Below are 103999 nucleotides of genomic sequence, written 5' to 3'. Positions count from 1 at the left end.
ATGTTGACCTTATCAAAAAGCTGCAAATGACTATAGTTTTTAGTAAGTTCTACTCAAGAATCTTCTAATGCGGACATTTTTATACATTAAAAACATTTTTTTTATTTCTGTACTGTGACGTCCTTTGGAGGGGGAAAAATAGACTTTTTTAAAAAGTCGGTTCTCAGGATATTATTGTATATTACAAAGCCTGTTGGTCAGTTACAATTTAATTTATCATTTCTAGTGTTACTTCTGCCATCATTATTTAAGCAAGTGGATCAAATACAATATTTGTACGAGAAAAACCAACCTGTTACTCGGTAGAAATCATTACAGGGTGTTGCATGATGTTACTCAGGGGAGGAGACGAAGTTGTGGGTGACACTTCGAATGACAAACCTTTGGTCCGCCCCCGTGCGTCTGACGTCATCGACGTCAAACGGGACTGTTTGTTCTGGATTTGGGGCGAGGAAGGTCTGCGAGCGCTGACAACCAACTGAAGAAGGTAAAAATACCATTTTATGACCATGTGTAGACGACATTGATATATCAAACGAAAGGATACAACTCCGAGGATCGGGTTAAAGGTTAACAACGGGCATCGGGGGCATATTTCGCGCGCTGTCAGTGTGCGCTTCGGCAAGCGGAGCATGAGCTGTCTTCGCAGGCCTTGCACCGGTTCGGGCACACGAGATAGATGATATTTTGTCATTTAAATTAGCGTGATTGGATGTTAATGTGCATATTCTATGTTGTGTCTTTCTTCTCTTAAAACACGTCTTCAGGTCGTTTTCGTGGCAGTGAACACTCTGTGCTGTCAGTGTGCACGTTAGCTGCAGGTCGCTAGCATGCTAGGCTGTTAGCTGCTAGGCTGTTTGTTTGTAGCCCCGTAGGCCGTATTCGTGACATAAGTTACGTCCTCTCTGCAGCGTAGTTTACGCGCGGTGGCGCAGAAGCTCATGCGAAGTGCGACGTACGTCATTTCGAGAATATCAATCCCGTCCTAGTTGTATTCTGAAAGGCCGTTTACGTGCGGAGCTGTCACTTGCTCTCGGTAGACATGGCGCTGTACTGACATGGAAGGTTAGCAAGGCAGAGGTGTGGAACAAAGTTGTTTTCCAGTAAATGTTGTCGACGTATACATTGATGGATCTATTAAAATAACGTCATTCATGACACTCCGCTTCGTTTGCTGCTTTGCTCTCCTCTGATAACGTTACCGGTAGTATGAAGAACATTGCTACGTGATACGAAATAATATCAAAATGGCTGATAAATTTGGTAGTCATTTATTAAGGTGTCCGTCTATATTCATATTCTTTTTTTAAAGTAGCTTCAACATTCTCACCTTATGTTAATACAGTATAACCCCACTCGCATCGTGTCGAACTAGGTTAGGCTGTGTTTTTCAGTCGATTCTCAGGATATTATTGTACATTATAGTCTGCTGGTCAGTTACAATTTGTTATCCTTAAGGTAGTTTTGCACTCATGGGTTAGAAGAGCATAAATCACAATATTGGACTAAGTTTAATGTGAAACGTGCTACATTTAACTCCAGGAAGCTCGCTTTAAGCAAAACTTTGTTATGAGGTATTGCAGTGTTAGTTTCGGTTTCGCTAAGGGAACAGAGGGAGCCCTTAAGAGTCTTTTAACACCTTGTAATTAGGACCTGTAGCAGAAAATGGCTTGTGTCTCATGAAATTTGCAAGCATTGTTTATATATAAAAAGAAGTCAACATACATAAGCAGTAGGGTTGTGAAATATCTCACAATTGGATTTAATTTTGATTCTGAAGGTCACGATTCGATCCAAAATCGATTCCCGATTCACAATCAATGTCCTATTTGTTACTAAGGGGTTCTTATTTCAGGATTTTCCCCAGTCTGCTGTGTGCTAGGAAAACCGCAGTGGCAAATTATTATATGACATTTAAGGACAGTAAAATGTGTTCAAGATTGTGCAGCTTTTATATTTGATTCAATAAGGTAAATACACAGAGGCGAACCTAAGACAAAAGACAATTTATTTGTGCTTAACTTGCAAAAATAAAACATTGTTTAGTACTTGACTTCAAATGTAACATTTTAAGAAAAACAAGTTCGAGTTATGCGAAATAAGAAATACTTTAACTTAAATAACAGCAGCTACCTCTGAATACTCCTATCTTGTATGCTTTTCAAAACAGTCGCACAATAATGCTTGACAGCTTTTTGAGACATCGATTTTCATCTTGTGTGTGGGCACTTGCAGATTCACGTTCACAGCCGTGTGGCTTTCGTGCATCACTCGCGTTTGTATACAAGACTCGGGCTGTGAATGTCACAAATGACTCGGTGGCTCGAAAGGTCCACGCATCGCAGGTTAGAGCTATTCTGTGGGCATTGTTCAGGGCTTCCCCCATACATTACCGACGCCGAGAGCTAGCTAACGTTAGCAGCACTACTGACTAGCCAGGACTGATACACCCGGAACGGAAGCTGGAAATGGTGCACAGCAAACAATGCATGCAGCAGGGGATGTTGAACACTTGCTTAGGACGAAAAAAACGTTTCTGATATGATTTTTGGAAGTTTCAAATCGATTCAGAATAGTAGAAATTAAGATTCTGACATGAACCATTTTTTTCAGCACCCCTAAAAAGCAGGGATAATTAGTATGTCTTTAAATTTGAACAGAAATTCAGCTGCTATCAGGGGACCAAATTCCCACACAACATAGCAAAGACACACGCGGTCCTTTTTTGAGTATTGACACATTTTTTTTACCGTGAAATTCCTAAAAGGACCTTTGAGCACCCTGACATACTCAAAGGTATATAATGTATACGGTTAACCTAGGGGGCGAAGCAATGTTGCAGCTACCTTAAGGCATCAAACAGTTAAGTTTTCAAGGCAAAAGATGCCTCACAAGAGTTAGCTATAAAAGAGGCACAGGGATGCTTAAATCTTCTTTACAGAAACTGCTCATTGTGCTCTAATTCCCTGGGGAGGAAAGGAGAATATACCAATATATTCTAGATATACGTATGGTCCATCATGTGTGCATGTGGTCTTTTTTTTTTGCTAGCTTGGGGGAACATAGAATATCGACTTTAGAATCAAACTACACATTCAGAAGGGTCTCTTGCTTGCAGAGGAGGTGGAAAAGTGCACTGCAGGAATGTAAAAGCATCTGACAGGAAGTAAGGTGAAGAGCTATGACAGCTTAGTAACCTTTCATTAAGACATCAGAACTAGGCCAAGAGGCTGTCCTGGGCTAAGGATGGTGTAGCTCGTATGTGTAAGTCTCAAATCATCCACATAGTTAAAGTTAGACAAAGGCCATTTACAGGAAAAAAACACAACACTTTGTTGAATAACTGTTGTTGGATCTTATTAAATTATTGCAAAGGAGGAAGGAACAAAAAAGATGCAATCTCGATGAACTGGTTGAAGAAGTAGCAACAGGTGACATCACAGCTCCATCACCTTTAAAACGTGTGCCCAGGAAAAGGTTCTGGTTCTGGTCACAGCAGCTTAGGACACAACATGACCCAAAACTTACCTGGTACTGTTATTATCACACGCAAAAGCAAAAAAAAAATCATATGTTGACCACAATTTTAATCAGGTCAACCTCTTCCCTTATATCTCTCTCTCCCAGGTGTGACACTTGGCCTCCTACCTGTGTTGCAGTTTCCTTGCACCCCAAAGCGCGTCACTGTCAGATCTCAGGTGTTACCTCGGGGAAAATCGCTGCCTCACCAACTAAGATATGATCACCCAATAGGATTAGACCACAGCGGCACGGCAACAAACATGTGAGTCTACATTAAACAGTTTGTCTTAATATTTAAATTTATGGTTTAACAATAACCATATTCCAAAAGCTCATGGGCACTAACAATTACTTAATCCAACAGGTGTTATGCGAGCTTCAGGAAAACCCCCCAAATAGTTCAACAAAACTCCCAGTTCCTTTGCGAAAGTGTCAACAATACTCCGGCATTTGAATCGCTCCTGCAGCAAAACAGATTGAACAGGTGTAGGCGACACAATTGTACAGCTTACTGAGCACTGCTTTCTCTTGTTCTGTTTTCTGCTTTTTAGCATTTAGAAGTGAAAAAAACGTTCTTTTCTTTGCCATCAATGAGCTCCCACTTGCACTAACCCCGACCCTTACAAGTTCACCTGACGGGATTATGTTGTCACGTCAGATCGGAGAAGTAAAATACATTTTCATGCACATTTAAACCTTTTTTATGTGTTCAAAATATTTTTGGAGAGATGCCTTTATCATATACTTTTCTTAATTTAAAACAAAACATTAATGTGTTTGTTTATTATACTAAAACAGTTAATGGAGGTTGTGTTACATTGCTCAAAGTTGCCTATTCTGTATTGTTTATACGTTTATATTTAGGCAACAAAACATTACTTTAGCCACACACTTTAGGGCCCTGGTGGCCCTAGGACCATTAAAAATGTGAGTGTCTATCCTTAAAATGTGTCAGAATTACTTATTTTATCTACCTGCTGGGGCTGACCCGTATGCTTCGAAGCTTCAGTCGTTGCCATGGTAATCGACGGCAAAGATCAGGATTCAGTTTTTTTCCTTTTTAACTACTGACGTTACAGAAGTAACACAGATCTGTACCTGGCTCAATATGGCCGCGATCTGCCTGTATTTCCGCACACAGTTACTATGAAGTATAAACTCCGTCTCCACATGCTGTGAACGACACGAGCAGGAGCTGTAACCTGCGATCAGTACATCGTAGTTTATAATAACGCAGCGCGAGGAGGACACTGTGTGGATCTGTGTGTTCATCACGCAGATCTTTCTGTCTGTCTGCCACTGTGAACAGAGACTCCAGTCTGCTGTGTAGTTCATATATTTCACACAGAGCTGTAAAGGAGCATCAGGCTTCATGATCGGACAAAGATCACGATCACCCGCTCCCTCCCTCCTTCTGTGCCCGTGCTTTCCCTTCTCAGCGCTGCGAGTCTGCATCACAGTTTGTGTTATATGATGTTTTTGAAAGTCTGATGAAGGTTAATGAGGCTCCTTGTATATTCACAGGGCCTAAGGCTGTAATAATATATTTATTCAGAGTACCCCCCCAACACAAAATTTTTTACAAATAGTCGAATCAACAGCGAAATCCGATTGGATTCAAAGAAGTCTGATTCGGGTACAGCCCTACTGCCTGGGCCTTGATGATAGAAGTGCTGAGTTTGCCAACGATTACTTGATGATTGAAGTTCCTTCTCACATACTTTAACTAGTAACACATTCAGGTTTTTGCTGCAACTGTACCTCAAACACTTTTGAATTCTTTGATCAAAGGGAGTGAAATTCCAAACATGGAATGAATTGTTAATGCCAGATGCATAGAGTTGAACTGACTGCTTTTTACTCTTAATGGCATATGTTCACCTGCTTTCTATTGATGTTAAAGTGCTTTATAACTAAAGCCATGTAACTGTTACATAATTATTCAAAAGAGAGTTCAAGACCTTTCTAAGCCAACCCAAGCTGAAGCCTCTACTTTTTACTCTGTCGTACATTATTCCAGGCATTGCATGTGTTATTGATTTAAAGTTATACCTCTTATTATTGAGCAGCTATGTCGGTCATTGAGCTGGTCTCATTCCTTTGAACAGGATTGTGATAGTAGATAATATTGGCTTCTTGTTAACCATAACATCCAGCGATTTTACACCTTGAGAGCATCATTCGGTTCATTATGTCTTACAGCTAAAACAATAACTTGACAGAAAAGTAGAAATCTGTAATATGTTTTACATTTTCCAATTTCATTTCACCTCACGTGGATGCAGGCGACCAATCTGTTTATGAGGTTATTTGAAGATTATGACATCTTTATAGCTTGTAGTTTGTCTATTATTCCCTCAGGACATTTTTTTGCGCATGTAAACAGAAGCCCTTTTCACACTGCCAGTGCGAAATGGTGGGGCGAAGTCGTTCTGCCTCTGAGCTGGCATTGGAGGTAGTAACAGAGGCGAAACGGCGTCCGGCGAAACGGCGACCGTCTAAACAGCAGAGCCGGCAGAGAGGAACAGGGCCGTGTGTGTGTATTTGAAGGCTGCGTTGTTTGTTTACACCTCGCGCACGTTTTGCTTCCACAATACCGGGACGCTATGTAAAAACACACACTGGGGCAGCTTTACTTGGTCCAATGTAAAATGTCAAAGGCTGCATGATGGCAGAGCTTAGTTACGGTGCTGAGGCTATAGACGTTATCCCTTTGGTGCAACAACGACGAGGAGGACCCACTACAGTAAGACAGATCTGAAGCTGTCAGTGGTTGGCTACAACGCCTAACATGAGACACTATTTGTTTTTCTTTAAAGAGGACATCCACATTGTCTCCCTCTTCCATATCTATGCCTTGGAAGCAGAAGTGTTGTAGTGAGAGAGAGTGATCGAAACCGCTTCAAAGCGATTGTGGGCTGGTTTCAGATCCGAGGTGTGAAAACGATGCTGACTGTGTTTTTTTTCATGACAAAGGAGAAACATAGTGTGCTTCACAAATATGCACAGTAGTGATATCAGAAGTGGCAGCAATGATGATGCCTTGCTTTGGTTGCCCTTGCAGAGAGTCCAGTGAGGAGTGTAATGGCCTGAGGGGGGTCCCCCCGGTCCCACCTGCCCCTGCCAGGTCCAATCCGCCCAAACTGTCGGCTCAGCTTCTGCAACCCACCTCTGCGATGGGAGACGGACTGGAGGCAGGCAGCAGCCAGAACCCTCCCTCTGCTCCACCCCCCCTCCCCTTTAACCCCCCACCCCCCGAAACATGGAACCCCTCCAGACCCAAACGACAGACCAACCAGCTACAGGTACACACACATCTGTCTGCTTACGCTGTGTGTTGGGACTTGAATCAGATTGATTTATGTATGCTTTTGCTCTTTTTCAGTTCCTGCTTAAAGAGGTGTTGAAGACATTATGGAAACACAACTTTGCATGGCCCTTCCAGGCTCCTGTAGATGCCATCAAACTCAATTTGCCTGTGAGTCACATGTTTGTGCGTGTTTGCATGCCATGTTATCAAAGTGTATAATCCAAAGGCTCATTTGGCTTCAAAATAGCTGCCATTTACATTTTTTAATCTATTCTCGAGAATAAGTTGCATTTTGTTGAGACTTTGAGTTGACCGTGGTGACAGCTGACCTGCCACTACTTCCTCTGTGGTGTCAGCTTTTAAAATCTAGGAGATACTTCTTTAGGTTGCTCACTGTAGTTAATTGTATATTTGTTTTGGGCCACCAAAAATGTTCTTTAACCACAAAACTTAGATGTTTTAGGATTAAAGTTATAATCTCGAAGGTCTCAGTTTCGTTCTCTTTGGCGGCACCTATGGTGATAAACGGTAACTGCGGGAGCACACTTCCCAGATATCCAGACAGTGCTGCATGTGTGATGTCCATGGTTGGCTCCGGTTGTAACTCTTGATTTTCCTCGCTGACGGTCGCTTTCCTTTTTAGACTGTTTGCTTCATCTGAGCATCGAGTTTGTTTCTTTTTCTTTGGATTTTCACTTCTTGTTGAAGTTGTATCTGTAGTCATCGATCTTTTCTTTGTTTGTTCAGCCATAGTAGATTACTGTTTACTCGCAACGCTTGCTGAGACTGGAAAAGCAGCCGCTTAGCTCCGCCTACTCTCTCTGGCAGACCAACCACTGCTGGTTTTTGGCTCCACAGACACCCAGTCTGTAATAGTTCAAATGCAAAGGCTTTCATCAGGACTAATATAACTGGGCTGCTTGGTTCAGGGTAAAAGTATAAAGGCATTAGGGATGCTAACATTTCTTTCTGACCGATAATCGACCCCCGTTAATGGTCATTAATCACTAACCTCTAAGAATTAAATATCATTTTTAGAAAGAACGTCCGGAGACCGACAACACGCTCTCCATCATGCATGCTCATTCTGACGCGCACTCTTTCTACTCGCAGAAACACACACGCAACTAATAGGTCAATTTATTATTTTCCCCAAACTACCTGTGGCACCGACAATTGTGGCAACTTATATTAATACACTGTCTAGTGTCGACCTTTCTTTGATGGTCAGCACACAGAACTTTAATAAACGTAAGATCCTGTCCGATCCGGACGGCGTGTCTGGAGTTTTAAATAATAAATGGAGTTACGCTGCTGTGCCTCGTGCGTAAATGTTCATTTTCATTTCTGCTCTAAAACAGTCGATATGTTACCAACAGGCTATGAAAACTTGAGATACACCAGTCCTTATTATGTAGGAGACAGTTCGTCTGCTGGTTTCGATGAAGAATTAGCAACATGTCGACATGCTGTGGGGTTAGTCTGGTAATTTGGTGGTTACAATGTCTTCAAAAAAGCATACATTTGTTGTAGTTTTTCTTCACTTACTCTTCTCCAGACATGACACTAATCCCATACTCTCTACCGTCTCTCCTTCTCTTTCTTAAGGACTACTATAAGATCATCAAGACCCCTATGGACATGGGGACCATAAGAAAACGTCTGGATAACAATTACTACTGGAACGCCCAGGAGTGTATCCACGACTTCAACACAATGTTCACAAACTGCTACATCTACAACAAGGTCAGTTCTACTCTTAGCTCCGTGTGTCAGCATCTGCCCCATCCCTACAAGGAGCTCATCTTAACCCCGCTCATGTGTTTGTGTGTTCAGCCCGCGGATGATATTGTCCTGATGGCGAAGGCCCTGGAGAAGGTCTTCCTCCATAAGATCACAGAGATGCCGCAGGAGGAGACGGAGATCGCTGTGGTCACCAAGGGACGCCGAGGCCGACGGGAGACAGGTAGGAGTTTGGGATGTAACGCTAACTTCAAAATATCAACATAAGTTTTTTCTTCTTATTCTTTCCCTTTCAGTATTTAAGGTGTTGCGAGGTTGAGATTGTTGTTGTGTGGGTTTTTGGTCATCTGAAAACTGAGGAGGAGTTTTCACTTAATTATAGTAACAGGTGTTTGGTCCTCACCTGACCAGTATGTGCAGTTCCTACGTTGTCACCAGGCTGGTTCTGCCTGTTCCCCAACCACAACAGTTACTGTCAAATCATACCTCCTCTCTCTCGTTCAGCACGTCCTGTGCACACTTCATAATCCACCCCAACAGGTTTAAGTTTAAATAAGAAATGCTTAGTGTTTTTAAGCTGATGCATCATGGAGCCTGATTTGCGTGGCCATCTAATCATTTATAACTTAATATCTCAGGAACACCTGTAGGAAATATGTTTGGCTTAAACGTCCGCTTGGGCTGCCGGAAAAAACTGATTCGATTTTTGTGGTCAAAAGTCGATGCTCTAAGAACATCCGAAAGTCTAATAGGATAAAATGATTAGATCAGTGATTCCCAAACTGGGGGGCGCGCCCCCTGAGGTGGGCCCGGCGTTATCACAGGGCTTTACAGTTTACAGGCAGGTGACACACAGACTGCTGCACAGTTCTCTGTATGCTCTCATGAAGAGCTGTACTAACATGATATCAGACTTTTCCTGTAGATAAGTCGTGAAAAAACAGAAAATGGCGAGTGTTCCTTTTGCACCAAGCAGCAATAAAGTGGCAGCTTAACATGTTTCACTTAATTTGCTTCACAGGTCCTGCGATGTGACTTTTGCACATGCGCACTCGCAATTGCGATGGTGGTTTCAGCCCTACACTCAACTGTCGTGCCAAACAGAGTGGCTTTACTTAACTCGCCTCTTATAAAGTAGCTCACAGAGCTGCTTCATGTAAAAAGCTGCACACTACAGCTGAGCGATTGATACAACCCTCAGCTACTGTGTTTCCACCTGTGACTGATGAAGCAACAGGCAGCAAATTGAAGGTCTCTGTCAACAATACCATTGTGAGGCGCATTTATGACATGTCGAAAGATATGGAGGAGCAGCACGTGTCTGATAGCGTGTGTGAGTGTATATGGATGGATGTTTATGTGTCTGAGAATGGTGAGGGGTAGGGGGGCGTGAAAATATTTTCATCTACCAAAGGGGGGCTCTGCAGAATAAGGCTGGGAACTACTGGATTAGATGATGACATTTTTTACCCATTTTTTTATGTCCTGGAAAAACAGTTTTCTGCCCATTACTAAGTGTAATGAATGAGTGTGAGTAACAAGGCTACGTTAAAACCTAGTATGTGGCTGACCGCATCAGGTCAATGTGAGCTTTTTTGGGCAACACTTGAAGCGTGGCGTGTGTGTGACTGCAGCGGGACATGCAATTCATTTGAAATGCATGAAAACAGATGAGTCTTCACAATGCTAGCGTGACACACATGTATGTCACACGACTCATGCGCCGAAAACGTAGAGAGTAGGAGGAGCCTAACCATTACAGAATACTACACATGCATGCACAGGTCAGGGTCAGCAAAGACATGAGACGTACCGCTTAGTCCACACGCGCCTACAGTGTCTACACAAAATGAAAGTTCCTCAGAGTTGCTTTGAGGACCAAGTGATTTAGTTTTGGTGGTCAAAGGTCAAGTGGATCAATCCCATATTCAGGAACACCTCAAGGGAATTAGATTACATCCGGTTTATTTTCATCCAGCGGGACGTTGCCTTCTGAAATCGATTATAAGACGATCCCTCCTCTGGCTACCCTCAGCGTACCTGTTTGTTCTGCTGTCATGAGGAGGGTTTACTAACAAAGACATGCTCTGCAGAGAAACACAGAGAAACAGAGAGAGATGTTGTCTGTTGTAATCCCCATCCTTGCCATAGTTCCTCGGTCATTCTGTGGGAAAAGCTGACGGATGGAAATCTCTCTGATCTTATTGTATTTTTTTTCTGCCTTTCAGGTCTGATCAACAAATCAGATTCAGGACAAGACTCATCATCCCCCTCCACCACCCCCCACACACGAGGCTTCTCATCCCCTGCAACCACCCCTCAGACCCGCGCCGTACCCATCCCTCAAGGCCCTCCTGCCCTGACCCAACCTCTAGTCCAACCTCTAGTCCAGCCTCTAGTCCAGCCCTTGACCCAGCCTCTGACCCAGCTCCTGACCCAGCCTCAGCCCCCACGTGTGCCTCCTACACCCGCCTCCCACGCACCCCATCTAGGACCCCCATTTCCCCTCTCAACACCTGACGTCCTGGGGCAAGGCATGACCTCTGTTCCCCCTCCAGCCCCTACACACCCAGGCCTCCATCCTGCCCCGATGCTGCAGAGCTCCCCCGCACTCGTCAAGGTAAGGAGAAGCCAGCAGCCTTTCTTACTAACCACAAGCTGATTCGTTATTTAACCTCTGACCCCTGAATGTCCCAACAGCAAAGAAAGAGCCAGAAAAGGAAAGCAGACACCACAACACCCACAGCCAACGACCAGCTCAGTGAATCATCTCCCGTCTCCGCTGAGACACGGACGCGCAGAGAGAGCAGTCGCCCATCCAAGCTACCCAAAAAAGAAGCGTCACAGCCGGACTCCCAGCATCACCTGGGAGGCGCTTTGGAGACGGGAGGGTTGGTGACGCCGAAGCGCCAGGACCTGCTACGTTCCTGCGGACGCCTCGTCAAGGAGATGCTGTCCAAGAAGCACGTAGCATACGCCTGGCCCTTCTACAAGCCTGTCGACGTAAAAGCTCTCGGTCTCCATGACTACCATGACATCATCAAACACCCCATGGACCTCAGCACCATCAAGGTGACTTTTATTACTCACAAACATGTAGAGAATAGAGTCGTTAAACAACCACAATTGCGATGTGTGCATGTGCAATATGCACATTGCAGGACGTGCTATATTGAAACAAATTAAGTGAAACACAACAAGCTGCTACTTTTTTGTTGCTCGGTGCAAAACGAAAACTCGCCAGTTTCTAGTTTTCAACGACTATTCCAGAGGAAAAGACCATCTGCGTAACGGAGCCTTGATCATCCCGCCGACGTTATCTGTGACGTCAGCAGCTCCGATACGCGAGGTGGCTTATTAGAGAGAGTATTCCCGTTGACAGCTTCACCTCGTCCAGGTGCTGGTTAACGCTGTGGCTACGTAAATGGGCAGTTCACGGAGCGGACGTGCTGTTTACTTTTAGCGGCTACTCCTCCAAAACACACACCGCGAGAGGTTGTGTGTGCCGACAGGAAGCAGGAGACGTGATTTTTCGTTTAATCAAGTGACGGGGCTGATCACGATGATTAAACATACATTTGATCATCATTAGCAATGATTGATGACATACCGTATTAATAACAGAAGTGCAGCCCACAAGGCTGTTCGTATTTGTTTATGAAGCTGTACTCTCTACTTGTTCATGCGGGTGTCAGAGTCTGAACCGAGAGTGATAAAAGTAGGAGGGGTTTGTTTTATTATAAGCAAATAGACTTTAAAGTCTCAAATAATAAAAAAGTATGATTGTTAATTGTTTATATAAACATGAAAACACTGCTTTTATCTGGTATAATTTCATGTATTTTTTTATATTGCAGAACAAAAAGTTGTTTTTTTTCCAACATCGTGCAGCCCTAGGCCACAGGAGATCTTTGTTTGTATTATCATGTTATATTTTTTCTTTGTTTAGCAAAATTTGAAGAAAAAAATCTTTCCTTTTTTGGCATTCAAAAAAAGAAGTTTTACTTAATTTAAATACTATTATACATGATACAACAACACCTTTTAGCTCAGGTTTTATAGATTCACAGTAAGCAAATATACCAATGTACAATTTCTCTAGCACTTCTAAGGGTTTAACATTTGTTTATTTATTGACTTTTAGTTCAAGCATCCTGTGTAACTTTCTTTTTTACTTTTACTGCTTTTGATACTTTGTTTTATAGATACAATTTGAAAACAAAGAAAATAATATGTAGTTTTTCTAAGGCTACAAAAACTAAAGTATAACTTTTATTACTTCAAAAGTTCGGATGAGTTTTGATCATCTTGCTGCTTGTTTTTTTTTTTTGTCTCCTTCAGAAAAAGCTGGACAGCAGACAGTACAGAGACGCTCAAGAATTCGCTGCAGACGTCCGGTTGATGTTCTCAAACTGTTACAAGTACAATCCCCCCGACCATGATGTGGTTCGCATGGCCCGGAAACTACAGGTAATTAAACACATCACACATATAAACACTGCATGACCAGTGTGTGCCTGGGATCTCTAAGCCCTTTGACCCCTAATGTTTCTCCCCCTTTATGTATTATGTAAATGCATCCCCTAAGAGTCACATAGAATAATTGTGTTGCTCTTTCTGAGCTCTCATGGTTTGTGGTTCAACAGTTTCTCCTCCCCATCCTCTTCCCAACAGGACATGTTTGAGATGTGTTTTGCCAAAATGCCTGATGAGCCAGAGGAGCCCGTCCCTGTTCCCACCCCGTCATCGGCCCTCCACCCTGCCCCCTCCACTCGACAAGCCCCGCCTCCTTCTGCCGTCTCAGAGGAAGAAAGCTCCAGTTCCTCCGAATCGGAGTCCTCGGCAGGCGACTCAGAGCACGAAAGGCAACAGCGATTGGCTGAGTTACAGGAACAGGTTAGAGGATGGAAAATGAAGGGGGAGGGAGGCTTATGAGACACGACAGGTGGGTGGGCCACGCAGAGCAGCTTTACCGACAGTGGGTGAATGCTGAAACACAGAGACACAAATATGCAGGCTGCTGTCTGTTCCTCTCGTAAGATAACAACTGTGTGTGTGTTTTTGTTTCCTCTAGCTTAAAGCTGTCCACGAACAGCTTGCAGCGCTCTCCCAGCCCCAGGCCAGCAAGCCCAAGAAAAAGGAGAGGGAGAAGAAGGAGAAGGAGAAGGAGAAGGAGAAGGAGAAGGAAAAGGAGAAGGAGAAGGAGAAGAAGAAAGAAAAGCACAAGAAGAAGATGGGAGCAGAGGAGCCTGTGGAGAGCCCTCCTCCCATGATGCTTCAGACTTCTAAGAAAAACAAGAGCAGCAAGGAGCCGATCGTTGTAAAGAAGGAGAGGAAAAAGCCCGGGTAGGTGTTCCAGAGGTAATAAGATAAGTGACGTTATTGTAGCCGCGTTATCTGGAGCTAATCTCATCATATGTCAATCACAGGAAGAAAGAAGGAGTTAAAAATAGCCGCCCAGCTGTGCCCCCTCCAACCGGGCCGACTCCTCTTGTCCCCTCAGCAGCTCTTGAAGCAGAGGATGAAATCGGTACGTTTGAGAGAGAGAGAGAGAGAGAGAGAGCGAGCGAGAGATGTTTAACACAAGCGTTTGTGTCTGTAACAACGGCCCAGTATCAGTCTGATGTTATTCTCTCCTCTGCAGATGCTTTCGGGGGCGTGTCCACCGAGAGGGGCAAGCCGATGTCGTACGAGGAGAAGCGCCAGCTGAGCCTAGACATCAACAAGTTGCCCGGTGACAAACTGGGCCGTGTCGTGCACATAATCCAAACACGTGAACCGTCGCTTAAGAACTCCAACCCGGACGAGATCGAGATCGACTTTGAGACGCTGAAGCCCTCCACGCTGAGAGAGCTGGAGAAATACGTCTCCAGCTGCCTCAAGAAGAAGAAGAAGCCGTCAGGTAGGATGTCTGAGTTTAAACACAAAAATGACTCATAGATCACCAGAAAGTTTACTGATGGAGGATGAAGGGTGGTCATGTTTTGAAAAACTTAGAAGTAAGGTTTTTTTTGTTGTTTAAAAAAACATGACTCAAAGCAAACTTACAAAATCTGTAGTTTCACTTTTATTGATGAACATTGTTGATTTCAGAGAACAATGGTTTGACTAAACTACATTTGATTTAGCATATTGTTGCTGTGTTGTGATTATGTAAGGGTAATTAAAACTTAATCAAAGAGTTCAGAATTTTGTGAAATACTGTAGCTTGATTCCTCTCCAGGAGTCACATGGTTGTTAGATCTCATATATGAACATTTTAATACAAGGCTGCAGCCAACAACTGGCTAGCTTAAAGGAGCAATTCACTCCAATCAGTCAGTCAAAGCTGGTGTTCTCTGTAATCGATAGAAGCAATCATTTTGAAATTGGCGCCATAGCTGTGAAGAAAGTTGTACAAACATCTCGTGGTTTCGCCCATTCTACATTCCTACAACACCCAGCATGCATTGCGCCCATCCCTCTGAAAGGAACGGTCCAGCGAGAGACGCAGGAGTGAAATACTACCGTTTCACTGCAGGCAATGGTTCAGAGCGGTACAGAATCCGAAATATGACGAGAATATACCGGTGGATCGTCTAAAAAATCTTCAGGTCTGCAGTCTACATTTCAAACATGATGATTATGAACGAGACATGACATCAGAGGCGGGCGTCCTAGATTGAGGAAGTGCAGTTTAGCGAGCTCCCTGGCCTCCGTCAGATGGCGCGTTTTACGTAGTCTGACGGAGGTTTTCCAGGGCCCATTGAAGAAGCAGATAGCGTCCTCCAAAGGCACAGTGATTTTTTTTCTACCATAATGGCATTAGCTCCCGATTATAGCATGATAAGACCGAGGTTGAAAATCAGCCCTTTAACCTAGCACACTGATCTCAAACAAGGGACTCAGCTAGCCTGCCCTTTTCTAATGATAAGCGCTGGCTGTAGAATTAAAGACCAGGACCAGTCATGTTTTATGACATATAAAATGTTCTGCTTGAAATAATAAATTGTGTCTGACATGTTTTTTCTGTAAAATATGTTTAATTACCTTGTAAAAATCCTCCTGAGGCGTCTCCTCCTTCTCCCTCATTAAAAACTCCTGAATCTGCATAGGCCCCGCCCACTATGCACATTTCCAACCGCCCCCTCCGTCGTGAAAACAAAACACGTCTCTGCCATCGTTTAGTGGCAACTTGTTGAAACTTAGCTAGCTTTAAATGCAGTAATTAGTAGTAGTAACGTTAACGTTAGTTGTCAGCAGTGAGTTTGCAAAAATGACGATGACGGTTACAGCCGGCTCGCGCATCGCCGAAGTGGTTGCCATAGGTTACACATTATTTTGTTTTTATTTTATCCATGTATCACGGCCCTATGAACAAACCATTCAGTGTATTGTTGATGAGTGATGCTTTCTGCTTTCACCAGCCATCAATTAACCAACTTGTTTTTCTTTTTGTTTGTACCCGCTAAAAACTCCTTTCACACAAAGTTTAAAAAAAAGCCATCAGACTGTTTGATATCTGAATGTTCTGTGTTTGTTCTGTTGCAGTAGAGAAACCTCTGGAAATGACGAATATGACAAAGATAAAGACAGAATCGTCATCTTCAGGCAGCAGCGACTCGTCTGATAGTGAGGACTCTGAGAATGGTAACGTACACACACATTTAAACAGTTCTCAGGACTATTTTCTCATTTTGGTTCCTTCATATGTTTGACTTCTGATGTTAAATTCAAAGGCGTTATAAGCATGAAAGTGTGGAACAATTTTATAAAAGCAGCAAAGTTTAAAATGATCAAATATTTAAACCGTACACATGAAGAGAAATATTTGCGATGCCACAATACTGAAATTAAAATCTATCTTTCTTCACCAGGGCTGGTTCCCAAGCAGCAGAAGAAGACCTTGACTAACAAAGACCCCAAGAGACCGCTCCACCAGACCCTCAGTAGCGGAGCGGGCCCAGTCCCTCCTCAGCCTCAGATTCAGCCTCAGGTGGTCCAGGCTAAACCCCCCTTTGTCCCGCCTCCCCCTGTCACCGTCTCTGTCTCGTCTCTGGAGTCGTCCCAGCTGCTGGGCTCTGGCTTTGATCCGCTGGCTCACTTCATGAACCCTCACCTGACGCAGTCGAACGCAGAGCCAAACCAGACCATTACTCCCGCTGGTGCCTCCGTCATGTCCGGACCCCTCAACCCAAACACACCCACGGGCCAGACGCCCACTGAGACGCACCCTTTCCTCAACCAACACCCCATCATACCTTCACCAGGTGTGTACAGCTGCAGTTACACTTCACACAGCTTACATCTCGATAGTTGGTTTAAGAAATCGACCGAGATTTTTAATCTAATTATTCTCCTCTTCTTGTAATATTTGCAGCGGTCCACAACGCTCTTCCCCAGCAACCATCAAGACCTACCAACCGAGCAGCGGCGCTTCCTCCCAAAATCACCCAGCCTCCCCCGTCCTCGCTCCCCTCCCTGCCTCCATCCTCCTCACCCCAGCTTCAGCCCTCGCTTCCACTTTCACTCCCCCAGCCTGTCCCCCGTCCACGCGTCCCCTCACCCCCGTCGCACGGCATCTTGGGTACCCTCTCTGCACAACCGCCCCAAGCCCTCCTCGAGGACGACGAAGAGCCGACGCCCAACAGTTCGGATATCCCGCCCCTCAGCCAAGTTCACAACTTCCTGCAGTCGCTGCAGCCTCGACCCACTGTGCAGACGCTACACACGCTCACACATTCGCCTGTGCAGGGCGCCTCTCAGCTCATGCAGTCGATCAACGCACAGGCTATGACCACATCAAACCCTGCCCTGACACAGAGACACAGCTCAGGCCACGCACACATGCGACAGCCCTTCCCACATATGAACACGTCAACGCCACAGCAGCAGAAGGGGGTCGCCCTGCAGCAGAAGGTTCAGCACATGCAGCAACAGCAACAGCAACATCAACAACAGCCATCGCCACGCAGCAAAGCAGAGCCATTCTCAACAGGTAACTTATCTGAATCCTCGTGGTATACGGCTTTTATCCCATCCAAGAATTCTACCTTAAGGCTCGGGAATGACGAGACAAAATCAGATTGTAGATGTCACAGCACCTTTACGCCGGGGACACACCGGATGCCGAAGCGCTGCGAAGCACCGCGCAACGAAAAACGCGCGCGAGCCGGAGCACTTCCGTTCACACCAGATGCGCATTTCTCCGCACCAGTCGACAAGCGCCTCTGCTCCTCAGCTGTCCTTTACTCACAATTGGAGCTGTTTTTCATCATGCTCTCTCTCTCTGTTTGCGTGTGTGTTTTGACACCCCGCCCCCACCCCCTATAGCCAGTCCACTTTGTGTCTCTCTCTCTCTTTCTTGTGTGCGTGTGTGTGTGTGTGTGTGTGTGTGTGTGTGTGTGTGTGTGTGTCTGTGTGTCTGTGTGTCTGTGTGTGTCTGTGTGTCTGTGTGTGTGTGTGTGTGTGTCTGTGTGTCTGTGTGTATCTTCATCTCTCTCACGCTCTGTTTAGATACTGACAAATATATAAAAGCACACAAATATAACATTGCATTTGTCAATCGCGGTGTTTTATTTTGAAAATTGTTTTAATTTTGAAAATTGACCGGAATTTCTTGTTGTTCCATGTGTGACTTCCTGCCAGGATTGACGCGATCGCTCGCAGCTCGCGCAAAAAATAGACCAGACGCCGAAACGATCGCTGCAGGGCGCGAGCCGGCCGCGGAGGTGCGCGCCACGGCGCATCTGGTGTGAACGACACAATCGGTTAACATGGGCCCAACAGAAAGTTGTACAAACAGCTTGTGGTTTCGCCCATTCTACGATCCTACAACACCCAGCATGCATTGTGCCCCTCCCTCTGAAAGGAACAGCCAGTGAAATACTACCGTTTCGCCGCAGGCAATGTCTACATTTCAAACCTGATGATTTTCAACGAGACATGACATCAGAGGCGGGCGTCCTAGATTGAGGAAGTGTAGTTTAGCGAGCTCCCTGGCCTCCACCAGAGGACGTTTTTTTACGTAGTCATTTTTTTTTTTTTTTTTTTTTTTTAACCATAATGACATTAGCTCCCATAGCATGATAGGACTGAGGTTGAAAATTGTCGAACTGGCCCTTTAAGTTAAGTTTGGCGCTGAAAGAAACAGTAGAGTATCTGAAGTATTCCTTCTCCTGTCTCGGTAGGTTGCCTGCGTGAGAGCCCTTCTCCCCTGATGATGCACTCTCCTCAGATGCCTCAGTTCCACACAATGGGACAGCATTCACCTCCACATACCAAGAAACAAGTGAGTCATACACCAACTCCTTTGTGATGTGTGTGTCCTGACTACATATACCAGCACAACAAAATCTACTCTTATTTTGAGGAAGGTAAAGGATAAGAGAGGTCAGAGGTTATCAACTTGTTTTATGTAAATGCACTTTCATGTCTGCCGACAGGAGCAGAGGGCCAACCTGGTTGGGGTCAAAGAAGAGAAGCCTTCCCAGTCTCCAGTTCTGCCCCCCTCGCCCTTCAGCCCTGTCATGCGTCAAGACACACACAAACCTGACAACAAACACAGTGAGCAGAAGAGTTTTTTTGTGTTAGATCCATCATGTATAGACCAGGGAAGGCAACATTTAGGAACAACTAAGAATGATTTGGGGAAAATCTGGCTGCCAAAGTAGAGCAAGGTGTTGAATCTGACTTTTAGTTTCTCTTCTTTGTCATTTTAAACTGTGTGGAGCAGTTGTCTGCAGTCATAGGCATGTTGTTCCTATTATAACTTTGTATTTGATCAGATTTACTGAAGGTCCAATGTTTTTTACTCCTTTGTGTGCCGTTAATAACATTTCTTTCTCCTCAGGATTAGATCTGAAATCTATGGATAACTCTCGTGCTGGTTCCCGCCTCGCTGACTCCCCAGTACCACCCTGCTCCCAGCAAGACATCAAAATCAAGCAAGAGCCCAAAACTCCTATTGCTGCCAAGAAGACACATGTATGTATGAGTGTTTGAAGAGACAGTAAAGTTTTCAGCCACACAACTGCTAAAATTCTGACATGAAACCTGCCATTTTCTCCTCCCCTGTCCTGGTCTTGTCCCAGGATGTGAAGTTAAAGAACATGGGTTCCTGGGCGAGCTTGGCTCAGAGGTCACAGTCCACGCCGGCCTCCTCTGTGCGCTCCTCCAGCGACAGCTTTGAGCAGTTCAAGCGGGCCGCCAGGGAGAAGGAGGAGAGAGAGAGACAGCTGAAAGCTCAGGCTGAGCAGGCCAGGAGAGACCAAGAGAAGCTACGGTAGGGTAGAGAGGAGAGAAACACACTCAAAGCACACAAATGACTGTTTTTACCATGTCGAGTTTGCAGTCCTGCTACTTGGGCGGTAGCTAGTCGCAGCTGGCAACATTGATTGACACAGAGACACAGCTCAGGCCACGCACACATGCGACAGCCCTTCACACATATGAACACATCAACACTACAGCAGCAGAAGGGGGTCGCCCTGCAGCAGAAGGTTCAGCACATGCATGTTGATTGTTGTGAGGGTGTTGGCTGCAATGGCGATCAAGACGGTGCATGTCCGTGACAAAGCGTTAGCAACAATCAAGTTAATTTTCCTTGCTTAAAGCAGCGAGGAAAACAGCACCGCAGCGTATTGTAAATAGACGTTGTAGCAGCTTGGACCCGGAAACAGTTTAATGCAAAGATGTGACGTCACCACTTAACAACTGGATAGCGTCATCGTCTGGGTGAAATACCGTAACACAATAACATACCTCTCTCTGCATTTTATACTGGTATATTGGTCGCACCGGTATATAGGACACAGCCCACTTTTTAGATGAAAAAAAAGAATTAAAAGTGTGTCTTATACACGGACTTATACGGTAGTTTTCTCATTGTTTGTGCCAGTTGTTAGTTTGATTGTCAGCAGCATACAGCAGTCTGCTCTCTAGTCCAAATGTTGGAGGCTAGAATAAAAAATGAAAGGCAGCTATAAGCTGAGATTTATGAGCAAGGCCCATATGAGACATTTCAGAATATGCGTATGTCTGCTAATAAGAACATAGAAAAATGTATAAAATTAGCTGTTTGATTTAAGAAGAAATGTCAATGAAATGATGCAGGTACAGGTGTATTAAATCTACCTTTGGTTGGGATTTATTGGTAGATTTTACAGACCAGCTGCAGCCAGTTTTCTTACTTATTTCCCTTTTTAAATTTTGTAGCCGAGATGATGACGACACCATGGAGCAGGCACGCCGAGTGCAAGAAGATACCCGCCGTCGCCAGGAGCAGCAGTCACCGCTTGCTCCCACACCTCCAGCTTCCACCCCGCCCACTAACTCTCCACAGGCCCCGCCCCCTCAGCAACAAGCTCCAACCCCGCCCTCCTCAGCTGCACAGAACACTCTCGACCAGAGGGAGATGGCACGCCGCCGCGAGCAGGAGAGGCGCAGGAGAGAGGCGGTACGATTTAAAAAAACAACTGCATTACATTTTCTGAAGTATTTATTACTCTGTTACTTATTTTCTGCTGTATATATGATGTTACAAACTCAAATGTTCTTATTAAACAGCCAAATTACAGGGGGCCTTAAAGAGAGAGCTAAAACGGCTCGTTTTAGACAGATGATGAACTGAGGGTCTTCATTAAGGGCCAGAATTTGATAAAATGTTATTTCTTTTAACTGCAAACCATGCAAAGCTACTCGGGGGAGGTCCCAGAATAAGAAAATGGAGCAGGAGAAAAAACGTAATAGGCCCCCTTTAAGTGCAGCCTTTAATGCTCGTTGTTCTGTCTTCTCCCGTGCAGATGGCTGACACCATTGACATCAACTTCCAGAGCGACCTGATGGCCATCTTTGAAGAAAACCTCTTCTGAGATGGGGAGACAGCAGACAGTGGGAGTGAGAGAAGGACCTATAGTCACACATAAGCAAATTCACAAACATGAATATAAACCACAAAGCTCTGAAACACGGTCGCTGCTCTCACAGACACACACACACACAGACTTGATAGTAACTGTCCCTTTCTCTCAGTAGTTGAAACAGCTGGCTTGTGTCATGTGAATGAGAGGGGGGGAAGTGAAATTGATATAAGCCACCCTCTTTTTCTCCAACCTCAGATACGTTTTGGTGTCTGGCTTGGTGTTTATGGTTGTTGGTTCTGGGTCTCCGGGAACGACAGGTCGAAAAACAGACAGTGAAATAATCAGATAGTCGGCTCCCTCGAGGACAAACACAAGAAACTCAGAGTGAAAAGGAGGGGACGGAACTTTTACATAGAAAAAATAATGGTTTAATTTAAGAAATGCAATGAAAACCTTATTCTCTAACGTGTGAGCGGAGAGTAGGAGGTTTTAAAGGAATGGATGAACAAATTTACAAACGGACAGATCACTTTGTTTTTGTCTTTTTCTCTCTCCTAATCTCTTTTGATTTTTACTTTACGTTGGATTTTAACCGAAGCTGGTGTGGTCTAGTTTGTCGGGCACAGTGGTCATCTGTTGTTTTCTCAGGACGCAGTGGGAACGCAACACCCCCGGCCGCATTCACACACTTTTCTAAGACATCCTTCCTCCCTTCACTTCCCTACTTATTCTCTCTCTCTCTCTCTTCGGTCACTAATTGGAGAGATGGAGGCATCGGTGATGCTCGACTATTCGACGGTGATGAGGAAGGAACGGTCATTTTAAACGTCACAGAGTGTGTCCTTTGCCTTAGCGCTCTGGCCTGTAAACTAACAATCATACCCAACAAATTATACATATTATATATATAAATAGATACATGAATATATATTATATACGACGCAACGTCAACGTAAAAGAACATGAGAGGAATTAGGATTTCGGGGGAGCAAAGCTCGTCTCTGTGTTCATCTCTGAGCTCTGGTTTTGATTTTGTAGAATTTACTGTAAAGAAGAAAAAAACTTTTTTTATGATTCTATGAGAGGATTGTTTCGTCTGTCGTATTCTCTCTCCGACCTTTTTTTCTGTTTATTTTTTCTCGACTCTATGCCAAAACCAATCTATTGAGTGCTGAAAGTTCATTCACATTTTTTACGTGTAAAATGCATCTTCTTTTCACTTTATATTAAAGGCTATGTTTTTATTGCTATTTAATTTTCCCTTTATCCCCTTTTAAATCTGAAGTTATGCAGCGGTTTGCTCTGTCATAGTTTAAAGAAGCAGTTCCAACATCACTGTACGTCACCACTTTACTAGCCCCAGTCATTATGTGTTCAATATCTGCACTTAACCCATCATTACTTGCATCTTCTTTTTTTTTTTTTTTATCTCCTCTCATCATGTACATGTTTTTAGTCTCTCTATGCCGTCTCTCCTCCTCACAGCTTCAGTCGGTATAATAGGTTCTCGTTTGTCATCTTTCAGTTTTATTTTTAAGATGTTTTCATCGTCCATGGTATCTGATTTGGGATGTCGTGTGCCATTGTGTTTTTCTGGAGGCAGGAGGTTTTCCTGCTCTCCTTAGGTTGGCCCAGAGATCTGTGAGTGTTTTCGATTCTATAATCACTTTTTTTTTTTTTTTATGTTTCATTTCTTTTCCCTTTTCATATTTGATTGTTTTGAGTTTATTTTCTTTTTTTCCCTTTGCTATTTTTCTCTTTTGATTTTATTTTACCCAGAACAACCTGTTGGTATGTTGGTGAGTGAGGCATTGAGGTCAATAGATTCATCTTGTTCAGATTATGGAGTACAGCATCTTTTTTTAAGAAAAGTATTAAAATAATATTTAAAAAAATCTTTAAAAAAATCTTGTTTTTCTTGTATTTTGTCCACAACACAGCTTTAATGATTCACACACCTTCTTTATATCAGCGTCTCTCTCTATGTGTCATGGTTAGACCAATCCAGATCTGAACCACACTGAAACCAAACATGTGATCGAGAGGAAGATGTGATCGAACAAAGCCGAGCTGCACCAAGAGCGGCCTAACGTCAGCCCTGTGACAGACTGGAGGAGAGCATGCCAAGATGCATCCATCCATCAATAATCTTCCGCTTATCCGGGGCCGGGTCGCGGTGGCAGCAGGCTAAGCAAGGTGACCCAGGCGTCCCTCTCCCCAGCAACATTTTCCAGCTCCTCCTGGGGGATTCCCGAGGCGTTCCCAGGCCAGACGGGATATATAATCCCTCCAGCGAGCTCGGGGTCTGCCCCGGGGTCTCCTCCCAGTTGGAAGTGCCCGGAAAACCTCCAAACAGAGGCGCCCAGGAGGCATCCTAATCAGACGCCCGAACCACCTCAACTGGCTCCTTTCGATGATGTCTGAGCTCCTTAAGGCTCCTATCTCTAAGGCTGACACCCTGCAGAGGAAACTCATTACAGCCGCTTGTGTCCGCGATCTCATTCTTTCAGTCACTACCCAAAGCTCATGACCTCAGGTGAGTGTTGGAACGCAGATCGACAGGTAAATCGAAAGCTTTTCCTTCAGGCTCAGCTCCCTCTTCACCACGACGGCCCGGTACAACGCCCGCATTACTGCTGATGCTGCACCGATCTGCCCGTCAATCTCACCATCCATGTTACCCTCACTCGTGACCCCGTGATATTTAAACTCCATTATTTGAGGTGGAGGCAATCCAGGCAGAGAACCACGGTCTCAGGCTTGGAGGTGCTGACGCTCTTGTTTTCTTTGCGTTATTCGAGGTCTGAAAAACATCTTTTGGTTGTTTTAACCAGTCGTCATTTTCTGCAAATAAAAGACCTCAACGAGAATATTTATTTGGAAGTGGTCAGAAATGTTGTTTACAATTAAACACAAATTTTACACAAAAACAAAACTATAAATGGTAGAACCAGAGAAAAAAGATTTTTCTCATGTTTTTCTGGAGCTGTGTATTTATGGTCCAAATTGTGAGCCCTCCTTCCGCCACACGGGGGCGCTATGAGGACAGAAGTGATCAAGTAGAGCTCTCACTTGCTGCTATCTCGTCAGCATGCTCTGTATAGTCAGAAGTAAGTGGACATGTGAGTCTTTATGTCTGCAGCTTTTCATGGTTACTGCTCTTCACAAACACAACAATATAGTTTCCTGTTTCCTGTTGGTCTCTTTCCTGTTTGAGCAGAACAAAGCCCGCTGTGCACGTAGAACTCTGTTCACACGTGGTGTTAACACGTTTTTGTGATCGGACCACAGCCTTAAATATAGGTGTGAACACACTGGGGACCGTTTGAGGACAGATTCAGATCCAACCACTCGCATACAGAGGTGGTCTGCGACGCATTTATCCCCATGAGCTTCTGTTTCACTTAAAAATGTGTGAAATGTTTTTTAATGGCCCAAGTGATTTTACAAACACATTCTATGTTCATAAATACACAACAACGCAAAATCAAGCAGCATAAAGTGCAAGGAATAATCACACTATCATGAATACCAGCAATATAACATGATGGCTACATGAACGCAAACATTAAAGCCCTAAAAGAAAACCATCAAATAAATCCACATTTAAATCATCTATAAAGGTTGTTTCAAGAGGTTTTAACTTCTATGGTTCATCAAATCACAAAAATAGGCCTAAAGTCAGATTCAAAATCATAATCTGTCGTACATACCTTTATATGTATGTCTCCTCTCGCCGCTCCTCCTCTTCTCTGCTGCTCGGGAACAGAACGCTGAAGGAGCCCAATTTGTAAGCGGAGCTGTCAGTCATGAGGTTTCTCGCCCTTTTGACAGCATCAAATAACTGATTAAAAATAAACTTGTCAGAAAAACACTTTTGTAAATCAGCATGATAAGAACTAACTATAATGACAGAAACCATGTTTGAGAAAAGTGTGTTTTGATTTTATAGTTTGACTCATGTCCCATCTGTTAACATGGAGGAGGCGGGCTTTATGAGCTGTACTGCAGCCAGTCAGCAGGGGGCGATAGAGAGGGTGTGGCTTCACTTTTAGGGAGCTGGCATGTCGTCCATCTTTAGAGCCAGTTAACATTTTTGAAATGGACGTATTATTATGCAGATTCCTACCCACAGGTTGGTTGTGCAGAAAGTTTAGGTTGGTGTCTTCAAATAATACCTCACCACCTCAGCCTTTCTGTCTCTGTATCTGTGACAGGTTCGCCCTCACGGGTGCGTCAGACTGCTTTCTGTAACCTCTGTTATCTTGGACACACACACTTACATGCACACACCCTCTACCCTTCTCCTCTCTGTCTTTCTCACCTTCTAGCCTCCTAGTCTCCCCTCAGCCTCTCTATCTGTCTACATACTAAAGGTGCAGTTCACCTCCCCTTTTTGTCTGTTGAGAGCGGTTTGACCGCTGATCTTATCCCCCTGTGCTGCTCTCCTCACAGCAGGAAAATGTGGCTGAACTTCTACCTGTGGGCCGCCGGGGTCGGACAGTTCAAGCCCAAACTCAGAGATGCGATGTCAAGGTCAAGTGGAGAGTCTTTCTGAGTGAAAAGCTCTTTCAAACATCTCTTAAACTGAAGGTCATTGACCCCGTTAGTCTGCGTTTAAAGTCTTTAATAAAGTGTCAAAATAAGAGCATCTCATTCCTTTTTAGCCCTTCATCGGAGTGTGCTTTAACTCAGCACAAAAACTGTTGGTGGTCTGTTCTCACAATGATGCAACAGGTTGAAAACATGAATGGAGAAGCACGCAGCCATGATGGACGGCCTTCCCCTCTCGCTAATGCCCGGAGGAAAGAGATGCTCTTTTAAAATTGACACCCTGCGCCATGGCAGCGTCCTTGCCAAGCCCAGGAGGGAGCTACTCATGCAGGAAGGTGTCTCCTCCTCCTCGACTCTAAGTGTGTTTACATGTTGCACCTTTTGCTTTAAGAAGTTTTTTGTTCATGAAATTTTTGTTCTTGTAAATTGGTTTGGATGATTTGGTGGCGAGTAAACCGCCGAGTTGTTTAGAGGAAATGTTTTTGTAGTAACTTTGTTTTGAATTTTTGGTAGCTGGAGCGTGGTTAAACACTACTTTGCTTACCAGAGGTGTGGATAGTAACCAGAACCTGTCCTTGAGTCGAGGTATCAAGTTGAGGTCAATGTCGACATTACAATAACTTCTTGAGGGTTATTAGAACCATAGTTTTTGAATGTTGTGGCAAGGCATCTCCTCCTTCTCCCTCATTAAAAATTCCTGAATCTGCATAGGCCCCGCCCACTATGCAGATTTCCAACCGCCCCCTCCGTCAGGAAAACAAAACAGGTCTCTGCCATCGTTTAGTGACAACTTGTTGAAACTTAGCTAGCTTGAAATGTAGTAATTAGTAGTTGACGGTTACAGCTAGCTCGTGCATCGCCGAAGTGGTTGCCATAGGTTACACATAATGATAAGCACAGCGTCGCCCCGTCCACTAACGGGATTGGCTCCTTAGGTTTGTGACGTCTCAAACCTGCCAATCTGAAAACGTGTTGTTCAGCCTGTCCTTGGTACACTGCAGTTTAAAAGCAGACAGGCCCAGCCATGGAGATGACTGCTGATGTTGTCCCTGATATGTCTTGTGCACATGAAGAACACCACATGGAGATGTTTACAAGATTAAACACTTGAGCTTCACTGGAGGGGGGCTTCATTAAAAAAAGAAAAATTGCTTCACAGCAATAAAAGACAAGAACACAGTGAGTGTTAAAATACATCTTAATAAGGTCATGTCAGGTCAGGTCAATCAGTCAAGAAATGCAGACATAAAATGTGATTGAAACAGTGAAGGAAAGGGAGGAAACTCCTTTAAAAGCCAGACTAAACAAGCCTGTTGTAAAGATTGTTTATACTTTGTGATAAAGTCATGTCGAAGTCGAGATGTTTTACTCTTTGGCAATACCTTTTATTATCACAGTTGGCAGGAGCATCACATTTAAACCTTCATTCTGAACAGCAAACTCTCTTTCCTTAAACGTGTTTGATACGATGTGTTTTTATGAACTTATTAGGATGGAAATGCAAAATGAAGAATACATTAGCTTAAATGTGCATCAAACTTCCTGCTGTTTCTTCTTGCATATCAAACAGTGAAGGTGCATTTAAGCTTTTGAGGTTATGAAATGTTTCATCCTTCTGACTTCCCTACGATGCAGCGAGGGCACATTTTAATCATATGTAAAAACAGTTGTGTGGTTAGGTGGGAATAATAATATGAAAAGGAAATACACAAACAAAAAGGAAGCTGAAGCCGGTAAGAGTAAGGTGATATTTTCCAGAGACCTGAAGGTGTTACAGGAGTCTCTCTGTAACTGGACCGCTGTGCAGGATGTTCTTTTTCATCAGAGCAACAGAGGATGTTGTGGTTGAGACCAGTTCAAACCAGCTGCAGGTTAGAAAGAAGCAGATTCAAACATCCTCAGTCATGATTTTAACAGATACGAAGCACGTTAAGACACACACACACACTGCTTTGCATTTTCGAACAACCCTCCACCCTCGAATATCTGAAGCCTTGGCACACACGCTGCTGACACACTCTGGTATTTAAACTGTATCCTAAACTGTGTCTCCTGTGGCCTTGAGCGCTCTGATCATGTGCGCAGAACGCTGATAGCGCTGCTGCTGCTGCTGAGAGGATCTGTTCAACCGTTCTTTATCTTATCCACAAAGCTTTTCCGCCCTTTGACTTTCAAATGAGAGCCTTTGTGTTTTTATTTTTACGCATTGAATTTCATTTTTTAAAATCAAACCCAGGGCGTGACAGAAACCTACGCTTCGAAAAACCCTCACCCGGAGGGGTTTCAGTGAAACTAGATGTTGGAAAGCTGCCAAGCCTTCCCCTGAATTTATCAGGTGAGGATGAGAAAAGACCAACGTAAAGATAAGAGATGCTGCACTCTTCCGTCTCTAAGATACACGGCAGAAAGAGAGCTCACCTGAACAGTCTGTGAATAATAAGGTTTTGAAACTCTGTGGGGAATGCCATGAGCAGCTACGTGGAAGTGAGAGTAAGAAATGTAACATTAAAAAAAGGGAACCTGCTATAATCTGTGGCTGAATGAATGAAGAAGTGAAAATTGTGCAAAAACACAGTGAAAGTATGAGAGCAGAAGAGGAGGAGGGTTAATGAATAGCTGCGAAGGAATGAGAAACATTAGTTACTACTGCATGTGGCAACAGAAACTAGAGAGTAAGCTGTGAGTGTTCCTGGAGAGGTCATGTGACCCTCTCAGAGAGGTAGAGGCGCTCAGCTCTTTACATTCTTGTCCTCCTCCGTTCAGCTCCACTTTGTTTTTACATCTACCGGTATAGAAAGTAGATGTAAGTCTTTTGTGTATTCAAGCATTGTTTTATATCTGCTTTGTCCCCCTGTTCCTTTGTTCCTTTTTTCTCTCCTACTTTGCAGTTTTAACAAAGTAATTTTTGCTACCTCGCTGTCAGGTGTTGCTTAAGTCCTCAAATCAATGATGGAAAGTAAGTGCATTCATCCACGTAAAATGGTAAATGGACTGCACTTATATAGCACTTTCACACTACATTCTCCCTTTCACACGCTGGTGGCAAAGGCTGCTATACAAAGTGCTAATCTGCAATCGGGGTCTAACCGTTCGTGCTCATGCTATGCCTTTGTTAGCCCAAGGACACGTCGACATGTAGACTGCAGGAGCTGGGGATCGGACGACCAGCTCTACCACTGAGCCACAGCCGCCCCGAGTCGAGGTTTGAGGTACGCGTTCTTGATGACAGTATACGCTACCCAGCAGATACCGTATATACATAGTAGTTAAAACAGCCTCACCTTTACGAGCCTCAACATCAAAGTAACATTCTTGCACATAAATAATATAATAAACAATATTTTGAAATCAGCCTCTTGTATGTAACAACTTTTTTTTGTACACTATTTTATTATGCATTTCAGCGAAGGGGTGTTTCTTTCCTTGCTGTTACTGGTCGTTGTTACCAATTTGAGCAAACAGTTGTTTTTTTAAAGGGGTAGAATTATTCAGAAAAATAAGCACTTTAAAACTATCCTAAGTGTTTAGTATCTTGTTGTTACATTAACGTCACTAACCACATATCTTCCCGGGAGTTCTTGTGCTCCCTTGTCTTGTAGGTTCCTGGGGATCGTTGCTGCAGACCACCCGCTGCTGTGGACCTGCTCGACTGCAACAACTACCAACATCAGTCTTTCCCATAGTATCATTATTGTTGCTGCTAATGCTAATAGTAGACCTGCTGACTTCAACTGTAACAATTACTAGTGCTACTATTGCTAATATTTACTGTTATTATTTACATTGTAACCATATGTCTGTGTCGTATGTTGCTGTTGCTCTCTTTGCCTATCTCTTTCCTGCCTCTCCTTCTATCCCACTTTTCGGCAGTCGAGGCAGATGTCTGTTCGACGTGAGTCTGGTTCTGCTCGAGGTTTCTGCCTGTGAAAAGGAAGTTTTACTCGCCAATGTGTCGTTGCTGAGTGCTGCATGTGGTGATTCATGTTGGGCCTCTCTTTAAATAACATAAAGAGTCGGTCTAGACCTGCTCTTTCTTGAGATAACTTTGGTTATGATTTGGCGCTACACAAATACAAATTGATTGATTGATAAATATGTTACAGTCTGCATCCCAGCACTATTAATCTTGTGATCCCTTCTGTTTATTTTGTGACCCCCTTTGTGGACATCACAAGCTTTACAGGATTCTCCTCCATGAAGGGAGGATTAACAGCAGGATTGTTGTATTAGGCGGTGTTTGTTTTAGTAAGAGCTACTTTAAATACTTGCATCAGAGTGGATTATCAGCTTATTAAGTGGATGTGCTGAGCAAAATTACACATCCAGCTGTTTTGGAGCAACATTTAGAGTCAAATATTCACCTTTTTTGCTCTGTTTTTGGTCTCCTCCACATCCTGAGAGAAATATCCTGATGTGCTCCACCTGGTAGTCGCTAACTTTGTCTGTATGCTGTTTGTTGCTGGGCAGGGAGAATACCCAAAGGTTCATCACAGCTGGGTTAGTGCAAACATATTGTGTCGAGATATGTTGTGAAGCCAAACAGAAACATTGTAGGTTGTTAAAACAAAAGCGATGAGCGGGAAAACACTAAAACGTTCCAGTAGAGAGGGAGGGGAACTCCAGATTTGAGTGTAGATTCCCGGTGGGTTTGTCCCTATGAGTGTCCCCGATCACATATTACACATCAAATATTTCCAGAGAAGCACTTTTATTCATGCACATTGTTCCTGCCACAGCAAACGATACCAAAAATCCAGCCCATCATGCAGCGAGGGCTGCTTCTACTCAGAGATAATTTTCTTGGGAACTGTGATGTCAGAAAAATGTGTGCATTTTTTGTGATGGGGGATGCAGGGGGATTTACAAACACACAGCTCCACATGCCAGCAGCTTGTTCTGCGCATGCATGGCTTCCCCTCCTCTCTCACATTGAGTAAGAGCTGCTGCAGTCTTCCCGTTAATGGCATTAAGAGCGGTCGGGGGTGGAAATCGGTGATGAGGGCAATCATTGGGACATCAAGGCCCTCCTTAAAAATCGAAGCCAGATGACAATAAGCAGCTCCATATGGGATTTATGCACACGCAAACACACACGGCCACAATTCTGAGTCAAACACATTGCACAAGACCCCACATGATTCCGACAAACACGCACGCTTCTGCACACTTCCTGACACGTTGTGCTGCTCACACGCGACTCGCTCTCATGTTCTGGAGCCGTGTTTTATGGTGCACATGGTGGCCAGTGGGAGGGGATCTGGCTGTCGTTCATTTGTCGGCTGGGTTTTCCCTCTCCATGTCTGCCGGTTTCACCACACACTAAATGCTCACGCCCCCCTCGATAAATCACCTCTGCTTTTCCTCCATTGTTGCCTTGGGATGCACACAACGTTTCCTTTTCCTCCTTTCTCTGCTTCCTGTTCAAGAATAGAGCTTCCTTTTGTCCGTTTGACTCTTTTGGTAACAGAGTGCTCTTTTATGGAATGACCTTTTGGCCTTTGCATTGTTATATTTTTTACCACACTGTGACCTTGTAGTTGCATGTATAGCACTATTAGGTAGATCAAAGGCTTGTGAGATGGTTGAGGTTATAGTAGCTGGAGTAGCTGCTTTCCTAGTAATAAGTTCATCATTTTCCAGTTAGTCAGCGGACAGACTGTGAAGTAACTTGCCTGATTGGAACTAAAGCAAAACTAGGTCAAAACCTCGTATGTGGCTGACTGCATCACTTCAGTGTGCGCTTTTGTGGGCAATGTGTTAAAAGGACTGTCCTTATGAGGCCGATGACAATGTGTTTGAAAGCAGGTACGCGCTGCAGACGTAGGTGGGGACAGCGGACGAGCTGCAGAGGAGCAGCTCGCCTACTCCCCAAACAAAGTATCCAGAGCCATATAGACAGAGTGTCGCGTCAGTGGAGGTCCAACATGCTCCATGATCCGCAATTGCGATGTCGCAACTCTCTCTTTCTCTCTACGGCTGTGAAAGTACCTTCAGTCACTCAGTCACTCAGTCAGTCACATACAGACCCGTGTGTAGGGCTGACCCCGGCGGTCAGCCACAAATGTGTTCGAGAGAAATTTGGAATGATATTTGTGATATTTTGGGCTGCACAGTGGTGCAGTGGTTAGCGCTGTCGCCTCACAGCTAAGGGTTCCTGTTTTGAATGCCGGTTTCAGATTAAGTGGTCCTTACTGTGGGAAGTTTGCATGTTCTCCCCGTGCATGTGTGGGTTACCTCCAGATACACTTCCTCCCACAGTCCAAATACATTCGTTAGGATCATTGGTGACTCTAAAACTGCCCGTAAGTGTGAGTGTGAGCGTGAAATTGACTGGTGATCAGTCCAGGATGTCCCCTGCCTGTCCCCAATAACAGCTGGGATTGTCTCCAGCTCCCCCGTGACCCTGAACAGGATAAGCGGTATAGATGATGGATTTGTGTTATTTTAAACCTAAGTTAAATGTGGAGCAATTTTGGAGAAATATTATTATTTTGTAAAATACAGTGACTGTAAAACCCTTCCCAACTGTTGTACAGACATATACTATAAAATAACGCTTAAGCGAACAACAAAACAACAAGTAATGCAACTGGCGAGAGAGAGTTACCCAGTTGCTGCTGCAAAGCTAACGTGCTACCAGCTCAAGGCATTGATACTCACAACTCTCCTGCGTCTTTAGCTAACATCGAAACAACATATGCTGGCAAACTAGGAACTAAGCTGAATGTTTGTGGGCGAAAATTGTGTGGACTCCTTCTGAATCATTTTGTGTGTCTCCCATTTGCAGAGCCGTGGCTGTGTGCAGACACCTGACTCTTTTTCAGAGCAAAGGCTGCTAGCAGACTGACGTGATATTTGCTGACTTTGACAAAAAAGTGTCTTTAATTACAATCGTTAGACCCACATTTACGTTGCACAGAAACTTGTTATTACCAACTAAGTTGAAATAGTACGTTTGCTTAAAGTTGTGGATTAATGTACAGCCAAGTATGAATTCATTGTTAAATGTCCAGCTTGTACCTCTGCAAGAATCAATGCAAATTTGGCCAAACTGACCGAATCAGAATATTGAATCAGTATCCTCTTATATATCAGCATGCATTACACAGAGAAAGTGTTTCTGTTATTTACTTACCCTCAATGATTTTTAAAAATCAGTTTAAGCTTTAATATACTGTACTGTCGACTTGTATTGTTATTTCCGTTCTTTCGTCTAGCTCTTCAGACTGGCTAGAAAAACATACATCTTGTCAAGCAAAAAGGAAACAACATGAAATAGGGCATGACCACAGACACAACTACTGGCTGCACCACTTCCACCTGAAAATAACTCTTTTGCTGCACAGCTTTGCAGTTTGATCAAAGGGTTGGCAAACCCGACCCCCTTGCTTCTGTTTAATGTTCACTCATATAAAGAAATCCTACATAAGACATGATACATGGAGCAATAAGAGAACATTTCAAACCTTGTAATTTAATAGTATATGTCTCTGGCCTGCTGCTAACCTGGGCCTGGAATGTATTACACCTTAACATGACAGATCTGTTTGGACGTGTACGCTGACAAACAGGTGTGGAAGGCATGGAGGGCAATCAGCATCCTCGTCTCCATGGCGGCAGCATGCGCAGCCTCCAGCCAGCTGTCTGTGACGCTGAGGGGAGGGGAAGAAAAAGAGCACGGAGAGGCCCGGTCCAACAAACTGGAAACTCTGACTGCTGGAACACACACACATGGACTTCACACACACACGCAAACCTGCTTGTAAGGAAAGCAGATTGTTCATGTTGAACAAACACGCCTGTCACATGCGCTAACCTCCACACGCTTGGCCATTTGTGTAAACAGGAAAGTGTGTTCTCTTTTTCCTCACCCTGCTTCTTCACTCTTGCTCCATCTGTGTCATCTCCTGCCATCTTCCTGTTATTTCCTCCTTTATCTTTTCCCTTCTTTCTTCTCTCATTTTTATTATGAGTTTGCTTTTTCAATAAGCCTCTGAAGTACTGTAAACCTTCTTGCAGCGATCTGAAGTGCAAACAGCTTGTCCTGAACCAAACTATAAGAGAAAACTACACTTTGTCTCTGACATGATTTATCCACAGTTTACACTTCACATTGACAGAACATCTGCAAAAAGGACTCACAAGACAATACAAAGTGGACGATAAAAAATCATCTGTAAAACAGGATTAAATTAATACTCTGTCATTCAATACATTACGATACATTATAATACGATGTGATACAATAAGATACGAGACATTACGATGCTATAGGACAGGATATGATACGATACAATTAATCTGATAGGATACGATATATTATGATCAGTGCTGTATGATAGGATAGGATACAATATAATACATTACGATACGATATGATACGATGTGATACGATGTGATATGATACAATATGATATGTTACGATGCGATACAATGCGATACAATGCGATACAATACGATACTATATATTATGATAGGATATGATACATTATGATCGATATGATACAAGAGATACGATACACTACCATGCCATATCATGCTATACAATACAGTATGATACATTATGATGCTATATGATAGGATACATTACGAACAATCTGATAGGATACGATATATTATGATCAGTGCCATATGATAGGATAGGATACAATACATTACGATGTGATAGGATACATTATGATATGATACAGTATGATGCAATACGATATGATGCAATATGATATGACACGAAACAATACGACATGATAGGATATGATACAAAAGATACAATACAATACGATACACTACCATACCATACCATACTATGCAATACAATATGATACTATACATTACGATGCTATAGGATAGGATACATTACGAACAATCTGATAGGATACGATATATTATGATCAGTGCCATATGATAGGATAGTATACAATACATTACGATGTGATAGGATATAATATGATATGATACAATATGATGCGATGTGATGAGATGCAATATGATACAATACGATACGATATGTTACGATACGATACGATATGACATGATATACGATACAGTATGTTACGATACGATATGAGACGATACAACGATACGATACAATATGACATGATATACGATACAGTATGATATGATACATTACGATCAATATGATACGACAGTATGGTACTATAATACAGTACACTATCATACCATACTGTACAATACAATATACTTTAACTGTCCTCTTGGAGGATTGTTCTGAGACTCCAATGCTGCACACATCGAGCTGTCTCTATAGTAGTGTTAATAAAAACGAATAAAAAAACAATATGAGCAGACAGCCAACATGTAAACGGAGTACCACATACCAAACACAAGTCTGCATAGACTGTCTATATTAAATGGATGGAGCCACAGTGATGTCATTTGTTGGTTTCTGAATTACAGTTTTGAATCCTTGAGTTTTACATTTCTGCTGTTGCCATCTGGTTATTTTGGAGCGGGAAGGAAGCGTATTTGCACAAGAGGGTGGATAAACATTGTTATGTCTATTAACAGGTCGGGACTAGTCAAACACATGTAGCCACTCCCCAAAGCATACCCCGCTTTATAATCAGTTTAACTCTGACAATCATTTACAAAACCAACATCACGCTGTATTAAAGAAGACTTCAGACTACAAATTGAGACCATAAAGTCATCGGGAAAATGTTTACTGTGGTTATAAATGAAGTGAGACGTGCAGTAATTTTCTCATAGACTACTACACAAACAGACTCCTCTTTGTCTCCCCCTGCTGGCCATTAGTAAGAATGCAGGTTCGAGGCACTTTGGCTTCACTTTTAAAACTAAGAGGCTGTGTTCACTTCTTGTACGCACCCTTTAGGATAACCAGAAAACTTTGTCTCATTCAAGGAACAGTGATGGAAAGATCTGGATCAGTTTTATTGTTGAGATTGTTTCAGGCAGTTGTCTAAAGTTAAAAACAGCCTCTCTGGACTCTGCCCTCTCTCTGGGGTGATGATCTGTGCTGCCTGCGGGCCTCGTGCCCTCGTCTTCTGAATTAAAGATGAGCCTGACAGCCCATTGTTGATGCTGTTGTCTCTGTGGCTGTCACTGTCATTGTGCGGGAAAGAGGGGTTTATGATCGCCATAAGGAAGAGGACGAGGGATTTAAGGGTTTTCTAATGATTCTGCATGTTTTATTGCAGTCGAATCAGAAGAATGGCTACAGTGGGTAACATCACAGTTGTGTGTTTTTAATCCCAACCCTGTAAATGTAGATGGTCATAAACAATAACACCATCTATTGGAAGCATTTCTCTCCCCGTTGTTTCAAACAATGGGCTGTAAAACATGAACCTGATATCACGCAAAAGAAAACAGCATCCAAACTTAAACCAAGGATTCAGCACAGAGGGACAATGTTGGCATAACAATGATGTGCTGACACACAACAACCTGCACGCAACTCTTTTATACAATGCAGAAAACTGAAGGGATTTAAACCATGAAATGGATTCGTTACGCTGTGCACCAAGAGCAAAGCAGAACCTGCAGCTGCTCGAATGGAAATGTCAAGAAACCTGTGATGTAGAGTGGTGGTGGAGACTTAACTGCAAGCATAGAGAACTACATTTTATATATTTTTTTATGCATGGAGACTTTCTGCACATTATTCAAGAGCAGGGACAGCAGATTAAAGTATTTAAGGCATTTCCCCTTTATTCAATAGAAGACATTTGAAAGATGACAGACAGGAAATGTGGGGGAGAGACACAAACACAAAGGTCCACAGCTGGACTGGAAAGCAGGGACGCTGAGGTCATGTATATGTTATGTGTTTTAACCACGAGGCCGGTAGGTAAAGTCACTTTGTGTGTCTCTTGCCTCCTTTCTCCTTCCTTGTCTCTCTCTGTATCACTGCCTCTCTGTGGATAACAATCATTACAACTCTTAGATTTGCAGGACGTTATGGGACATAGTGTTCATTTTCATGGAAGTAATCATTGAACAGTTTGAGTTAACCATGTACATCTACCTGTACTTGAGATTTGATATTGTATAGCTGCCCCTCCTCATAAATATCTATATGCAACCCACCAAGCACCACCTCAGGGAGCTTACAGTTAACTACGGTCTTTTGCATTATTTGCATGTTTTGTTTTGTCTGTTTATTGACATCTGTATACTTGCAGTCTTTTCTACTTTGTAGCACTACTGTTGCACAACAACCTTCCTGAGGAACAATGACTTTTCGGCTGCACGGTGGCGCAGTGGTTAGCGCTGTTGCCTCACAGCTAGAAGGTTCCTGGTTCAGACAAAGTGGGCCCTTTCTGTGTGGAGTTTGCATGTTCCCCCCGTGCATCAGTTGTTCCCTCCAGGTATTCCGGCTTCCTCCCACAGTCCAAAGACATGCTCGTTAGATTAACTGGTGACTCTAAGGCCCAATCCCAATCTCCACACTCATAGACTCACAGACTTTGAGGTGCGTTCCCGGTAAGTGCGTGAGTGCTTAGTGCTGTCCCACTGTCAGATCAGCAAGTGTGTGAGGACTCTGATGCGGACTTTTTAACGCCAAATTACGGACTTTCCGTGAATCCACAAAACTACAGACTTACCCGAAGACTTTCCTGTGGGTTCATAACGAACTCGGTGACATATACAGACGTGATTGTCCAGCCCCCCACTAAATGTAAACAAATGTTCGTACATTGAAGTAGTATTGAATAAAGTTTGACCAAAAAATAATAATGAATGTAAACAATGCGAGCATGGACGGTGATGGGAACCGCAAATACGTTTTTCTGTAAGAGACAACAATTAAATATTGTGCATTAATAAACATTAATGTCTTTCTGACTTTTGATAGTTTGTTAAATAAAGCTTATCTTGTCTTAAAATAGGCCGATGTAAACACTTTAAGACACACAAATGCTGCAGGTCAGCTTTTTTACTTATTAGATTTAATGGCCCGTCTGGTTTCCAGGCAACATGTGATGCCATGATAGTGAGTCCTATTCCTCATTTGTTCTCAAACCCTCATGGACTCGCGCACTCACGCACTGCACGCCTGACGCCATTATAGTCCGTGAGTGTTCAGTGCTTAGGCTTTAGGGTGGAGATTGGGATTGGGCCTAAATTGCCCGCAGGTGTGGGTGTGAGCGTGAAAGGTTGCCTGGCGACCAGCCCAGGGTGTATCCCCGCCTCTCGCCCAATTACAGCTGGGATAGGCTCCAGCCCCAGGCAGGCCTGAACAGGATAAGCAGTATAGACGATAGACAGTAACTTTCATTTTGACATTATTACTTGGTTATGGATTTTATCTGGCAATGTTTGTTTTCAAGAGGCGGACTTACTTAGGTAAAGGTCGTGAAAAGTTAAATCCTGCTTTAAAAATGTTCATAGAAGAACCAAAAATAAAACGATTCATTTTGCACAAATGTTCATAAAGGTGGGGCTGACTTTGACTACCATATACACTGCTGGGTAGCTTGTGTATTCAGTTAAGTCTTGTAGACCTTAAAGACGAGTAATATTACATTATAATTGATTTTGATGATGTTGTTTTGTTTCAACCAGAATTAAAATGAAATAAGAATATACAGGGCGCTGGTTTAGCTCAGTGGGTAGAGCAGGCGCCACAAGTACACTTCCGTAACTCCCACCCTTGGCCCTTGCTGCATGTCATTCCTCATTCTCCTCTCCCAATATTTACTGCCTCTCTTCAGCTGTCCTATAAAGGCAAAATGGCCCCAAAAATAGACTTTAAAATAAAATAAGGATATATTAAACCAAAGACATGTGCAACATACACTTAAAATATATGTTTTTGTCTTATTGTGGGTATGTAGTAAATCTTATATTTGTTTTAGGATAAATATGGCATATTTAGTATACAATCTCAGATGACAATAAAGGCATTCTATTGTATTCTTAATGTAGTGGTGTAAATAGTATCTCAAGTGGAGTACTCAAAAAGTATAGTAAATGTACTTCCTTACAGTCAGTTTTACAATAATATCCCGGTATTACTTCACCTCAGTACACAGGGAACCACAGCCCTGACCTCTGTTTAACCTTGTCCATCAATTATTCACCTCCCTCCTCTGTCAAAATCATAAGGAATAAAGTCCCTGCTCGCACTGTCAATCAATTCTGTGCCTCCTCTCATTGGCTGTTCACCGTCCTCGTCAGCCGACAGGGGGGCAGCTGAGGGCGGGGTGAAAGCGCTCAGGTTGGCAGCAGCAGCATTCCAAGGAGCTCCTCCAGCCCGCTCCTTTGTCACACAGAGAGAGAGAGGCGGCTGCAGCGTAGGAACCGTGCCGCACCCTTTCTACTCCTCCTGGGACTCACCGCGCGGATCACTGCGCACAGGTAACAACCGCCCAAAACTACCGGAAGCACGGAGAAACGTCCTAACACAGGTGGACGGAGACTATCCACTAAAGTTTGAGTTTTTGGGACGGAAGAAACTGCTGGTATGGAGCCTCGGTAGAAGGACAAAAATATGAACAATAATTGCCTTTTATTTTAGCCGCTTTTTTTCCAAGACGGAACTGTGCGTGAGGCGACCTCAGGTACGAGACTACTTTGTTTCCCTGCTCGACGAGGATCTGGATTTACTTGATAAACGAGTTTACACAAGAAAAGGTGAGTTCAGATTTTCCCCCTCATACATATTTTTCTTTTTGTGTAAAAACGTTTCCCCTGTGAGTTTAAAATAAGTGAAAGAAAAGACAGATTTGAGGCGAGTTAGTGTGTTTTTATTGTTCCTCTGCCGGGAGATACGGGGCTCTCATTAGCATGCTAAGGCATCTGCACTGTCTGGAGTTCATTACAGCCGGAACATCCCCAACACTGTCAGTTAGATCATGCCCTTTCTGAGAAATGATGACATATTGTAATGCAACCAAGAGATTTATGTCTTATCCTCAAAGAGGCAGGGTTGTTTTTCTTCCGTGCAACAGGAGAGAAATAATAATTGATTTCTCTGTAAAGTCCTTTGATTTTAGCCGGGTGTAACTTGCAGTAAATGACAAAAAGAAGGTATAAATTGGCTCACAGATGCCACAGATAGACAAATATAATGCTAAGCTTTAGGGTATTTTACAGCGCAGGTGTTTCCCACAATCCAGTGGAATGCAGTACAACAGTCCTGCCATAAATCTAATCACTGAAGGTTGAACGGTTCAGGTTTTGTTGACACTGTAGACTCACCTCTGCGGGTATTTCTGAGACTGTAAATAGTGTTGGTGCTGCAATACACTCAATACACTCAAATGTGTCAATACAACGGGCTGCGATTACACATCATTTCCGTTGTCTGTTAAGCTGTTGGTTCCTTTTTAATGACTTTATTGGTGGTTTTGTCGATAAACTGTCAGGAAACAGTAAAAAGAGGCCAATTTGAAGTCATTTTTTCAGGCTTAAACACAAATATATTCAATTTAATGTCTTTTCAATCAGTTGAAATTGTTGCAAATCCTCTTATTTTGGTCTCTGAAATCTATACGTTTCTTTTCCTAATCGATGTATTACTTAAAAGAACAGACCTACAAACTTTCTATTTCTATTACAGTCCAATACAACGTCACCACAAGAGTGATAACACTTTTTTTGTGGTACCAGAAGAAATATCTGTTGCCCCATATTAGAAATGTACGGAAGCCCTTATCGGACATTCATCCATACATTTTATTTACTCCGTTTTCCCGCTATAACAAGTCATTTCTGGTCGTTTTCTCGAGATCTCAACTTATTTTTCCCTTGTTGGTTTTCCCGAGATAACAGATTAATTTGGCCCATTATCTGGAGATAACAAAACTAATTTTCTCGTGATAACGGGATAATTTTCAGGCGATGTAGAAAACAAAACAGGCTGGTCACTGATGTTACAGACCAGGACATGCCATGCTGCCACTGCCAACACTAATGAGCTGAGTTAAGCCTGTTTCTATGTTTGTTTTGTGCCTTTGCAACTCTGCGGATACGAGTTCTGATCATCTGCCGTGACAGAGGTGCCGCGTCGTTATCTCGTGAAAACGTTAAAACGTGATAGATAAGTCGAGATCTCGACTTACTTACTTACTCGTTTTACTCGTCATCACAAGAAAACAGAGTTAATAAAATGTATGGATGCATGTCCGCTTAGGGCTTCCGTAGAATGACCAAAGGTTGCCGTCGAATGTCTGATCAGATTTGTAATGTTGCCAGTTTATTCTTTAAAGTCAAAGTTTCTGATTTAAATCAATATTCTTGACTTTATTTGTTTCGGCAAAGTTTTATGATTGTTTGACACCATTCAACGCTGAGAGTGAGTTCGTGAGTGAGTGAGTGTTTTTTTCTCAAAGTAAGTTATTTAAAAAGTAATTGAATAAATGTCAGGTATCTTAACTGCACTCGATGCTTAACTGATCCTTTATAATTTCTAACTGCTATCGTTGGCCTCACAGAACTGGATCACCTTTATTTTTGTTCAGGTGAAAGATAAGCTTATTATAAGAGTCCAAAGTAACTTCCTTTTAAAATCTTTTTTTTTTGTTTCAATGTACGATGATAAAAAAAGAAGAAAGTCCTGTTTGAGAAGCTCGAACTAAATCTTTCATGCGTGACGACTAAAACGATATCTGATGATCAAAGCTGTTCTGATATGCGTCTGAATGATCAGGGAGGGTCGACTTACTGTTATGTCTAATGTTTATCCCAACTGAATGTGAGGTTATTAAGTAAACAGATTAATTAGTATTCATCGAGAAGAGAAAAGTTCAGCACCTCAGGTAAACCACCTGAAGCAAATGTAAAATGGAATCATTAGTAAAATAATCTTTAGTCCAGGAACTCTGATTCTGAGATTCAAAGCTTAAGAAGATATTCGGTTATTTTTTATTTGCCACAACGCATATCATGCATTTTAATCCTCTCCAGGAAGTGTGAAGTTTGCTGTTTTGGTTACAATCAGGTGTCGTGTTAAAAAAAAAGCCCCGTTTGGTAAATCGACCACATTGGTTTCTGTGTGTGCTACTTTAGATTGAGAGGAAGTGTGTGTGTGCATGTGTGCGCATAATTAAATAGGTAAAGATTATCTCTATGCAGATGACACCCCCTTGTTCCCACCAGTTTCTTGTCAGTACTTCACAGCTAGATGGTTGCGGTTTTGAAGAGGCGGTTAATTACAACAAATGCACCCCAGAGAGAGAGAGTCTCACACGCTTCCACCACCTCCGCTGTACTACGGATTTCAGTCACGGATCTGTGTGTGTGTGTGTGGTGTAAGTCTTTCCTATCGCAAAGAAGTGCTGACTGAAGTCGATGTGCTGAGGATCTACGTTAAGAGAGAGAGAGAGAGGGAGAGAAAGCGGGGAGGAGGGAGAAGAAGAGACTCGGGTGTGGCCGCTCTGGTAATGACCGGTTTGCATTCAAACCAGTGTTTACTGATTCAGCCCAGTCCATTCACACACAAACACAGACATACGGTGCATGAAAACACACAGTCATGCAAATGCAGGCCTGTCGAGCCACACAGAGTGAAAGCAGCACGGTGAACTTTGTGACTCATGGAAGCAGATACTCAGTTTCTGTGGAAAGAGAGAGAACACAGTGACGCCATGCTTAAGGATGAACCCAAAGCCTTTATCAGCTACACTTAAATTATAGACTTGACACTATCCTAGGGCTGATTAAAAATCGATGATTAAAATAGTTTGAAACGAATTTCCTCATCGATTAGTTGGGTCTATGTTATGATGCACGGCATGCGCTGTGAAAACGTCACTGGGGGCAGCCAGCCAATGCCGCGGCTAGTTAAAGTCTACAGTTAAAACGTCTGTCAAACGTCTACAGTAAAATTTAGCTTTTTTTTTTTACAGATTAATCGATTATCAAAGTAGTTGTTCGTTGCAGCCCGACATAATTCAGATACCGCTCTCTGTTGTGTAACTTAAGGAGAGGCTAAAGCCAGCAGCCAGATAGCTTAGCTTAGCACAACGGACTAAGTCTGGCTGTGTCGAATGTATGGTGTAAAAAAATCCTATTTGTTTAATACTGAAAAGTAACGTGAAAAGCATCGATTCCTGTGTTATTGATATTTGTGCTGGACCATTTCTTGGCTGCAACCAGCTGCTGGAATCTTTGTTACCAGCCAAGGCCACAGAGCCGAGGTCTTTTTAAACGGGTTAAACAACTTAGAGGTAACACGGTAATTAGCCGGGTAGAGGTGTTGGGTAAGATTTTGTTTCTTTGGACAGACCGAGGGTAACTGTTCACCTTTGTTTTCATTCTTTATGCGACTGTCAAGCTAAGTTGATGCTAACTTTAGCTTCTTGTTTGATGAGAGCGGTATCAGTGTTGTTATGTAACTGTAAGAAATGTAGATGAGTATTCTTGGAAGCAGCATTGAAATATCTTGTGTGTGTTTGAGCCATGTGTCTGGAAACTTTATTATTACAATTACAGGTATTTTACATTAATCACTCTTCTTATAACTAGCTTTGGTTACTAGCTTTAAAGACAAATGTCCATCTCCTCAGTAGCTAAATGCTCAACTAGTCACTAATCGCAGAACCCGCCGGCTATTGTACGACAACGATTTAGCCTCTCGGGGCGATGGCCAATATTTTAGCTGTACTTCCGGTGTAGCAAACAGATATGTGGACACCAGATATCCAGGCAAAGATTTCTGTGCGATGATCGTTGTTTAAGGTCTGAATAGCAACTTGAGAATGGAAACTAAGTTCAGAGACGCTTTTTAACTTATTCACAGATGTCTACATATGAAAGCAGATCTTTTTTTTTAAAGTGAACAAAAAGATTCATTGTTCTCAGACTTCAGCTCATGACTTCCCAGATTTCATTTTGGCAAACGGGCCGATTGATGATCTCATCCGTAATCGCTGCTGACGGCTGCATGAAACGACAATTTAACCATCTGCTATCTTACATCATGAATTAACACGCCAACCTCAACTCCTATCACCCTCCTTATCTTCTGTCACTTTCATTTGCATCATATACTGACTCAGACGCCCCTCAAACCTCATACCTGCATATTTTGCACACAGTTTTCCTGCACAAACCAAAGCCTACTCAAACCAGAGCAGTACTTTGACTAACAGGGAAACCAGAACGCCTCCAACACCAGAATCTCGTCCCTCGCCTACAGATTCTTTATTCATATGCAGATTAACTTTGTCTGCTGCGGCAGGAAACAGGTGTAAGGATCACGGTGTCTATGGGGGCTGTCTTCACATCACAGCCTGTGATTGCAGCATCCTGTGTCTCGCACCTGCCGCTGCGGCTCAGTGGTAGCGTTGGTCGTCTTTCAGTCTACATGTCGAAGCGTCCTTGGGCGAGACACTGACATAGCCAACAGGTAACGGTTTGTCTACTTTCACGTCTGTCTGAGTTTTACTAACTGTTCAGTACTGGGATGTTTAGTGTGTCTAACCTTTTAAAACTCATGGCGATGAAGTCGGTGTTTGCTGCGTCTGTTCACGATCTGAGCCTCATCCCACTTGTAGCTTCAGTCTTGATCTGTGTACGCTGTAAAGTAGGGCAGTAAGTAACACATTTATTTTACTACTACGCAGTTTTGTGACCTTTGGTACTATTGTGACACACGTTCAATTTCACATTGCTGCTTTGCATGTGCTCTGGTTGACTGTACGCAGAGTCCATCATAAGAGAGAGGCTGGTTGAGGCTTGTTTTAGCCTCCGTGTGCAATGTGAAATAGCTGAACACACTGTATAAGAGATATTACTGTATGTTGTTTTTTTCTATTGATAAACAAACCTGTTCCTAAAGTTTAATAAGCAAGAGACGGTAAAGCTTTAAAGATTGGGAAACCTTGGTTTAAAAAAAGTGTAAATGGTTTTATTTAAATCAGAACACGTCTGACAACAAAGGAGGAAACAAAATCACAACTTTACCTTTAACTTTCTTTAAATACTAGCACAAAAAAAATGCCACTGTCAAACCGATCTTGAATTTAGCTTCACAGAAATCTCTTTTAAATGTTCCCATAAAATGTTCTGTAACCTGCTGGACCGAGACAACAAAGGATCCAAAATCTACTTGTGTCCACTGAATCTTTTTTTTGTCATGAAAACCTGGTGCATACATTACCCACAATGCAAATTGAGCTGGACAAATCAGTAGTATAGTAGAGTGTTGTTTTTCTAGCGCTTACCAGCACCGACACCGACTCCAGTGACATCACTTGAGGCACGCCTCTGGAGCCACAAAGCACATATAACTTTTTTTTCACAATGCAATGGTGCTCCCTGAGACCCGTAACCAGAGGTTGATGTTTTTAAAAGGAGGCTCAAGACCCACCTTTTTAGTTTGGCCTTTAACTGACTTCTTTTACCCTTTAAGTCAGGCCTGTTTTTATCCTATCCTATTGTCTGTTAGCTTTTAGGTCCTTTTATCCTATTGTCTGTTAGCTTTTAGGTCCTTTTATTCTATTGTCTTTTAGCTTTTAGGTCCTTTTATTCTATTGTCTGTTAGCTTTTAGGTCCTTTTATTCTATTGTCTGTTAGCTGAGTTTTTTAGTTTTTAGCTCCAGTGCTTCCTCATGGGGGGCCTCCACACTGGGAGGTGTGTCTGGTCTGCCCGCCGGGGCGTCGCCCTGGAGACCCCTCGGGCCTGGAGGACTGGGGGGCTCTGCACCGTGTGCGGAGTCCACCCCAGTCTGTCCGGGTCGGGGGTCTCGGGGTGATCCCTCTCAGTGTGGATGAGCTCCCCATAGGCGTTTTTTTTCCCTGTCATGGTTCCTCGGTGCCCTGCCATGTTATTACGCTGACATTTACTGTGTGTGTGTGTGTGTGTGTGTGCGTGCGATGGATGCGTGGGTCGGGGACGGGTTTTTATTACGTGTTGCATTTCTGTTGCATGTTTTTATTTTTATTCTTTGTGAAGCACTTTGTGTGGCATTTTTAATGTATGAAAAGTGCTATATAAATAAAGTTTGATTGATTGATTGATGAAGTGTAAAACTGGTGTTTACCTTTTACATAAATAAGATAATAATGAGTTTCATGTAATGACGTTAACAGGTTTAACATTTAGAGAAAAGACCCGGTGTTGCTTTAGTGCTGTAGTGCGACTAAGCAGGCGATAGGAGAAGAAGTGTCAGTTGAAATACTGGACAAAAGGTTGTCCGACCCGTGCATCTCTAATCCAGCTCACACTGAAGAGGGCTCACACTGAATACAATGCTTGCAGGTGTTTCATGTGATGTGATTCATGCACTTCCTGTGTGGCTTTAGGATTGTCTTGGTGTTTTAAGATTGATAGGGAGCAAAGCTGAGGTGTGTCTTTTTAATGAAAGTTGGCATAAATGTGTGAGTCATTATCTCCTTAAGCTCTTATTTAAACACACTGAGACACGAAGACAATCGGAAAGGTCGGCCAAAGAGTTCAGAGTTTTGTCCCGATGTAGGAAGGAAACGGAGCGACTGTTAGCGCACGACTTTGATCTGAAGGGTCTGGGGTCAGAGGTCAATTGTAGTGCTCGTGCTTGACTGACGGCTGGAGGCTCTGGCAGACACGGAGGCGTTCGAGAGAAACAGAAAATAAACCGTACAGCACAGACAGAGACTCACTTCCTGTGTGCAAAACCACACAGATGAGAACCTTTCTATCACACAGGCACACATCTGCACGCCGACACACCACAAACACTCTATTAGGAATCAACCAAAGACTTACTGTTGCTTGTGTTTTGGGTTGTGGAAACAGAATTTACGGCTTTAATTCTGTATTTGTTAACATTTTAAATAATTATGGTTCTCTTCACAGTTCGTTCCAACTTTAGTTTAAATCGTCTCAACAAATGTTCTTGTAACTTCAGAGCAGAACAACATCAGAGTGTATTCTTTTTCTTTCCTGCTATCACATCAGTGATAATCGAGGTTTTGAAGTTTCCAGAGGAACCCCTGTGATTAACTTCCCTTCTATACATTTGTTTAGACATCAGGCTGTGAGTTCTTCACCCCTGAGACCGCTGTATGAGCCTCGAGAAGCTAGCCTGAACCTTCTTGTTAGTTGGGTCCCCCAGACACCACCCTCCGCTGCTTTCATCTTGGTTGTGTATTGCCCTTTGTTGCTTTATCTCAATTAGCATAGCCCTTTTGGTTAGCCCTTTGTTGTCTGTTACCCAAGATATATATTCTGACTAGAGCTGACTCTAGGTTTTCTACAACTTGCTGTGATGATCTCTCTCCACTGCGCAGTGAATAAAACTCATCTGAACTTCTTCTACAGGCTTCTTGCACTTCCTCCCCTGTTTCACATTTCCTTTAATGAAACGCTTTCCTCACAGTCGTGTCTCATCCATCATTTCACTCTTAAACCTCTAAACTTCTCACTCGCTGCACATTTTTCCTGATCCTGATTTGGCGTCTCTCTACACACACACACCCTCGGTCGGAGAGTAGAGAGTGGGTCACTGAGGCTCCCTCCCTGTGCGTGCGTGCGTGCGCGTTGTGCATGTTTGGATTGAGATAGAGTTACATAGCTGGATTGTGTAATTGTGAGGTGTGTCTCTGCTGTAGGGAGCCGCTCTGCTGTCTCCATTGTCGACAGAGTTGAACTTGAAACGGACAGTGAAGTGAAGTGCGTGTCACGACGCAGCGCTGGCTTTCACGTGGAAATAAGGACTGTGTGAGGGAGGGTTGTTGACTCAAAACTCACCGTGCAGCTCGAACAAGTTTACCGTAAACACTGGATTAAAGCAGGTTGTTGTTGGCCACATTTTAATGTGTGCCTTAAAGAGAAGGCTGAGCTGTGGTTGGTTTCAATTACAGCGTCACAGTCGTGAAGCTCTTCCATGTTCCTGTCGTGACTTGTCAGCCTGCATAGATGCTGCTCATCGGCTCTGTTGTAACGTGATGATACCTGCTGCTGCTGCGGCTCAAGACTTTCTGGTTTAGACATCGTTAACAAGGCAGCTTTGTGAGTAAGACATTGTTTGATGTTTGAATAAAGATACAAGTTATTCAGATAAAATAAAACATTTCTAATATCTCAGGTGTATCCGTGGCTGTATCTAGGCCGTTGATGTGCTTCCATGGGGTTAGCGAGCAGTTAAATCTCTGAACAGATGATGCATGTTTGTCCAACAGCTACTTCTTTTTCTAATTCTGGATCTAAAACAAAGTCCTCGATGCAAATTAAAGACCTCAAAGATTCAACATAAACCTGTGTCACCATAACAATCACTGTGATGATGAACAATGTCTTTTATAGCTCCGAGCCAGACGGTGTTTGTTCCTTTTTTACATTCCAGCCCCGCAACAAACTCCCATTATCTTTCTGCAGAGTTTTCCATAAAGCAGCTGTTGTCCGCTAATGAAAACATTTCCCGTCAGTCTCTTTTTTTTTTCAGGTCACGTCGCTGTCGTTGTTTAACTCTCAATTAACCTGATGGAAGTTTTTAATCAGCTAGTCCGCTGATTAAAGCTGAACTGCTTGATTCAAAGTGTTCACCTGTTTTCTGACCTGGTCTGTGGTTTGTTTTCTTTTAGGAGACCTCTGCGGATAATTTGGCTTCTGGTGAAAACCTGAATTAAAACCAGTGTGAGAATCTTAAACCGAAAACAAGCTGAGCACCTTTAAATGCTCTGACAGACGCCCCTCTTAGCTTTATTCTGCCTGAGAAGAGCGACGGACACAAATGCGTTCAAAGCATAAAGTTTAACACGTGAATTTGCAAACATGTCAAAGATATTCAAAAGAAGTCTGCTGCTGGAAAAAATATGTCTCTTAATTCGCTGCTGTGTCAGTGTAATGTTTGTGTGGTTAGAGGTTTCGTAGGTTTCCTATACAATAGAGAAACTTTCCGTCCTCTGCACATGAACTGTGAAAACAATTCCTGGTCAGACTGCTTCTACGTCCTTCACGTGTTTGAGTGGAGGGGGACTTTACAACAAGCATTGATGCATTTCTAATGTTGCATTGGCTTTCTAGCTTGAAAGGTGATTGTACCGCTTATCATTCTTATAAACCTGCAACAAACATTCATCGATGTCGATTAATCTGCAGTTAGAATCTTTGAGAATTAATTGATCTATAATCCAAAGGAAAACAGTGAAAATGTTCATCACGACTTCAAGAAATCTAAAAACCAGAAGATTTGTCACACAGAGGTTCATACAGAGATGTACGGTCTGTGAAGCTTGTGTTATTTGGGGTTATAAAAACAAAATGTATTAGAATTATTATTTTGTCCTTTTGCCTTTATTGTTAGTGCAGTGGCGGCGATGTGGCACCAGCGCCCTGACTAGCTTGAATTCTGATTAAAAAGTGACAACCCTAACTCCTTATAATATTATAATAATAATTGTCCAGGTAAATTAAAGTCATAATCTGGTAACACAATGATGACTGAGCCTATGGCCCACTGATGAAAGCCTTTGCATTTGTCTGTGGCGACTTCACAAGCGGCGCCCAGTTAGTGACGCGTTCTCCATCAGCCAGCAGTGGTTGGTCTGCCAGAGAGGGTAGGCGGAGCTCAGCGGCTGCTTTTCCGCTCTCTGCAAGTGTTGCGAGTAAACAGTAATCTACTATGGCTGAACAAACAAAGAAAAGATGGATGACTACAGATACAACTTCAAAAATAAGTGAAAATCCAAAGAAAAAGAAACAAACTCGACGCTCAGATGAAGCAAACAGTCTGAAAAGGAAAGCGACCGTCAGCCAGGAAAATCAAGAGTTACAACCGGAGCCAACCGTGGACGACACACATGCAGCACTGTCTGGATATCTGAAAAGTGTGCTCCTGCAATTACCGCTTATCGCCATAGGTGTCGCCAAAGAGAACGAAACTGAGATCTTCGAGATCACAGCTTTAACTTACAGTGTCTTACTCTTTATCTAGACGCAGCTTTTAGAAATGAAGTCATGTAACGGTTGTGTTTGTGTCCTAAAAAACTGTACCTTCTTTTGTCCACAGATTGAAGCTCAGTGGATCCAGAGTCCAGCACACTGAAGCCATCACTTTTACCCCTCCAGTCCTCACCTGTCCAGCTGATGGCATGCAGATCTCCAACCAACCGGGGCGGACGAGTCTGAATGGCGCCCTGAACCTTCTCTGCTCCCTGTCTGCGACGCCGCTCTCCTCTCCGTCCTCTTCACCTCTTCTCTGATCGCACATCCGCCCAACGTCTCAACATGGATATTGACACAGAGGACACAGAGGGATGCTACTACAACCAAACTGTCAAATTCTTCTACGAGAAGAGTGGGAAGAACATCAGCAGCACCTGGCGAAATCGTGACTATGTGATCGTCACTCTGGGCATGACGGTGTGCTTCATCGTCATCTTCTCCAACCTTTTGGTCATAGCCGCCATTTTGAAAAACAGACGCTTTCACATTCCCATCTACTACCTGCTGGGAAACCTGGCTCTGGCAGACCTCTTCTCAGGTACAGATGTTTTATTTCAACTTCAATTTATTAACTATACAACTATCACTGAGCTGCACTGTTACATCTGATATTTCTTGTCACATCAACTTTAAGAGCTGCTACAGATCAGCACAGCACGGGGACGGGTGTTTTCTATCAGCCAGCAGTGGTTGGTCTGCCAGAGAGGGTAGGCGGAGCTAAGCGGCTGCTTTTCCGCTCTCTGCAAGTGTTGCGAGTAAACAGTAATCTACTATGGCTGAACAAACAAAGAAAAGATGGATGACTACAGATACAACTTCAAAAAGAAGTGAAGATCCAAAGAAAAAGAAACAAGAAGAGTATTACATCGTTCCAGCGGATTATTTTCCAATGCTTTTCTTAAATATTTTCATAAGTAAATAGAAAATCTTACATCAACACTTTAGTTCACTTTGAACTAATGTTTCTGCAGCTATCGCTGTGTGAGCACATTGGAAACAGAATGAGACATTTTATTTACATTCCAGAAAAGTCTCTGATCCAGCAGATATCAAGATTTATCGTACATGTTTTGCATGTTAAAGTTATAATCTCGAAGATCTCAGTTCCGTTCTCTTTGGCGATAAACGGTAATTGCGGGAGCACACTTCCCAGATATCCAGACGTCCACGGTTGGCTCCGGTTGTAACTCTTGATTTTCCTCGCTGACGGTCGCTTTACTTTTCAGACTGTTTGCTTCATCTGAGCGTCGAGTTTGTTTCTTTTTCTTTGGATTTTCTCTTATTGTTGAAGTTGTATCTGTAGTCATCCATCTTTTCTTTGTTTGTTCAGCCATAGTAGATTACTGTTTACTCGCAACACTTGCAGAGAGCGGAAAAGCAGCTGCTTAGCTCCGCCTACCCTCTCTGGCAGACCAACCACTGCTGGCTGATGGAAAACGCGTCACTAACTGGGCGCCGCTTGGGATTTTTTTTCTACAAAAGTCGCCACAGACAGCCAGTGGGCCATAGGCTCAATCAGCATTGTGTTACCTCATTCGGCGATAGAGACTTAACAGACATTTATTTACATGAAAATCTTCCAGATTATTACTTTCAGACATTTAGTAGTCACATGAAGTGTTTGTGGCTCTTTTAAAATCATTTCTCAGGTAGTAAACCTTCACTTTCCCGTTCCCAGGTGTCTCCTATCTGCACTTGATGTTTCACACTGGTCCCTGGACCATCAAGCTGACGAAGCACCGGTGGTTTGTGCGTCAGGGGCTGATCGACACCAGCCTGACGGCTTCTGTCCTCAACCTCCTTGCCGTGGCCGTGGAGCGTCACCAAACCATCTTCAACATGCAGCTGCACAGTAAGATGAGCACGCGGCGCGTCTTCGTCATCATGATCTTCATCTGGCTGGTGGCCATCATCATGGGCCTGGTCCCCACCATGGGCTGGCACTGCCTGTGCGACCTGCCCAACTGCTCCACCATGGCGCCCATGTACAGCCGCAGCTACCTGGTGTTCTGGGCCCTCCTCAACCTGCTCACCTTCTCCGTCATGGTGGCCGTCTACACCCGCATCTTCATCTACGTGAGGCACAAGAGCAAGCAGATGTCGCAGCACACCACCCAGATGAGGCACAGAGAGACGGTGTTCAACCTGATGAAGACCGTCTCCATGATCCTAGGTGAGGAAGCACACACACTGCTGACACACGTGAAGGGCAAAGGCTCCCTGAAAACTACACTGTAATCTCTCACCTCTTTAGTCACGTCTGTATTAGTGGTTGATTTCTTCTGTCAGCTGTAAGCTTACCTTTAAGTGCAACAGTGAACCACGTCTTGTGCAAGTACAAACAGCTGAGTGTGCTTGTGCTCCTCGTTTGGATTCTTAGATAACACAGTAAGTAGAGTGTAAGGCTCCTAATGACATTCATTCATTATTTTGTAATCCGCCAATTCATTTTAAGATTTATCATTTTAAAAAATATCCTTAACATGTGAAAAATGCTGCATTGAGCCCAAAGCGGAGTCTTCAAATCTCCTCTGTCGTTATTTACAATCATAGATGACGAAGCAAAGCAGCTAATCCTCACGTTTAAGGGCCTAGAAGCAGCAGATGTTTGACTTTTTTGTGTGAAAAATGACTAAAACGATCAGTCAGTCCTTGAAGTTGTCCACAACTTGCATTCAGCTAAAGGATAAGTTGACTAATCGTTGCAGCTCTAGTTGAGTCAGCGTTGTTTCACTTGCAGTTTTAAGCAAAGTCATAAACCTCAGAGAGAAAGTGACTCAGATGCTGGAGAAATCGAACCTCGTGGAAAAGCTTGTTCAGGACTTAAACAGATTGGATGTTGGTACAGGTCAGTGAACGCAACACAGAACAGGAGAATGATGTAACACAAGAAAAACATGCGGTCAAACTGAGCAGGGTAAGTCTCACTTTGACAGACATCATGTAGAACCACGTGTCTCATAATAAGATTAAAATAGTTTTTTAGATAAACGGGGCGACGCCTGCGAGCTAGTTCAGGCAGACACTTCGAGCTGCACTGATTCACACTTGCGTCATCTCAACAGTCGCCTGACAAACACTTCCTCCCAGTGTGGCGCTCTGTTTAAGCTGAAAGATTTCCGGTCTCGCCCTCTGCTCTGTCGTTGCTATCGCTGCCTCTGCACTCTGACTTCAGCCCCACCACCGGCCCAGCATCCACCTGCAGGATCCGGCGAGGGGTTTCAGAGATTATCTCATCACTCCTCAAAATCTGCAAACACAAGCTATGTTATGCTGCTTCAGTAAACATGTCGATCTATACAAACGTGAGCTGTCTGACTGAAATGTCTGTTAAGTCTCTTTCGCCAAATGAGGTAACACAATGGTGATTGAGCCTATGGCCCACTGATGAAAGCTTTTGCATTTGCAGTATAACAGAACAGAAAACTCACAAGCAGCGCCCAGTTAGTGACGCGTTTTCCATCAGCCAGCAGTGGTTGGTCTGTCAGAGAGGGTAGGCGGAGCTAAGAGGCTGCTTTTCCGGTCTCTGCAAGTTTTGCGAGTAAACAGTAATCTACTATGGCTGAACAAACAAAGAAAAGATGGATGACTACAGATACAACTTCAACAATAAGTGAAAATCCAAAGAAAAAGAAACAAACTGGACGCAAAGCGACCGTCAGCCAGGAAAATCAAGAGTTACAACCGGAGCCAACCGTGGACGTCACACGTGCAACACTGTCTGGATATCTGGGAAGTGTGGGAACACAGAGCGAAAGTGAAATCGTCGATATTGCAACTAATTAATTGTAAAAAGCCAATACACCACATATGTCTGACTTTGGTCCTTGAACCTCAGATACCGACCATTCTCAGGGAAACGTTCACTTGACTCCTAAAACGAGGCCTCTGAAACCTTCAAACCTGAGCAGCACTCTTGTTGACATGCAGGCTCTCCTCTCAGCGTGTCTGTACTTGTTAAACCAGACTTCGCTCCCCTCACACGATCTCTGCTTCCCCTGCCTCCTGGTTTCTCCTTGCTTTCTGCCGAACTGGCCTCACACCCTCGCCGCTCTGCTCTGTTTCCCAGCCTCCCCTGCTCCTGCTCTCTCGCATTTTGAACTTTCGATTAAATTCCTCAAAGTTTTCAAAATGTTGCTCGTCTTTCTCCCGTCGCCCCGGCAGCCGGGATTCAGCACCTCTGGCATGTGAGGAGGGCGAGGAGAACCCTGAGCATGCCCTGACAGGGAGCCGCATAGTTCAGTTACTGTGACACAAAACAGCTCCTCTCCTCCGTATGACACCACAGAGAGCGTGTGTGGTGTGCGATGTCGTGCTTCTATATTTGTGAAGACACACTTTAAGGATTTGACCTTCACTGTGACGACTTTTGACTCTAAAATGTTCAATATTTAAATTCCTTTCAAAGAGTTTCGAGTTTTAATGTGAGGTTCGGCATGTCGTTTTGACGGTTAAAGTTTTGGGGCTGAGGAATGCATTACACGTGTGTCCGTGTGTGTGTGTGTGTGTGTGTGTGGTGTGTGTGTGTGTGTGTGTGTGTGTGTGTGTGTGGTGTGTGTGTGTGTGTGTGTGTTACCACATCGTTTTACCATTTCCGTCTTTAGCGCATGCATGTGCATACATCAGTGCTGTGAATGTGTGCACATAATGAATTCCTGAGCTGCCTAATGGAGTATTATGATAATGAAATCTGATCATACAGACTAAACCCAGTCCACACGCTGACATGTTGTGTGTGTGTGTGTGTGTGTGTGTGTGTGTGTGTGTGTGTGTGTCTGCGCGCATTGTCTAGAGAGGAATTTACGGTACATTCCCTCTCTCCCTCAGCTGCCCCCTTCTTCTTCTTCTTCACATTCTTCACCGCTGTGTCTGTTCATTTTCTTTGCTCCTCTTTTATCTGCGACTCTTCTTGTTGACATTCAGTGTTATTGCAAGTCTCCTAACGACCTTATGTACCCTTCATCCTCCCCCCGACAGGCTTTTTCGTGCTCTGCTGGACGCCCGGCCTGGTGGTGCTGCTGCTCGACGGGCTGGGCTGCGACCGGTGCAAGGTGCTGCGCTACGAGAAGTACTGCCTGGTGCTGGCCGAGTGCAACTCCTTCGTCAACCCCATCATCTACTCGTTCAGGGACAAGGACATGAGGAGGACCTTCAAGGAGATCCTGTGCTGCCTGTGCGGGCGGGGCGGCAGGAATGAGAGCAGCTCCGGAGTTCACTTTAACACCATGGAGCACGAGGTACTGTCTGAGAGCAACGGAGTCGAAGACAGCAATCACAATTAAAGCACTAAGGACTCTTAAAGAGAAACACATAAAGTACGACCATGACAGACACTAGCTTTGCAGCTTTGCAATGACTAACTGAGAAATTGGCGTTAATTTTAAATCTTTAACTCTTTAGTTTCCACTCCTAAAGAACCTCAAAAGTAAGTCCATCTTATTTGAAGCAAAGGTTAAAAACATCCAGGTGCACTCAACAAAGTCACCCTGTACATTAAGAGGTCTTTTTCACCTCATAGATGAGCTGCAACGTTACCGTCACCGTTCAGTCACACGGCCCTAAAAGAGTCGCTTTTCAGCCACAGCAGGGAGCTTTTCTATTAAAACATGCAGCTGTACATTACCCATCCAGCACCAAGCATCAGGCTGACACAGTTAGCAGCTAGCTGTAGCATTCTGCATCTTTTTAGTAGTTAAAGAACCAAATATGTTCCCCTTTAGATGGTGGAGACCAAAAACAGAGCAAAAACAGAGTGAATACTGGATTTGGATTCGTCGGTGGACAGAGACTGTGTGCTCAAAATATACCAACTTAAGGAGATGATGAGTATTTTTGCTGCCCCCAAGAGGCCAACAAAAGAATCAGTAATCGCAGGTTTAAAGAGACGACGAAATCAAAAGCTCCGTTTTCTGTGTTTTTTCTTTCTTTAGTTCGATTTCGAGTCGAGGTTTTAGCAGCATCTTCCTAGCAACAGGAAACTATTATATTCGAAAGCAATCGGACACGCTGTTAAAATCTGTTCAAAGTACACTCCTTTTCTTCCCCCCAATGTAGCTAATGCAAAAGATAATGAGGCTTGCGTATAGAAAGGGTCGCACCGGATACTTATAACCGTAAAATAGACCGTCATTGGATGCAAATGTGGGGATCTAGTGTTTGAAAGCGTCATACTTTGTTACATCATTGCTGTTTGTCTGTACTGCTTTGACCAAACATAAATAAATGTGCTTCTGCTTTTTAGGTGCTTTAAACTCTCTAAACTCTTTGTGGAATATGAAACCTCCGACTTTTAACTCTGTTGTCCTGAATCACTGTGACGGCTGACGTTAGGCTGGCTACTCAGAGTATGAATGCATTGTTGAGCTCTTTTCTGCACACAAAGTGCAGTGCAATATATAAGGCAGGGAACACACACACTGCTCTTACAGAGGTGCCAAAAACCAACATGTGAAGTTGTGGTTAAAAGCTGATTTTGCTATGGCTGCTCTTCTCCTGACTGTACAGCAGTGTCTCCTTCCCGTGTGTTTCCGTCTTTCACTTCCTTATTGACACTTTATTACAATGAAAATGAATCTCATGCTGAAAGAAGAGTCATTTCAACAATAGGGAAGGCCGCGTAGATTCGGAGCGGTTGGTTTTGGTGTTAACAATCGTGCAGACAGAACGAAAAGAGCCTGCACGTTAAAGTGAGTCAGTGTGAGTACAGACAAAAGTTGCAGTTTCAAAAGAAAATTAGGACATTTTTGCAAAATTCTGGTTTGGTTTTTGTAGAGAAGTGACTGAGAAAGAGGAATTGGCAGGAAAAAGCAGTGACGATCTTTCTAATATGTAATTTTGATTACTTCAGCCTTGTAGAAGCAAGCATATTTCAATTTTTTGCCATTAAATAATCACTTACAGAGGGACGAGATTTCCCTCCTATTTGAGCTTGCTGACCCTGCTTAAAGTCTCACAGGGTCCACTCACCATCACTCCTTTAAACATCGTTCATGCTGAAGCTGAATGTGCACCAAATGCTCAGCAAAAACATGCAGCATGACCTCCCCTGAGATGAATAAAGGAACTGAAATAATGGAGGACAACATAGAAAGTTGCGATGCGACGTGCAAACTGTTGTATTTGCAGCTGCGGGCCCCCCAAAGACTCTTTACGGCTTTAACTTCACTAAATTTGTTTGTCATTTCTGAGCGCAGACGGGACATTTTGTGCTCCTTTACACCCACAGAGTCATATATTGTTGTGAAACGATTATTGCATGAGAAACGTATAATACGAGCAAACCAAAATCACTTTTATGCTCAATAAATCTTTGGAGTGTTTTCTGTCGTCCACATATGTTCACAATAATCACTTTCTCACACAGCTCGGTTCATGTGCCTTCCTCTGCTCTGTGCGCACTGCAACCCTAAAGCTCTTTGTCAGTGTAACCCTTTATTACTGAGATCCCACAATAGTGCCTTAAAGACCCGTCATTGTGTCTGCTTTGCTTTTACACCTCCAACCAAACAATTCAGGCACATTACTGCCCCGCTATGTCATTTTGGAAAGCATGCTGCATTCAAGAAGTGATGAGAAAGAAAACATCGTCTTTGTCTAATGTGAGGATTAACATACGCGTCAGGAAGCTGCTTTCTCTCGACAAGTAATGGTGGTCCTTTTCTGTCTCTGTTACGCAAGCACACTGCCTTCTTTTAACATTGTGGGTTCATATACATCTCGCTACTGTAAAGGTCAGAACCTCTGATAAACCCACCACACAGAAAAAGTCCCTCAAAGCCATTTGCACACTGTGTTGCACTGTTTAGGGGAAGCGTGTTGTTCTACCAAGAATCTCGAGCAAAAACGTGCACACCAATGTGCTGCTATTTTCAACATCTTGAGTTTGCCTGCACACTATTCTTAACATAATAATGTTGCAGTTTGTCACAGCCAATCAGAGAGTATGAGAAGGTCGTTTCTGAATGACTGCTTTGGCTCCAGTCTTGTGCGTACAAAGTGCAGTGCAATATATATATATATTGAGTATGGGCCTGGGTGGATTACTTAATCGGCCTATCAGGCACAGGAGCAGGAAGTTAAAGGGTCCGGTGGTACAAAGACAATAACTTCAAAGATACACAAAATGACCACAAATGGACATAAACATTAACAAAGAGACACAAAATAACTAAAAAGAGACGCAAAACAACAACAAAGATTCACTAGATAAAAAACAGACACAAATGACCACTAAGAGACACTACACACAAAAACAAAACCACTACAAAGATGCTCGAAACGACTACATAAATACACCAATATCACCATAAAGAGAAACAACAAAGACAAAGAGACATAAAATGACTACAAAGAGAAACATACACAAAAAATAACCAGAAATAGTCCCAAAGACAACAAATAGACACAAACAAAAACAGACAACATGTAAAGACACAAGAAAATAATGAAACGACAACAAAGAGATTTAAAACAACTTCAGAGATTTGCAAAATAACCACACATAGATACAAACAACTACAAAACACAATCACCACAAAGAGACACAAACGACTACAAAGAGGCACAAAACAAACGACTACAAAGAGATGCAAAATGACCAAAAACAGACACAAACGACTACAAAGAGGCGCAAACGACTAAAAAGAGACACAAAACAACTACAAAGAGATGCAAATTGACCAAAAACACACAAACGACTACAAAGAGGCACAAACGACTAAAAAGAGACACAACACAACTACAAAGAGATTTAAAATGACCACAAAGAGACACACACGACTAAAAAGAGACACAAAACAAAGAGATTGCAAAGAGATTTAAAATGACCACAAAGAGACACACACGACTAAAAAGAGACACAAAACAACTACAAAGAGATGCAAATTGACCAAAAACACACAAACGACTACAAAGAGGCGCAAACGACTAAAAAGAGACACAAAACAACTACAAAGAGATTTAAAATGACCACAAAGAGACACAAAACAACGACAAAGAGGCACAAAACAACGACAAAGAGGCACAAAACCACTACAAAGAGATGCAAAAGCACTACAAAGAGATTCAAAATGCCCACAACGAGACACAAATAACTACAAAGAGGCACAAAACAACTACAGAGAGATGCCAAACGACCAAGGGGTTAAGAAAAATAACCACAAAGAAGCACAAACGGCTCAATTGCGAGTCTATTTCCAACCTAGGCGGGGTCAGGAGCCTTTTACACATCTGTTCCCAGGGGCCCGTTGTCCCATAATCCACCCCTATCTGTCACTATTGGTCTTTCTTGGACAATCATTTTTTATACAACATATAATCCATGTGCATGCAAAAATATGCTCAGAATGTGTCACCTCATGCTCTCAGGATTAAGACGTAATATAATTCCGTACATGTGTTCATCATGCAGCCAGGATGTCAAAGTTTCCATGAGGCTAACTTCACAAAACATGGAGGAGGTGGCGACCTTGATCGTACCGCTCTGATCTCATAAAACCAGCTTTTAACGGTCACACAGTAAACACGTTTATTTAGTGCATTTTATTACCTAAATGCCATTAACCCTGTTGCATTATGTTACCTAGTTTATAGGGAGCACAACATTTCTATGTCCTCTGTGATCCGTGTGTGTTTATCTGTGTGTGTGTGTATGTGTGTTAGCTTGCGTGCTCGTGTTAAACGTGTCCAGATGTGTGCTTGTGGTTGGAGTGGGTCATGCTCCTCGCCACATTTCCTCTGACTTGTTATTCTGGCATGTGTGTATGTTGGAGGCATGCTCTGTGTCACTCCCTCACACACACACACAGAAACACACACCGTCTGTTTTTGCCGCTCGCAGGAAGTGCAGTCATGAGTTTGTGGTCTCTCATTTGTGTATTTGAACATAGTTTTACATTTTTTTGTTTGTCAGTGACTTTAAGATCAGAGAGGATAGTTGAGATAAGGAGGAGATTGTTTGGACTCATTTGCATTTGCTCTCTCCGTGTGTTTATAGTAAAATATGTCAGGCTATAACAAGGAAGTAAGATCAGAGCAAAACATTAACTGTAAGTACTCTTAAAGGGAATGCCAAGCTATTAAAGGGATAACTTTATATTCAAACTATATTCTTTGTGTCCAGATTTCACATAAATCAACGTTTTGATGCTTATTTTTTCACACTTTTATCGACGTATTGTTGTTGTGACAGTTCAGAAACATTTTCATATTATTTAGGGTTTATTTTTGTACAAATATTGTTGCAACTAATATGAATAAATGCAAATATCTTCCCACATCTGTGCTGTGTTTGGTCATGTCTGTCTGCATGCTTTTCAGCGCGATAACCAGTCAAATATTAATTTTGGAATCATGTCAGACTGTGTGGAAATCTTTCTCTCGTAGCTCGTTTCGCTCTTTTTGCTAGTTCTGACACGACTAACCCAATTTCTCTCTCCTCTCCCTTTCACTTCCTGTTCTTTTTTCTGCTGCACCTAATCCCCGCTCCTTTGTTTATTCTTCCCTCCCTTCTTCTGATTCCTCACCTCCTTCCCGCCCCATACTCTCATCTGTCTCTCCACCTCTTGTCTGTAGAAGTATAAGTCGACTCGTGCCGCCGAGCTGACGGAGAGGAGCAACGGGGCGCTTCTCACCCGCCTCAACACAGAAAAGGACACGCCTGTCTCGTCAGGAAAGTGGAATTGATGTAAACAACGATAAACCTTCAACACACGAGAGACACTGAAATCCTCCCATCTGTTTATGCTCACGTTAAACAAGCAGTAAGACTCCAGCGGGGTGTTGTGACAGGGTCAGAAACTGTTTAATCTGTGAGGAGAGTTCAGATTTTTGCCTCCCTGCACACAATGGTTCTGCTGTTTGTGCCAAAGAAGAATTACCTGCCTTCTCATATCAGCTCGCCAACGGGAGGGTTGACTTCTTATTCAAACTGAAGCGTGGCTCAAGAGGCTCATTTGTGCTCATTTGTGCTCCATCACGGACGGTGTGCAGACAGAAGGAGTCAAACCTTCCATTACTGGGCCATTAAAACAGCATGGGGGGACATTGGAGAGCTCATTTCCTGTTGAGACATAAATGAAGCGCCATTTCTCCCTAAACACACGGTGGTGAAAGAGGAAGGACTAACCGCCTCAGAGCGATTGGATCATACTGACGGTGCCTGGAAGAAATGACTGTTAAGTGCCATCGTATAAGTTCTGCCACAAATGGCTTCAGTAAATTCCTCATGGTGGATTTATGTGTATGTGAGCTAATCAGGTACACCCAGCTAAAGCTAAAGCAGTTTAATACAACAGTCCTGCAGTGAATCCTCCACTCCTGAAGGTTTTAATGTAAAGTCATGTTTTTATTTTAAACTGTTGATTCGTCTTTGTGCTCATTTTGTCTTCAGTTTGTGTTGCTGTTGAACTTTGCTCTTTAATACACATTTAGTCAAAATGTATTGATACAAACCAGGTAGAAAAAATAGTAGAAATACTTTTAAACAATAACAAAACATAATATTATTTTTATTATAAGGCCACTGAAGCCCCTGAAGGAAACCAGAGCCATGACGTCTAACAAGCTTATTTGTTAATGGCTAATAAATCATTCAACACTGTTTAATTCAGCAGTAACAGGCCATTATTTGATGCTTAATTTGGGTTGCCAGGTTGTGAAAAATGTGTAACTTGGTCCCCCTTTAAAATACACTTCTTAAGATCTTAGAGATCTTTGTCCTCAAGGGTTTGGTCAAACACCATTTAAGCCAGGTTCAGCACTCGTCTTGGCCTCATCGCCCCGAGTTGTTCAAAAGATTTAATCTGGAAGAATTGTTTTCTGTCCAGGATCAGGTAATCCGGCTCACTTGTATCCCGGTTATTCAAAGAAAACTGGATGGGAACGACCTTACCCAGATACTGACTTTCAATGATTACCAAATCCAGATTACCAGTGCTCTCAATGTGGCTTCATACTACTTTTGTCCACAGACGGGGCTGCCGAAATCCACACAAAACAAAACATCCTTACAGTTGCTTTTATTTCAATTTCGGATGCTACTGGCTGTTTCCTGATGACGACATAGCCTCTGGGGACAACGGTGAACATGCCAGGCGTGTAGCCAGCCAGCGATAAACAACCTCCTTTTCCGCGGGCTCCATTGTTTGCAGAAAAAGAACCAGTTTTTCTTGTGATTGACTTTAATAACGGGTCTTACCTTTGCCCAAATTTCAACATCATTATGTAGGTTTGTCAAGTCTGTCTTCAAGAGGAGAAGAAAACTTGTAAAATGTTTGTTGAACGGAGGTCGGATCGATCATTTCTGATGCATTCGAGGAAGTCGGGAAATATGAACGCTGAGCGGCTTTCGCGACAGCGCGTCAGGGAATTTTAGATCTAGATCAGATTGTTAGCTGTTAGCATGCAGATGTCTGCTTATAGCGATTAATAAGAAGCTAAATCATCGTCAGATAGCCGCTGATGGGAGCTGTGATGTCATTACGGATTACGCTGCTTTTGCTCTGCTCTTGTTTCCTGAGTACAATCGTAGTACAAACTAAAACAAGACAACAACACTTGCCGTCCCGGAAATCCACGTTCTTGCCTACAGATTCTACATTTCTATGTAGAGTCTGTAAGTAGAGTTTTGTTTGAATGTTTGATGTTTGATATTATCAGATATTTGGCAAAATATTTAACAGGGACAAAATCCTTTATTTTTTCCACAACCCCGAAGTCTGCCATATCTGCTATGTCACTGTAGGAAACGGCCATTTAAGAGCAAAATATGTAAAAAGAAAAGTCTCAACATCATTGTAAAAATCTTGTTTTGTTTGACCAATTTATAAGTTTAAAACATTTTGTTTATCTAATCCAGCCTGAATCCTCCCCTTCGCTTGGATCAGGATAATCCAGAGTTATTAAAGTTATCCCAATCCCGCTCAAAAGTTCTGAACAAACCAAACTGGAGGTTTTATCCAGATAAAAGCCAAGATCGGATTACATGATTTTATCCGTAATCATTTTTTTCTTTTGAACAACCTGTTTGATCCCTGTGTGCTTTTACGCTGCTATTTCTGCTTCTTTGTCTAATTCTTTATGTTATAATTTCCACCACCAGCACAGCAACGTATCATAACTGTAAATATTAGAAGTGGCATGAGTGTAACTGCATCTCTTGGACTATTTGATGTGTTTAATGTACCTGAAGACCTGATGGATTATTGCACTGACAGAACACTTTATCAGGGATTTACGATATATATTTTATGCAAACAGGACAGATTGATATTGAGGAATGAGTTTGTGACCCTTCAGTTGATCACATTTTAATTAACCATTACGAAAAGATGATTAAAAAGAAAGCTAATTATGCTGAAAGAGGACAAACACCAACTTTTTTTATAGCCTGGCAACTCAGGTTTTCTAATCAATGCCTTAGTACTCACCTGAAAGCTTCATTTTATGACCTATGAATGGTTAGAATTTTATAAATAAAGTTTTCCTTTAGAAAGTAATGGAAAGTACAATTCTGGTTCAATTGATAGAAGATTTTACAAGTTGGTATGTTAATAGTTTAACGTGATGCTTAAAGTGTATGACGTGCATTTCAGATTTCTACCCATTGAAAGTGGAGGAAACGAGTCTTAGTGCCTTGGAGCGGTGCTGTGGTTCAGTCTCATCACAAACAGATATGTTGCAGTCCCAAACTGTAAGCTGTAATGTTTTTAGTCCCTGTGTGCTGCTAACACTGCGATGTTTGCATCGTGTAAACCGTCTCTGTGACAGAAAATACTTTTATCGTGTAAATTAATGGTGATATAAAACTTTATTTATGATCACATTGTAACTGTAGATATCATGTACAGTATTCAGTGCACTTAGGCAGATCTGCCAACTCAAAACAAACATAAAGGGAAATCAATCAAGTCTTTTTCAGGAGGATATCCAGAAATGTTCCTGTCGCGTGCGGCTGAGCGAGCAGGACAGCTGAGCTGAAGCTTTTAGGGTTAATGTATTGCAGCTGATGTTAATGCTAATATTGAGTAAAGATGATATCAGGATGTTTGGAGGAGAGAAGCGTTTATGCCTGCTGTGTTTTGGTTTCCTGTGTCTCGTTTCCAGCCGTGATAATCTCCCTCAGTAACTGACAGAGACGTCATTAAAGACTTTAAATACTGACTCTCCTGTGGCCTGTTTACACAACTTTTCCTTTGTTTTTTCCCACCAGATTTAAGGTTATTTCTCTCTAAATTTGTATCCAGACTGAATGACTCTTTCTGACATGTTTGCTCCTTTGTCTTCCTTTGTTCCTGCCCGTCCTTCACAGAGGCAGAGAAAACCTCTTGTTGAACACTGAGCCTTTCCTCGGGTTCTTCATCTGCTCTCCTCCTCTCCCCGGCCCTCCTCCGTCCTTCTCCTTCCTCCCCTGTGAAGCGTTCTGCGTGGACTCCTTCTTTATGTTACCCAGAGAGAACCTCTTCAGCGATATCGGCTCTTTCTTGTCTGTTGGCAGTGAAAATCTCTTCTGGGAATTCTTCTCCCTCTTCAGGTTATCAAGGTTCAGTTTATCCAGGACGCTCTTCTTCCTGCGTTTCTTGTTAGGCAGCGCCCCCTTCAGTCGGCTCCAGGCTTTGCTCAGAGGCGGCTTCTTCTTCTTCTGCCAGATGAAGGTTCTTTTAGAGGAGGAGCCTCCCATAACAAAGTCACCTGCAGGAGGAGGATACGTGATCAACCTGGGTATTAAAATGGTTTACAACACAAGTAAGGAAGCAAAGACATACTAAGACTTTTTGATCTATTTAATCATTGGTTAAATTAAATTTTGAAACATTCGGTTTAACAAATTCAGATTTTTGTTCCCTTACAAGTTCAAAGCTTTTGAGAAACAAATAACGGAAATAACCTGAACATACAGACTGATCTGTGGAGGATCTTAGTCATCCAGTTCATGCTGAGTCAAAGTTTTATCCCAAAAGGCAACTGGCCTTCTCATCCGGGAGGCTCCTTCAGCTCTAACCTGACTGGTGAACGGAGCTACAAATATAAGCCTGTGGGGGTCATTAGCATGCTAATGGGTATTGTAGTCAAACGAGAGTTGTCACATGCCCTGTTGACCTGGTATCACCGAGAGTTGTGAACTCTTAAGGGCATGTGTGGGGTCGTTGGGGTCACATGAGTCAAGGTGTGGATGCGGTTTAATCTTCAACCAAGTCCGGCTGCCTTTAGGATAAAACTTTGAACCTCAGACTGATGGTAAGTTGCTGTATTGCTGTAAATGCAGTGCTATTTAAATGTTGGTATAAAGGCCTCCCATGAGGGCGCAATGGGCCTCATGCAGCAACAGCCTCTTAAATTTCTATTAAATTTTCTCTTAATTTTCTGTTAAGAGAAAAAATAACCAAAATGAACCACCCCAATCTGCTCGGGAGAACTGAATGATGAATCCCACTTGATCTCAAACTGGAGGTGCTAATGTTTCTCAATTTTAAAACGTATATTTCCGTGCACTGGACATTTTGTTTTCTTATCTTGGTAAGAGGTCTCTCCGCCAATCGTAAAATATTCTCTTACCTAAGTGACGAGCAAAAATAAGAAAACATTGGTGAATCCTGGAAATCAGTGGGTACGAACAAAATCAGAAAAAATCGTGCATAATTTGTTCAGATGTCGCTTCTCGCGTGAGGCCTATTGTCTCACATGGAGTGTGCAGAGGCCAACCAAATTTCCCACATGTATCGTTTATACACTTGAAGGGAACCCAGAGTGCACTTTATCATTTTTATCCACAACTGGGGCATCCATGAGGGCACGTTTTTAAGACACGGGAGCACTAGGGGATGCGATTGCCCCCTCTGCCCCACCAGAGTGCACCACTGTGTTGAGTAGCTGTGAGCTTTCTTTCCACAAACTGCTTTGCAATTTTTCCATATTTTATGTCCATTATAGCTGCATGTAGACATAAACAGCAGGGTACAGGTTACAGACATATTGGGATGTTGTGTTCATGAAATATGCAGGAAGACAAATTCACAATGAGCACATATTTAAAAAAACAAAAAAAGGTGGTTTTAGTCGTTTTAACCTGAAATAACTTGTGTTTTAATTTAATGTTTGTCCAGAAGGAAAGGCATGTTATCGCCTACTGTTTGATATCATTTTACAGTCTCAACTTCTTTGTAGTCTGGTTTGAAACACACACAATGCAGTATTTTTCTCAAGAGATAATAAAAAGATGAGCCTTCACAGCTTCAATATTATATAAACCAATATATAATGGTAGTCTGAGTTAGGAGGTGAAGTCTACATGTGCTCTTGTTTACACGTCAATTACACTCAAAGACACAAAAATGTCCACACACACCTGTTTTCTTCTCCGCAGTCAGTCAGCAGAAAATCTTGTTCCTGGTTTCTGTCCTCAATATGAGAAGCTTCTTCTGATCTTTTCTCTCATCACCACCAAGTCTGGACCGGATCACATCCCACCACATCCTCCTTCGGCAGAAAGATGAACTGTGAGAATCATCTTGTCCTTATTTCCTGACTTTTTCTTTTTAACCTGCAGCCACCAAACAGGAAAAGACTGAACTTGTTCTGTGACATTCTTTGAGGCTGACTGCGTGTTAATCTGCTGTCTCAGAAACACCTTCAAAGTTTGGCCTTTTAAATATGTCCTCAGCCTCTTCCTGCATGTGTCAGTCATACGACTGTGTGTGTATGTGCAGCGTCTCTGAGGTTCAGGTGTGTTTAAACACTCTTTAAAAAGGTTAATCTTCAGAGCCGTTCCTCAGGTTGACAGTTTGAGTTGTGACAGCTCAGGTGTTACAACAAATTAAATGACAGATTGTGACGGAGAGGCAGCGTGCACATAACCAGGAAACCACAGCAGCTAAATGGAATGCTTGTTAATTTTATTGTGTACACCTGTGGTGTTCTGTGGTGTTAAGAAATATTTGATTCATGTTTCGACATAGAGAATTGGATCAACATGTAAAAATGTGACACAGCAGGCTTTAATAGCTGGACCAAAGTCCACACAAGATGTCTGTAATGAATATCAATGTCGTCTGTAGAAGCCAATGAATTATTATTCTTTTGAGATACTTTATTATCCCTGAGGGGAAATTACATTTTTCACTCTGTTAGTACAAACATGTTACACACACAAAGGCCTGAATTAACAGAGATGTGGACTTGAGACTTGGTGACCTGGACTCGAGTCGACTTGAGGCACTGTTTTGATGACTTGCGACTTGACAAAAAATAAATGACTTGAGACTTGACTGGACTTGAGGCATGATGACTCGGATGACTTGCATGTGTTCATAAGTTTCTGTCTAACTATCAAGTATGTACGCAGCGCAAACTGGGAATCATGATTGGACGACTCAAAAAGCTCCCGGTATGTGACTGTCATGATTGGATGACTGGCTGTCAGTCAAACTCCTCACTATGGCAACATCAAAGCCCCCAAAGAGAAGCCTCATCAGTCGTACTCGTTACTACTCAATGCGGTCTCAGAGCAGACCGCCATTATGGCTGCGTCTGTGCCAAGATAATACAGATACAATTCATTGTCATACTTTTTGAACAGGTTATATAAATTGGGCAATAATATAATTATTAAACGAGCTACTAATACTTTGTCTTTTCTCTTTATAAAGACCGGATACGACAGGTAAGAGTGCTGGATCTTGGGTGGAAAAAAGTGACTTGACTCGGGACTTAACTTGCTTTAACTAAGGACTCGACTTGACTTGACTTGACTTGACCAAGAAAAAATGACTCGAGACTTGCACCACATGACTTGATCACAATCCTGCAAACAGGAACCAATGGAGAGATGTCAGACTGAGGGGGCTGCACATGGACATGCGCCCTGAGCAGTTGGGGATGTGGGGAACTGGCACCTCTCCAGCTACCAGCCCCAGTTCCATGCTTGGTCCGTACCGGGACTTGAGCCGGCCACCCTCCGGTTCCCAAGCATAGTCCCGACAGACTGAGCTACCATCAACCCCCCAAAAAAAGTTTTAAGATGAGATTTATTTTTGTCAAGTTTTATGTCATAGATTAACCTTTTTTATGTCGGTAATTTACATAATTTGAATAAAGGGCATACATACTGTATATATTTACATGTCATTCTGTTCCTTGTATTCTGAAAGGTGACTATTTGACAGGGTGCACTCTAAAGTAAAGCTAAACTAGAGGGCAGAGTTGGTACTCGTCCTCTGTTCAGAGCTGACAACATCCTGAATATTTAACAGGACTATCATGTTACTAAAAATCTTGTTGGATTCACATCTGGACAATCGGCTTTCTTCAATTTCGCTCATACTGCAAATGCTTTTAAACTAGTGGGAGGAAAGAGCGAGCTTCCTCTTTACAGCCTTTGTTTTTTGTTTTATTCTGTTGTTTTTGTGGTCAGTTAGATAATGAATGAAATATGAAGAATGGGAACTATTCAAAGTTTGAGAGGAAGTATCTCACAGGAATTTCAGTTTAAAAGCCCTTTGAAGGCTAAATAAGTGTTGAGCTCATTGATCAAGACGGTCACTCACTCACTCACACATCCATGGTAAGATTATCCGCCCACTCTTGTCAATCTAATCTGTTCCATCACTCAGATACATGAAGTTTATTTAGACGTCCGTCAGCATCCAAAAACAAAGTCCTGAAACTTGAGCTGACATTCTGTCTCACATGAGATTTTCTGCTTGTTTGCACATTTGTGGTTTCCTGTTTGTTGCATTCCACAAAACCTTGAAAAATCGAGTTTAAATGTCTTTTTAGTCGAAGAATTGTTTTTCACTTTGTGAGGTTAGGCTACATGTAAGGCTTTAATAAAAGACGCTTTGTTTGCTGCACTTTGCCTTGTGAATGACGTCTGTTGATGCTTTGATGTGAGCGTCCTGTACGGAAGCCCTAAGCGGACATGTCAGAGTGGGACATTGGTTGTAAAAATGGGCTTTATTATCTAAATTATTACTCAGTTTGGCGAGACACCGAAGTTGGAGCTACCGCCGAACGAGGAGGGTGGAAAGACTTGGTTCAATGCCCGTGATAAGATAAGTAAAGGGAAGTGACCGAGCCAACCAAAGCCTGAGAGTGTGGGAATCTCTGGTTTGTGTGTACATGCAACTTAGGGCCGGCTGTCTTCTTTCGCAGCAGCCGCATCGAGGGGTCCAGGCCGAGAGGGACAGCGTGCGGCGTGGAGAAGACTCGGAGGATCGAGATTCAGGAGAGCAGACGGACATTTAGCCTGTTGTTTTGTTTTCTAGAATGCCAGAGAAAACCAGCTTTGTTTTCCCGAGATACCAAGATAAATAAGTGGAGATCTTGAGAAAACATTCGGAAACTACTCGTTATCATGGGAAAACAGTGTATATAACATGTATGGATGCATGTCCTCTAAGGGCTTCCATAGTTTTGTTTTCTAGATCGCCTAACGCGAGAAAACAAGCTTTGTTATCAGATAACGAGATAAATAAGTTGAGCTCTCGAGAAAACAACCGGAAGTTACTCGATATAACCGGAAAACGGAGTTCATAAAATGTATGGATGTATGCTAACAGGGTCTAAATGTGTCCGCACAGGGCTTCCGTAGTCCTGGTTTAATGTTTCGGCGTTTTTCTGGCGTCTGCGACATGCAGACGAACGCTAGATGAACTAATGTCTGCTTTTGTGTCACTTCAAACATGCTAATGGTCTAAATGTGTTACTGCTGTGTTCATTTAACTACTGTGTCTCTGTCTGTTACAGGTGAACGTACATGTTGTAGCACAGACCAAAACTAATGTTTCTGTTTACATAATTTAAAGCTGATTTGATTTTAATTTCACGATATTTAAAACTATTCTGTTACATGTTTTTATTAACAGAACAGCGCGACGTCTTGGACCTGCCTGATAATAAATGGTTAATCCAGTTCCGCTTTTGTTATGAAGCAGGATGAACCCTCTGCACACAAGACCACTTAACTTGGTGTTTTTATCGTCTATGTTCTCGTTACTTTTTCTACACTTGCAATACAACCACAGGCTGGTTGTAGGGGGGGGCGTTGGTTCCTTGCTCGAGGGCACCACCATGTGGCAGAAGAAGGAAACATCATTACTGACATTTATGTTCCCAGCCCATTAAAGGAAACTCTCTTACGGGCAAAATCGGCGAGGCGTTTATTCCTTACATAATACGCAGGCTTGTTTTTGATGCTGCATTCACGTGTGTCGAAAATCTGAGACATTAGTAGAGTATTTTTTTCAGTGATTTTCCCATTGGTTGTGATGTGACGTTTACGGGGGCGTGGAGCCGGTGTAACAGCCTAATGTGAGGTATTTTATTCTCTTATATTTGATTTTTATTCAGCTATAAGCTAATGTAAAGCTAGATGTTTCTATTTCCATGCTTCCTGTTTAACCTTTTATCGCCTGGGTATCATTCTTGTGCTCCAGTCTGCATCACGGGGTCCTCCCCCCTCCTCCTTCTCCTCCTCCGTCTCTCCTCTTCCTCCTCCATCCCTCCTCCTCACATTTCCCCGGCGCTGCTGCTGCTCCTGCTGCCTGCGTGCTCTCCGTGCGGCGCGGCGCGGCCATGGTGGACTCTCCCGGCGCGATGAAGAAGACCTTCTCGGTGCCGGAGATCAAACCGCTGGATCAGTACGACTTCAACCGGGCCAAGATCTGCGCCAGCGTGCGGTGGCTGCTGTCCAAATCGTACGGCTCTGCAGGTACCCGCTTTTCTGTTCACATCACTGAGGGGCTGTTTGGGTGGGGCGCTTAATAATTGATCATGGTAGCCTATATTTGGAGCTGTGTGTTTGGTTTGGCGATCAGGGGAACCTCCAGCATCCTTCAACAGAGCAGCTATATTTATCAGGCGCTGCACGGATCCCTTTAGTGAACCTGCTCGTCTCTGCATGCGGGGCTATGCAGCTTCATGTACCATCTTACTAAATAGGAGCATGTTTTTAGCCAATTATCAACATGCATATGAATCTTGTCAGGAGGGATCTCCTCAGTGCTGCGTGATGCATTCAGGAGCTGAAGGCTGTCATCTCTGCAGTGCAACAAAGCCTTTTGTCAGAGCCGAGCTCCATCAGGCCTGTGGACACTTCACCAACCTTAATATAAAAAATGCAGAGGAAAAAAAACGGGTTCAGAGTCTGTAAATGACTGAAACAGCTGTATTCATATGTACAGGCTGCTGTAAATGGGTCAGGGCCGCATAATATTTGTGTCAGTGTTACGCACGCACGTTCTGCTACAGCGCGTGGCAGCGCAGTGAAGGTGACATGCTGGTTCTGGTAAGACAATGGATGTTTTTTTTGCTGCAGCTGCAAATGTATATCTACTGTCCTTATTCAAGTATTCAGGGACACGTTTACAGACATCTTTTCAAAATACAAACACCAGATGTGTTCGTGCAGATTTGCACCAGTCAGCAGTTTGATGCAGCTTTATTTTCAGTGGATTTTTACAGCATTTGCGCTTATGTTTGGAGGGACTCTAGACCAGCAACACTTGCAGAATCCCTTGTGATACTTTTGCCATTATTATAACCTCATTATGCTTATAATGTTATGGTTTTGTTGACACATAAAGACTCAGAGAGCTGTCTTTAATGGTGCTGTACTGCATGACATCATACTCTAGGGTGCTCCTTAGAGATGCATCTAATGACTATTCTCTAGCTATGATGGCTACCATATATCTATGTGAAAAAATATGTAAATATATGTCGACATAATGTTCAGTAATATGTTCACTAATATCAAACAAAGCAAGCTGGACAAACTCGCATTATATTTGGACATTGTGTTTGACATTTGACCCAAAGGATTAATCAAACATCACAGTTGTTGTTGGTAAATTGTCCATTGATCAGCTGGTTGTTTTGCTGCTATTTCTGAATGACGTGCGTCAGTCAAAGATGAGCTCTGTATAAATTAAACTGCCATAAATAGAAGCTTTATAAGGCTCATAATGTGTAAGCTTTGCTGACACGTGTCTCAGAGATGTTGCCTTTAGTTTGCGCAGGCGCCGTATTGGATGACATCATAATGTAGGGTGCTCCTTTTAGAGGTGCAACTCATGACACATTTGACACCAGCTATCAATCTGAAATCCAAAATAATGTCTGAAAAAACTATAAATATTAGTCTTTTAGTGAGACCATCTCTCCAAAACCCTTCAACGTATCAAATGTACGCTAATAATACACAGAAAAAGCAACAAACGCTCACATTTAAGATGCTGGATAAAAGATAATATGTGGACATTTTCTTTGATATTTCATCTAAACGATTAATATATTTGTCGATATATTGAGAGCTCCGATCAATGACCTGTCTGTAGGCTCTGCTGACTAACACGCTGATGTCACCCTGCAGGCTCATACTGCAACAGTAACGTCTCCTAGTTCCTCTTTATGTAATACTCCGTGTTATTTCTGCTGGCGTAATAGCTTTAGACAGGATTTCATGTCCCGGTTGAGGGGCAGGAGGAGAGATGAGCTGGAAACCTCCCAGCAGGAGGCTTCATTGTTGTCTGTCAACTGGAAAATGCCCAGTGGGTGCCTCATTGAAAATTAATGGAAGCCCGGAAGAAAATAGCACTAATAAAAGCACACATGGGGTCGAGCACACAGCCGAGATTCATTCCACCTGACACGGCCAGAAGACGACTTCTGACATCTCTTCCTCTTGTTTGGGGATATTTTGAGTTTCTTAGTCTTCTATAAAAAGAGAGAATTAATAAGGTCAGTGTCGTATGATGGTTTTAATAATCAGCTTCCCACAGTTGAGCGAGGAAGGAATTAGGATAAAGCTCCATAACCTGCCTCCATACTTTTAGTTAACATGGAAATCACCTCACTGAGATTAAAGAAATGTTCTAGCTCGTGTTTCTAGCTTTTGCCCTCTGTCTACTTTAGAGGATGTAAACCCACGTTACAGAAAAAAACTCATCACTGTAAGGTGTTTACATCGGGACTATTTCCATTAACACCTGGCACAGTGATATCTGGGGATTAACAGGGACACTGTCTTGACGGATATATATATATATATATATATATATATTTGTGATGATACAGCAGGCAGCTGTTGTCAGTTAAAAAGCCCCCCACAAAAAATGACTTTATGCATTTGGTGGTGGAGACCAAATACAGAGATAAAAGAGGCTGAAAATTCTTATAATCAGAAACTTGGTATATGGCGCTTTTCTTAACAAGGTTACAAAGTCACAAAAAATACATAAAGATGAAAGGAAAGCAGATAAAAACAACACAGAAAACAAGATACCAACAACAACAGAGCTGATCTTAGGGAACGCCCAGGCACATTGGGAAACATGGCCTCCAAATATATGCAAATGTAAGCAGATACGGAGCAAATCTTTTGATTTTGATGTTTAACTTTAAAAGGTGACGATACCGACAGTGACGTGTTCATTTTTTATGGTAAATGGTAAATGGACTGTACTTATATAGCGCTTTTCTAGTCTTTGCGACCACTCAAAGCTGCTTTTACACTACATATCACATTCACCCATTCACACACTGATGGCAGAGGCTGCTACATAAAGTGCCCAACTGTCAATCAGATATCACATTCATACCCGTTGGCTATGCCACCGGGAGCAATTTGGGGTTCAGTGTCTTGCCCAAGGACACTTCGACATGTAGCCTGAGGGAGCTGGGGATCGAACCTCCGACCTTACGATTGAAAGACGACCGACTCTTCCACTAAGCCACAGACGTATGTATGTTTTGTTAATTGACAGAAAATTAATCAGGAAGTGTTTTTATGAGTTGTTTAATCGTTTCGGTCATTTTAAAGCTGAAATATTCTTTTAATTGACCTTTTTTTTCTTTGTATTTTATTAATAACATAAACAGAACGACGTCTCTTACATCAAGTCCAACCACTTTTAACCAATCCATATCATACCCACCACGATATACTCCTCCAACAGTATCAGTCACACAATTCATCGCTGTACATCAGAGATGTGGACTCAAGTCACTGTTTTGATGACTTGCGAGTTGACAAAAAATAAATGACTTGAGACTCGACTTGGACTTGAGGCATGATGACTCGGATGACTTGCGTGTGTTCATAAGTTTGAATGTTAGCTGTTGAATATAAAATGATAAAATTCAATATTGTCAAGTTTCTGTCTAACTATCGAGTACGCAGCGCAAACTGGGAATCTTGATTGGACGACTCAAAAAGCTCCCCGGTATGTGATTGTTATGATTGGATGACAGTCTGTCAGTCAAACTCCTCACTATGGCAACACGCAACATGAAAGCCCCCAAAGAGAAGCTTCATCAGTCGTACTCGTTACTACTGAATACGCTCTCAGACCAGACCATCATCATGGCTGCGTCTGTGCCAAGATAATACAGATACAATTCATTGTCATACTTTTTGAACGGGTTTTATAAATTGGCCAATAATATCATTATTAGACGAGCTGCTAACACCTTGTCTTTTCTCTTTATAAAGACCGGATACTACGGGTAAGAGTGCTGGATCTTAGGTGGAAAAAAGTGACATGACATGCCTTAACTAAGGACTCGACTTGACTTGACTTGACCTGCCCAAGAAAACATGACTCGAGACTTGTTTGAGACTTCAGTAAAGATGACTTGGTCACAACACTGCTGTACAACATGCAACATTTAATTTAACTTCTCAGATGTTATTTTTTGCTGCTTTGCCTCACCAAACTTTAAACATCAGTTTTGCACTGATGGTCTTACAAAACAATGAATCTGAAGTTTCCAAAATGGGCTCAGAAAAATATGATTCAGAAAACAAAAAGACTAATTACTGTAGAACTGTACTGTAATAATTGGCAGATTAGATGATAACTAGCTGTTGGCTGCAGCCCCAAACTGAGAGCACATTGTGGAGGAGAGATTTAAATGAGTTCGACATAATGAACATTTCCTTGCATACAATCTGTGCAGTGCAACACTGTGGTGCTCATTTAGCTGCAGAGGCCTGTTTCTGTGCTGTCGTTTTCCCTGATTGAATCGGTGCTATGTTAAATGTGTTAGCTGGTTCCTGCTCTGCAGTCAAGTCTCATCGTCTCTGCTCTGATTGAGACAGAATGGCCGCTTTCCAGTTCCTCCGTCCCCATAGCTACGGCAGTCCTATTTCCTCCCAGTGCTGCAGAGTGTGAAAGGCGACGGTTTAACCCCAAACAGTGTGTGTCACACTGCAGTGGTGTGTGTGCGTAAGCTGTTGTTTATGCAGTGACATAGTTAGATTTTCTTCTCACATTTATTGTTGTGATGCGTATCTTCTCTTGTTCAAGAGGAGGAGTGACAGTTACATAAGAAGGCCTTACTTCAGTAGGTCACAGACACAAAGATGAGCAGTTGTAGCTCATTATGAGTCAGTTAGACGAGCACCGACGGATGAAGGAGAGGGAAAGAATTGGCCGAGGCTTAGAGGGGATGAGGACTGACTGTTGTAGTAAAGTGAAGAGATGTAAACTCAGATTTTTCCTTCGAGAAGTCTGATCCAATCTGCAGGATTTTCCCGACTCCTCGTTCAGCCTTCCAGAGCTGGAATATGGGTCAGTCAGGGAAGTGTGCGTTTCTGTGCGCACGCTGTCTGTGTGTCTGTGAAATGACCCACTCGTAGAGGTCTGAGCTTCTTATTTGACATGAAAATACACATTCACTTGTCTGGAGGACCTTCGCTGAGCTGTTCATGCACATGATGACATTATCTCCTCCTGCAGGCTCCGTGCAGTCAGTCACTTACTGTCACCTCGTTTCCATACTTCACTTATTTATCCAGTAGTTATTAAGTTTACTCCTCCAGAGCAGGTAATATACCGGAGCTGCAGCCTGTGTAACCTTTGTAATGTTTCCCACGTGGTACAATGCGACAATTCTCTGCATTAGTAGGCATCCCTCTGTTTCTCAGAGAACAGTGCAGTGAAGCTGACTCATTTCTCTCTCTCTTACATCTGCAGGAAGGCAAGAAATGTCCCGAATCTGCACCATAAACTTCATGATTCTCACATGCAGCTCAGAGCAGGCTGAGTACCTCCTCTCGCTAATTATCTCTGCCTGCAGATAATGATGGAGTGGACTCCGTCATCCACTGAAATATTCATTCTGAGCTCTTTAGAGTTCATACAGATCTGCAGTCTACTTAAGTTCAGTGAGGCTGCACAACAGTGCTCTGAGCTAAATGCTAACTTCAGTATGCGGCACACATCTATGATGCTAACATTCTGGTGATAAGCGGGTGCATCTTTGCAAACGTTTGCAAATTAGCACTAAGCAGACAGCTGAGACTGATGGGAGTGTCATTAGTTTTGCAGAAACCAAAGTGTTCGACAAACTGTAACTTTGACCTGATGGTGGCGCTAGATGAAAAGCCTCAGCAGCACCAAAGTCAGAGGGACTCAACCTCTGGGAACCATGAATGTTTTAACAATGCTTTGTGCAAAACATGAATAACAAGTTGAGATATGTAAAAACTATCAGGATCAATTACGTAATACAAAAGTTGACATTGATCCTCAGGACACCATGCATGTACTGCAGGTCTGATATGTCATGGTAACTCATCTAAAGGTGGTCGAGGTTTAACGAGTATCCTATCCTATGCCTGGGAGGAGAAGTCAAGTATCATCAAAGTATTTTGGATTCCTCCTCTAGGAACCATGAATGTCTTATTTATATTTTGTGTAAATCAATAAGGAAACTGTTGAGATACATATACAGTATGTCTGATTTTTCAAGGCAATTTATATATATGGTCCTTGACGAAAAACTTAAGCGACAGACTTACATTCCTATTACTATGCCTCGAGCAATGCTAACAAGTTTGTCCTCTTTCCTTTTCCAGAAAACGTCCCTGTGGAGCTGAGGGAGCCGCTTTACAAGGACCAGTATGAACAAGAGCATCTCAAGCCGTCCGTCTCCAAGCTGCTTCTCTCCCCGGAGATCTACTGCAGAGTCCAGGCCCTGCTGGCCCAGGCTCATGCCGTCTCTCCGCCTGCCACACAGGGGTCCCTGACTGACAACTCGGCCCTGCTGCAGTTCCTCATAAAGAAAGGGGTCACGCCAAAGGTCCTGGATGCAGACGTCACTGAAGAGGATCTCAGCCACGTCCCCATAAAGACGGTGGGTGTGAGGGCACAATGTGTTTGTGTGTATTTAACAGCTTCTGTGTCTAGGAGTGTTAATATATATATATATATATAAATATATATATATATACATATATTTAATTATGATAATTAAAAAACAGGTACATAGGTAAACAAATGCTTTCATGTCAGTTAAAGTAAAGAAGAAGAAGCAGTAAAAGCAAAAACAAAGGATGAAAGAAAGGAAGAGAAATAGGACGGGAATAAAGGAAGACAGAAAGGTAGAACAAAAGTAGGAGAGAAGGGAGACAAAAGGAAAGAAGGAAGGATATAAAGTGAGCGAGCTCGGCATGGGATATAAAGAGTTAACTTGTACAGCATAAGATACTAGTTTCAAAGTGTAGTATAGATATAAAACATATGACTATAGGAGATTAAAAGTATGAATGAAACGTCCACCTCTGCTGGTTTCATGTCATTGTGTGTTCAGAGACAGCTGGTTGAATTGTCCCTCTTGTGATTGGTGCAGAAAGCCCACCTGGCCCTGATTGAAGCTCTGATGACACTTGCTGCTAAAGAGGCGGTGGGCCGGGTGAAGATGGCGGCGGAGGCGGAGCAGATGGGCGTCGGGGCTCCGTGGGAGAACGCTCTGATCTTCTGGGTCAACAGGGTGAGACAACATCACTGATGTTGGTTTGAACCACCATCACGCACTATTTATACTGTATAACCATACTGTTAAAGGACAGATATTTGTAGACCTGATAAAATCATTTATACTCCTACCACTCTGCTGCTGCTTCTCCACAGATCGTTTATGCCTTCAAAAACCAAACGCAAAGTTCTTGGTGACATGAGATGTATTACAATTCTGAAAAAAAGGTTTCTGTATCATGATTTCTGATTCTGGTGTTGATTAAAGTCCAGAGAAATGGTTAAAAAACTGTCAGCACCTTTTACACTGCCAGTTCAAGGTGGATTATTACACCTTAGAGGTATTAACAGAGACGTAACAGAGGCATACCACAGGTGAAACGGCAGGGCGTAGGGCGTTGCTTGGTTCAATGTAAAATGGCGAAGGCGCCATCACGGTGGAGCTTCGGTACTCCTTCGTTGTGACAGAATTGCAAACTAAAAAGTGCTTCTGTTACCTTTTTATCATCACAGATGTTAAAGCCAAGTAGTTTTGGTACCTAAAGATTGGGCTTCAACTGGTTACGGGCTCTGAGCGGGCTTTTAAGTGGCTTGGTGTTCATATGGGTATATACATGGGCTAGTGATGGGCATACCATTTACATAACCAACACTGGCTAGGTCCTTGGTGGGTTGCATTCCAACCATATGGACCCTGCATGGAGCCAATCAAGGGCCCGTCATCAATCCATCTGGGCTAACCAGTGTGGGACCTCCATGGAAACCAAGGACAGGATCGGCAAGGCCCTAGTTGGGTATCGCATTTGAGCCCCTTCCTGTTGTGCTGGCAGGGAGACATCTGACTTTTTAAAGCTTTAAAAACACTTTTTTCACCTGTTGTTAAATCATAAATACAGAGGAGAAAACTAATTAGATCAGACATCTTCACAACATTTAATTTAAGGGTGCTTAATCGTTTTCTGTATTTTAAAAAGTCAGTTTGCCTTTTTATTAAGTTTTGGGTTGAAAAAAACATGAACATATCTTTTTAATTTCTTCCAGCTGAACCAAAAGTTGAGAGAAAGCACAGAAGAAGAAGAGCCCCCCAAGTCTCAGACCTGCACCGACCTGCAGCCTGCTCAGGACTCGGTACTTACATCCCCCTGCACTTACTAACATACACACATGCATGATGTCCTGCTGACGAGGCAGCTGTCCTTCACACTGTATGGCTGAAGCTTCTAACGTGGACCCTGCTCTGCTTCTCTGTTTTCTCCCCCTCCTGGTTTGTCTGTGTCACGCCCTCGCTCCCTGGCAGTGTCAATCCACCCGCTGGTACTGGAAACTAGTCCCAGTAAGTGAACTCTTCTCCTGCGTGTCTTTATCTCTCTGAGTCTTCCATCTGCTGCGTGGCTGACTTTTATGTGCCTGCTGGAAATGCCAAACATAACTCTAGTGCTTTTGTGTATGACGGTTATATATGTGTTGACCTTTTCTACTGACCAATTAGATGCTACTAAAATGTCCTGTAACTGCTTATTATTATTATTACTGTTATTATTAAGAGCCGATGATGTTTGGGACACTGGGGTGTTTATGACTTTGTTACACTGAATCATCGGTTTCACCTCGAAGTGCCCTGATTATCAGAGCTGGGGGGAGAAGGAGATGTAGGAGAGGAGGGAGGGAGGTGAATTTACTTCCCCTCTCATTTGAAAAACTGCCTCCTGACCCCTTTGTTTGTCCCCTTCCTCTCCTCCTCCCCCACCTCCTCCTCCTCCTCCTCCTCCCCTGTCGCTCTCCTCTCCCTGAGCAGTGACTTTGTGGTGTGGCGGTTCCCATGATGACCGGCCCCCTTGTCATTTATGCTTGTTTCCCTCTCTCTTGCCATCCCCCATCCAGCATGCTATCGCTTTTTGTTTGAAGGAGTCGGGGAATAAGCCGCCTGTGGTAACGTATAACACCTCGCTCTTTTCTCACCCTCATCCTCCACGTCTCCCGTAGCAACGCACCTGACTGACAGACCGACCAATCGCCACACCTCTCCCACACCGTCCACCAATGACTGACTGACCGACCGACCGACTGACTAATCACTATTCCAACCCCGAGGTTGGATGGATCAATAAAACTCATTAGCTTTCAACAGTATTTATCCATATTTATTTATGTTTCACTGCTTTTCTTTGGAGTGAATGTTACAAATCCATGTTATAGGAGGCTCTTTATCTCGGTCCTCCTCAAACAAGGCTGTGTAACATCATTCACCATGAGTTAGAGTTGATGCACATAGATTCTGTTGGGTGTGTTTAACCTCTAATTTGCACATCAAAATAATTATAGATTGCTTACTTGTTTTACCGGAATAGAAGGCCCACAGTCTCATCAGTGCCTGTTTCTGCTGCATGGACACCGAAGGACAAACGTCCTTATTCTCACTTATAATTACTGACATTCTTCTACCCAAAGTTTTTAGTTTGTTTGCAATATCTTTTTAACCCGTGTGTGTGAGTGTGTTCAAATGTTTCTTATTTGAAGCATCACCGGTCTTGCGCTTTGTTTTTGTGGGTTCCTTTCTCTGCAATTTTCCTGGAGTTTGGCTGCCATCATAGATTCAGCTGATGGTTTGATTTATTCTCTGAAATAAGAAAAATCCTGGCTTGTTTAAATTTCTTTTATCACCGTTCTAACCAATGACTGTATATATAGATGGACAACGTGTCTCCATCTGCTCCCATTGTATGTTATTGATGCCAAAATAGCCCCTGTGATAGGCGCTGCCATCTTGCGATGGTGACGTCATATGGAGCCAGAGTCTGCGCAGTAGAGATCGGCGAGTGAAGCGGCCGTAGCCACTTCCGCTAACCCGAACACACACTTAACTTACCGAAAAAACAGCAAGGATCCCGCATGCCGGCGTGTTTAACAGCAGAACAGCTTCTCTGTGTTGGTCTGAGGTTAACGTTCACAGGTATGGAAACTTCAGTGACTGTAGTGATTGTTTTAGTTACGTTTCTACTCGCGGATCGTCCTCTGCTCTGCTCAGCCGGAACTGATTGTCTGCAGGAGCCGAGTTTGTCAACAGAGCTGTCAATCATCCTTTTGACAGCATCAAATAACTAATTAAAAATAAACTTGTCAGAAATTAACACCTGGACGTGAATCAGCATGATAATAACTAACTATAATGACAGAAACCATGTTTGAGAAACATTTATCGGGCGTGTATTTTGATTTTATAGCCCAGCAGGGGGCGCCCAAAATGTTTTGGCTTCACTTTTAGGGAGTCATGTCGTCCATCTTTTTATACAGTCTATGGTTCTAACCGTCTAAAACATAACCTTATTTTATTCCTTTCTACCCTATAATCCGTCCTCTCTTTCCCTCACTTTGCTGTTTCTGATTCCTACTTCCTCTGCACAACTCTTCCTCCTTTGTCTTCTCTCTCATCATCCTTCTCCTCCCTCCCTCCCTCTCTTTTCTTCTTTAGATCCGCTATAGGAAGGACAAAGTGCAGTCTAAGCTGACTCCTACTTTCCCTCTGGTTTCTGCGGTCAAAGATTTGTCTAATGGCTGCGCAATAGCTGCTGTGTTGCACTTCTACTGCCCCAGCCTGCTGCCTCTAGAGGGTACATACATGTACTCAGACGCTAACACACATCCATCACACACACATTTGAGGATTAAATATTTATATTTGGCTGATGTATGCCTGCATCTTAACTTAAAAGATGGTCCTGTCATTGAGAGGTTTCCATTAAAAACTTGCAAAGACGTAATGCTCACTGGGAGAGAGTGGAGAGATGTACATACAGAAAAATTACAAATGAATTGATCCATCATATCTCTGCTCCTTCCAGATGTGTGTCTAAAGGACACCATGTCAGTGGCCGACAGTCTCTACAACCTGCAGCTGATCAAAGAGTTTTGTGAGAGCAGTTTGCAGAGCTGCTGCCCCCTGGCTGTGGAGGACCTGCTGTACGCGCCACCTGTTCTGCATGTAAGCATTACGACCCGCCACATTTACGCTGCCTATTATCGCACTGTAGATGCATCAGCACAGATGAGGTGAGGAGCAAGAGCGGTGTAAGGATAGGAGACAAGGCCACTCTACAAGATTAAGGTCTCTAAGGAAGAAAATAATTTCCACAATGACTTAAAAAGCTCCGACAAACGGCAGAATTTCAGGGCTTCCAATGTAGCCGCCAGATATCCAGATATCTGATATCCAGGCCAAGACTTCGCCTCCTTGTGCTGGTCATTTTATACAGTATCCACTTGAGACCCAAGATGTACACTGAACAAAAATATAAACGCAACACTTTTGTTTTTGCTCCCATTTTTCATGAGCTGAACTCAAAGATCTAAGACTTTTTCTATGTACTCAAAAGGACTAAGGAGAAGTGCTCACTAACACAGATTTAGACAAATTTGTGAACAATATTTGAGAGAAATAGGCCTTTTGTGTTCCTAGAAGAAGTCTTAGATCTTTGAGTTCAGCCCATGAAAAATGGGAGCAAAAACAAAAGTGTTGCGTTTATATTTTTGTTCAGTGTAGCTGGAGTTGGGAGACAACAACTATGAATTATTATTTGATACAAATCTTCATTGTCATCCGATGATAGGCGATGGGGTTCTGGGATTGCATTTTGGCATTTGCAATTTGCTCATTGGGATGATGTCATTCTCCCAAGTTTTTATCTTGAAACTGTGAGTTTTTTCCCGTCTCTGTGAAGCAATCGTCGTTTTCCCTCTTCTGCCCTCTAAGATCTCGTTACACGCGAGTCACCTCCGTAGTAATCTAATCTGCTCTTTTCCTCAGCTGAACATCATGAGCTTCATAGCCGAGCTGCTGGAGTGGTTTGAGGTTAAAAAGTCTGAATTTGTCCAGCCCATACAACCCATCGACCTCACAGGTCTGTCTCCTCCAAAACCTTGATTAGATTATCTCTGTAGCGTTGTTAAATTGATGTCTAAATATCACGCCGATGTTTCTGTGTCTTTCAGATGTCTCAGGGTTACTAGACTGTACAAGTCCTGTGAACGGGAACAGCAACAGGTATACCACTAACAGCCTAAACACAACATTGGTCAGGTAGAGAAGTTAGGCTACTGAGACTGATGCTAATTCTGTTAGAAACCAGTCTGAACCTAAATTGCAACAGCATTTATTGAGCGAAAACCTAAATGAACTCAACAAATATGGTTTCAACCAATGACTGTATATATAGATGGACAACGCGTCTCCATCTGCTCCCATTGTATGAAATTGATGCCAAAATAGCCCCTGTGATAGGCGCTGCCATCTTGCGATGGTGACGTCATACGGAGCCAGAGACTGCGCAGTAGAGATCGGCGAGTGAAGCGGCCGTAGCCACTTCCGCTAACCCAAACACACACTTAACTTACCGAAAAAACAGCAAGGATCCTGCACGTCGGCGTGTTTGACAGCAGAACAGCTTCTCTGTGTTGGTCTGAGGTTAACGTTCACAGGTACGGAAACTTAAACGACTGTAGTGATTGTTTTAGTTACGTTTCCACTCGCGGATGGTCCTCTGCTCTGCTCACCCGGAACTGATTGTCTGCAGGAGCCGAATTCGTCAACTGAGCTTCAATCATCATTTTGACAGCATCAAATAACTAATTAAAAATAAACTCTTTTAAACACTTGCACGTAAATCAGCATGATAAGAACTAACTATAATGACAGAAACCATGTTTGAGATAAATGTATTTGGCGTGTATTTTGATTTTATAGTTTGACTCATGTCCCATCTGTTAACATGGAGGAGGCGGGCTTTATGACCTATACTGCAGCCAGTCAGCAGGGGGCGCCCAAAATTTTTTGGCTTCACTTTTAGGGAGCTGTCATGTCGTCCATCTTTTTATACAGTCTATGGTTTCAACACAGACACATTTCTAAAAGGTTGCATTTTAAATGAGCTGTGATAAAAGAGTTGCGAATGAACAGCAATTTTACTGTTTTTTTTTAGTGGTTCTCCTTCCTTTATCTTCAAACAACCCTTTGTGCCCATCTCCTCCCCCGTGTCACCAGGTAAGAGAGGGGAAGAACCCAACAAAATGTTTTAATATGAACTCTTCAATCAAAATAAACTGTAATGTATATTTACACTTTGTCCTTTCAGAAAACAAAAGTTGGACAAAGAAACAGATCAGGTAGTTATATTTAAGGGCGTCGTGTGATTTCTATAGTAAATGTTGTGTTGCATTCATATTTTCTTAATTTTTAATCTTCTTACTTTGGCTTCTGTGGTCTCTGCTTTTCCATTCTTGTTTGGCACCACCCATTCATGTGTCCACCCTTCCACTGGTCATCCACCTCTCTGCAGTCGTCCTCTGTCAGCAGTGACTTTCAGCATCCCATTTGGGCTGGACAGTGATGTTGACATTGTCATGGGAAACCCAATAGATTCTGTCTTTCGCTCTGTCAGCACTGACAGCCTCACCACCGGCATCCCTGCAATGACTTCACCAGGGACTCATATTCCTCCAGAAGAGTTCAGCCACCTGGTCAGCGCTTCAGTGCCGTCACAGCGTTCATCCTGGGGCCCTTACGCACACACAACGCCACTGGGAGAGCTGCCGACCATCGAAGAGGCACTACAGGTGGTTCATAGTCCCGGCAACAAAGACCGGAGGAAGGGAAAGACAGCAGAGAAAGCTGGAAGAGGATTGCTGGGAGGAAGGCCAGAACCTAGGTTACGTCCTGAAGGAGCCCCCGCTGGTTTCTTCTTGCACTCACCTGAGGAGGATAACCCCCAGCTCAGTAGCTCTGCTCCTTGTCGCTCTGGCATCCTCTACCGACCTGTTGGAGGAGAACCGGGTGACACTAAAAGGCAAGGAAGGGGAGAGAGGAGGGAGAGATCAGGACGCACCTCTGATATGTCACGTGATGACGACTCTGTTCTACGAGATGGAAGCGTTGACTCTTCTGAAGCATCAGATGATCTCCCTAGAAACGCTCCTGGTAATATTCGACCCAGTAGTGGTCGCCAGGAAAACAACAGCATCAGCAACAGTCCGCGGATGACCAGCTTTGCTGAGCGAAGGGACAGCCGACGAAGACATCCAGCTGCACCAGGGGAGGACTCAGCCTCTGCTTCGACCCCAACAACCCCAGGCACTCCACATACACCCTCTACCCCAGCAGGGGCACCTGGCCGCCAGGACAGCCCAGGTCCAAGAGGCCCTGAGCCAGGTTCTGAGGCATGGGAGCTCGGGGCTCGTCTGGAGGAAAAACGCAAAAGCATTGAAGCCCAGAAAAGACGTATAGAAGCCATCTTTGCCAAGCACAGACAGAGGCTTGGAAAAACTGCTTTCCTTCAACTAAAAAGAGAGCAAGGAGAAGGAGGAGGGGAGGGGGCAGAGGAGGATAATCTTTCCCTGGAGGAACGTCTCACTCATATGGAGGAGCAACTGAAACAGCAGGAGGAGAAGGAAGAGAAGGAAAAGAGAGACAAAGAAAACGACGAAGAGAAGGCGAAAGAGAAGCCGTCTGTGTCCAACCCTCCTCGGTTAGAGAAACAGGTCACATTCTCCCTTGAAAGCAAGAATGGAGCAGAAAAAGAAAAAGGAGCCGAGAAAGAGAAAGAGAAAGAGAAAGGAGGTGAAGCTGTCATAGTGGAGTACAATGAAGTGGTGCAGAAACTGAGTGAAGCGTTACAGTCTCTACAGAAGGACATGCAAAAACTGACAGAACAACAACAGCAGCTCATGAGCAACCAAAGACCAAGGACTACACCCAAAACCACTCCAAAATCAACACCAAGAAGCAACGCCAAAACACAACCCAAAACTCCTCCTCATACCCCAACAAAGACACCACCAAGGACTCCAACAAAGACTCCTACAAAGAGTACTACTAAAGCTTGGGTGATTCCTGCTGTCACCAATGCCCCTTCTGCCTCTTCTCCGTCCCGGCGTTCTCACGCTCTTACCTCCCCTAAAACCTCAATCATCTCCTCCTCCTGTCCAGCTCCTCGTACTAAGATCCACTCCTCAACAACTCCCCGCAGCCCAAAGCACCACCCACGTTCCCAACATCAGCCTCACCCACGGCCTTCAGAACTCAAGTTCCCCCCACTCAACCGTGTCTTGACACCTACCCAGAATGTGGACACCATTCCCCACTTGAGGCGTGTGTCCCCAAGCAAGTGTCAGGTTCAGACCTCCTCGTCCTTCCGGATTGGTGGGCCTCGGACTCCACAAGAGCCTCCTCAGCCTATCCAGCAGCCACAGCCTGATGATAGCACTTCAGACACAGCCTCTAGTGAGACACCAACTCAGTTCAGCCTGGAGCTGGAACAGGAAGATGTGGAGGCTGTAGGAGGGCTGCCCATCTTTCAACCGCCCAGACAAGATCGTCCAAGGGCTGCTGGTGGAAGTAGCTCCGAAGCTCTTTCCGAGTGCTCGTTTGAGAGCGAGACTTTGTCGCTTTCTGCTGCCTACAGCGCAGGCGGAGAAGGTGCAAGAGGTGGAGATGCAAGCAAGCGCTGCAGCCTGATTGAGGTCTCACTGTCATCTCTTGGAGGGCCGGAGGGGGGAAGTGACGAACCGACTGATGAAGGGCATGAGTTCTCCTCTGATTCCATGAGCGACAACACAGAATCTGCTGTCGAACCTGCAGGAGGACTTGCTGCTGAACCCTTAGACCCCATAGAGCAACTGGAGCTAGCAACAGGAACCAGTTGTTTGCCAGAACAACATACCGCATCTGAGGGAGAGCAGACAGGACAGACTGAAACTTTGGAACCAAGTGGAGAACAGAATGAGCTGGGGCCAAGAGGAGGAATTCAGCTATTCTTTGAGGTGAGTGCTTGCAAACCACGATAAAAGTGAAAGAAGACTTGGCTTGCATAAACAATAAATCTATAATGACATTTGCGTAAATACATTTGGTTGCAGGGCGAGGTACATAGTGAGGGGGAGATGGCTCAGCGTAGAGCACTCCTGTTGGAGAAACAGCAGAAGAGAGCTGAGGAGCTGAAGAGGAGGAGACAGTGGCATGAGCAAGAGAGGTACATAACGAACACCAGTAGATGCTTACTTATTTCTTTACATCCTCACGTCCCTATGCTTGAATTTGTACATTTGTCAACAAGTTAGTTGAAAGCTTGGATTGACTCATGTAAACCCAATTCTTGTTGCTTTCAGACCATCATCCTCGGACAAAAGAATGGCATCCCCTTCCAATACACCTCCTGCAGGCACAACCTCACCTTCCCCCACGCCACCTGCTACACCAGCCCGCCGGGGTGGTTTCACACGAGAAGAGTATGCACGGCGGCATCAACTTAGGATCATGGAGGACCTGGACAAAGTGCTACAGCAGAAAACCAGTCAAGCACGATCTTCTGCTAAGAAAACACGCTCCCGGCCTCGCAGCATGACCAGGGAGGAGACAAAGCTGTCTCTGAGTCCTGCCAAGGGAAAACCTGGTAAATGTGAAAAAGTTATCAACTAATTCAGTGTGTTTGCAGATGATTTTAATGACTGGAGTTGTTTTGATGTCTCAATATTTGTTTCTCCAGGCTCTAAGTTGACCAAAGTCTACTCTCATTCCTCCCTCAACCTGGCAGCCACGGATGAACCAGGAAACAGATCTGCTGACCCCACTAAGAAACCTCAAAGGTACTTTGATGCAGAGGTCATCAGTAGGCCTCTTTACTCTGATTGGTACGGCCACGATAGTAAAATCAGTTGTTTCATTCGGAGCTGATTATCTTGCTATTTGATGGGTTGCCATGAAATTTGGATCATCCAGATGACTTTGTTGATTCCGTATTGTGGTTATAGTGTAGCCATGCCAAAATTTCAACTTGTGCACCACCTCAGCTGTTGGAAAATTCATGGCACAGTACTTTTTAAATTAACTGTCAAACACTAAACAATACTACTAAGTTAAGGTAATTTCACATGCTAATTGAAGCATGTTACCAGCAACTGTAACTATGTTACAACGTTAGCTGCATGTTCAAGTAAACGCTACAGGCACTGTGCTAGTCTTGAAATGTGCTAACATTAGCATAGACCCTAAGAGTTTTTACTTCAGATTGTTAACACCTAAATAGCTCATGCATATTTACATACCACTTTGTTTTGCTAGTTCTGAAGACTGTGTAGCACAAGCCTAAGCACTATGCCTGTTAGGTGTTACATATGGGTTCTTGACTTCTTACTGAAGTTGATGGATGGATGTTGGCGTTTGATGCTTGTCATGTGACAGCATCAACAGCTCTACTTTTTTCCTCTGTAACAGCTTTGTTAGCATATACACCCAAGAACAACAACAGTTGCGTAGAAAAGACCAGTGGAGGATGAATTAAACGTTTCTTTTGACAGTTATTACTGACTTATTGATGGTCCAGTGATGATTTCACTCTATTCTCAAGCTAAATACAGATTGGAGGTGATGATGTGAAGGTTAATTGGTTGATATTTCTCACACAGCCGCCCTGATTCCCCTTCCGGATGTGTGACGCCAAGCAGACTGGCAAATCAGAACGGAGATAAAGACTGGGAGACTGGATCCAATGGAACCTCGCCTGCCCCAGAATACACAGGTACAGTATCTCTTAGTTCTTAAGCACTGGAAGTCGTCACTGCCAACATCTTACTATTCACCTTTTTCACGCAGAAGCCATTTCCCTCTGAGGTCATGCTAAGGCTGGGGAGCTAAAATGCTGTTAAAATTTCTGGGCTTTGCGAGTTGTAAAAATCTGACAAGTCATTATCATTTCCCCAGAGTGTGACATCAGAGGAAAATGGCAGCCGAATTAAAAAAGTGTGCACACGAGTTAGCATGAACAAGTGTGCTTGTGTTTGTGTTTGCAGGCCCTAAGCTCTTCAAAGAACCGAGCTTCAAGTCCAACAAATTTATCATTCACAACGCTCTCTCCCGCTGCTGCCTCGCTGGAAAGGTCAACGAGACCCAAAAAACCAAGATAGTTGAGGTAGACTATTTGTTCTGCTTTACTGTGAGCCACTTGGATGTCTCTTTTGTAAAATGAACAGCATTAGTAAATTAGAATTGTGTTATTTGTTCATTTTCAGGCACCAAACAAGCTTTCTTTCATGTTTGAAAATCACACAGCCAAAATGATAACCTTCTTCTTTCTCTAACACCACCTCCTTTCTTTAGGAGATGGAGAAGAGTCCTGCAAACCACTTCCTCATCCTCTTTCGTGATTCCAACTGCCAGTTCAGGGGCGTTTACACCATGAATCCTGACTCACAGGAGCTCGTACGATTGGCTGGTGTAGGCCCACGGACAATTAGCTCCACCCAGGTGGAGACCATTTACAAATACAGTTCAGACAGGAAGCAGTTTAGTGCCATTCCCTCCAAAACCATGGGCATGAGTGTGGACGCCTTTACCATCCCCGGCCATCTTTGGCATGGAGGAGGAGGAGCAGGAGGAGGAGGAAGCAGGAGAGCAAGCATTACGAAGAAGGCAGTTATTTCCAAGTGAGGAATATTACACATGACAGTGACTATCAAAGAAACACTATATCCTGTAATTATAGTGAAAACTGTTGTCAAATATCAAATACGGTAGAAAAGAAGGTGGTAGGAAACAAGAGAGTACCAAGAAAGTGGCCATTTTTTTAAGTGAAAACATAACACATCACAGTGACAGATCATTAAAGAGGGGGTATTATGCTATTTCCCATTTTAAGACACATTTACGATATTACAATGTTGGATGTTCAGACTAAACGTGGGTGAAGTTTCAAATCCGTCGGTAAAAGTATGTTGGAGTAATCCCCTGCTAAAATGTCTGCAGGCTGCTGTGAACGCTCGCTTTCAGACAGACTTCTCCAGACGCTTCACTTTGTGATGTCACAAAGTGGAGGAACTATATGTGGGCATCTGCCCGAGACACAGCAGAACTTCCTGCCTCTGGCACAGTTCAAGGACACGCCCACCTAGCAGCTGAGCCTGCCTCGGACATCTTTTCACTCCACCACTCTGCTCATCAAGTTGGTTAAGAATATGTCGGAGAAAGTGTTTCTTTGGCTGTGAAGGAAAGACATCAGTGTTTACTTCAGGGCAAGAGCACCAGATGTTCATTTCAAATAGAAAAAGTGAAGTTTACTGTTGCCGACAATTCTGAAACACGGCCACAGGGTAGGAGGCGTGCCTCAAACACTGAGTTCAGAGAGCTAACCAATCAGAAGAAAGTGGGCTTGTAGGGGCGGGGTTTCTTAAAGAGACAGAGCCATTCTTAAAGAGACAGAGTCGTTTCAGGCAGAGGCTGTATGAGGGCCTGCACAGAGCACCAGTGAGAGAAAAATAAGGTACTCCACAGGTATCACAGAGTGATATATGAAGCTTGAAATTAGCATAATACCCAACCTTTAAATAGAACACTATAATAATAGTGAAAACTTATATGCACACAGATGAGCCTTGAGCCTTGTGTGTGCATAAATACACCTTACCTCTCTGTCCCCTGGATTTTATTACAAATAGAAAATACAAAAAAAACATTTGTACTCCCCCTTTATGTGCATGAAGATGTAGACGGCACAGCTTTGTTTCCTAAACGAAGACACACTCGTATCCAGAGTGTACGGGAAGGTTTTGTAAAAGGTTAGGTTAATCGCACAAGGAAGAGTTACTTTTAAAAAGTCTCAATACTTATACTTTCATTGTTTAAAGTACAAACTCAAAAATGACTTTTTTTTTCTTTCAGAAGAAAAAATGTTTTGTTAAGTTGTTTATTGAAAAACACTGTCTTTCAGATGACACACGATTACTGTCTGTTCCCTCTCTGGTTGTGTGGACTGACGGCCTCGAGTAGAACACCAGTTTTTTTGTACGATAAGCCAAGCAGCAGAGAAAATGCCTTCTTGCGACAGAGTTACTCGTCGGACTTTTATCTTGTACGACATTAAAGTTGAATTCCGCTGACAATTGTTCGTAGGTGGATGGAAGCACATTTGATTTACAAAACGAAAGATAGCCATAACCACATGATGTGGAGAGCAGAAGTGAACATCTGTAGCTGCGTCGGTGGTTTTCAGAGGTGATCACCACAGCATGAATGGTTATTTACTGTATGTGGTATAAACTTATTTCAAATAATATCACAGTGAAAACGTGTGGTTTGATGAAACTATGTTGATAGCGGGTGTACGTATGCGCATCAGATGCCAATGAAACATCACTCAGCTAGTTGCATAATACAGGATGACTTGTGTCATGTCGAGCTTACATTTAGAAATACCTGGATTGTTGCGCACTCATCGGGGAAGGGATTCTGTAGCCGGTCTGTTTTGGATGCAGTTCAAAGTTGGTAAAATACTCAGATTCCCGCTGAATCTCTTATCGAATCTTTTATTCAGACTCTCACTTAGATGGGATCTTTCGCCTCTTTCTGACACTACAGAAAACCTGCACAGACACATGCTAACCGACAGTCACTGACCACTGCACCGCCTTAACTTAACCGTCCCAAACCGGGGAACCACAAGTTTGTTGCTTAAATGTTTAAATACCGTCCATCCTGTTTAGGCACTTGTGGCATTTTTGAAACCTTCAGAAGAGCGAGTGCAACACTATCAGCCTAATGCCAATGTTACACCGTGTCCTGTGATCCGTGCAGAGCCAAGTTTTCCTGCAGGCAAGGTTAAGTGCATCGTGCATGTAGAGAAATGTGCAGTTAAGTTGATATTTGCAGAATAATAACGCAGAATTGTTACTGTCCACTGTGTTGTTTTTACTGAAGCTTCCGTGGCTTTTGCACCTGTTGCAGTAGAACAGTGACAAATAATAACCAATAAATGAGTCATGTGATTATGTACATCCTCGAGTCAAAAAAAGGGTCCCGTCTAAACTAAAAGATTCAATGAGAGATTTGAGAGGATTTGGATTCAATAAGCGGATTCAGAACTGGTTTCACATTTAGTAAAATGCTGCTGACTTCCTTTGAGTGCACAATTAACTTGGTGTTTTTCTGACCAGCATTCATGTATGAAATAAGAAACTGGATTAAACTCCACTGATGAAGATTTTTCTGTCTGTTTTTTTCCTCACTCACTCTCTTCTTGTTCAGTCCTTCCTGGTTTCCTTAAAATTATTTCCAGAAAGTTCTATTTTTTTTAATCTGGAGTCTTTATTGATTCTTCTGAGAAATTAAAAAAAAAAAATTTGATCACACATTACATGTTTGGTTTTGTATCATATTAGATACATCAGGCGTTTCTGTTTCAATTTACTGGTTACCTGATGTGTTTTTTTTTTAAAACAAATAAGATTTTTACCCCTTAAAAGTCCTTCATAGAGCTAATAGCGCACATCTTACAGAACACAGTTTTTAAACCTTTACACTCAGATAATTCTTTAAATTCTCCCTTGAGCGTCTTTTTTTCCTTTTAAAATTTGAGTTGAAGATTAACTTGTACAAAGCATCTTACAGTGTACTTTTTTTTTAAAGGTAAAACCACAAGAAGGTAAAAGAAAAACAGACATATATAATACAACCAGCCTAACTAACTATAAGCAGAAGAGCCAATTACTCATCCTTTACTGTGGTACAGCAGGTTGCAACAAAAAAACAACACAATAAATACCTCAATTTCCACTCTAAATTAGTATGTCTACTTTTCATGTAAATCTTAAATGAGTTGCATAAAGTGCTACAAAAAAATAATACTGATAAATTTACAGATACATACTTTTAAATACCTGCAGTATCTAATTTGATTCACAAGTTTCTGACATGATTTTACTATAAAATATTTTAATAATCTGAGCTCAATCCAGTAAATATTCTTCTTAAAGTATCGATAACAATTTCATTTTTTTCTTGCCTTACCTTTTTCGAAATTGGCAAAAAAATATCCGTCAAAACCACACGTGGGTCACAGACTGACGACCTCCATGTTTGATTTCGCATGTCCTCTGGGTCTGATATTCTGCCCCCTGGTGGATTCTGCATTCACTGCATGCGTCTCTCTTTTTTAGGAGAAAGATGATCTAACCAATGATGTCGAGGTCTCAAAAACTTGTGTATCAAATATGATATGCTTGGTTATATAGGGTTCATCTGGTCTGAACCTAAATGAGCATGGTTACCAAAAAATTAACAACATGCTGGTTAGGAGGTTTCTGTAATGTGGAGCCTGCTCAGACAATAAGCAGCTGATTACTCTCTTCAAGTCACCAAGAACACAATGAGTCCAACAAGAGTTTGTTATGGTCTTTTATTGCACCTTCCTCAGAACAGACAGTATGAAGCTCAGATACACAGAGATAAAGTCATTTAATAACTGATGTAACTTGTATTGCATTGTTTGATCAGGCGTGATTCTTTGGGATCTTTGGGGCGGTCTCTCCTCCTTTAGATCAGACTCCAGCTACTTATGAGAGCTGCTGCAGACCAACGCTATACAGAGGCTGAAAAGATAGATATTAGGAATTTGTTGTGGACTGATTCTTAGGTAACATTTTGGCTAACATTTCTCTTTATAGTGTGCAGCAACAATGTGGAATTTCAATTGCAAACAAACATCTGGATGTTAACATTACCAAAACTTTGTTTGTACACTTTAGGCCTGATATGTTGAATGTATTTCCTTACAAAACATTTGGAAGCCTTTTTAATCTTCCATTTTTTAGATGTTCTTGCCATCTATTTATCCTTCTTTAAAAAAGCCCCATTCCACTTGTAACTTCACATTACTGTTACTGTCACTGCTCAGCACCCTGTACTTCAGACTATATACAGTGTAGCCCCCTCCATGTGCTGGTAGAACACACCATCGCTCTATGGTGCCCCATGGTGCTAAATAACATGGATTGAAGAAGTTTTAAGGGGAATTCATTTTAAGCATTTTGATTCACTAATGTGTTTTTACTGACGGAACATCAAACAGTTAACAGATATGTGTCGGAAACAAAATTTAATATTTCATGTTCTTAATTCCTGAAATGTTTTGGTTAAAGTTAAGAAAAATCAGTCTTCGTAAAAGTTATTTTTCATTTTCAGGTTCTGGATTGACTTGTGGATTAAATTTCCAGCGATTCAAAGATGCTACAATATTTATTGCTTTCTTTTTCTTCCTGGTACACAGCAAACTGTATGTTATTAATATTCCTTTTGTCCAGATCCAGGTTTGTATTATTTTTTTACACAGCTGTGCTAAATACTTGATTCTGATTGGTTAATTATGGTATTCCGTGGTCTGCTATTTCTCGATAGCAGACTGTTGCTATAAAGAACAGACCGTTGCTAGGAAGAACAGACTGTTGCTATAAAGAACAGACCGTTGCTAGGAAGAACAGACTGTTGCTATGAATAACAGACCGTTGCTAGGAACAACAGACCGTTGCTAGGAAGAACAGACTGTTGCTAGGAGTAACAGGCCGTTGCTAGAAAGAACAGACCGTTGCTATGAAGAACAGACCGTTGCTATGAAGAACAGACCGTTGCTAGGAAGAACAGACCGTTGCTAGAGATGCGGCTCTAATCACAGGAGGATTAACTGTAATCATATCAATCAGATGAAAGGTAAATTTGACTTTGGTCTGTTTACAGAGGGGTAAAAGAAAAGAGCCGAAAAGAGAAAGAGAAAGCAGATAAGGTTTAAAGACATAAAAACTGAAGGCTACGACAGAGAGATCTATAAAACTGAAGACAGCACATGAAGTAAACATTTACAGAACACAGTAAGGGATACAACGCCGTTTAAGGACGGTGAATGGAAAAGAAAATGACGCTGATTCCTGCGATCCTGTTCGCCTTGCTTGGTTAAGCTCATGTTAAGTAGGCTACAGAGTTAACCGTTGCTATGGACGCAGCTCCCACTGTGAGTGTAACGGACAATTTTTAAACGGAAAGACGTTTAAATAAAGTAAAAAGTAAATAGCCGCGTAATAAGCAGGAACCCCTTCAGGGTGAGACGAGACCCTGACGCGAACCTGCTCACTATACATTCTGACTTAATAAATAGGCTGTGTATATTTAATTCAGATTATCTGATCGAGTTTGTTATTTCCTGAATGTTGATTAAAAATATGAATACAATAAGTTTAGCAAAAGATACAGCAGATGTTTTACAGGCACTTTTGAGTTCACTACTAATTACTACATTTCTTAAACTACTATAACAAATAGAGCCAAACATACTCAGGTTCAAGGCTGCGCCAACGATCCCAACGAATGCACACACTGCGTTTAGAATGAATCACCACATATATCATGACATCAACTGATATGAAGCTTAACAGAGTAGAAGCTTGTACGATGTTATGGTCCCGAAACTACTGACAGAAACGTTCAATGATCACTTAATACAGCAGCAAGAACACATTATGATTGTTACGTTTCCTCTGATGTATCCGCCTACTTTGCTAACCCATTACACACAGATTTCCACAGAAGCCCAACTAGTTTCTAGGTTAGTTTTTAGTGTTAAACAACTCTCCCTTAAGCTTTAGCATGGTGAATAAACACATTAATTAGGGGTTCAATAATATATTTTAATGGATTGATTTATCCATTTCATCATCAGTAGAAAGGGGAAACATCTGTCCATATTGTTCTTTAAGATATGCAGACCAGAACACGAGCCTATAAATATATTTTCCTTAATTTGAAAGTTTAGTCTGAAAGAGTAAATTAAATGTTAAATTATATTATAGCTGTATTTTGTGAGTTCTCCTATACGTAACAGGTTGTATTAAATGGGCCTCTGATGTCGTCTCATATTGATCGTAGGCCTTGAATTGAATAAAACCAGCATGGCGTCGTGGAAGACTTTGTGATATACATCATCAATGTGATCCTGTATCGTTATAAAACTTGTGATTTCCACCCCTAACATTAACTTTGACTTTACGCTATATTTCAGCTGTGTTATAACCTCAGAACGACAAAGTGGACGCGCGGGTGTTTGCTTACAGGAAGCTGCAGGTGCAAAGCTGTGACAGAACATATAGTTTAACACTAAGTGCCGTATGGAGGAGTCGGTGTGTTACATAGGAAGAGAGAGATATAGAGGAAGAGATCGGCTTGTCCTTCTATCACAAACATTCACTCACTTTTCTGCGACACCTCCACTGCTTCTTATGTAGTTTCAATGTGAATATACCTGGAATAGCTGCTTGAATCAAACTTGCCTGCTAATGCTAATGCTAATGGGCGTCGTTTGGCTCGACCACAGGGTTACTGTCGGCCTGTGTGTCCACAGAGCTGTGGGCCGTGCTGTTCCACGGGGCAGCGTCGGACTGCGGCTCCAGCGACGGGCTCACGGAGAGCGGATCGGAGGAGTTGGTGGCCGGGTCGAGCAGGATCTGGGCGGAGGTGGGCGGGTGGCTGAACGCGGTCTCAGCGGGCAGGCTGGATGAAGGGCTGGGTGGAGCGTTAGACGTGGGGAGAGCGGGCGAGTCGGAGGGCGTCTGTGAGGAGGAGTTGGATGTGGAGGAAAGGTTGGAGGGGGTGAGTGAGGGGGAGTCAGAGAGGGTGTGTGGGAGAGGGTCAGAGGGGGAGTCAGAGATGGTGTGTGGCAGAGGGTCAGAGAGGTTTTGTGGTAGAGGGTCAGAGGGGGAGTCAGAGAGGGCCTGTGGCAGAGGGTCAGAGACGTTGTGTGACAGAGGGTCAGAGAGAGGTTCAGAGGGGGAGTCAGAGAGGGTGTGTGGGAGAGGGTCAGAGGGGGAGTCAGAGAGGATGTGTGGGAGAGGGTCAGAGGGGGATCCTGTGGGTGAGTGGGTGAGGGTCGGCCTGGGGGTGTGTGCGGGCGTCGGTTCCTGTGGATCCGTGCAGACAGGCTCCCCCTCGGCCACGTACCACACCTCATTGTGCCTGTTCAACAGCTTCAAGGGACTACACGCACACGCACACACACACACACACACACACACAAGGACAGAGCAAATAAGACACTTTTCATTTTCTTTAATGTGCATATAGATCATAGACTGTGTAAAAGAAGTGGAACCAGCCACAGGTGAAAACTGAAGACCGCCATTCTTTCTAATGGCCAGCAGGGGGGGACTGCACTGCTACAAAAAGAGGCTTGATTGCCAAATTAGAAAAGCTAAAGTGTTCATGGACATGTGTGTTACCTGTCGTAGCCGACTCCATAGTGGAAGCTGTGGTTGTAGGACGCTCGAACTCTCTCCAGTTCTTTGGTCAGCAGGTGAGCGTGAAGCCTGGAGGTGACCGACAGCATCCAGCCTCCGTAACTCCTCACGTACACGTCCATCTCTGGCATCTCAGTGAAATACAGCTGTGAGGGAGACACAGAGGCGACAGACACATCATGTATCACAGTAGAGTGATCGGGCAGAGGAGAGGGCAGGCAGCACAAATACTGTTTGAATACATAAAAGCACAGAGATGAGTTTAAATCAAAGACACAAAGCAGAAAAAGGTTAATTGATGATTTAGATCCTGAATTCTTGTAGAAAAAGATTTTATTTTTGTAATTACAGAGAGAACTTGACACTTAATATATATTAAAACAGTGTGAGGCTTTTGGCTGTTACAATGGTTCACACTAGATTTTGTGGACAATTTTTGATAATGTTTATTATTCTAAATAATGTCAGCTAATAGTACATTTGCACATGGGTAGAAAAACTGGTGCACATTTAACATTGAAAATGTCTCTCTTTGGCGACACCTATGGCGATAAGTGGTAATTACAGGAGCACACTTCCCAGATATCCAGACAGTGTTGCATGTGTGACGTCCACAGTTGGCTCCGGTTGTAACTCCGGTCGATTTCCTTTTTAGAATGTTTGCCTTCATCTGAGTGTTCAATTTGTTTCTTTTTCTTTGGATTTTCACTTATTTTTGAAGTTCTGTAGTCATCCATCTTTTCTTTGTTTGTTCAGCCATAGTAGATTACTGTTTACTTGCAACACTTGCAGAGACCGGAAAAACTGCCGCTTAGCTCCGCCTACTCTCTCTGGCAGACCAACCACTGCTGGCTGATGGAAAACGCGTCACTAACTGGGCGCCGCTTGGGATTTTTTCGGCAAAAGTCGCACCAGACACCTCATTCGAAATCTCATACCGACAGGCTCTAGACTCCTAGAACAGATCGAGGATAGCAGCAGTGATACCTTAATGAGGCAGCAGGATCTGTTTCTGCTGAGAGAGTGAAAGCTGCAGCAGAGCAGCTGCACTGAACACTGTTCATACATCAGTGCCCTCTATTGATCGTCGAGCACAAACCAACGATTAGATTACAGTCAGACTCCGGGAGGATAACAGCTTTGACCTCAAAACTGTCAAGGGCAAGCTCACCGACTCCCTGCATCCACAGCCCTCCCCCCCTCGCCACCTGTCGACTCAGCTCACCTTGTCATTGGTGGGTGCGGGCGGCTTCTCCTGATAGGCTGCCGGCAGCGGGAAGTTGAGGGTGTAGACAGCAGGTTCCCACATCTTTGTCTCCTCGGGGATCTTGACCAGGACGGGGGCGGTCATCTCCATCTGGATGCCTGCACACAACACACACACAGAATAACAAACACAAAAACACTAAACAAACAAAATCTTGATTTCCATCCTCTGCTCCGTCTGTACCTCCTATGTTTGCTCCTGTGATGTACTGGAAAAGTCTCCTGAAGGCCATTGCTGCTCCGACGCCCATGAAATAAGCTTCGGCATCCGTGGACACCCAGCGAGTGGGGCTGTAGTGTCGCACCTGAACACACAGAGAGGACGAATTAAGTCAGTAATAGCAGCTTGATTTGAAGGTGCACATGCCTTTTCACTCGGGGTGCACTCACCTCATATTCGTCTGTTTTGCAGACCAGCTCATACTCCAGACATTCCTTTGACTCTGTGCAAAAGCTGGTGTTGGTACTCGGCCTGAAGCAGAGTGCAAAGAAAGAATCATTAACAGGATCTAAGGACACGATATGGCCAAAAGTATGTGCACACGTCTGTGAAGTTTGGTCTGGGCCTTTATGTCACGGTTTGGACAAGGTAGCTACATCTTGCTCTGACGTTTTGTGGCAGCCGTTTGTGTTTGGTAGCCTGGGAACATTTTGGAGGAGGTCTCATCAACAGGTGCAGGCTAAAATGTCCCTGAAAACTACAACCATTTAGAGCAAGAAAACTACTGTGGGCGGCAAGCTAGGTAGCTTGTTCCAACGTCTGATTTATATGGCTTCCTGTGCTACATACTACACAGTTTGGCAGGGTATAATTTACCAGCCAACACTTACCATTTGTACATAACTCAAACTACTGTTCAGTTTGCACTGTGCAAAAATGCTGCGACTGTCCTTAAACCCGCCCCATATTAGATAGGGATTGGCCCGACTTGAATCATGTCGGTTTAAAATGTACCAAAGTGGGACCGCACATATCTCCCAGAGAAATTAAGACACCTCACAGGCTTCTGGTTTGCTCCTTTTCTGTTTCAACAAAACAGTACTGCACTTATCATGCATAAAGCCAGGTCTGTAAAGACTCATTTGGAAGAAGTTTACTGGTCTGAACAGAGCCCAAACTTATAACCCACCCAACACCTTTGGGATGAACCAGAGCCAGACTTTGTCACCACAAATCAGTGGCAAACAATTTGCTGTGTAAATAAAATTGAATCTAATTGAATCACGAGTCAATACAGAAATGAGTAACTGCTGTTCATGAAAAAATGTGAAGATAGAAGATTCAGAAAGGACAATTTGTTAAAAACAGGGAGAATTAAATTGGTAGAAGATAAAATCAAGAAAACTGGAAGAAAACAAATCAAACTTTAGATGCCTTTTAAGAAAGAGCATTGTTTTGGCTTCTCTGCGAATTTGCTGGAAAATGTCCCAAAGTCTCGGAGCAACAACAAACCTTTTCAGCTTTGACCTTGAAACAACCAGAGGTCAGAGGACACAACAAGTCCAGAGGGGCAAGATGACCATTAAACGTCTTGTTTGTTGTAAGTAGCATCTAATAACTGGATTAGTGGCTGACCCACTAATGCTCCTGTGCCTGAAAGAGGAAAAACTAAATCCCTGCAGCCAGTTAAAAGCCTTCCAAGAAGAATGGAGGCTGTTACAGCTGCAGATTAAAGCCCATTGTTCTGGAGCAAAGTAAATAACACTCACGTAACACGCAGTGGATTCTACTCCGATGACAATTAAATCAAACCAATCCAACATAATGGTCAACCCAATATATGTTCCTCTGTTCCTAAAGAGGTGCTGCTTTTAAGCTGTAAACTGAGATGTCCTGTGAAAACGAAGCCTCATGTTTGGCTCGTTGGCTGTAGCCATCTTGTGCTTTTCGAGCCAGAAGTGACCATATTTAGACGAGATGATAGACACACCCACAAGCACTGCCTGCTCTTTTACCCACAAAATGAACATCATGTTGTTGAAAAAGAATTGAAAAGAGGAAAATGTTTACTGAGGTAATAAATCATCTGAGAGGTAGGTACACTTACAGGTGATCAGACATCATTTTGCAGCCAGTGAAGGCGCCCCCTTCTGGCCGTTAGAATAAATGCATGTTAAAGGCACCTCCGCATTGTCTGAAACTGGAAGCGTTTGTCCACGTCTTCAAGAGTCATTGGTTGAAAATGGCTCAAATCCATCTATTGCTTTTCTTTTTGTAAATCAACCCTGAACACTGCTGACACAGGGGGCGCTGGCTTAGCTCAGTTGGTAGAGAAGGGGCCCCCATGTACAGAGTCCTCGATGCACTCATCGCAAGTTCGACTCCCGGTTTGTGATCATCTGGTGCATGTCATCCCCGACTCTTTACTCCCCACATTCTCTGTCTATCTCCAGCTTTCCTATATAATAAAGGCAAAAAAACCCCACTCTAATCTATGTCAAGCCACACCTCTTGCCCTCTTTTTATAAACACAGTCCTAAATTATGCATTAGTTAAAGTTGGCAATGAAGTCACAATTTAAGGAGGACACTCTACTCCTACACTGTGGCAAAAGGAAAAGAAAATGTTTGTGACTTTGGACAAAAATGACAGAAGGGTTCTGGTTCGAATCAGACAAAGGGAGCCTTTCTGTGTGGAGTTTGCACGTTCTCCTCGTGCATGCGTGGGTTCCCTGCAGGTTCCGGCTTCCTCCCACAGTCCAAAGACATGCTCGTTAGACTCAGTGACTCAAAATTGCCCGTATGTGTGAATGTGAGCGTGAAAGGTTGTCTGTCTCTGTGTGTCGGCCCTGTGATTGATTGGACATCAGTCCAGGGTGTACCTGGCCTCTCACCCAATCACATCTGGGCTCCAGTTACCTGAACAGGATAAGCGGTCGGCTATAGATGATGGATGGATTTAGATATGGGTGCAATGTTCGGGTGTCCACATGCTTTTGGCTGTGATGGGGAGATGTATCTGGGGCGATAAACTTACCCAACACTTCCTTCAGCGGAGACCACTAAGGCCAACACAGCAAAGACGGAGATGAAAGCCCTGAGGGAGCACAAAGCAAGCATCTTTATCTAAAATGCACTTACAGTTAAAGGTAAAATGGTGCAGGGACCAAAGGAGAGCAAGAATGGACAAAAAAAAAGCATAAAAATCTTTAAACTTGTAGTCTAAACTTTGATTGACAGACAGTAACAAGCTTTCAGAGTGTGTGTGTGTCAGTATGCTGCATTTTGTACTGCAGAGACGAAATGAGACACGTTTTCCTGCTCTGAGAGAAAGAAAGAGAGAGAGAGGGAGAGTGAGAGAGATCTGCTGCATCATCAGGCACAGCCTTCTCAAAAATCAAAGGCGTTTTGAGGTCATGGAGGAACAGCTTTCAGGATCTCATTACATCCCTTTCATCATAACGTTTTGACAGTTAACATCCACCAAACAGCTGATTTATAACAAAGATCTAAAAAAAATCAAGGTTATTTATATTAAATGTCTCAAACTACAGTCTCCTCATCACTTGCATGTCTATCATTTGCTCTTTTTATGTTTTTGCAAAAGTGTTACGGTAAAACATTAAGTGAAAAGATTTTCATGCACGCATACCCACCAACAATGACGCAAAAATCTACCTCACCTGTGCGTGACGCTGCAGAAAAGTCGCTAAAACAGCCAGCAGCTATGCTTCAACAATTCTCACGAAATGTATCATAATCTACCTGCGCGATATTTATTTTAAGTCAAACATATAAGAGCTGATACTCACATTGTCCCGGTCCCGTGTGCGTGTCCTTTCCACCTGCCAGGGGAGCGCAGGGAGGAGGAGGAGGAGAAGTGTGATGGAGACTGCAGTGTGCTGCACTCTGACGGGCTCCTCTGGAGTGACTGCAGACTGCAGAGAGGAGCAGCGTCCTCGTGGAGCTCTGAGGGAGGGAGGGAGGGAGGTGAGGGCGGGGCTGATCTGACAGCAGTCTGCACACTGCTGGACCGTCAATGGACGGATGATATGCGAGCGTTAATAAAGAGAGATCACCTCCCGCTCTGCAGCACGGAGAAGAAGAATGATGAAGAATCCGCCATTATTAATCCTTCATGCTGTTCAAACACGAGGAGGAAGTCTTAAATCTAACCAGTTCATGTGTAAGATATGATGCAAAGGAGCATATCACTGTTATAACTAAAAATGATGGATATTTGTCATTTTGTCGACAGGTTTAGAACATAACGGCCTATATGCTAAAGTTTTAAAATGCTCAAATTAAATGTTTTTTTTATGTATTTTTCCGAAGGATTTTGGGTTCTACCATTATAGGAAGTCAACGAGTTCCACTTAAAATATGCTATGAAATTTAATAAGAAGACTCTCGAACATGAAAGAAACTTTTTTGGTCGATTAATTGTTTTCTCAAAACAAAAATAAAATATCAGCCAAAAAAAACACGCTTGAAAAAGAACATATTTACTATGAGAGACATATTTTACTCCTAATTAAAAAAATTACTGAACATGGTTGTAAAAATTACTGCCGATTACATTGTTGATCGACCAATCAGTCGTCGTTGCAGCTCTGTAAAATGCAGCACAGTGAACGATTCAGTGTCAAAGCTTCCCTATGTTACAATATTATGTGGTGTGGCTTTAAAAATGGGTTTAAATCTGAAGTTTTTATGGTATTAATCGAAGTTATTAATTAAGAGTTGAACACGCCAAACACGTGACATCACCTTTCTGAGGCTGAGCCCCGCCGAGTTCAAACCAGTCAGAAAGACGGAGACAAAACAAAGGCAGAGAACTGCTTTAGCTTTAACAGAAAATATGGAAAAAGCAAGGAAAAATTAGTCAGATTCCAACTTCTAAAAAATCTCTATACTATTGTTTCTGTACTCCTCTGTAGCAAACTGAAAATCTGTGGTTCAAACAAATAATTATGGGATGTGTAGGATTCTGCATATTTAAAGTATGAGCCATACTAGTGAACATTGGCCTGGTTTTCATCAGTATGTTTGAGTCGTTTATCATTGGAGTTATGTTGCCATATGTAAAACAACATTATTTAATTTGTGTATACTTCCAACAGTGAATGGGATGTTTGTTTAAAGCTGCTGTAAATGCTGAAGATGCCCAAAGATTCCTTGTTTATTCTAAATAACACAAGAGGATTTGTGTACTTTCTTTCTTCATATTTGTATAAATATGTTCAGAAAATCATCCATCCATGCTGTACCTCATCCTTCTTCCTGATAGGGTTATGGCTCTTGGATCCCTGTGTTTAAATGTGCACACCAGTTAGAGGTCTCATGCTCCAGCAATAGTCCAGCTTGATTTACAAAAGATAATTTTTAGTTTTTTTCTTATATTCCCCCCCTCTTCATAGCAGTGAAATATTAAAGCATTATAGGAAAGAATTGATGTTTTGCGAGTGCAATTGGCTCTTTCCAGTGAGTCAAACCTTTTCTGAGACTTACTTTTGTCTGGCCTCTTGAACTTTTTCTCTTCTTCATTAATGTCCTCTTCAGTGGCTTCCCCTCCAGCCTGATGTCCCTACTGAGAATACCAAGCTCAGTACGGTGAGGGAAGAATAAACTCTCCCCAAAGGTTGGATCCACTCAATCCAAGGTACAGGTCAGGGTGAAAAGTGTGAATGAAAGAGATGTAAGTAACAGTTGTAACTTGATTTTCCTCGCTGATGGTCGCTTTCCTTTTTAGACTGTTTGCTTCATCTGAGCATCAATTTGTTTCTTATTCTTTGGATTTTCACTTATTGTTGAAGTTGTATCTGTAGTCATCGACCTTTTCTTTGTTTGTTCAGCCATAGTAGATTACTGTTTACTCACAACACTTACAGAGACCGGAAAAGCAGCTGCTTAGCTCCGCCTACCCTCTCTGGCAGACCAACCACTGCTCGGTGATGGAAAACGCGTCACAAATCTCTATTTACAGATTCTACATAATAGAATCTGTAGGCAGGGATGTGGCTTTCCGGGAAGGCAAGTGTTTCAGTTTGAACTACGCTTGTAGTCCGAGTAATATTGACCAATCACGTATCAGCAGGCTGCGGCGTTTGCAGGAAAAACA

At 43.0% G+C, this 103999-nt stretch overlaps 4 protein-coding genes across 8 annotated transcripts; 3 read left to right on the top strand and 1 right to left on the bottom strand.

Annotated features, from left to right (window-relative positions):
- Window positions 1–438: 438 nt before the first annotated feature.
- LOC138594192 (bromodomain-containing protein 4-like) lies at window positions 439–23313 on the top strand. 3 transcript variants are annotated; one of them, XM_069665200.1, is made up of 22 exons: window positions 439–487; window positions 3628–3784; window positions 6587–6827; window positions 6908–7000; window positions 8441–8578; window positions 8669–8798; window positions 10804–11195; window positions 11276–11647; window positions 12917–13045; window positions 13250–13471; window positions 13650–13921; window positions 14005–14105; window positions 14220–14477; window positions 16109–16204; window positions 16432–16824; window positions 16935–17552; window positions 18745–18845; window positions 19000–19120; window positions 19407–19540; window positions 19648–19838; window positions 20771–21011; window positions 21358–23313. In XM_069665200.1, the coding sequence occupies exons 3-22, from the start codon at window positions 6699–6701 to the stop codon at window positions 21424–21426; spliced, it is 4200 nt and encodes a 1399-aa protein (XP_069521301.1). In that variant the 5' UTR covers window positions 439–487; window positions 3628–3784; window positions 6587–6698; the 3' UTR covers window positions 21427–23313. The 3 variants fall into 3 exon arrangements, with proteins under 3 accessions (XP_069521301.1, XP_069521298.1, XP_069521299.1); XM_069665197.1 differs by having other exon boundaries at window positions 16106–16204; XM_069665198.1 differs by lacking the exon at window positions 3628–3784 and having other exon boundaries at window positions 442–487; window positions 16106–16204.
- A 15920-nt stretch (window positions 23314–39233) lies between these two features.
- On the top strand, window positions 39234–63982 carry lpar2b (lysophosphatidic acid receptor 2b). 2 transcript variants are annotated; one of them, XM_069665281.1, is made up of 5 exons: window positions 39234–39591; window positions 49893–50366; window positions 51507–52001; window positions 54806–55065; window positions 60401–63982. In XM_069665281.1, the coding sequence occupies exons 2-5, from the start codon at window positions 50111–50113 to the stop codon at window positions 60509–60511; spliced, it is 1122 nt and encodes a 373-aa protein (XP_069521382.1). In that variant the 5' UTR covers window positions 39234–39591; window positions 49893–50110; the 3' UTR covers window positions 60512–63982. The 2 variants fall into 2 exon arrangements, with proteins under 2 accessions (XP_069521382.1, XP_069521383.1); XM_069665282.1 differs by lacking the exon at window positions 39234–39591 and adding an exon at window positions 44255–44308.
- A 6414-nt stretch (window positions 63983–70396) lies between these two features.
- LOC138594291 (calmodulin-regulated spectrin-associated protein 3-like) lies at window positions 70397–91598 on the top strand. 2 transcript variants are annotated; one of them, XM_069665353.1, is made up of 19 exons: window positions 70397–70532; window positions 76686–76963; window positions 77459–77599; window positions 78625–78711; window positions 78881–78916; window positions 79465–79512; window positions 81053–81191; window positions 81423–81562; window positions 82385–82478; window positions 82570–82621; window positions 83556–83617; window positions 83709–83739; window positions 84015–86391; window positions 86488–86600; window positions 86737–87020; window positions 87114–87213; window positions 88033–88145; window positions 88417–88535; window positions 88724–91598. In XM_069665353.1, the coding sequence occupies exons 1-19, from the start codon at window positions 70397–70399 to the stop codon at window positions 89051–89053; spliced, it is 4680 nt and encodes a 1559-aa protein (XP_069521454.1). In that variant the 3' UTR covers window positions 89054–91598. The 2 variants fall into 2 exon arrangements, with proteins under 2 accessions (XP_069521454.1, XP_069521453.1); XM_069665352.1 differs by having other exon boundaries at window positions 83913–86391.
- Window positions 91599–95196: 3598 nt separating this feature from the next.
- LOC138594832 (uncharacterized) lies at window positions 95197–101793 on the bottom strand. Its single transcript, XM_069666075.1, has 7 exons — window positions 101691–101793; window positions 100916–100975; window positions 98329–98410; window positions 98123–98243; window positions 97898–98037; window positions 96655–96818; window positions 95197–96412 (listed from the first exon to the last, which is right to left on the bottom strand). Coding segments are annotated over exons 1-7 (1257 nt in total). The 5' UTR covers window positions 101693–101793; the 3' UTR covers window positions 95197–95724.
- Window positions 101794–103999: the final 2206 nt, after the last annotated feature.

Source organism: Semicossyphus pulcher, unplaced genomic scaffold, assembly GCF_022749685.1.
Source record: "Semicossyphus pulcher isolate SPU_LCO1_2020_fin unplaced genomic scaffold, fSemPul1.0.p SCAF_17, whole genome shotgun sequence".
NCBI classification, from domain to species: domain Eukaryota; kingdom Metazoa; phylum Chordata; class Actinopteri; order Labriformes; family Labridae; genus Semicossyphus; species Semicossyphus pulcher.
This window is presented reverse-complemented; position numbering and strand designations above follow the sequence as displayed.

Excerpts from the sequence above, each read along its gene's own strand:
- LOC138594192 (XM_069665197.1), top strand. The coding sequence starts at position 6,699 with ATGGGAGACGGACTGGAGGCAGGCAGCAGCCAGAACCCTCCCTCTGCT. Across the intron at positions 18,846-18,999 it reads CTCCACATACCAAGAAACAA|GAGCAGAGGGCCAACCTGGT; the intron begins GTGAGTCATACA and ends GTCTGCCGACAG. Across the intron at positions 19,541-19,647 it reads TTGCTGCCAAGAAGACACAT|GATGTGAAGTTAAAGAACAT; the intron begins GTATGTATGAGT and ends GTCTTGTCCCAG.
- lpar2b (XM_069665281.1), top strand. The coding sequence starts at position 50,111 with ATGGATATTGACACAGAGGACACAGAGGGATGCTACTACAACCAAACT. Across the intron at positions 50,367-51,506 it reads TCTGGCAGACCTCTTCTCAG|GTGTCTCCTATCTGCACTTG; the intron begins GTACAGATGTTT and ends TCCCGTTCCCAG. Across the intron at positions 52,002-54,805 it reads GACCGTCTCCATGATCCTAG|GCTTTTTCGTGCTCTGCTGG; the intron begins GTGAGGAAGCAC and ends TCCCCCCGACAG.
- LOC138594291 (XM_069665352.1), top strand. The coding sequence starts at position 70,397 with ATGGTGGACTCTCCCGGCGCGATGAAGAAGACCTTCTCGGTGCCGGAG. Across the intron at positions 76,964-77,458 it reads GCCACGTCCCCATAAAGACG|AAAGCCCACCTGGCCCTGAT; the intron begins GTGGGTGTGAGG and ends TGATTGGTGCAG. Across the intron at positions 86,601-86,736 it reads CAGTGGCATGAGCAAGAGAG|ACCATCATCCTCGGACAAAA; the intron begins GTACATAACGAA and ends TGTTGCTTTCAG.
- LOC138594832 (XM_069666075.1), bottom strand. Across the intron at positions 98,244-98,328 it reads GCAAAACAGACGAATATGAG|GTGCGACACTACAGCCCCAC; the intron begins GTGAGTGCACCC and ends CTGTGTGTTCAG. Across the intron at positions 96,413-96,654 it reads TATGGAGTCGGCTACGACAG|TCCCTTGAAGCTGTTGAACA; the intron begins GTAACACACATG and ends GTGTGCGTGTAG.